At 44.2% G+C, this 144,179-nt stretch overlaps 1 protein-coding gene across 4 annotated transcripts; it reads left to right on the top strand.

Moving 5' to 3' along the window:
- The first annotated feature begins 22,555 nt into the window (after window positions 1–22,555).
- Window positions 22,556–141,000, top strand: LOC137418337 (phosphofurin acidic cluster sorting protein 1). 4 transcript variants are annotated; one of them, XM_068104378.2, is made up of 25 exons: window positions 22,556–22,819; window positions 74,388–74,475; window positions 79,975–80,064; window positions 83,508–83,633; window positions 84,005–84,155; window positions 84,576–84,661; window positions 87,445–87,528; window positions 87,662–87,721; window positions 95,301–95,464; window positions 96,680–96,755; window positions 96,944–97,009; window positions 100,750–100,862; window positions 102,024–102,150; window positions 103,821–103,916; window positions 106,686–106,792; window positions 107,088–107,242; window positions 108,673–108,783; window positions 108,960–109,062; window positions 109,766–109,801; window positions 111,831–111,870; window positions 133,162–133,201; window positions 137,300–137,438; window positions 138,641–138,885; window positions 139,904–140,017; window positions 140,279–141,000. In XM_068104378.2, the coding sequence occupies exons 1-25, from the start codon at window positions 22,716–22,718 to the stop codon at window positions 140,395–140,397; spliced, it is 2,640 nt and encodes an 879-aa protein (XP_067960479.2). In that variant the 5' UTR covers window positions 22,556–22,715; the 3' UTR covers window positions 140,398–141,000. The 4 variants fall into 4 exon arrangements, with proteins under 4 accessions (XP_067960479.2, XP_067960478.2, XP_067960481.2 ...); XM_068104377.2 differs by having other exon boundaries at window positions 84,573–84,661; XM_068104380.2 differs by lacking the exon at window positions 87,445–87,528 and having other exon boundaries at window positions 22,569–22,819.
- Window positions 141,001–144,179: the final 3,179 nt, after the last annotated feature.

Here is a 144,179-nt window from a genome sequence, read left to right as displayed (position 1 = left end):
TAGAAATACACCAGAACCACATCCAGAATCTCATAAAGATTTATTGAATTGTTTCTCATCACTTGGTCTACTTGACGCATGGAGTATACAGCACCCTACAACATCTCAGTACACATGGTGCCATTGTGCTAGTGGGTTAATAACACTTGCAAGGCTTGATAGATGGTATTTTAATTCCACTTTTAGAAACGTACTCGTGTCTTGTAATCATTTCCCTTCTACTTTCTCTGATCACCACCTGGTTGTACTTGGTCTATCCTTTTCTCAGTCAACTCGTAAAAGTGCGTATTGGACTTTCAATACCAGCTTGTTGGAGGATTGCTGTTTTAAGGATGCTTTTCGTAGTTTTTGGGAAACGCTCATCCAAAGAAAACCTTGTTACTCTTCTGTTCAGTTATGGTGGGATAACGTGAAAGCCCAGATTCGTGTCTTTTGTCAATATTTTAAGTCCCTTTCCACAAGCAAGAGTAAGATTGCCATTTCGCTCTTAGAAACTGAAATTTTACACTTAGAGGAAGACTTGGCTAAGTCTCAAAATGGCAGGAAATTTCAGTTATTATTGGAGAAAAAAGCTTATTTAAGAGAACTGATTCATGAAAAAGTAATGGGGATGTCAGTTAGACTCAGAATTCAAAATGTGAAGTTCTCTGACACCCCAAACAAAAGTTTTTTCCAGTTAGAAGGGGTTAAGAAGTCCCAAAGGCAAATGTTTTCCTTGCTAGATGCTAAGGGGAATATTACACAAAATGAAAGTGATGTTAAGATGCTTGTGAAAAGGTTTTTTTCTGGCTTATTTGCGGAGAAAGCTGTGTGTAAAGATATGGTTGATGATATGACGAATTACCTGCCTTCGTTGAGTTGTGACCAGTGTCAAGGTCTTGAAGAGCCGTTTACTATGGAGGAGCTAAGCACAGCTCTGCGTAGCTTTGAACACGGGAAAGCCCCTGGGATCAACGGCCTTCCAGTGGAATTTTTTGCAGCGTTTTGGGACATTTTAGGTCCAGAAGTACTGCTGGTGCTACAAGAAAGCCTACGCTCTGGCATACTACCCCTCAGCTGTAGAAGAGCAGTTTTATGCCTTCTCCCAAAAGGTGGTGATCTCCATCGGATAGAGAACTGGCGCCCCATCTCATTACTGTGCTCTGACTACAAACTTTTTTCCAAATTGTTGGCCAATCGGCTAAAGGTTGTCATTGGCACTGTTGTCCATCCTGATCAGAGTTGCAGCATCCCGGGAAGATCAATCTCTGATAATGTCTTTTTAATTAGAGACTTGATTGGCTGTAGCCTTAAGGAGGAAGAGGGGCTTGGGTTGATTTTCCTAGACATTGAAAAGGCTTTTGATAGCATTGACCACACTTACATGTTCCATGTTCTGCAAAAGTTTGGTTTTGGTGAAAAGTTTATAGGCTTTGTGAAATTGTTATACCACAACATATTTAGTTTGTGCAAAGTAAATAATCGTCTTTGTCCTCCCATTCAGGTTCAGAGCTGGGTGTTCGGCAAGGCTGTCCTTTGTCAGGGTTGCTGTTTAGCCTTTCTCTTGAGCCACTACTCATAAGTCTGAGAGCCTCTCTTTCCGGCTTTGTGCCTTCTGCAGAAGAGAACCACATCATGGTATCAGCATATGCTGATGATGTCTGTGTAATCATTAAGAATGATAAGGACCTAACTATTCTTGTTGAGTCCTTACACAGGTTTTACCTTGCTTCACGTTTGCGGTGCAATTGGCAAAAGAGCAAAGCTCTGTGGGTGTCCTCAGCTCACGGTACATCCGGTAGGCGTCCCGCCACCCCCCCTCAGTCTCTTCCAAAAGACATAAGTTGGACAAGAGAAGGGGTTAAATACCTAGGTGTTTATCTTGGACCCAATCAGTACTCCCATATTAACTGGGAAGGAGTGGTAGAACAGGCAATCAAGCGGCTCAACAAATGGAAAAGGTTCCTTCCACAAATGTCCTTTAGAGGTCAAATACTGATTATTAACACCCTGGTCGCCTCTGCCCTGTGGCATAAATTTATTTGTTTGCAGCCACCAGAAGGCTTGCTTAAAGCTATTCAACAGACACTGGTAAATTTCTTTTGGGGAGGTTACCACTGGTTGCGGATGGACGTACTTTGCCGCCCCGTGTCTCTTGGTGGCCAAGGGCTCATTGACCTAAAGTGTCGGCTGATGGCATTTCGGCTGAAGTCAATACAACGTCTGCTCAATGCTGAAAAACTGCCCTGGCGCCCTGTGGCACAACGAATACTGAGACAAGCTGGAATGCTCAGCTACGGCCTTGAGACTTTCTTGATCGAATCCCAAAAAGTTGATGTGTCCCACCTTCCTCTGTTCTACCAGAGCTTGTTGAATGCTTGGCAAGCTGTAGTGGTAAGCCGCCAAAAGGAGTCCTATGAGGTTAAAATGTTTGCGGGAGAACCTCTATTCCTCAACCCACTCTTTCCTCAGGTTCCCAAGAGCCGGTGTTTTGCCCAAAACTTCATTTCAGGTGGCATCAGAAATGTCTGGCATCTTCGTGACTCAGCCAATTGTGGTTGGAGATCTGCCAAGGAAGTTGCTGAGGTTACTGGTACCCGATCAATGAGAGCTGCCGGTCAGGTACTTGTAGAAGTCATTCGTACATCCTTCAGACTTGGGTTGCAGTGGAGTACTGGGGTTAAATGGGCATCCTATAATCCTTTGCTTCCTAACTTACTTGTTGCTTTCACAGGTTCTACTTCTTCCCCAGTCAGTACTGGCTCTTGTTTATTTAGTAGTCTTGAGAGTAAATCTATTTACCAGTTCTGTCTTTCTTTGATTAATGTAAACACCTCTGCAACAGGAGTTATGAGATGGAAAGCTCTTTTACCTAATGGCCCCCCTTCTGAACCTGAATGGAAATCAATGTATGGTACACCCGTATCAAAAAGGTCGGGTGATTTGCAATGGAGACTGGCTCACGGGGTATTGCCAACAAACACTTTTGTAAACCGTCTGGATGCTATGGTATCAGTGACCTGTCCCTTTTGTAATAATTTCGAAGATTTGTTTCATGGGTATGTTGATTGCATACGATTGTGTCCTCTTTTTCTTTTACTGAAAAATGTGTTTGGTCAAGTTAATGTTCCTTTTTCTCTCCGGTTGTTCATTTTTGGCCTTGGGGTCACTTCAGCAAAGGGAAAATTGTTAATGTTTTAAAATTATTTCTTGTCCCGAGGCTAAACTGGCCATCTATTTGTCACGAAAAGCGAAAATCAAGGGCAAGCCACCCGAGCAATGCAATGTGATTATGCATTTCCAATCCCTGGTCACAACTCGGTTGAAACTGGAATTTCAGTATTATAGCAGAAATGCAAACATTAGGGATTTTGTTGAGACATGGTGTGTGGGAAAAATATGCGGGGTAAATGAAAATGTATTAGAGATTTACATGTAGGTGTTTCCTTGTCTTTGAAATCTATTGTTTTGGAATGTAGTTCATTTACATTGATTGTTTCTTCTTTTATTTGACTTTCTATGACTTTGGTTGTATTCTTTTGAAAACTGTTTTTTGGTTTATTCTTGTTGATGCTTGTTTTTGTAGTTTTATAATAAAAGGACTTAAAAGTCAAAGTCTCTCTCTCTCTCGCCCCCTGCAGGCCATTTGTGGTGGGTGTAGCGTCATGGCGGCCGTGAGCAACTGCTCTGTGTTGTGGTGAGTCCTTTGTGCGATTTTCTCCTCTCCTCTCCTGCCCTCCCCTCCTTCTCCTTTTCCATCCTGTGTACTTTGGCGTTTTGTTTTCATCCTTTCTACACCTTTGTCTTCGAGAGAGAGAGAGGATTGAGAGCGGACCCATTTTGGGTGCGGCCTATCGGCTTCGACGACGCTTTGTAAGCCTTTTTGTGCTTGTAATGCACGTTTATTATTTATTTTAGTTTGATCTATTTCGGTTTGGTACCTACTTGTCCCGTTCGGACAAGTGGGGGGTGTTAATTCGCTGGTATGGTGAATGCACGCTCTCGGTTAGAGGCGTTCGATAGTCTAACGAGGAAGCATGCATTTGTGTGTGTTCCACCAGAAGGAGTCCTCACTGAGGATGTGGTACTGGCAGTGGGGAAAATAATCGGGTGCGAACATGTCCGAGCTGCCTCACGAATGAATCAAAAAGTTGTTATTTTCGTGTCCGAAGAAAACTTTGTTCACAACGTCGTGAATGCAGGTTTAACCACAGAGAGTGGTGTTTTTATGTTAGCGTCCCCTATGGATACTCCAGCGATGAAAATCGTCATATCAAATGTGCCACCATTTATATCAAATGACAAACTGATGTCAGTCCTTTCTCGGTATGGAACAGTTGTGTCGAGAATGTCCATGATCCCCCTGAAGAGCCGAGACGAGAGGATAAAACATGTTATGAGTTTCTGTCGCCAAGTTTACATGGTACTTCCCGATCGTGGTGATGATACAGGGTTAAATATGTCATTTAAAGTAAAATCCGACGATCGGGAGTATCAAATGTACGCCTCGTCAGCCTCACTAACGTGCTTTCACTGTGGAGCCTTTGGTCACGTTAAACGTTTCTGTCCCAAGGTTTCGCGTTCAAAGTGTGGGGAAAATGGTCACGTAGACACCGATTGTAAAAGGATAATACTCGTGTTCCTATTCAACAGCTGGAGTTAATCCTGTGAGTTTACCGGTTCCTGCTGTTCCCTCCTGCAGTGAGACGAACAATAGCAGCATCGATGCGCATATTCCGAGTCTTGAAAACGACCGCACTTCACTTCTTGTTACAGAAACCGAAGCGACCCCAACTCGCACAACCTTTGCTGCGATTCCCTCATGTAGTGAAGGAATGGAGGAGGATCCTATTATAATTGGTTCTAAATAACGAAGGGCGTCGGTTGCTAATTTTTCTACTAGTAATCCAAAAAAGGTGGTATTGGAGAAGGCCAGTGTAGCTGAACACACACCTCAATGTGTTCCTCATGCTTCCATCGGGTTTGGAAAAAAGGACAGTGAATCGGGTGCTGCAATTGAGGATAATATGTCTGAAAGTTTGTGTACCAACTCTGTGGACGCAATTTGCTATATGGGTGAAATAAGTTGCAACGCTGAATACGTTGATAAACCCTCGAGGCTCGAACGAACCATTACGATCATTAGTCACTGTGAACGAGCAGACAGTGACTGACTCATCCCTCCACAGTGCTGCTCTACCGATGCAGATTCAAAACTGTGTTACCGAGTCGCTCATTGATTCGGTAGATTGTGCTCCACAAGAGGATGAAACCGAGGCTTCAACTTCTGATGAGCACAAAGATCACCATGGCATCGTGGATCGCACAGTGAGAGCTCTCCAGCGAATCCCCAGAGATACTGACAACTCCCATAGTGACCACGGAGGCCGACATCCTCGATCCTGGAGGGACCTTGTCAGACTTGTCGGAATCTGATGAGGATGACGAGGTGCCCGAGTTGTCTCAGTCTCAGTTGAGTCAGCTTATGATATCTCCTCAACTCGTACTCTCCTTTCTGAATGAAACCTCTAGACAGCGAAATGTAGTTATCAGGGATACATTTCTTGATTTAGGTTCATTTATTCAATCAGCAAAGGAAATAACAAGAAAGGGCAAATAATTTCCACTAACAAGGTCACAATTTCACCGACTCAGGAAAATTATTACAAAAGCCGGTCTTGAGATTTCGCAACACCCAATCAAACCTTTTGATAAGGAATGAAGCAAATTACCTTTGGCACCTTGAACATTAACGGTGGAGGTGCAAACCCCAACCGCCAAGCTCAAGTGCAAAGTTTGTTTCGGCGCAAAAATATCGATGTACTTTTACTGCAGGAAACGCACATCACCCAAAATGTAGAATATGATTGGTGTCGCGTTTTTGGGGGACAGTGCTTTTTTAGAAACCTGTCTTCCCTTTCGGCAGGTGTTGCTTTCGTACTTCGACCAGGGCTAGTACCTGAGTCAATCCTCTTCCAGAATCTTCTTTCGGCCATATCGATGAATTCGACCCTCATGAGGGGGATTTTGACACGTATTCTGAGCGGTTGTCTTTCTACTTCGAGGCGAACGACATCGCGACCAAAGCCCGGATGAAGGCCGTCTTCCTGTCCGTTTGCGGAGGTGAGACGTTCACACTCGTTAAAAACCTGATTCGGCCTCGGACAATCCAGGAGCTCACGTATGCAGAGCTCAAGGCCGCTTTGAAGGAACATTGCAACCCATCTCCTTCAGTCATCCTGTGTCGGTTTAATTTTTACATGTGCAGACAGCAGCAAGGTCAGTCGATCGCAGACTTCATTGCACACCTCAAAAAACTGTCACATCTGTGTGAGTTTGGGGACACGATCGATGACATGCTTCGTGATTTGCTGGTGGTTGGCATGTCCGATGACCGCACTCGTAGACGCCTGCTTGCTGAGAGAAGACTGACGTTCCAAAATGCCAGAGACACCGCCATTTCCATGGAAAGTGCTGAACGCAACGCTACAAGCATTGGTGCCACTCGCTCGTCTAGTACCAGCCCTGCTGTGAATCGGTTGGATCATGTTCAGCCAAAACGTTGGAACAAGGCTCCTCGTCAGAAGCCAGTGCAGTCTCAAACCCACAACAACTGTTTTCGGTGCAACGGAAAGCACCCTCCGGAGACGTGTCGGTTCAAAGATGCCACCTGCCATTTCTGTTCGAAAACTGGCCATATTGCTCCAGCTTGCATCACTCGCAAATCGGGAAAAGGAAAAGCTGCTGACAAGATTCATCAGTTTATCGGTTCGGAGGAACCCGAGCTTGACCAGGTGAGCTCTGTTTCCGACAACTCAGAATCGTATGACCTGCTTCATATTGATTCTCACCATAGGCGGGACCCTTTTCTTGCCAATGTTGTCGTCAACAATCGACCATTGCAAATGGAGGTCGACACTGGTGCAGCCGTCTCGCTCATCAGCCATGCTGTTTTCACAAACCTGTGGAGTGATGCTGACCGATCCCATCCTCGTCGCCATGTAAGGTATCTCGACAAACTACGATCAATTGTCGTACGCGTTTATTCACTCTGCCGATCAAGGCCCGATTCACAGCAGCGCCATCCGAGCTCTGGCGTAGGGATACAACCCGGTCCCGGTGTAGGGATACAACGGTGAATATTTGCACTGCATACATGACAGATTGTTAAAGGCCGATTCAGCTCTCTTGAACTGCTGGTTAATAATTTCCATTTCACATTATTCAATGTGTACGCACCAAGTGAGAGCACAGAACGGAAAGCTTTCTTTGCGTCTGTGATTAATCACCTGCAGACATCTAAACCAATGTGTGTGTATCGGGGGTGATTTTAACTGTACCTTTGAACCTGTAATGGACAGGAACTTGGCAGAACCTCATCCCGAATCATGTATTGATTTATCCCTTTTCCTTTCTCGGGTTGGTTTGCTAGATGTATGGAGGTGTAGCGGTTACCGGAAGCATGACACAATCACCTTGCACCGGCCGATGACGTAACCGGCGGGCGGTTACTTGCCCGGACTCGCCCGGACGTGTCCGGACTTGCCTTGCCCGGGCGGACTCTCGATTTGCATACCACGCCCCGTTGAGAGGCGTGGCTGACTTATTTGCATACCACGCCCCGCCTGATAGGCGTGGCTTTTGTGTGGTGAACTTTTGATATAAATTGCCGCCCGTGTGAACGGGCTATTCAGTGCTTTTGAGTTCTTTCGAGTTGAGCGAGAATAAATAGCTCAGTGAAACTTCGTTACTGGTGTCGTCCATTTTGTCCGGCTTTATCGTGCGAGCATAGCTCCACAATTGGTGACCCCGACGTGATGAAGTCCCACCTGAAGCGCTGGCCCCCGAAGCAGAATGCAACGCTGTGCGAACCGAAGGTGCGGATGGAGGAGCCGTTTGCGGCAACCAAGGCGGGGCCGCAAAGCGCGGCCTGTTTGTCCTGCACCGAGGCGGGTATCACGCTCAGCTGAGCGCCGGTGTCGCACAAAAAACGCCACCCGGACGCTGTGTCCGTAATAAACAGAAGGCTGCTTGAATGGCCGACGCTCATGGCAGGCAGCGAGCGCCGGCCTGGTCGTTTCCCGACCTGCCGAAAGTGCACGGAGGGCCACCCATTCACGGCGTTTGTGGACCACAAACCCCGGGTCTTCGCCATGGCCAAGGTTGCAGAGCCGTGTTCGGCCTGCCAGCAGCGCCACCTCTCCGCCGTGTCCGAATTTACGACGGACATCCGGCACGTCGCGGGCAAGGACAACGCTGTGGCCGATTGCCTCTCCCGGTCCGGCGCGAACGCCGTCCACCTCGGTGTGGACTTCGCCCGCATGGTGGCTGACCAGACCGCCGACCCCACGGTGCAAGCCCTCCGGACAGCGGATACAGGCCTGCGGTTGGCCGACGTCCCCTTTGAGGACACAGGCACAGTTCTCCTGTGCGACGTTTCCCTGGGCCAACCTCGCCCAATCGTGTCCACCGGATGGCAGCGGCACATTTTTGACGCCCTCCACGGCCTTTCCCACCCGGGCTGGAAAGCGTCGCAGAAGCTCGTGGCAGCAAAGTTCGTCTGGCACGGGCTCCATAAGGACGTCCGCGACTGGGTCAACACTTGTGTCGCCTGCCAGCGTGCGAAGGTCCACCGGCACACCCAGGCCCCGTTGGCACCATTCGACGTGCCCGCGCGGCGCTTCGACCACGTCAATGTGGACCTGGTGGGACCCCTTCCCTCCTCGCGGGGCTTCACCCACCTCCTCATGATGGTGGACAGGACCACCAGGTGGCCGGAGGCCGTCCCGCTGGCATTAACAACATCCGCCGACGTGGCGCAGGCCTTCATTGGCACCTGGATTGCCCGTTTCGGCGCCCCCTCGGACATCTCCTCCGACAGAGGCCTGCAATTTACCTCCGAGCTTTAGGGCGTGGTCACCCAGGCCTTGGGGGTCAAGCTACACCGCACCACGGCCTACCACCCCCAAGCCAACGGCTTGTGCGAGCGGTTCTACCACTCGATGAAGACCGCTCTCAGGGCCAGCCTCTAGGACGAGGGTTGGGCCGACAGGCTCCCGTGTGTCCTATTGGGCCTCCGAACGGCCCCTAAAGAGGACCTCCAGGCTTCCACCGCCGAGCTGGTCTACGGCCAGCCACTGCGCGTGCTGGGCAAGTTCATCCCTGACGCCACCGGCCCCTGGTCTGCGGCTCGCCAACGCTCGGTCCTCCAGGAGGCCGCCAGGAGATTTGCCCCCGTGCCCACGTCCCACCATGACTGCCCCCAACCCCACGTCCCCCCAGCACTTCGCACTGCGGAGTACGTTTTTATCCGGAACGACGCACACCGGGAACCGCTCCGGCCGCCGTACGATGGACCTTTCCGGGTCCTGAAGAGGGACGACAAGTCGTTCATCATTGACATCAGCGGCAAACCGGACCGCATCTCCATGGACCGCCTCAAGCCGGCCCATTTGGACCTCGACCAACCTCCACGGTTGGCCCTTCCTCCACGACGGGGCCGTCCCCCGTCAACCAAGCCCCCCGCCCGACCATCCACCGCCACGCCACCTACCACCCCCACACGAATCGCCAGGGGTCGTTTCGGCCGGGTCATCAAGATCCCCCTCAAACTGACTCTCTCGGTGCAAGTTAATTCTGGGGGGGCGCAGGTAGCGGTTACCGGAAGCATGACACAATCACCTTGCACCGCCGATGACGTAACCGGCGGGCGGTTACTTGCCCGGACTCGCCCGGACGTGTCCGGACTTGCCTTGCCCGGGCGGACTCTCGATTTGCATACCACGCCCCGTTGACAGGCGTGGCTGACTTATTTGCATACCACGCCCCGCCTGAGAGGCATGGCTTTTGTGTGGTGAACTTTTGATATAAATTGCCGCCCGTGTTAACGGGCTATTCAGTGCTTTTGAGTTCTTTCAAGTTGAGCTAGGATAAATAGCTCAGTGAAACTTCGTTCCTGGTGTCGTCCATTTTGTCCGGCTTTATCGTGCGAGCATAGCTCCACAGAGGGTACTTTTCCCAGACGAACCTCAGTTTACCTGGAGCCGCATCACCAGAGGAAGAGTGTCCTTTGCGAGACTCGACCGATGGTATTGTTGCGGATATGAGGACTGTATTTTTTTTATTGTGTGTTTTATTATTATTATTATTGTTTATTCTGCGCCTCCTGCCTCCGGAGTTGTGTAAAGATAGAAAGGGCGTCTCGGTAATTAGTCCATAAAGCATCCACGTCAGCCAACCATAGAATACCCCTGTTCGATAGTTATATCTTATTCTGTGTCTTAGGGTAAGGCTGTGTCTCCCATTAACTTAAACACTCCATTGTACCAAGTGAAATAAGAATAGGTCCCCTTTCATTTCGTTTTGATGGCCAACTGCATTTTGGGCGGTTTTCTCTTCAACCACCATTGGCCACGAGGCAGGGTTGGGGAAGAAAGGCGTGTCTCCACCTCGTCATAGAGGGGAGGAGTGAGCCAGCCCCACTCGACCAACCATGAACAAGGGGTTTGGCTTAAGAGGGCGGAGAGAGAACGTTTGGGGGAGGTTCGCAAAGGTTGAGGGGCGGGGCCTATATAACCCACGGCAGGGCGTTCCCCAAGCGAGATGAGCTTTTACAGAGAAAGGAGAGGAGTCCAAGGGAGGAGACAAGCAGATGCGCTTTGAGTTGAGACAAGGAGGGAGGAATAAGAGCCGGGTCGTCAGAGCAAGAGCGCGTAGAGAGGAGAGAACCCGTCACGCCAGACCCCCCCCCACCAGCGCGTCGGCTCCACCAAGCAGCTCCGACCCGTGATCCCGCGCACACGACAGGCCCGGTGGCATCAGCGGCCGTCGAGGTCCAGCCCGACGTCCTGTGCGGGATCAAGCTCCAGCCAGCTCCGTGCCGTCCTCCCCCTCCAGCCACACACCTCCTTCCAGCAATCCACTCTGCAATTCCCCGCGTGAGTCAGTGTCTTTGTTTGTTCTGTCCTGGGTAGTAACTAAGTCTGTATAAGCTAATAATTTTCACTGTGTCACCTGCGTCTCATGTCCCTGTAAGTAAACGTGACTGCTCCTTTTTGCTTGTGTGTAAATAATAATAAACCCCGTTACTCTTCTGTACGTCTTCTTCCTCTTTGCATTCGGTCGCTTTAGAGGTTTCCATATTGGGCAGCTGCGGTGCGATACGGCCAAAGTTTGGGGTAAATCGGGTTTTAGTCAGGGAAGCACTGTTCGGTCGCGGAGCCTACGCTCGGCAAATATAACATCTTTAACCGCGTCCGTAACAGTATATAAACTCACCTTTTAGAAACGCTATAGTCTCTCCGGATTATTTTCCGTCAATATTCTCAGTCCATCATTAAGTAACCATGGGGTTTCTTTTTCCTCAGTCAATAAATAAAAGTGCATACTGGAAATTTAATACCAGTCTTCTAGAAGATGATCTATTTTAAGAAGCCTTCCAAGTTTTCTGGGCTAATCAAATCCAAAGAAAGCCCTCTTTTTCTTCAGTTAATCTTTGGTGGGACAATACGAAAGCCCAGATTCGGGTGCTTTGTCAACAGTTTAGAGCAAACATTACAAATGTTAAGAATGTAACAATGACTTGTTTGGAAGCTGACATTGTACAGCTCGAAGGTAAACTTGCTAAAAATAATAATGCAAGAAACTTCCAGTTATTACTAGAAAAGAAGACTCAGTTGAGAGAGTTAATCCAGGAGAAAGCAGCAGGGTTGTTGCTCAGACTAAGGGTTCAGAACTTAAAGGTTTTAGATACTCCTCGTAAAGCTTTTTTTCGTCTGGATTCTGTCTAAAGCACCCAAGAACATTTTTTCTGTAATTAATCCTGGCGGAGCTGTTGTTGTAAATCCCAGAGACAGACGGTTATGTGTTCAAGATTTCTTTTCCAAACTGTTTTCAAAACAGGTTGTTTGTGATGAAACAATGGGACTTTTAACCTCTCACCTATCCTCGTTAACCGAGCCCCAGCGGCTGGATATGAACTCGCCAATTACGCTCGAGGAGTTAATGCAAGCCCTGGCTGGAATGGACTCGGGAAGAGCCCCTGGAATCTATGGACTGCCGGCTGAATTTTATGTGGAATTTTGGGAACTATTAGGTCCAGAACTGATGCATGTTCTTGAATCATCACTGACTCATGGAGAATTGCCTTTAAGTTTGAGAAGAGCGGTGATGTCCCTTCTTCCAAAGGCTGGTGATTTGCGACACATGAAGAATTGGAGACCTGTCTCTCTACTATGCACTGATTATAAAATCCTTTCAAAAGTTCTGGCGAATCGAGTTAAAAAGGTAATTTGCGATTTGGTTCACCCTGATCAGAGTTATTGTATCCCAGGTAGATGTATGTATGATAACATATTTTTCATTAGAGATCTGATGGATGGCAACTGTGTGCAGAATTACTTTGGTATAATTTTTCTTGATTTAGAAAAGGCTTTTGATAGCATCGATCATGTCTTTTTGAATCATGTGCTTGAAGCCTGTGGATTTGGAGCTATTTTCAGAACTTATATTGCTTTATTGTACAACAATATATTCAGTTTAGTTAAGGTGAACAATGAGCTTTGTTCTCCCATACAGGTTCAAAGGGGGGTAAGGCAAGGGTGCCCTGTCTCCGGCTTACTGTTCACCCTTGTAATGGAATCACTTCTCGTGTTACTAAGGAATAACGTTTCTGGAATGAGTATATCTCCTGAACATCCTCCAGTTGTCGTATCGGCGTATGCTGATGATGTTGCAGTCATTGTTAAAAACAATAATGACATTGCAGCTCTTGCTAAGTGCCTACATTTGTTTGGTTTAGCTTCCTCGTTGAAGTGCAACTGGGAAAAGAGCTAAGCGTTATGGGTTCCCTCTGTCAGGGACAGCACATCTAGAATGGCGCAAGGCCTGCCAATACACCTTCCTGCAAGTTTAAAGTGGGTGGATGAAAGTGTTCGCTATCTTGGAGTGTTTCTTGGATCCCCACAGTACAGCCAGAAAAACTGGGAAGGTGTTGCTGAACGCGCAAAAAAGAGATTGAGTAGATGGAGGAGAGCCCTGCCTCACCTTTCGTATAAGGGCCGTGTTTTGGTAGTCAAGAACCTAGTCGCCTCCTTCTTGTGGCACAGATTCATCTGCCTGCAACCACCAGAAGGCTTGGTGAAGGAAGTGCAAAGGCAACTGTTGGAGTTATTTTGGGGAGGGCATCACTGGTTACGGCCAAACGTTGTATGCCGTCCATTGGCCGAGGGTGGCCAGAGTATGGTCGACATCAGGAGCCGTATAATGGCCTTTTGGCTATGCTCTATGCAAAAACTTTTGGCGAAAGAGCAATTACCAAACCATGTTTTGGCCACCCACATTTTGCGGCAAGCTGGCGGGCTGGGATATGGCCGCGAATGTTTCTTGGTCCTGCTTCAACAAGTTGACACATCTCCTCTTCCGTTTTTTTTATCAGAGTGTGTTGAATGCTTGGCAGAACCTCACAGTGTGCCGTCAAGAGGACAACTACGACATCCATATGTTTGCACAAGAGCCTTTGTTCTGCAATCGGCTTTTCCCAAACATGCCCAAAAGTAGGGACCTCTGCCAGCATTTCATAATTTCCGGCATCACAAAAGTATGGCACCTCCGGCAAGTTTCAGGTTGCGGGTGGAAATCAGCTCGAGAAGTAGCTGAGCTAGCAGGAATTCGGTCCGAAAGAGTGACTGGAAAAGTGTTGAGAGAGGTGATACGAATAGGGGTACGGCTGAGAGTATGCTGGTCCCACGAGCTCGAACCATTGCACGATGAGTGGGTTTTTCCTGGGTTACTGGTGCAGTGGTGCACTTCAAGTTGGAAGACTTACCCCCGGTTAGCATGGGGTTAAGCCCCTTTCAAGAGACTAGCAGTAAAGAGCTATACAAGTCATGTGTCAAGTTACTGCTGGGGGATACGCCACTAAATGGAGTAATCCGGTGGAAGAGACTGTTGCCTGTGGGACCCCCCTCTGAACCTGTATGGAACTCCATGTATAGCAAGCTCGTAAGTAAACGCTCTGGTGATCTCCAATGGAGACTGATCCACTGGATAGTCCCCTCCAATAAGTTAATCAACCATTTCTCTCCTACATCCACATGTTGCCCGTTATGCATATGTACGGAGGACGTGTTCCACGACTTCATTAATTGTGTGAGATTGGTTCCTTTGTTTCGGTGGTTTAATCTTGTGGCACACAGAATGAATGTTGTTTTCTCGTTGCGTTCTTTTATTTTTGGCTTTAATGCCAAGTCAAGCAAGGAAAACAGGTTAATGAGGTTTCTTGTCGCAACAGCCAAGCTGGCAATATATCTCTCAAGAAGGGAGAAATTGAACGGTAAACCTGCCGGGGAATGCAATGTTATGTTGTTTTTCAATGCCCTCGTGTCAGCAAGACTTAAACTAGAGTTTTGTTTCTATAAGGATGCAAACAATCTTGATGAATTCACCAATACTTGGTGTCATGAAGGGTTGTGTGAGGTTCGTGAGAACCAACTGGTAATATTTTTGTAGTTTTTTTTGTAGGTTGTATAAAGTTAATGGTTTATTTTGGCAAATTCTGTGCCGTGATACTTCTGGAACCTTTTCATTTCATTGCTTTTTCATGTATTTATGGTTGGTGTAAAGATATAAATATATACTTTTTTTGTATTATTTTGATAATAAAAGGACTTCAAAAGTCAAAAAGTCTCTCTCTCTCTCTCTCTCTCTCTCTCTCTCTCTCTCTGTGTCTCTCTGTCTCTCTCTCTCTCTCTCTCTCTCTCTCTCTCTCTCTCTCTCTCTCTCTCTCTCTCGCCCCTGCTGGCTGTTACGATTTGGGTGTGGCGTCATGGTGGCTGTGTGCACTGAGCTGTGAGTATTGTGCTGTGTTGGCGTCTTTCCTATCCCCATTTCACTCCCTTTGTGTCCTTGTACGTGTTTGTGAAGTTTTCCCCGTGTTTCCCTTCCTTGTTGAGGAGAGAGAGAGAGAGAGAGAGAGAGAGAGAGAGAGAGAGAGAGAGAGAGAGAGAGAGAGAGAGAGAGAGAGAGAGAGAGAGAGAGAGAGAGAAAGAGAGAAAAAGAGAGAAAGAGAAAGAGAGCGCACATGGTAAGTGCTTCGTGGGTTCTTCTTGAAACCCTTGGTTTCCAGGCCTGCGTTTCATCTGCCATGTTCTTATAGCCTTGTATGCCGCTCATCAGTGGTTTATCTTCCTCACGATACCTATTTTTTCCTTATTTTTATTTTCCTCCACTTGCTGGTTGTGTGTGGCAGGTTTCTTTTGTTTAGCTGAAACTTCCCTTGTTTTGCTTTAAGCTATGGCAAACGAACGTTTGCACAATAGTGTGTACGAGTCACTCACTCGCAAGAACGGAGTGACGATTGCTCCACCTGACGGAGTTTGTGTTAATAATATGGTGATGGCTCGAGGAGAGCTCATTGGGATTGAGAATGTTCTCGCCGCTTCAAAAATGAACCAATGTATCGTGGTTTTCCTATCGGAAGAGCGACACGTGGCTCAGGCGGTTGAAACCGGTCTATCCGTACCGCCGGACGTCTTTGTTCACGTTAGTCCTTTAAGTTAATCATGTTAACCGTCAAGTTAATCATGTCCAATATCCCTCCCTTCTTCTCAAGTGAGGAGGTTGTGGCTGCTTTAAGCGTTTTCGGCAAGGTTGTGTCACGAATCTCGCTAAATCCGCTTCGTCTGCGCTCTGACGCTTCGGTTCCCCACATCATGTCGTTCCGACGTCATTGTTATATCATTCTAAAAGACAACGCTCAATCGCTCAACGCAGTGATAACGTTAAAAAAACAAAAATCGCGATTACCAGATTTATATTGTGACGGAGACCACGACTTGTTTTACATGTGGTCAATCTGGACATGTAAAGAACGCTTGCCCCAAGATTACATCGAGTGGCGCATCTAGGCTGGTCGAGTCCATTGAGACCAACAGTGGTCCATCTAGAGTTGGGCACGCTGGTGACGCCTCAAACTCCAACAATCTGCCTGGACCGTCGGAGGTGGAGGTAAATCAACCCCAGGCAGATAATGAAGGCTTTACTGTTGTTCCTTCAAAAAGGAGACATAAATTGAAACATCTAACCAACAATAGTCAAGATGTGACGACGAGCTGTGCAGAAAAGGATGGCGCCGGCTGCGGAAAACAATGACTCGTGTTTAGAAACAGCAACGTTTGCTGTTTTTAAAACTCAAAACCGTTTTGATGTTCTTGCTCTGGAGAATGATGACATTCCTACTTGTGGGGCCGGTGAACACGAGCAGGAAATTGGTATTATGCATCAGGAAGCACACGTGACCACTCCCCGTAGTCACAAGCCCCATGGATATTAACATTGAATCCACTATTATCCCCCTCCCTGCTGAGAGTGAAGTGTGTTCAATTTCTGAGTCACAAATAACTCTGGACCTGGTTGAATCAGTATGCAAAGCTTAAACTGGTGAAATACCAGGTTTGGCACAAGTGGAATGCAAAGCTCCTCCCATTAACTTACCTCCTCCTCCCCACCCTCCTATTCATCCTCATTATCCTCCTCCTCCTCGCAGCCCTCTTCCCCTCACCCCTCCCACTCCTCTTCCTTCTCCCACTCCTCTTTATGCTCCCACTCCTCCTCCCCCTTTGGAAGCAGAACATGAGGCCTCCTTTATTAACCCACCAGCTCCGCCTTTGGAGCATGACATTGATGTAATGGACACGGATCGGTGCTCAGACTATGATTCAGACGGAGCCTCGTCGCTTGCTTCTAGTGGCAGCACCGAAGTGTGGAACGATCCAGTTTTTTCCCAAGATTCAGAGAGGTTTCCCAGTGTTCCACCTGCTGATATCATAAAGTTTCTCCATGACACCTATCGCAAGAAACATGTTGAAATTAAAGACTTTTTCCCTGACCTGTCCAGCTTTATAATCTCTGCAAAGCGATTGCTCCTTAAAGCCGGACAGCTTGGCGTGACCGATTCACAAGTGTATCGCCTCCGGAAATGCATCCTTAAAGCAAAGAAGGAGCTGCAGACGTAGACAGGCCGAGCTTCTGACACACCAAACTCTATGGCTTTCTCTATAGCAAGTTTAAACATTAATGGGGGACGCTCTTCCATCTGTAAAGCCGAAGTTAAGCAGTTTGTTGGGGCAAATCACATTGATGTTTTGCTTTTACAAGAAACAAGATGCAGCTCCTCTTGTGCAAGTGAATGGCAAAGGATAATGAAAGGAAAATGGTTTTTTAGTAGTCTGGAACACCCTAGGGCTGGGGTAGCTGTTTATATACAACCTTCCTTTTGCAGTCCTAGTGTTGTTTTTAATGAGATTATCAAAGGGTATTTGATTTCACTCACCTTTACACACAATGGTTTTAAACACACTGCACTGAACGTCTACGCGCTAAGTGATAGCACGGAGAGACTTGCCGTTTACACGCACTTGGAAACTTATCTCGCACACATTGATTTTAACGGACTTGTTTGCTTGGGTGGAGATTTCAACTGTACGACAGACTCCACCATTGATCGTAATGGAGAGGAACATCACCCAGCAAGCACAGTGCCTTTGTTGAGAGCTTTGTCTAAGTATTCCCTTGTCGATGTGTGGAGAATCCGCAATCTTTCTGTCCGCCAATACACGTGGTGTCGGTGTTCAAACGCCCACCTATCACTTGCAAGATTGGACCGTTTTTACATCAATAATGTTTTTTTGAATGTTGTGAGCAATATGGACATTGTCCCAAGTGGCTTCTCAGACCATCACATGGTCGCACTTCGTATTCACCCACCAGTTCGGAATCATGGTGCTGCCTACTGGACCTTCAATGCAAGCCTTTTGGACGACCAACTGTTTGTTGATGCCTTTCGTGTGTTCTGGAAAGCCCTGCTCCAACGTAAACCTTCCTTCCCCCGCCTTGGACAATGGTGGGACAAAGCCAAAGTGCAGATAAGATCTTTTTGCCAACAATTTGGAGCTTACCATACCAAATATGACTCTGCCCTCCAATCCTTGGTTTCCAAAGAAATATTATCCTTGCAGTCCAACCTCTCGGCCCCCAGTGATGAAAGAACCAACCTTTTGCTTGCAAAGAAAAAAGCTCTTCTTCCTGGGCTTTGTGCAAAGGAAGCCAGAGGAGCGCTGATTCGTCTCTGAATGGAGAAGTTGTGTCACCTGGATACCTCTTCTAAGTTATTTTTTGGACTGGAAGCTCAAACAAAGAGAAGTCAGCAGATAACTTCAGTAAGAACAAAGGAAGGAAGGATAACGCATGATCAAAAATATATCAGAGCCTCACTTAAACACTACTTCTCTGAACTTTATCATGCTAGGAACATCGACAACGAAGTTATAGAGTTGTTGACTTCTTCCTTACCCAACTTGTCAGAATCTGCACTCCTACAACTGGACAAGGAAGTAACTTTGGAGGAACTCCATGCTGCTCTACAAACTTTACCTTCTGGTAAGGCCTCCGGCCTGGATGGAATTCCTACAGAACCTTATAAAACCTTTTGGGACCTTCTGGGACCAGAGCTACTTGAGGTTCTGATGGACGGCCGACGATCAGGCTCACTGCCGTTAAGTTGCCATAGGGCTGTTCTCGCCCTTATCCCAAAAAAGGGAGACCTTCAGCAACCCCACAATTGGCGTCCCATTTCACTGCTTTGTGCGGACTACAAGATACTCTCCAAGGCTCTCACCAACTGGCTCAGAGCCGTTATTGGGGAGATCATACACCCAGATCAATCTTACTGTGTCCCTAAAAGGACAATTCATGACAGTATATTTATTGTGCGTGACATGATTGATATCTGTTCTCTCCAACAATGAAATGTTGGCTTGGTGTTCTTAGATCAAGAAAAGACCTTTGATACCATTGATCATTTTTACCTTTTTTCTGTTTTAAGGGGGTTTGGTTTTGGGGAAAATTTTATCTCTCACGTACAGCTACTGTATAATAACACTTTTCGTCTCCTAAAAGTTAACATTTTATGTCATCCTTTCCGGGCTAATAGAGGCATTCGTCAAGGTTGCCCTCTTTCCGGCCTCCTGTACTCTCTCGCCATTGAGCCTTTGCTCATCTGGTTGCGTGCACGTCTTCTCGGTTTAATTCCCCAACCAACAGCGAACCCGTTTAAAGTGATTGCTTATGCAAACGACCTTTGTGCAATCATTCACTTGGATGAGGACATTTTGGCGTTGGTCCAAAGCATTCAAGAATTCAGTTTGGCAAGTTCCGCAAAAGTGAATTGGAAAAAGAGCAGAGCTCTCTATCTTCGTCCGCAAAATGGTGCCACTCCTCCGTCTCGACCTGAGAAACTTGAATGGGCATGGGCTGGAATTTTTTATCTAGGCATCTTTCTTGGCACTGAAAATTTCATTTTGAAAAACTGGGAATCTCTAATAAATAAAACTGAGAGGCGGCTGCTCAAATGGAAGGGCTTACTCTGTTAACTCTCGTATCGGGGCCGAACCCTCATTATAAATAACCTTGAAGCATAAATGCTTTGGCACGTTTTTATGGCACTGCAGCCCTCGGTTTTTATCCTTAAAAAACTACAATCTATTTTTATTGACTTATTTTGGGGGGGAAAGTACTGGCTCAAACCTGGTGTGTTAAACCTACCTGTTGCTGAAGGAGGACAGGGCCTGATGGCCATTACCAGCAAAGTGATGGCTTTTCGCCTCCTGTCGCTTCGTCGACTGTTGTATACGGACATCTCGTGGAAGGCCTTGGCTCACTGCCTGCTTCGGCAGGCAGGGAAACTCGGCTACGATCAGGAATTGTTCCTCATTGACACCAAGAAAGTGGATATTGCATCAGTCCCCCTGTTCTGCAGGAGTGTGCTGGAGGCATGGCAGGCGGTTCCCGTGCACCGTGATAACCGTAACTACTCCGTTGAAATGTTTTTAAACGAGCCAATCTTTTTAAACCCCATTTTTGAAGAGATCTGCAGTGATCGCACCTTTACGCAAAAGTTTATTGATGTTGGATGCACCAAGGTTAAAGATTTTAGAACCCCTCCTCCTTACAAGTGGAAACCAGCTGCTGACGTTGCTGTAGCCACTGGAGTTAGGTCCATTCGAGTCATTGGGAGGATTTTTTTTCTGTGATTCTGCGCTTTTTCAAGCAAAGCAGGCTAAAATGGGCTCCACAGGTGGAAGCTGGCCCTCTCTTATCCCACCATCCCTTTCCAGAGCTTTTGCTTCATTTTCAAGGTTTCACCCCTTTTCATTTGATGGGAAAAATCTTCTGTCTATTGTATGTGTGTTAAAACCCTTGTTCCCGATAGACCCGCAGAACCACAAGCACATTGGAAGAGAATGCTCCAGACTACTCGTTCCACTTCGATCAACTGGCTTGCTATGTACAAATTACCCGTCGCCAAGCGCTCCGGAGACTTGCAGTGGCGACTGGCACATTACATTTTACCCTCCAATGTTTTATCTCACCGTATATGTTCCGATAACACAGAATCGTGTCCCTTCTGCGGTGCCACTGATACCATTTTTCACATTTTTATCGATTGCTCTCGGTTGGCACCCCTTTTTACAGTTTTATCACGTGTTATCCGGGGGCTAGGCCTAGCTTTTACTCATTGTGTTTATATTTTCGGTTTTAGCATCTCCCACCAGTGCAAAGATGAGTGCCTTTTAGCCAACTATTTGCCCTCTGAAGCGAAGCTTGCTATATACCTGTCAAGGAAACACAAAATGCAAAATGTTTGTGATTCTGTTTTTGTTTCTGATGTTGTTCACCTTTTTAAAACCCTGGTCACATCACGTGTACACGTTGAATTTAAATCCAGTGATTGTACACTGTTTTCGCAGCGGTGGTGTGTGAAGGCATCCTTATGTGAACTTGTTGATGGTGTTCTTACATTGAATTTATCGTTTACCTTTTTTGACCTTGCACAGTCATCTGCCTGTATTTGTTTGATTTACCTTGTACACAACGATTCCCAGCAATAGAGGAACAAAATGTCTGTCTGTCTCTCTCTCTCTCTCTCTCTCTCTCTCTCTCTCTCTCTCTGTCTGTCTGTCTGTCTGTCTGTCTGTCTCTGTCTGTCTGTCTGTCTCTCTCTAACTCTGTCGCGGCCCTGACTTTGTGATTCTAGATGTGCGTGTTATCTGGGTCGCTCCTGCGAGATAGATCGGCTGTCTCTGTACCGTGGGCTTATTCGAGAGAACCATTCTAGGCTATCCAACAACAACAACAACAACAACAAGTTTAACCATACCTCAGTACTCACGATTGACATCAATGGCTGGAATCATCTCACAAGCTTCTAAGACTGTTCAGTGTCGACCCAGCCAACCTCATCACTCGTTTATTTACTGATCATGAAACGTGGTTTCACCACTGGCTTCCTGAAACCGAATTGGTTGGAATCCATGCAAATAGAAGCAGAAGGTAGTATGACCATCCATTAAATTTTGACCCAGCCCTCAGCAGGCAGGATCACTGCCTCCATTTTCTGGAATGCCGAGGGAATCCTAATTTATTGTGTGCCTCACAAAGCAATAATCACAGGGAATTATTCCGCCAGCCTCATACAAAGATTGTGGCAGACTATCAAGGCCAAACTGCGTGGGACGCTCAACAAAACATTTGCCCCTCCTTCACAACAACATGTCTGTGCATTTGGCCTGTGTTCCACAGACTGCGACTGTGTTCACGACCGTGGTTTTGACCATCTGCATCACCCTCCCTGTCTAACCTGTACCCTATCCTTGGCGACTAATATCTGTTTGGACATTTGAAGTCCTAACAGTGCACCCCCCTCCCCCCACCCCACACACACACAACTTGCCAACACCCATTAAATCTTTGGAGCGACCGAGACATGATTCAAGACAACCAAGACATCCATCCGTTATGACGTTAAGCTGGGTGTCCCGTCCTGCGGCTGAAGAAGACAGAGGTTTATACATCAGAAATGAGGTGGTTTTAAGGGGATATCATGCAGATGTTTAAGATAATGAAAGGTTATTATTATTCAGCCCAATAGACCAGGGGCATCGCCTGAGAGTAAAGAAGAGGAGGTAAGATGTTACTAATGCAGGGGTCTTTCACTTTGAGAGTAGTTGAGGCGGTTGTTGGAGTTGAGAAAGTTAACGGAAAAGTAGTGGCAGCAAAAACAGTAGATACGTTAAAATTGGAATTGGATCGGTACTTGTAGCTGTAATTATTGGAGATAGAGGGGTATATGGATGCTGGCAGAACTTGGGTAACTTGAGTATGGATAGGTGTTTGCGTGCATCTGTGTTGAGTGTCATGTCTGTGGGGTCTTGTCAAGGGGTGGTGTGTGGTGTGAGAATTTGTGGTACAGGCATGATGGGCCGAATGTCCTCCTCTTGTGTCTAATTTCCTTGTGTCCAATTTTTCGCTTCGCGTACGCGGGGTAACGAGAACGACACTCGGTAGAGAGGATGCGTCCGTAGATATGAACATATGAAATTTGCAAACATCCCTCCCTGTGCCACTGCGACGCCCATGATCACGAACAGCGGAGGAATGAATTAACGTTGGAGGGAAATTTTATCAATGGTTACGGGTTGAGGGGCGTGGCCGTAGGGGCGGAGCTACTCCTGGCAGCGTCGCAGAGGTGTCGAGAGACGCAACGAAGACGCATCTCACGTTATTGAGTGAAGATCGATTTGTGCAATGTCAATGAATCGATGACGTGCAGAGGAGGTGGAGACGTCGCGTCGGGGAGACACGTGCTTCGTGCTCGGTGAAACCGGTGGCGGGAAGCAAGCATGGCAGGTGAGCGCGCGGTCTGGCAGAGCCCGCGTCCGGCGCTCTCCGTACAGCTGTTCGCCACGTGGGAATCGGACCGCTCACTTCCCAGCTGCGTACCCAGGTACGATACGCCGTGCGAACCGCGAACCGCCATTTTATACACGAACCACCTGGGCTGCCTCGCACCTTCAATGGGGATCAAATCCAGATGATTGCATCATTTTTCGGCCGTGCCATGCTTTATGATGGTTTTATTTTCCGCCTTTAAATTAGTACATTAATAATATAATAATTATTTGGTACATCAAATGTTACCCAGATTTCCCAACAAACATGCACACCTCACAATAATGTTCAATTTCACAATAATGTTCAATGTATGTTCAGTAGTGGGACATATACAAACCCCATCGATGGAATGATCGAAGATTAAACAGGATTACCTTTTACTTCTGTATAATAATAATAATAATAATGATGATGATGAATAATATCATAATTATTGGTACAACAATATAATAGTTATATAATATTACAACAATAATTAATTGGTGAATGTAATTGCTGTGGGTTGGGGGTAGTTAATAGTTGGAGGCAGTAACTGCCCCCCCCCCCCCCATTACCACCCCATCATCACCCCTGCCCCCCCCCCCCCCCTGTCCAACTTCTACCACATTGATCTGAGGATGTGCTTTGAGAAAATAGTGGAATATACTTCATATTTCTCCTTGAATGTGTTTAATGTCTGCTTCCTGCTTTGTTTTTGCAAACTTTTACAAAATTATTCGATGTCTTTACTTTCTGCATGGGAGCATCCGAGCATGTCACAACCAAATGAAGTTTATGGCAACAACGTTGAACAACAAGTCTTTCCCCCAACCCCTCCTTCCCCCCAGAACCCCATATTTACACCCCCCCCCCTCACCCCGCCCCTTCGCTGGGCAAGTCCATCCACAGACCAGCATAACAGGGCATCTGATACAGGATATCTCAGCGCAGCGGAGTATAACATCGGCTGCAGTGTTTTCGTCTTGCCAGACAATCGGGATTCCTGACTGTCTGATATTTATTACCTCCACCACCGAAGGTGGACAAAGGTTATGTTTGCACCCCGGTCTGTCTGTCTGTGAACAGGATATCTCAAATGGTTATGGACGCATTTGGACAAAATTGGGTGGACAGGTTGGGTATGTGACAAGGACAAACTAATTCGAGTTTGTTCCATATGTGTTGTGATCAGCTTGTACATCTAGTTTTAGGGAGTTCTAAAAAAAATAAAAAAATTTGTGATACTCAACTGATTCTGTGCTTTAGTCATTTTGCCAACTTGACAGGATGACCTAGACCTAGAGCCTCGACTATAGAGGAATGCACAGTCGCCTCTAAGCTGTCTAGCCTGGGTTTGAATTCCGAGCCAGCTATAACTCTCATCCTGTGTGAAATATTTGTCTTCATTGGCAGCATGATTCATCATGGTGTGCGGAGTCCTTCGGATGGACGTTAAACTGGCATCCCGTCTGCCTGCATTAGTTCGCGGACGTCAAATATCCCACGGTGTCCTTTGCCAAAAGCAGACGAGCTATCGCCGGCATTCTGGCCAGATTCCAAATTCCTGCCCGAACTGCTTAGTCGAACATCAGGCTTTAGCCGAGCTGACTTGGGATCTTTAATGTCCAACAAGACTTGGGCCAAAAACCTTCTCACCCCGCTCCCCCACCCCCACCTCACCCCAGCCAACCCCATAAGAACATGGTAATAATAGTGGCCGTGAAGAAGAAGAAGAAGAAGAAGAAGTCATTTTGCCAACATTGTCCTCCCTCGTATTAACAGATCAAACGTAGCATTACTCCTCAGTCACATTTGCTCTACGGCTAGGATACGGCGGCCGTACCCCCCCTAAATTGACAGAAACGTGCGGTGGCCGCAGAGTTTCTGAGGTGGCCTCAGGGTGGCCCTAGGGCGTATGGCTATCTTTTACAGGCCGTAGGGGTCGCCGTGGAATTATAGCGCGGAGTTATAACTTTTTTCATTTCTAGGGTGGCCGTAGCAATTCGACAAGCCGTAGCCATGACAACTGTAAGTGCTGTTATACATATGAAAAAGAACTGGTATATATACCCACTCGTTACCGTCCGTCTGGCCGCACGTTCGCCTTAGGGCCCCCCTGCGGTCGCCTTGCGGGCACCTTGAGGCTACCTTGCGTCTGCCCTGAAAATTCTATGGCCACCGCAGGGACGCCCTAAGGTCACCGTGCGACATCAAATCAAAGACCGTACGGCACCCCCACGTTTTCGGTCTCCACAATTTCTAAATAACCCGTGCGGCTACCCGAAAAATAAAAACATATGTGACTGCTACATTATGTGACCGTGGAAATACTGCGGCCGCCCTATAATTGCTAGTGGCCGTAGATTTTCTAGACCCTACGGCCGCCGAGCCAAATGTGACTGAAGCATTAGGAACATGTGGATGCTGTTTGATAACAGAAGGATCTGAGTAATGTATTGTTCTGATAAGTGAGAGTGTACAATACGAGGAGTGTCAGACCAGAAGCAGGTGTGCATGTTCTTGCCTTTCTGAACTTGCAAACTGTAGACTATGTGAAATGAAGGTGGAAAGGTCACGCGAGTAACCTGAAAATATCATTTTGGGAGATACTCACGTGTTGGCCAGAAACCTTGATTTCAACCAATTGCTTTCTGAAGTCTGGTTCCCGATACTGTACTTCGAAGCATATGTCTACAACATTGTCTACAAACAGCAGTTTGCGGCTTAAACAAAGATAGCTAAAGTCGCCAAACAATAATATTGTTACCTCCTGGATGACCTTTGATATGCGACCCGCTTGGACATGCGGGTTAAATGTAACTTGGAGTGGTTGGGTACTGCTTGGGATTTATAGTTATGATTACAAGAAAGTTGAGGCATATACTATGAACTCTAGTTTGTGGATTGTTCACATGTGTTTTTGATTAGAGCGTGGCATTTACCTGCGTTTACATTTTTGGGGGTTTTATTTGCTGCCTTTTCCTTTATTTGGTGCTCCCCATCCCCATCCCAACTCCCCCCACACACCCCTTCAATCCACTGTAAGCTGCGGTGCACCTCACCCACCCCCCACCCTCCCCCACCTCCCCCCCCCCCGTCTCCTTCAAGCCCCAGGCTGCTTATCTCCATTCTATCCACCCTTCCTCCATCCTACCATACACTCTCCATTCAGTAAACGTATTCATCTGCGTTCCAGCATTTGTTGCCATGGAGAGTAGCTGTTCTAATATGTGCAGGCAGGAGCACGTACGTTGCTGTGCCACCCGCCTGGTGTGTGAACACTGAGTATAAAGCCCATTATTGTTATAATTAATGTAAGTTCAGTATTTTTAACTATCCCATGCAGCCAAATGATAGGCACAGTGCTATATGCCATATTATTGTGTGAGGGTTACTGCAAAAATGCATTTTCTTTAGTATATGAGTGTTACAAACTATATTTAAATAAATGAAATGACATTTATTTGATACCACCTGGTTCATCCTTAAGGAATCCTTCTGGGGCTGATCTGGTGATTATAAACCAGGTATTGTCCTGACAAGTTGAACATTGCTGTGCAAAGAGTAAAGGTGCTTGTGGTGGAGTGAATCCTAAATGGTTGGGTTAAGACATGACAAGAGGTACATTGGAAAACAAATTAGCCGCATTTAGAAGCTGTCTGGGGTTTAGTGAAAATCCTTAAAATAGCTGTTGGAGCAGATACAATGCAGAAGGCCTGAATAACCTCCCTCGGAAGCCTTATTGTCCAAGAGCTATTTCAGGTAATCAAAATAAAGACCAATTACTGCACTGTAGGCTCAAGGAGGAAGCTGGACATACCAACGCACACAGACACACACACACACACACACACACACACACACATCTATATATATATATCCACGATATCCATTTTTCCGTTCTCCAACCTATAGCTTTGTCTTTAAAAAAACTCAACGTTTCGGCCAGCAACCCAGCTTGCGCTGAGCCTCCACTACCCTTCATCAAGAGAAGTTGCCTTGTTCACCTCCTCCCAGATATACCTGGGGGGAGGGGTGGGCCTATTATATCAACCAATCACAAAGCTGTGTTGTGAGACCTCGTGACCATAGACCCATGCTCGGCTTATGTTGCAAGTGTTTTGTGTGTGTTTGAGCGGTGTATTGTGTTTTGTTGTCCGTGTTGCCTGTGTCAGCTATGTCCCACTTTGTAGAGGTTTGGGTAGGACATCTTTGTTCAGGCAACGATGGTTGAACCTCAGATGGGCCTTGGTCACTTCGATCTGCTCCACAAGTTTCGTGTACAGTCGACATTGTCTAGCTACGCTTCGCCCATGGCTTCGCCCATGTATATATCAACATAATCTCCATTGCATTCATGCATTTTTTCCAGTGGTTTACTAAGCCCTGGATTCCTCCAGAAAAAAATATTTTGGCTGCTTGTGTTGCCATTCATGCACCGCCTCTTGGACCTCTTCATCGGATCGGAATGTGGGTCCACCAAGCGCCTCTGTAAGCGGCCCACAGATGTGGTAATCCGAATGTGTGAGGTCTGGCGAGTAGGGTGGATGAGGAAGACACTCAAAATGCCGGTCCTCAATTGTTGCAGCTGTAGTGTGGTCAGTATGGGGCCGAGCATTGTCATACTGCAGCAAAACACTGGTAGTGAGAAGTCCACGACGTGTTGATCTGATTGCTGGTTTCAGATGATTTTTAAGGAGGTCGCAATATGATGCACTGATGACTGTGGTCCCTCTGGGCATGTAATGCTCTACAAGTAATGGGCCTCGGCTATCCCAGAAGAACGGCTATCCCAGAAGAACGTCAGCATCACTTTTCCAGCGGACGGCTGTGTGCAGAAATTTTTGGGCTTCGGTGAAGTTGAATGGCACCACTCTTTGCTTGCCCTCTTCATATCTGGCTGAAAGTAGTGGACCCAGCTTTCATCCCCAGTAAATACGTGCTGTAAGAAATCGTCAGATTATGTTTTGTAACATCGCAGAAGTTCTTCACATGCGTCCACTCGCCGTTCTTTCAGTTTGGGTGTGAGTTGACCCAGCACCCACCTTGCAGACACTTTGCGGAACCCCAGCACGTTGTGAATGATATGGTGTGCTGAACCATGGCTAATGTTCAATTCTGAGACCACTTCATCCAGTGTAATGCGACGGTTTTCCTTTAGCATGCGCTCAACTCATGCAACCATTTCTGGTGTGTCGGCTGTGTGAGGCCGGCCCGAGCGAGCAGCGTCTGCCACACTGGACACTCCACTTTTAAACTTCCTGTCCCAGTCATACACCTGCTGCAGCGATAAACATGCATCACCATATTGCATCCTCATTCTACGATGGATTTCACTGGGATTCACACCCTCACTTCCCAAGAAACGGATGACAGAATGTTGCTCCTCACTGGTGCATGCTTCTAAGGGAGCCGCCATCTTGGAGCTGCTCTACTGACGTCATACGCTCAATGTTGCCAGATCTTTAACAGGCATAACATGCCTCTTACCCATAGATATAACATATGTTGTCTACAACTACACACATTACATTCTCAAATTTATATAGTCATTTTAAGGTTACTTATTGACTGGCCCTTGTGTGTGTGTGTGTATGTGTATATATATATATATATATATATATATATTTATATATATATATATATTGTAACGAATTTGAGAAGTGTAACGGTTTTGAAAAGTGTAACAATTTTGGAGGAAGTGTAACGAATGTGAAAAGTATGGTTTTGTTGTGTGTAACACCCTCGTAATGTAAATAATGGTCGCAGCCGTCCTCCTAGTTAATTCCATGAAACTTACACACAGGCCACGATATATCTTTTTAAATAGTTTATTTCCTTATTCTATGTAGGCTAAATATGTGTTTCCCACTAGATTGACTCTGCATTGCATCAAACGAAATAAAGCGTAGGCCCCTCCGATGATCCATGGCAGCTCAAGTGCCAGGGATTCCCCCACTTGAGCTTTGACAGCAACCGTTATTGCAGTACTGAACTGCTGTGCAAGGTGACGGCGCCTTACCTGCAGCTGCTGACCGGTTTTCGCCATTTGCGGCCATTACGAACAAGGGGAGTGGCTAGAGAAGACGGGTCGCCCCCCTCGTCATAGGGGGGAGGAGTAAGTCGGCCCCGCTCATCCAACCCAGAACAAGGGGTTTGGCTAAGAGAGGGCGGAGCGGGAACCCCCGAGAAAGTGCTCGAAGGTTCGGTGAAAAACCAATATAAGTCGCCGCGGGACGCACTCCACCCTCTTGCTCCTCTTGCTCTTGCGTCCTCCAAGCTCTTGCTTTGACCCCGTCCTCTTGCTTGCTGTCCCTCGTTGTTGCTGGGGAGAAGGAAGATGCCTGAACGAGCAGGTGTGTGCGAGCCATCGTGCGACCAGCTGCGCTGCAGCTAAGGGGGCAGCTAAGGGGCCGCAGGCCACGAAAAGGACGCGCCAGGCAGCAATCGACGCTGGACCCTCCATTGCCTCCCAAAAACAACCATCCATCCTCAAGCCATACCTGCCTGCAATATCCCCCGTGTAAGTGTGAACGTCGTCTGTCCTAATCGTTGTCCTGGGGTTAAGTAAATAGACTAGTATAAGCTAACGATGCACTGTGTGACTGCTTCTTCCATCCATTGCTTGTAAATAATTTTGATCGCTCCTTCTTTTTGCTTGTGTGTATAATAAATCCTGTTATTCCTCCGTACTCTGTCTTCTTCTCTCTTCCTTCTCGTTCGGTCGCTTTAGAGGTTTCCAAATTGAATATCTGTGGTGCGATCTGGTCAACGTTGGGGGAGTCGGGCCAATCGGGGATCCTGTAACGGTCGCGGTGGACCATCCGCTCGGCCCAAAGTAACATCTAAACCGCGTCCGTAACAATATATATATATATATATATATATATATATATATATATATATATATATATATATATATATATATATATTAGGTTAGTGGGGGTATAGAGGAAATACCTTGGTGAAGTCAGGATTGTATAGTTTAGCATGGACAGTGTGACGCGAAGCAGAAGAATCTCCATGTAATAAGTAGAGAATTTGTAGAGCATAAGATTGTATTTGTGTCTCCATATTAGGGGTGGAGCTATGCTAATTAGGTAAGGCTTAAGGATAATCCCCAGTGTGTAATTTTTCCCTTTGACTTGTCCCTTATGTTTTATTTCATCAAAAAGGGCACAATTACAGCAACGTTCATTAAACCGACATCGCTGACAGTATAACCGGACATTACGATCGGCAAGGGAACTCCGCCCAGCCAAACATTCCTGAAGGATGGCTAGACTCCGCTTCCAAAGACTCGTAATGGAGAAACCACGCCTCGAGCTTCATGACTGATTAAGGGGCCATGGGATGATGTAATGGGACGTCAGGATTCGTCGGGGAGTGACGTCAGCGAGGGACATGGGAGGGTGAGTCCCTCCTCCCTCTCCTTCGCACTCTCTCCTCCTGTCGGTCGCTTTTGTCTTGGGTGGCTCTCGGCTGCTGCTTGCTCGTGTACTGGAACAGGACGCTAATGAATTGTTTGTTCGGCTGGGTCGTGGAGCTGTGCGCTTTGGAGGAAAGTGGAAAGGGAAAGAGGAAGAAGAGCGTGCCTCTTGGGTCTCTCTCAGTAGGAGTTCTCTTGGGTTTTTGCTCAAACAAGAAGGGGCCCATTTTGTTTTTCGTGAGCTGGTCGTGTGGGTCTCACCAAGGAGCTCTGGACTGCGTTGGTAGTGTTTCGGTGCCTGCTGGGCTTGTGGAGGGCTCAACGCTGTGCTGTTTGACACCAGGACGAGGAGGGCCAATCTTAAAGGCAGCTGTTTTGGCTGTTTGCTTCGCACCAGGCATTTTCGACACGAAGCGCCGGCGCCATTGTCAGAGCACTTCCCGGGCTTCCCGCGCTTCCCGTGTGAGCCACTTCGGGCCACATCGTACTGCCGACGGCTTTCAACGATCTCATTGAGCAAGCTGAGTGTCGGCTGATTATAAAAAAAGAACATTATTTTATTTTCTTTAATCTTTCCCCTTGTCTGTGTTTTCGTGTCTGGGTGGAGACGTCTCAATAAAGGAATTAGTTTTACCTCACCTTTCATTTTTATCATACCAAATTTCTTTTCATTAAATTCTTTATTTTGGCATTTCAATTCTTGTATTGTGAATTTTCCTTGTCGTGTGTGTTTATTTGTTTGTGGGTTCAAGGAATAAAAACCCCGTGGTGGCCGTCCAATCACATAAGGCTTCGGGCCTTTCCCGCTCGCGCCAAAGATAATCCAACCAAGTTTCGAAATACACCTCGGAGTTAAAGCAACGTTCGGCTATCTCTCCAAGGCTGGTCTTCAACGGCTACGGACTTGACAATATATACATATATAGTCGTGGCCAAAAATATTGGCACCCTTGCATTTTTTCAAATAACTCACAATTTTCTCTAAAAATAAATTGAAATTGACAAAAGTATTTGGTCTCCACAATTCTTTATTTCACTGTTAATATTACAGAACCTTTGTTTTTGATTCAGAACTTGATATATCCTTTTAAATCAGAAAATAAAAAGAAATGGCATTGACAAAATTATTGACACCCAAGATTTAATATTTGGTAGCACAGACTTTGGACAAAATAACTCCAGTCAAGCGCATCCCATAGTCACGAATGAGCTTCCGCCACCTCTCTATTGGCAGTTTGGCCCATTCTTGTTGTGCAAACTGCTCCAGTTCTCCCAGATTTGAAGGGTGCCTTCTCCCAACTGCTGTTTTCAGATCTCCCCACAGGTGTTCAATGGGATTTAGTCCAGAGTTTTGTCTTGAACCATTCCTGGGTGCTTTTTGAAGTGTGTTGGGGTCATTGTCCTGCTGCAAAACCCATGACCTTTGACGGAGACACAGCTTTCTGACACTGGGTTGAACATTGCACTCCAAAATGCCTTGGTAGTCTCCTGATTTCATGATGCCATGCCAGAGGCAGCACAGCAACCCCAAAACGTCATTGAACCTCCTCCATGTTTGACTGTAGGGAAGGTGTTCTTGTCTTCCTTGCCACACACAACCTGTCAACCAAGTTTCGTCCAAATCCGTCCATAACTTTTTGAGAAATCCTGCTATATGTTGGTTTTAATCCTATCACTCAATGGTGAAGAATCACTTAAAAATTAAATAATTCTCATATCCGAATCCATATCAAATTGTCACCAAAATCGAATCTATTTGTCCTTGTCAGACACCCAACCGGTCCACCAAGTTTCATCCAAATCCGTCCACAACTTTTTGAGATATCCTGCTATGTATAGTTTTTGGCCCCATCTCCCAATGGTGAAGAATCACATTAAAAAAATTATAGTAGCCGGATCCGAATCCGGATCGTCACCAAAATCTAATCATTTCGTCCTTGTCACAAACGCTAACTCTCTTCCAAATTTTGACCGAAATTGTCCACAACTTTAAGAGATATCTTGTTCACAAACAAGCGGACAAACAAACAGACAGCCAGGGGTGAAAACATAACCTCCATCCACCTTTGGTGGCGGAGTTAAAGATACCAATTCCATAACTGAAGGTTTTTAGTTCATATAATATGTATATTTATTACCAATGCTCAGCTGGTCCCCAAATAGCAGACTTCTATTTTTTTGTCTGCGAGTCTTTAAAAAAAATTCTACTCGTATTTGGGATAACTCTGTGTTCTCATTTCTAGATTCCAGCCATATTTTGTATGCATACAGTATTGTTAAAGGACTGACAAGGACACGCGCACACACACACACACACACACACACACACACACACACACACACACACACACACACACACACACACACACACACATTGTGATAACATAGAGTTAAAAGTCAATGTCAGTTTTACACGGTGATGAAAAATGCACAGGCTATGATGACGTGTCTTGTATAGAAGGAGAGTTCCATTACATTTGACCTTGTCATATATGTTCAGGCAAAGGAGATCCAGTGGGGAACACTGACTGAGTTTTCTGACATTGTTAACTACATGGGAGGAGGATTGCATTGAATTGCATTGGTCTCCTTGGAAAAATGCATGCAAACTCTGCATTAAAAGATCGCTACTGGTCAGTGTCTCTGGAACCAGTAGCTTGTCGCCTGACCATCTTAGGATGCTGCCGAGGTAGCGCACTTATGCTATGAGTCACTGACATCTTCTCTTATCCGAGGAACGTTCTATAATTGTGCAGCAAGGGCCCACAAGGTTACGATGGAATGTATGTTCCATCTACAATGTTGTTGTTTTGTATGCAACCTGTGGCTGCTTGCTGCATAATTAATGGGAAGCATGGCTGGGCCGCTGATGCGCTGGTACTCATTTTTCCGACCTTGGAAGGATGACAGGCCGAGCCAACCCACCTGGTGTTATTTCAACGGTCAAACTCAAGACCCTTGGGATATCTCAAGGCAGTCATCCTACCCGTTAAAGGCCAACACCAACACCAACACAAGCAATCATCAAGTTCAATAAAACACACTGGGAAATTCATTCTAAAGTTAACTGACAGTATTGGAAGGCAATCGAGTGATATAATAAGCAAACGCCATGACCAAATTAAAGCAAACATGCCAACGGATGCCAGAGATAACTAGCAAAAGCAAAGCTACCAAATAAGAACATGATGCCATTCGCGTGAGATGCTTGTGCCTGATTCTTGTCAACAAGCCTGCCAATTCTAGGGTTTGTGCTGGAGAGCACGTAGCGCATATAATCTTCAACTTCCAAACGGTTTCTTGCCTTCATCTTGATTTGCAAAATGCAGAAAATCCAGACTCGCACAGTTATGTGGAGGTGAAAGGGAGGAGCGTTTTCAGGGCAGGTTTTCCAACTCTTGGATATGAGTCACTGACTGCCCAGAATTCTTCCATGGAATGCTCCTTGAATAGCTCCTTTGATCCTGAGTAGTTTTTCAGCTCCAATAACTCGTCCTGATCTGCGTCTGGAAGCTAATCAGGTCCAAGGGAGAATGGATTTCTTGCCAATTTGGTGATTTGTAAATTTGATATGGTTTTTCTGCAAGTGTATTTACCTCCGCCACTGAAGGTGCACCGTCGGAGGTTATACATTCACCGTGCTGTATGTTTGTTTGTCTGTCTGTCTTTAGGATTGGGATGGATTCTGTATGCTTGGGATGGATTTTGACAAAACTTGGTGGACAGGTTGGGTGTGTGACGAGGACTAATTGATTAGATTTTGATGAGAATCGGGATCCGGATCCTATAATGTTTAAAGTGATTTTTCATAATTGAGAGAAGGCGAAAAATGATATATAACACGATATTTCAAAAAGTAGTTGACAGGTTATGACAAAACTGGCTGGATGAGTTGGGTAAGTGATGATAACAAGATGATTGGATTTTGTTTCAGATTCTGATGCAGATCCGGTCTACCAGTGGGATACAAAATGTAAACTGTTCAGCCTGACGTAGGTATGTGCTCTACCTAGTCTCGTTCTAGTTTAAATAGTTCATAATTGAAATACATCTGTTGAGAGCCAACAAGCTGTTCATGAGTGGATGAAGCTCTTCCAGGAGTGTTTGCCAAGCTACGTGCTGAGCTGAAACCACTGGCAACTAAATTTGTGGGGTTTAAGGATGATACAAGAGAAAAATCAGAATTGTTCTTTTGGGATGACGTTAATACAATGGTAAAAACACCTTTGCAGTTTATCAAAGCTGAGAGGACTGTGAACTGGCATATCCATCTCAACACCAGCAGCTCTGGTACCACACTTGTATTCTTTGGACGGGACGAACTATGCTACCAGTAAATCTGGCCAACATGAGTCACCTGTCAGAGAAGCACCATTATGTCCATATGGAGTCATTTGGACTTATTCTTCAACGCTGGAAAGTCCTGCCCTCTCACTCTGTCCCACCATAAAGATGGGGGTGATGAATCGTTGTCTTATGTGGGTGATCCCTGAATTCTTATTTATCTGAGAGATAGTTAATTACCCATCTACGTTGGTCACTGAAGTGCACGGGAGAGGTCTCTGTGGTTACCTGGCTTCACAATCAGCCATAAGTTATTTTGGGCACGTTGACAACTGTACATTCTAGGCAGAGCCAAGTTTATTCTAAGTTGTTCACAGGTCAATATCGTGTACATGGCCTTCTTGCCAATTACCATGGAGTACAATTATTCTCTACTCTGTCTGGTGCAACTGCTTCCCATTTTGTTCCTGGGTGGTTAAATTTGAGGCTTTTTGAATGATTGGTATCTCTTGACAGGACGCCCAAAATCTGCTTCTCATCAGCTGCGGGCAGGCTGGTGAACTTTAAGTTCTCTTCTTGATCTTCTTGATCTCATTTGACCCACACATTCTTCTTATTGCCCACATAAAGCTCTATCAGGTCATAGACATTCTTCCAGAAACATACACCATGTCAATTTTTCATTGTGTACTGTCCTGTCCATCATTTTCATTTTTCCGCTTGTGAAAAACCCAAAAACTGTACTTCTGCTATTCCTGTGATTTTCCTTATCTTAAAGTTTCATTTCCACAAGCTATTTTACAAAAAAGACTGATCAGGAACTGAGAGCCTGGTGTTGGCTTAATGGTTAAGGTGGCTGGCTTAATATCCTCGGGTCTTGAGTTAAAGCTGCTGTCGTGCCGTTGAATTAACACCAGGAAAGTCAACTCAGGCTGTCATCCTTCTGAGGTCGGCAAAATGAGTACCAGCTAGCTGGTAAGGGGGCACCGCCTCAGCGACACAGCCACGCCCCCAGAAAATGATGCATCCAAGCAGCCACAAACTGTATACAAATAAGTGAAAATGAAGTGAGGATGAGTGCACAAGAGCAAAGATAAGTACAGTAATTGTAACTCCAAGATAATGGAAATTTTCAGCTTCAGGTTGAGTTTGGAGGATGTGTTGTCTTCCAGTGGCGTTATTTGTCTGGCCCTGCAATCTGCCTGGATGCAGTCAATCTACCTTTTTGGCGGACTTCCTCTCGGTCTGGTGCCATTTACTCTTCCTTATATGAGGATTTTTGGAAGTCTGTTCTGTGGCATCTTTTGAATGTGCCCAAAGAATGTTCGCCTTCTTTGTGTTATATTCTCTGTTATTGTGTGATTTACTCTGAGAGTTTCCCTTATTATAACAACAACAACATGCATTTTAAGGCCATTTTCCCTGCAAGAGCGGGGGTTAGCCTTGCGGTCCCCATGACAATCTTCTCCATTTTGCCCTATTTTCTGCATCTCCCCTTGTTAACCCCCTTGCCCGCACTTCTTCTTCCACCATCTTTAGCCAAGTCTTTCTCGGTCTTCCCCGTCCTCTACTTCCTTCTACATTCATTTCCATCACTATTCTCAACCAGTCACTTTCATCCTTCCTCAACACATGACCAAACCATCTCAACCTGTTCCTCTTCACAGCATCCATCACAGGCTCTATTCCCATCATCTTTCGCAATTCATCATTTGTCTTCCTCTCTCTCAACGATACTCCGCACATCCACCAAACCATTCGCATTTCCACCCTTTCCAGCCTTCGTTGCTGCTCTACGTTCATTACCCATGACTCGCTCCCACAAACCTCCCTCCAGGTAAGTAAATTCCCGAGCTTGTTCTAAAACGATGCCATTTATATTTATGATAATTTGATTTGGATGGTGCCTGCTGATGACTAGAATCTCTGTTTTGTGATGTTGATCTTTGTGCCCAGATCACTACTACTGCTGCCATAAACACAATCTATGAGGATTTGCAGGTATTCTGCAGTCTCTGTTAGCATGACAATGTTGTCTAGATTGTGTGTGAGTGTAAAAAATAAAATAAAACTGGCGATGTGGGTGGAAGTGTAAAATCTCCAAATAGATGTCGAAGTACAACAACATTTAACTGGAAGTTTAGAAGATGACGATTCGTTTTTGATATTTTTCTGCCTTCAGGAAATATTTAACAAGTGGAAATCGGCTTAAATGCAGAAGTTATGGGGCAATGTCAGTGGGATACTGTTTGACACCACATGCAATATGTAGGGCAGTAGTTCTCAAGCTTTTTAGACCAGCACACCACCATTCCTCCTTTGTCATTCTGAACATGCCTCCTGGGTGATCCCACCACCATTCCCCTTCTCTGAGGGCCGGTAGTTAAAACATGGCACAGGTTTCCCTTGTCGTCACAGATGAGGTCTACTTTGTGGTAATAACGTCGGCCCTGATTCTTAACTGAGGCGTTTATAGTTGACAGTGTTTTTATTTCATGTATGAATCCTCACAAATGATGAGCACAAAAGCAGCACATTGTAGTAGTTTATTAGCTAATTGAAAAATATATATATATTTTTTATCAACGAATGATAACGGACCTTGTTAAACGATGTAAAGCACCATCCACTATAATTACCATTCTGCTCTCCATCCATACAAACTCTGGTTTGGGAGTTTGGTAGATGTTGCATTGCAAATCATATGACAATTACCAAGTGTCCCAAGAAGGCCATTTTCAATTCACTGGCATTTCCTTAGGGGGTCTCCTGGCTGCTCATTTTGTTGAGTGCTGTTGCTGAAAGTTGAAAAGCAAAGCAGTATGTCATAAAATCAAAAAAATGACAAAGAAAATTTTAAATGAAAATGAAAATTGACAAAGCAAGCAAACCGAATGTACTGATTTTGAAAATTACAAAACATCATGTTAACCAGGATGAAATCGCAGAGGATGGTTTGGCTAGAGGCAATTGAAGAACAAGCTTTTTGTCTTTCTACCCAAGACGAGTTTATTTTTGAGAGCGGGCAGCAGCGTATCTTTATTGAAAAGATCCCCTGGCCTTGAGGAGCGTGTCAGTAAATTCCGGCTCAAGTATAGCATCAAACTCAAAGCAGCACTCGATCTCAGCATCCGGCTGCTGAATCTGCCTTGCATAAAGTTTGCCATTCTGCACGCAGTCTTTACACCATTTTATCAATCTAAAAACAATCGGTAGCATTGGTTCCTTGGTTAATGCTGGTCTTAAGTTGAGAGTCATCATTCATGAAACATCATGATGCTTCCAGTGTAGGCCACGCGGGTCACACTTCATTTTGCAATATTCTGAATATGATGCGAACCTTGTGAAACAGCACCGAGTGGATTAACTCTTGATGACTGAATATTCGTTTATAGGAAATTATTCGAGGCACTCTTCTTCCTAACCCAGGGTCATGTTATAATTGCATAGCTTAAGAAGGATTTAAGTATTGGGAGAGACACATGCAAAAATATGCACTTTTAATAATATCCCACCAGTGACTGCGCACCCAATGCTGCTTTGCGTTGTAAATGCAAAATCTGATATCTGTAAGTTTGCTGTCTATTATATAATGCATTAAAAGGGAGGCATTAAAAGAGAGGCTGAGTCGGGTAGAGGATGATGTGGTTGAGCTTTAACGTGGTTGGATGTCAATGAAAGATAGTCTGTTGGGAGCCGTTGGTGAGGTATGTGGATGGACAAAAGGACCACCGAGGAACTCGGAAACATGGTGGTGGGATGATGAAGTTGGAAAGAGGATTGACGAGAAGAGGAAGAAGTTCAAGGAGTGGCAGAAGGCAAAGGGGACGGGAGCAGAAAAAGCAGAGCATGAAAGTTATAAGGCAGCCAGGAAGGCTGCAAAGAAAGAGGTAGCAAAGGCGCAGGAGACATGCAGGAAAATGTTTGGAGAACGCTTGGATTCGGAAAAGGGTCAGAAAGCAGTATTCAGGATTGCAAAGCACATAGCGAAAGAGAGGTGTGATGTGATGGGGGTGACTTGCTTCAAGGATGAAGTGGGACAAATCGTTGTGGACCCAGATGGAATTAAAGGAAGATGGAAAAGATATATGGAAATGCTGTTGAATACAGAGAATGAATGGAATGGCAACATAGAGAGTAACCCAGTTTTAGGACCGGCAGAGAAGATAACTGAGAAGGAAGTTGAGGAAGCGATAAAAGCAATGAAGAGTAGAAAAGCGGGAGGGCCGACGGGAGTTGTGGGAGATATGTTGAAGGCAGCAGGAAGTTGGGGTGTGAAGAGAATGGCAGAGATCTGTAATCTGGTGGTGAAAGAAGGTCGCATTCCAGTGGATTGGGAACAGTACCCTCATCCCTCTATACAAGGGGAAAGGTGACCCTCTGGACTGTGGCTCGTATGGAGTGATAAAGTGATTGGAGCATGGAATGAAGGTATTGGAAAGAGTGTTGGCGAGGAGGATAAGGAAGAAAGTGAAGATTGACGAAATGCAGTTTGGATTTATGCCAGGAAGAGGAAAGACAGACACGCTTTTTATTGTAAGGCAGTTGCAGGAGAAGTTCATGGAGAAGAGGAAGAAGTTGCTTCTTGGGTTTGTTGATCTGGAGAAAGCATTCGATAGGGTTCCATGTGAAGTAGTGACATGGACATTGAGGAAGTTAGGAGTGGAGGAATGGCTGATCAGAGCAGTGATAGCAATGTACGAGAGAGCGCGCACAGCTGTAAGGATGAAGGATGGGAAGAGTGGTGAGTTTGAGGTGAAGGTGGGAGTGCATCAGGGGTCGGTACTAAGTCCACTACTATTTGTAGCTGTGATGGAGGTGCTGGCTTAGAACGTAAAGGATGGTTTTCTGTGGGAGTTGTTGTATGCAGATGATCTGGTGTTGATTGTGGAAAGTATGGATGGACTGAAGGAAAAGATGAACAAGTGGAAGGAATGTGTGGAGACAAAAGGTCTGAAAGTGAATATCTGAAAAATGAATGTGATGGAAGGTGGTAAAGCATGTGGTGAGGTGGAAAGAACTGGGAAGTGGCCGTGTGCTGTGTGCAGGAAGGGTGTCGGAGTGAATTCCATTCAATGTACATTGTGTGCTGAGTGGGTTCATCAAAAAGTAGAGGTCTGAGAGGGTCATTAACCAGTGTGGCAGCTACATTCAAGTGTAAGGTGTGCACAGAAGGAGCTGCAGATGGAGGAAATGTTGAGTTGGATCTTGGAGACGGTGTGAAGCTGGAAGGTGTGAAAACTTTTTGCTACCTAGGAGACATGCTGAATGGAGAAGGTGGATCAGACTCGGCAACGGTTGCTGGAGTGAGATGTGCATGGAAGAAGTTTCGGGAACTGAGTGGCGTGCTGACGAGGGGAGAGTCGTTGAAGCTGAAGGGAAAGGTGTATGCTGCATGTGCGAGAAGTGTTATGATTTATGGGAGCGAAACATGGGTAATGAACATGGATCAGCAACGAAGGCTGGAAAGGGTGGAAATGCGAATGGTTCGGTGGATGTGTGGAGTGTCGTTGAGAGAGAGGAAGACAAATTATGAATTGGGAAAGATGATGGGAATAGAGCCTGTGGTTGATGCTGTGAAGATATGCAGGTTGAGATGGTTTGGTCATGTGTTGAGGAAGGATGAAAGTGACTGGTTGAGAAGAGTGATGGAAATGAATGTCGAAGGAAGTAGAGGACGGGGAAGACCGAGAAAGACTTGGCTGAAGGTGGTGGAAGAAGAACTGCGGGCAAGGGGGTTAACAAGGGGAGATGTAGAAAATAGGGCAAAATGGAGAAGATTGTCATGGGGCCCGCAAGGCCAACCCCCGCGCTAGCCGGGAAAATCGCCTTAAAATGCCTGTTGTTGTTGTATATAATGTCATATATCCTCAATCGGGGAAACTGTTATTCAACACAGGATATTACCCACAGATGTGATGTCATATGTCCTCAGTCGGAGATACTGAAATTCAACATAGGTTTTTACCCACAGATTTGATGTCATATGTCCTCAGTACGAGATACTGAAATTCAACATAGGTTATTACCCACAGATTTGATGTCATATGTCCTCAGTCGGAGATACTTAAATTCAACATAGGTTATTACTATTACCCACAGATTTGATGTCATATGTCCTCAGTCGGAGATACTTAAATTCAACATCGGTTATTACCCACAGATATGACATATGTCCTCAGTAGGTCTCTTTATAACAACAGTTATTGGAAAACAATCAACACCAGTTAAAATGCATATAATTAAACTGATATACATGTCACCTGCACATTTATTCACTTTAAATAAAAAAGACCGTGTATAATGCTTCATTTGTGATGTCCAATATATAGGCCCCTAATATAGGGAGATCATGGCAGACAATACACTCAATACAGTATCTCTTGTAGTCTTAACGTTTTGGACAGTTTTATTCATAATTGCTCTTCAATATTTCAACGATCTTGGGCTATTTTGGGCCTTTAGTAATAACTATGTGATTTATAATACGTATGAAGTAATCATAGATAAACAACAAATCATTTAAAATTAAGAGTAGTACCGGTATTTGTTTATTTCCCATTTTTGATGGCTAACCTTCTGAAATTTATCTTCATATCCTAAAGAAATTCCGTGGATTGATCCACGACTAGATATCCCAAAGGCGGTACACGACTTTAAAGTGATGTATCAGCCTACCCAGAGATGGTAATCGTTGGTTAAAGCATAAGGCTTCATATATTTATGTATGCATGTGGATTAGGGTGGTCCAAAAATGCAAAAAAATCACTTTTTTATCTGGATTTTGATGCTCTATTGGATTATTGTTAGAAATGGTCTAAATCATTCACCCAAAAAATGTTTTGCATCTGAGTCATCTATAAACTCATACACACTCAACATAGAAATTTGTCATTTTGGTCAATTTTAATGACTTACAAAGACTTTAGAAATATTTTTTTCCTAAATAATGTCATTGATGGTACATACCCCTGTGAAGTCCTCATGGTCGAAACATGAGTCAGACATGTATGAACATGTTTCAAACATGTTTCAAGCATTGGCAAACATGTTTCGACCATGATGATTTCACACTCACAGGCGAAAGCGCTTGCAAAAAGTCATGAACCACAAAATGGCTTCGTACAATAGTGCATGTACTTTTTCCACCTAGGCTGCTATTGGATTGTTCTCATTTAGCCAAATTTGGTGAAAAACGCCATATTTCAATTGAAGTGTGTATGAGTTTCTAGATGGAATTGAGCGAAAATATTTGGTGGGTGAATGTTTTAGACCATTTCTAACAATAATCCAGTAGAGCATCAAAATCGGAGAGATCGATGTTTTTTGGACCACCCTAATGTGGATTTGTTATTTCCAAAGTAAAAAACTGAATTGACTTATTAACCCATTTCTTTGTGATTTGAAAATGTAAACTCTGATGCATTGCTAGATGACCCTCAAAATGACAGCTATCTTTTTGCGTCATGAAATGTGTTTGGGGTGTCGCAGCGGAGGATGCGGATGAGGTGGAGGTGGTTGGAGGGGGTAGGAGGTTACTTGCTGGTGGAAGGAATTTGCTTTGCTCTGCTGTTTTCCTCCAGGCATGTGCGTAAGGTGCATTTTGTTTATCGTGGTTTATTTCCAAAATAGAATGCATTATTTTTGCTTTGAGTCTTGCTTAAGTGTACAGGATTGTCACAAAGCAACCGATGGGGCTTTCAGTTGCGGCTTACAAACAAAAGCAGAGAAGGAACCGAACTGCTCCTCAACCCATGAACATAGTCCGAGTTTGGTGGTTTTGGTCATGTGTTGTGTCCTGCTTCCTGAGCTGTGTGTTCTTCCACTACAATTTGCCAAAGGGAACATGAGTTCTTTTCTCTATATTTTCCATTTGGTGAGTTGTGCTGGAAGAATGCTGATGATGCCACTGTACATGCCAATTATGAATATACCCTTTGGCACCATGAATGTACATTTGTGTGAACAATGGATGTTTTTTAGTTAACCTTCAAAAACGTTATTTTAATTTTAAATCCTTGACTAAAAGGGAAAAAATTGTGTCACTTCAGAAATGTCAGGCCGTTAGAAACATGCCAATAGGCTGGACATGTTCATTCTGGAAAAATGAGTCAACCAGGATGTGGGATTTGGTTGGGTGTGGTTACAGTGTTTAAGAGTGAAGGAGGCCATGAGTGTGGAGGGGAAAGCTGGGGTCAAGGGGAGTGGGGAAAGTTGGATTGGGACAGACAAAAAGTTACTGAACTATTCCAAATATATTCATGTAATTTATCCTATTTATAATCCACTTTTTATCTTATAAGCACATATTTAATATAAATTGATAATGTGATGATAAAATATTTAGTAGCACTTAAACTTAAACTGTTGGAACCCATCTGTGGATCGGTCCCATCGGCCGATGTGTCTGACCCGTTTGCGGATCCGCAGATGGGCGACCCATCTGTGGATCCGCAAACGGGTCAGACCCATCGCTGAGGGCCTCATAGAATCACATAGGGCCTCATAGAATCACACTGAGGGCCTCATAGAATCACATAATGCGTTATTGTGTTTATATAATTGACAATGCCCCGATTACGAAGCCACACCTTCATCTTTAGCTTTGGGGTGATTAAGGCATGCCAGGAATTGCTATATAAACAATGGAGAGCTGAGTCTGCCAGTGCCACCAGCGAAGTAGACCAGCGTTTTTAAATGGAGCGACATTATCTTATTTTTATCTTATCGACAAACGGTTATCGACAAACCACATGTCATGGACTGCTTTATAAACATTTATGACATCAATTGCTTATTTTTAGGTTCAAATAAACATACTCATCCACCATTGATGCATACACATTCCTTCAAGGTGAACAACACATCCGCAGATGGCGCAGACCCATCGGCCGATGGGTCTGCATTGTCATTTCTCGTGCATCCGCAGATGGGTCGCCCATCTGCGGATCCGCAAACGGGTCAGACCCATCGGCCGATGCGATGGGACCGATCCACAGATGGGTTCCAACAAAACAACTTGGTAGTGATTAAAGGTTTTGCTGCTGGACCTGGTGCAATGTGGAAATGTCTAAAGCAAATTGAAAACTTGCTTTTGTATTCTTTATTATCACATATGGTATACGTATTATCAAACATTGTTCCAACTGTAGACGTAGCAAGCTTTAATGCTTTCACAATCTGGCTAAGTTTTTCACCCACTTCAAACCCCATTAACCCATCTAATTTTACACCCAATATAATTGTTTGAGAGACGAGCTCTTCTGCTCTCACTTGCACTTAATGGTCTTGCACCAGACATCTTGACATACTTTTACTAAAGTAAGAACGTTGGAAAAGGGTGAAATCCTGCACAGTACATTACCAATTATGATCAACACAATGGGCTGAACCAAAGCAAGCCAAGCTTGAATGGCACGAAAAGCGTAGGAAACCAGTATCGTAAAACTAAAAAACCCGTACAAATGATGTGCAGCAGTATGAAATGCATGCCAGGACAAAGGACAGATCGTACATTTTCTTCCTCCCCACCCACCCCCAATTTTTACGGTGTAGCTGGTAGGGCAATGACGTCCTAAACAGCGTTTGTCTGTCCGTATGTCCCCACAAACGTTCACCAATCACAGCTGAGGATCTGGTCAAACAACATTTGGTAACCATTACAGCTGCATATTTTTACTGTAAGGAAATATAATAATCTTCTGCTGAACATTTTGGGGTCCCATCCAGAAATGAATGGATAATAACGTTTCGTTGGTTTGATAATATATCGATGCAATTGTGATTTAACATTATATTTTGTTGCATAATGAACAAAGAACAGTCAGAGGTGTGGATACGTATATTAATATCATGGAAATCTCGACTCATGGCTTGCGGACTTCCTCTCTGGTCGTAGTCAACGTGTGGCCCTGAATGGATTTCTCTCATCTCCCCTTCCTGTTCAGGCTGGAGTTCCCCAAGGCAGTGTGCTGGGCCCTGTGCTTTTTCTGGTCTTTATCAATGATCTCTCCGACTCTCTGGAAAATCCTCTCTATCTCTTTGCTGATGACTCCACTCTCTGCCGCTCCAATTCCTCTTCCCTCAGATCGGCAGTCTGCAGCCTCCTCACTCTCTGAAGACCTGGACAAAATCACAGACTGGTCAAACAAGTGGAACATGTCTTTCAATCCTGACAAATCTCACACTCTTACTATGTCTCTCCGAAAAGATCGACTGGACAACCCTCCCATCTACTTTCTCAACAATCCTCTCCAAGAAGTTCTGTCGCTCAAGCTTTTGGGTCTCACTATCTGCCATGATCTTTCTTAGGAAAACCACATTTCCAAGCTGGCCTCCAAAGCCAGTCGCCGACTGGGCATCCTCCGTCATGCGAAGTCCTTCCTAGGCACACCTGAGCTCCTCACCACATACAAGGCTTTCATCCGCAGCTCAATGGAATACTGTTCTCCCCTATGGGCTGGTGCTCCTGCCTCACACCTGGCTCGGCTTCACGCTGTTGAATCCAAAGCTTTCAGAATCATTGGAATCTCCCGCGATGAAGCTATCTCTGAGGGCCTTTCACTCACTCACCGCAGGCAGGTAGGTGGTCTTTCTGTCTTCTACCGACTCCTCTCCGGCCTTGCCCCCCCAGCTCTCTCTGTGCTCTGTCCCACAAATATTCTTACAGGTCGCACAAGATCTGCCAGCCACCCTCTGATGGTTAAACTGCAGAAATCTCGGCTCTCTGCTCACCTTCACTCTTTCATTCCTCTTTTCTCCCGCCTCTGGAACAAACTCCCACACTCACTTCAATCACACTCCTCCCTCCTGGTCTTTAAAACAGCTGTTCACCACCATCTCTTATCTTCCCCCATCCAAAACCTTGATCTTTTCTATCCCCACTAATTCACCCCAGATCCACCTTGTTTGAAATTCCAACTTCTTTCCTGGAAGTCCTGGCAGTGTCCATATGTTTTATACCTCTCCCACCCCCCCCCCCCTTCCCATGCCTCCCCCGCAAAGCCCTCTCCCTCCCACAGTTCTCTCGATGTCTCCATGTCTCTCGGTCCCTGCTCTCAAATGTTGTGTTTGTGTCCTTCCCCCTCTCTCCCCATCTTGTCTACCGCTCCCGATGTTATTTGTTTTATGTGTCTGTTTGTCTTTCTGTGTGATTAATGTTCGCTCTTTCACGAGCCTCGACCTTGTATACAAAAAAAAAAAAAAAAAAAATTTTTTTTATTTGTGATTGGAATGATGAATGATGATGTTTGTTATGAAAATATAGAGATATTGAGATTAATGCAGAATGAGGAAATGCCGAAAGGATATCGTATTTTGAGTGTTTTCTACCTCCGGGGAACGTGGAAGGAGGTTATGTTTTGACCTCTTTGAGGTTATGTTTTGACCCTTGTCTGTTTGTTTGTTTGTCTTTGAACAGGATATGTCAAAAAGTTGTAGAAGGATTCAGACAAAACTTGGTGGACAGATTGGGTGTGCGACAAGGACGAATTGATTCAATTTTGGTGAAGATTTGAATTTGGCTTCCGATCAGGGAATTTTTTAGAAGTGATTCTTCACCATTGTTTGTTCGGGCTAAAGCCGATATAGAGCACGATATTTCAAAAAGTTATGGACAAATTCAGATGAAACTTGTTGGATGAGTTGGTTTTTTGTTGTTCATTGTTATTCTCTCTGGGATGCAATGCCATGACCTTTCACCGACTGGGATATTGAAGTTTTTCAGATATGCTGGTGAATGACTCTGTGCATATTGTTACATCTTTTGTTTTGCATCCTGAAAGAAAGTGATTTGTACTCTCTGTTTCAATTTTGCAGAAAATGAAATTGTCTGTTTGAGTCAGTTTTGCAATTTTCATTTTAAAATTTTTTTAATATGGTGTTTTTGAAATTGGACATTTATTATTTATTGTTCTCTATTCCAAATCATTTGCTCTCTTCTTAATCATGAGCTTTAATGAATCCTTGAATGGGTATTGTCATGTGACTATGCTTGTTGAATACCGTAGGGTAGCATGGAAGGCCAAACGAGCTTTTACTCCGAAGCGTTCAGTTCAATTGCGGACTTGATACACCTGGGGAAAGAAAGGGAAAGGGGACGATGAAGAACTTACCTTCACGGATCCCACCGCAGTCCTCAAACCTGCGGAAAATAAACTCAAGCCGAGGCGGATTTAAAATGTACAAAAATAAACAGGTTTATTAAAATGGAATGCCAGGACAAAGAAAAGCGCGATGGTAAAACTAAGTTCCTAAACGGGACGTCCCCCACGCCAGACTTGAACACAGACGAAGGGTAGAATAACCTGGAAAATAATGGGGTGAGGGTGCATTTAGCTCCGATCACTGGTGGAATCTCGTCAGGGTCTGCGAACGGGTCCGGGGCACTGGTAGCATTGCGCGTGAAGCGCGCTCGTCGGCGGGAACCAGGCCTTGTTGTGCCCTTTCGTGCTGCAGCGCTCGTACACTCGTCCACGCATGGAGAACTGCAGTTCTCAGGCCGCGGCTCTTCCGGCTGCCTCTGCATATCTCCCGGTGGCGCCTCTGAACATGGTCGATCCGATCGCTTCCTGGAGCCCTTTGTCCCCGCACACCTGTCTTCCACCAGAGTCCGGAACCAAGAAAAGAGAGTCGAGGGGAGAGGAAGGCGTGAAGGGCAAGAGAGAGAGGGAAGGCAAGAAGAAGGCAAGAGAGAGAGAATGTCGGTCCGATAGTTCTTTTATTGACCGTCTCGTGACGTCATCTGTGCCTCTCCACCAATGCCCGCAAGCCACCACTGCATGCTCAACTCTCCACCAATCCACATGCAGTCCGTGAATGACGTCATCAGTCGAACCTTGCCAATCAGCGCGCTGCTTCTTGCTCGGCCTTCCTGCACCAATGAGCGAGTCCCTTCCTACCCCGGCCTTCCCATTGGTCAACTCCCGCCGAATCACTGTCCTGGGCGTGGCTCTCGGCCTGCCTGAGCTATGTGTGCCTGCCACGTCTGGATTGTCAGCCCTCGTGCTTGATGCCTGGCTTCCGGTTGGTTTTTATTGTTATTTTGTGTAGTTTAATGACAATTCTAACTAGTGTCTATGGTGCGGTGCCATAAAGGACAAAGGATAGATCACAGAGGTTTGACTGACAAGGTAGTAGTTAACATAATCCCTATAACTAGTTAACATGCCCCATTCCTCGTAATGGGGAAGAAGATACACCTTAATCCAACATCCGGGCTAAACAGATCCGCTACTTATTCCATGATGATTGATGGTGGTTCTTCATCTTCACGACAGTCCTACATGTTACCTACACAAATCTACCTGACTCTACATATCACTACCCCACCAACATAACAGTATTTTAAGGAAAACAAGACCAAAAGTCTAACAGCGGCGTAGCTGGGCTTGGAAAATATTATAAACCACAAACACATATGATTAGCTTTTCAAACCGTCACTAATGCTGTTTATAACATTAAACATAGAAATTTGGAGGAATCTCGACATGCATGAGGTAAGTTTTACTTGCAGACCTGAGGGAAGATCTACTGTAATCTATGTACACCTCAAGGGTTGGAGTTGTGCTTATTCACCAAGCAGCTAGCTACCGCTTGCCAAGCCAGCCGTTCCTTAACGGTTTTGAATGGAGTGCTTGCTCGAATGCTTTAACCAAATGTCGATCTCTCCACAAGAAACTTGGTAAATTAACACACATCCAATGTTCTTGAGACCCGACCATAGATCGACTGTAATCTATATACCCCAAAGATGAATGGCCCTTCCTGCCACTCCCGTAGTGAGTGGGTATACATGTAAATTCAAATGTGGGTTGGTGCAGTCAGCTGTCGTAATGACATCATAGACGTAATGCCGTAACGGACACAAAACTGCCGCTACTTTAATATGTTGAACATGATGTATTTTAACTTCCAGTACGTTTGCAGTCACTATGAAGGGATTTGTGTTATGATTAGATTTACTATAATATTAATGTTACGTTATCATTATTTCGAAAATGATATTGCTATAAAAAAATCGAGGCGAATTCCTTACTTCCTCAGTTATTAATATTAGTGAAGAACAACGCTCATCACTGATCATAAACTATACACCGCTTCAATTCAATAACATTCCATTCACGACATTGGGATTAAAGTATTATGGTTATATTTACTATATTGTACACTGCACCTTTCCTATGCCATCTCCAGGCGCTGCATAACGTCATTGCCGGACACCGAAGGGGGCCCGGCAATGACGAACACTGAAAGGGAGTACTCAGTTTTCATTCCGGTTGTTTGTTTGTTTGTTTTCTTGTTTTCTTGTTTGTTTGTTTGTTTGTTTGTTTGTCCGGGCGATATCTTAGCCATCATTTGAGCTAGGAAGCTGAAATTTGGGCACAATAGTAAGTACTTTGTCAAAAACTGTGTTTTTTGTTTTTTGATTAATCAATTAATTGATTAGTTACTTAATTATTATCGATTAATTGAGTACTTTTTTTTTCTTTTTTTTTTGATTTTGTAATTTGTTTTTGTTTTTGTTTGTAATTTACTTTTTAATTTGATTTTTTTTTTTTTTTTGATTTTGTATTTTTGATTTTTTGATTTGATTTGATAGTAATTGATAATTGAGTAATTTGATATTTGAACAATATTTGAACAATATTTGAACAATTTGAACAATTGAGTAATTGATAGTAATTGAGTGATAGTAATTTGATTTTTTTTTTTTTTATTGAGTACTTATTTATTTCCTTTCTCTTCTGGGCATTATCTCAGGCACCTTTTGAGTTAGAAAGCTGATATTTGGACATGTCAATGATCAAGTGATTTGGCTGTAAAGGCTATTTTTGATTTATTGAATAATCAATTCAATTGTAAATTGCCTGTAAAGGCTCCGGTCCCTGGAGCAAGGAAGCGTGTTCGACCTCTGGACGGCAGCAAAAGTTAAAGTATTTTTTCCATTCGTGTATTCGTCAATTTCTACTCGTTTTTTATTGTGCATGTGTTGCAGAGTGTTTTCCAGTTGCTGTTGATTCGCAATTCCTGCAAACTTTTGTCTAATTTAATCCTTTTCTGTCCCACCGCGTGCGCGGCCTAGTTTATCTCAGCCCATAGGTGTTCATAGGTGTTTTGTGAATTTAAGTTCTTTCCTTCGCTGTATTGCTTATTTCTTAGATTTTCTCTTCTCCCCCTAACTTCCCCGAACATCGACCACTTGTCTAACGTTTTAAATCTCTTCAAAGTCTCTTCACGTCTCTTCTCGTCTCGGGAAGTCACGTGACGTCACTTCTCTTCAAAGCTGTGCATGCGCGCACGCTTTCGAAGTTAATAAGTAACTTTTCACAGTTGTGTTTTTGTCGTAATACCGGCTTTACCACAGGTCGAGACTTTATCTTTCTTTCAGTGTGTATGTAGCTATTGGTGTGTCTCTAATAGTATTCTTGGTGTTGGTTTTTCATACCTGTGTACAGAATACCTGTGTGTGTACCTGTGTACAGAATACCTGTGTACAGAATCGTCGGTACAGTTCGTGTCGCATATTCTGACGCCAAGCGTAGGACTAGTAGTAGGAGGCTACCGTGTCTGACCTTGGCTTGAGTTGAGGCTTTGTTTCTGTCTCAGCGGTTTCTTCGATTGCGCTCGCAATTCCTTTCGGTCTCTATTTTTCACGTTTCACGTTCGGTCTCTGTCTCTGTTTTCATCCCAACTCAAAAAAAATAAAAAAAATAAAAATATATTCCCTTCTCTGTTCTTATCCGTTTCGTTCTTATTTGTTCGTTCGTTCTTTGACCACGCTGTTCGTGATCACGTGTTCACGTCATTAAAAAATGTTTCATCTGTCCCCTGAACAATGGTATTCTGTCATATACTATAACACCTTTTTCTTCTTGTTCTATAAAAGGATGCTTTCGACTTGCTCACCAAATCTATTCATTCCAAAAAAAAATTCCATCTCTTACAGCTACAGTGCCTCTTTCATTCATTCCCTAAACTCTCCAGAACTCCACCCATCCTTCAGCATCCTCAAATGTATTTTTGACTCGAAGGTCGCAAGAAACTCATTTTGCAAGAAATGTTCGTTTCCCATTAATCGTACATTTTTCAAAATCCAATCTCACCCCTCCCCTCCAAATCTTCCCCATCACCCATCCCTTTCAAATCTTCCCCCTTGCCCCTCCCCTCCAAATCTTCCCCATCACCCATCCCTTTCAAATCTTCCCCCTTGCCCCTCCCCTCCAAATCTTCCCCATCACCCATCCCTTTCAGATCTCCCCCCTTGCCCCTTCCCTCCTAAACTCCCCCCACACCCCTCCCCTCTGAGACCCTCCCTCACCCCTCCCCTCCTAGACTCCCCTCTCACCCCTCCTCCTCAAAGCGTCCTCCCCGCTTCTTCCCCCTTCCATCTCTCACCTTCATCTCCCTCAACCTTCTGCCTCACTCTTCCCCCTCAAACAACACCTCACTGCACCTCACCCAATCACCATCAAATCTTTTGTCCGCCCCATTCTTCCCTTTCTCCAAGCTGTTCTGAAATCTCTGACACACCTTCAACAGCTCTCCCTACCTCTTCCTCCTCTTCCACATCATACCCTACCGCTCCCCCCCCCCCCCCCTGTTCTGTATCCAATGCTCTCCCTTCCTCTTCTTTAACAGTATGGACCTCAAACATCCTGGGCCTTCGCTCAAACTTGACTGATCTCTCCATACAGGTTGCTTCTGACAAACCAGATGTGATCTGCTTAACAGAAACTTTCCTCCTTCATGATGTCTCTGATTCCTTTGTATCTCTCCCAGGTTACTCCATCCTCCGGTATGATAGACCTGAGCCTCGTCCTGGAGGGGGGGTTGCTATCTTTATAAAAAAACTCTCTTCCTCACTCGCCCTGCAAAGCCCTCTCTCCACCTCACCCCCAGGAATACCTTTGGCTACGGCTTCCCCTTCGCTCCCACCTTTTGTTCATATGTGTGTTGTACCGTCCACCAAACAGTGATGACTCCATCTACATCTCGCTGTCTGATAACATGGACCAACTTCTATCTACCCATCCCAACTCTCTCTTCCTCATATGTGGTGATTTCAATTGTCACCATGCCAGTTGGCTGGGTGTGGGTACCTCTCTCACCAGCCATGGCTCTTCAGCAAAGGACTTCTGTGACTCACTGGGACTGACACAATCTGTCAATTTCCCGACCCGGATCTCAATCAACGGAGCATCTTCTCTTCTGGACTTGGTTATGACTAACTTCCCTGAAAATGTCTGCTGCTCTTCTTCTGCTCCAATCGGCTCATCTGATCATGCGCTTGTTAAAGTGGACATCTCTCTGACCATTCTCAGAGAGCCTCCTCAGCGTCGACGAGTCTGGCATTTCACTCAGGCCAACTGGCATGGTCTTCAAGCAGCCATCAATCATCTGGACTGGTCTCCCATCTCTACTGCCTCTGACATCAACTCATCCTGGGAATTCTTCCAAAGTAAACTGCTCTCTCTCATGCACAGATTTATCCCATCTCGTCTTCAGTTGTCATACCCTTCCTCCCGTCCATGGTACACGGAATCTTGTGGTGAGGCTATTGCCCAGAAACAACTTGCTTTCGTCTCCTGGAAAGCAAATCCAACGGAAGGAAATCTCATTTCCTTTCACAAAGCCCGAAACAAGTGTGTGTCCACCCTCAGGAGAGCCAGGAAACAATATCTCTCCGTTCTCAGGACAGAACTCTCTTGTCTGTCTCCCTCTTCCAAATCCTGGTGGCATCTGGTCAAATCTGTTTCTGGTGTTTGTTCCCCCTCCATCCCCTCCCTCACCTCAAACGGCCACACGGCTGACTCCGCGCGTGAAAAAGCTGAATGCCTCAACTCTGTGTTTGCCTCTAAATCTTGTGTCCCAAACCCATCCCTCACTGTACCCACCGTACCCAGGCGTACCCAGCTGCTCCTGGACTCTGTGTCCTTTCCTCCTGACAAGGTGGAAAAGTTTCTGTCAACCCTCGACTCTGATTCTGCAACTGGACCTGACGGCATCAGCCCACGGGTCCTAAAATCTTGTTCTTCCGCTCTTTCACTCCCTCTCTCTGTTCTCTTCACACTCTCTTTTGCTCAAGGTCATCTGCCATCTGCTTGGAAATCTGCCAACATCACCGCTTTGCACAAAAAAGGTGCAAAAACAGATCCCAGCAACTACAGACCAATCAGCCTTCTCTCAATTATCAGTAAAGTCATGGAATCCATCATTGCTTCAGATATGAAATCTTTCCTCTTCTCCAATGGCTTGATCTCTGATCATCAATTTGGTTTCAGACCTGGTCACTCTACTCTGGACATGCTGCTACTGCTTTCTCAGCAATAGATGGAGGTCCTCAATGCCAAACAGGAAATTAGAGCTGTCTCCCTTGACATATCACGTGCCTTCGATATGGTCTGGCACCCCGCTCTGCTCACCAAACTCTCCTCTGTTGGTATCCATGGAAATCTCCACGCATGGCTGGCGGACTTCCTCTCTAGTCGTAGTCAACGTGTGGCCCTGAATGGGTTTCTCTCATCTACTCTTCCTGTTCAGGCTGGAGTTCCCCAAGGCAGTGTTCTGGGCCCTGTGCTTTTTCTGGTCTTCATCAATGATCTCTCCGACTCTCTTGAAAATCCTCTCTATCTCTTTGCTGATGACTCTACTCTCTGTCGCTCCATTCTTCATCCCTCAGATCGGCAGTCTGCAGCCTCCTCACTCTCTGCAGACCTGGAAAAAATAACAGACTGGGCAAACAAGTGGAACATGTCTTTCAATCCTGACAAATCTCACACTCTTACGATGTCTCTCCGAAAAGACTGACTGGACAACCCTCCCATCTACTTTTTGAGTAATCCTCTCCAAGAAGTTCTGTCACTCAAACTTTTGGGTCTCACTATCTGCCATGATCTTTCCTGGGAAAACCACATTTCAAATCTGGCCTCCAAAGCCAGTCGCCGACTGGGCATCCTCCGTCGTGCGAAGTCCTTCCTTGGCACACCTGAGCTCCTCACCACGTACAAGGCTTTCATCCGCAGCTCAATGGAATACTGCTCTCCCCTCTGGGCTGGTGCTCCTGCCTCACACCTAGCTCGTCTTCACGCTGTTGAAAGCAAAGCATTCAGAATCATTGGAATCTCCCGCGATGAAGCTAACTCCAAGGGCCTCTCACTCACTCACCGCAGGCAGGTTGGTGGTCTTTCCGTCTTCTACCGACTCCTCTCTGGCCTTGCCCCCCCCCCCCCAGCTCTCTCTGGGCTCTGTCCCGCAAATATTCCTGCAGGTCGCACAAGATCTGCCTGCAACCCTCTTATGGTTAAACTGCCAAAATCGAGACTCTCTGCTCACCTTCACTCCTTCATTCCTCTTTCTCCCGCCTCTGGAACAAACTCCCTCACTCTCTTCAATCCCACTCCACCCTCCAGGTCTTTAAAACAGCTGTTCACCACCATCTCTTATCTTCCCCCATCCAAAACCTTGATCTTTTCTATCCCCGATAATTTCACACCAATTCCACTTTTTGAAATACCAACTTCTGTCCTGGAAGTCCTTGGTGTCCTTGTGTTTTATACTTCTCCCACCCCCCCCCCCCCTTCCCACGCCTCCTCCCCCGAAGCCCTCTCCCTCCCACACATCTCCCTGCTCTTAAATGTTGTGTGCTCTCAAGTGTTTGCGTGCTTCCCATTCTCTTGTCTTCCGCTCCCTCTTTTTATATATTTTGTTTGTCTGGTTGATTTGTTTGTGAAGTAAATGTCAGCTCTTTCACGAGCCTCGATTCAGTATACAAAAAAAAAAAAAATTAATCGATTAATTATTTAATTATTTGATTAATGACCTTATTAATTAAAAAAAATTAAGTTATAGATTCGGTTGAAATGGTGGTGGTTTATGTATTATATTAGCCAATTGATTAATTATTTGATTTTTTATGATTCTTATTTATTTATTTTCATTATTAGTCATTTATTTATTTTCTTTTTCATCTAGGCAATAGCTCAGGCACCTTTTGAGCTCGGAAGCTGATATTTGGACACGACAGTGACAAAGTGATGTGGCTATAAAGGATATTTTTGATTTATTGATTAATCAATTAATCGATTAATTAGGTAATTTTTTTATAAATGACCTATTTAATTAATTTTCAAAAAGTTACAGTTTCGGATGAAGCACTGGTAGTTTAGGTATGCTATTAACCAATTGATTAAGAAAATATTTTGTGATATTCATTTTTTGATTTTAATTATGCAATTAACCAATCAATTATTGTACGCCTCTCCCTCCCAATGCAGTCTCTATGAGCTGCACGGCAGTATTGCCGGGCGCTGAAGGCGAAGGCTCTGATTGGTATCAGCCGAAGGCGCCCCGGCAATGCCGCACTGGAGGATATTTAATTATTTGGCATGGGGGCTCTGTACTTTGAATGTATCTGTACTTGTTATTATTATTATTACGAAAACTATACGACTGAAATGATATACTACTGTATTAAGAAACCTGGGCTTAATTTGTCCGGTGGTCCAAAGATGAGCCATAACGCCTAAGGCCTATACGTACCGTATTGTTGGAAGAGACGTAACGCCGATGCTTTCGGTATTTGATGGTCATTTTTACAATCGGTTTGTTTGTTTCACACTGAATGAAAAACGTAAAGGTAGAGCATGGTGATTGTGATATATGACAGCTTTGACGATATGTTCGGCATGAACAGCATATAAATCAAAATGGCGGAGTGTGGAGAGTCAGCTGCGTATGCCGTAATGACATCAGATGTAATCACATCACCCTGCCATGTGACCAGATCCTCAGCTCTGATTGGTATACGTTTGAGGGGACATACATACATACATACATATATACATACATACGGACGGACAAACACTGTTCTAGGCGGCTCTGCCCGATGGGTTACGCCATAAAATTTTTGTGGGCAAGATAAAGGCGATCTTTGGGCAGTGGGGCTGTCGTTGTATACAACAGGCAAGATAAACGACAAACGGAAAAAGAGAGGGGTTGAAGCATAGGGGATGGAGGAGAGGGGAGGGGAAAGAAGAGGAGGAATTAGAGTAACCCACAAGTAATATGATTTAGTTAATGGGGTAGAAAGTCGCAGATGGTGATGACATGATATAGTGATGAACTGCTTGCTTTTAAGTTCTGAAAGGAATATGTGTGATTGAACTGTTTCCAGGAGGCAGTTCAAAAAATAGACTGGAGGCCAAATTGAGAAGAGGCTTATTTTCCAAGTTGGTTCACCCTGACTCCTGTAAAGCTTCAACCATTGTGTAATCATATCGGGGATGCTATGTGTATATTTGCATTAATATGTCAGATCTAGGTTGGGTTATATCACTTATACCATATCAACATATCAAATAACCATCATATCAAGATTGTTCTTAGGCCTTTGATTTGTAGGCACTTCTGATTGCAAATTAACATAGCATTTGTGGATGAATAACTTTTGCATGATTTATTAGTGAACTCCTCTACTAATTTACTTTTTAAAAATAAGATCTAACACTCATTGTGGAGCTGTCCCCCTGCCCCCTTCCAACACACACACATACACACATACACACACACACACACACACACACACACACCTAAAACTATTTCCACCAAACGACGAAAAATTGGCAGAACAACTGAAATTAGCGGAATGACATGCCGACAACACTCAAATGGAATTTGGCCTGGATAAGTGTGCCAAGTGCACATTCGTACAAGGTAAACCAACAAAAACGGACAACATAAAAATTGACAGAGATGCAAACATTACAGGAACTAGACAACGAAGAATCGTACAAATACCTTGGAGTGGAAGAGGGCCACCAAATATGTCACAAACAAATGCGTAAAACATTTATCAAAGAATACCTGTGTAGAACGAGGCTGATCCTGAAAACATACCTTCATCCAAGGATCAAAGTCATAAACCAACTCGCAATACCAGTATTCAAATACAGCTGCGGAATAACAAACTGGCCTCGATTAATAAAAAAAATCGATGCATCCCGAGAAGGTACCTCCTGAGACGAGAAGGAGGTAGCAGTCTGATTGAGTTCAACCAGTGTGCAGAATGACAACTCTAGGACTGGCTGACTACATGAAAAGAAAAGAAAAGTCCCGCTCCCTTTATCTTTTGTTTTATGTGTCGGTTTGTCTTTTGGTGATTAATGTTAACTCTTACACGAGGCTCGATGTTGTATACAAAAAAAAAAAAAAATGCAACAAATTACAGAATCTAATTTATATGTAAACTAGCAAAGGTACCCGGCATTGCCCGGGTTCCAAATATGTAGAAAGTAAATGACTTGACTTATAGCAAGTTGTTATGTAGGTCAGGTTGTATGTAATTATATGTACATAACATAGGAACTTGCTATAAGTTAAGTCATTTAAGTTAGAAAAAAGAGTGAGTGAGTTGGTGATTTAGGTCCAAGTTCAATCCATTTAGGGACTATATGTCAGAACGGGCCACATTTGGTGGCTTCACAAATTTTTGCCACTGCTGGGATTGGAACGCGGATCGTCTGCGTGGCAAGCAAACACATGATCCACTGGGCCACCAGCGCTGCCTCTGTAAAATATTAACAGACATGTGTTTTAGTCAGCAAAAGCTCTGGGGTAGACAACATTTCTTGTTCTGCCGTTTGGTGCTCTGATGAAAAGATGTGTGCTTGCCCCAACACGTGAGCATGCAACGTAGAGTTGACCATGAGAGAAACATGGACTTGTCAGTTCAACTCCAGCAACCTTGAGAGACTGTCCCTTGATGGTCATAGCAAATGATATTCTCACTGGAAACTGAAGGCGCTTGAACTGAAATGGCATATCTGTTGGGATGATGGGAATCCGTGGAATAAAAACATCCTCTCCCTTGGCACAACCAGTCACAATGGTGGCTTCGATCACATGGGGCATAAGAGTTTTGACAGCGAGTCTTGTACCGTTACAGAGTTTTGGTGCATCCAAATTTCGTAGCAACATAATGGGGGCTCCCACTTTCAGTTGCAGATTGTGAGGTGGAACGCCAGTGAGCTGAAGAGAGTTTAGAAACTCTGTTGGATAGTTGACAGCATCGACAAGATCAACTACAGTGTCAACTGACTTGTACCATGTGGATTGGTCTGGTAGCTGTTGAATGATGGTGGCATTAATATCCTGCACAATGTCATTTTTGGGAGCAAGGATGGCACGTTCACAAAGCCACTCATGGTTTTTATTAATTCTGTGAGAGGCTAGGATAAACCTTTAATAGCATTTCTTCAGTTGTGTTGATGATTGTTCCACAATTTGGGGGTATTGTGACATCTCCAGTCTCAGTGTCTACTGGTAGCTGACCATTGCCCAGTTGAAGCAAAACCTTTGGAAACTGGCCTGCTGAGACATCTCTATTAAGTGCAACTCATCTCTATTAAGTTGGTAGAAAGATGGAGTTTTTCCACTCGTCTCCAAATATAGGATTATTTGAGGCATGCTCTCAACTCATCAGCAGGTGTACCCTTTGGAATGACTGGTAGAGTTTGCCTGAAATCTCCAGAGAGCAAGAGTGTGACTCCACAAATTATTTTAGCGTTACCTCTGAGATCCTGTAAGGTGCGATCGAGAGCCTCAAATGCAAGTCTGTGAGACATTGTGCACTCATCCCATACTATCAGCTTGGCCTGCTTTAGAACCTGTGCCTGTCCAGATCCTTTGCCAATATTGCACACAGGACTCTCATTGTGGGCCAGATTGAGTGGCAGCTTAAAGGCAGAATGAGCAGTCCTGCCACCTGTGAGCAAAGTCGCAGCAATTATACGTTAGTGTTGAGTAGTACATGACACCACTGAGAGAAAAACAATATGCGTATTTAATGAAAAACTTACACCAAAATCAATATAACTATATCTTACCTTTTGTACTGAAAATACCAGTATTTGTAAACATTATTGCAAATGGCTGTGAACAATCGCCTACTGAAACATCCCATGAGAGAGTATCCAAGGATGAAATAGCTTTGATTTGGAGGCAGTGCAGAAATGTCAGATTTGGTCCCCGGGGGGTGTGGGTGGGGGTGGGAGTGGTCGGGTTTTTTTGTTCATCAGTGATTCTGTGGTGCATGGGGACCCTCGTGCCAAATTTGATGAAGATCCTTTGAGAAATGGCAAATTTGGTCCCCGAGGGTGTGGGGGTGGGGGCGGTGGAATGTTTTGGTTCATCAGTGATTCTGTGGTGCATGGGGACCCTCGTGCCAAATTTGGTGAAGATCCGTTGAGAAATGGCGACGCTGTTTCAGAACAAACAAACACACAAACAGACAACCTTTCACGCTTATAATATAGATACAAAGACAGAAAGCCAGAGAAGGTATCCCTAACCCACCAAGCAAAAACATACCGAAGACAGGTGCGAATGGAAGATATCACACATGACACTGAAACAGCAACGGAAACAGCCCTGGTGATTGTAAAAAAAGAAGAAAAAAAAAAAAAAGAAGCAAAATGTCAACAGATATACACTACTAACTGGGAAAACGATAAAAGAGCAGGAAGGTATGAGAAAACAGTTTGATCGATTGGGCATAGACAAAGAAGGTGAATTATAATGGTGAAGATGAGGTCAGCTCAACTGTGATGGAGAACAAGTCATTATAAATGCTCAAGGGCAAGGACACTAAACCAATGGCTCTAATAAAATGGAAACCCATGGAAACATGAACCAAAAGCGATAGTTGAAAACAAGGAAGGTCAGTATGACCTCACATACGACCTGATTATCCCATTGAGCGTGAACATAGAAAACAAAGCATTGCGACCGGATGTACTACTGAGGTATTTTTAAAAAAGAATAAAACTGGGCATTGCTATTTGTGGTATCAGCTCCCAGGGATTTTGGCATAAACAATGCAGAAATCAAGAAAATGACCAAATACCAAGGCCTCAAAAATGAAGTGAAAAAATTCTGGAATCTGAAGAGTGCCAAAATTGTACCAGTGATTTATTGGAGCAACGGGAATGATAAAAAGGACCTCACAGAGATCTTAAAAACCATCCCTGGGAATATTACTACAACCGAACTGCAACTGGAAGCTGTCTGGGGCTTGGTGACGATCCTCAAAAGAGCCCTCGGAACAAAATTTTTAGTGCAAGAAAACTTCACAAACTGGTCCATGAATAATGATCCCTTAGTGAAACGGAGGTGGATTCTTCGAGATCTGGGAAGACTCCGTTCCACCTTCTGAAATCCGCATATGGAGAACAACCACTCATTGGCTACACGTCTCACACACATGGACATACAGAGGAATACACGAGACAAAATACATGACTGGTAGATGAGAAAAACACGGCCACTGAGCTTTGGGAAAGTTTGACCCCGGTTTGTGATTTATTAGTGAAGCACATGACCCAATCCAGAATTTTATGATACTCCCTCCAAAAACAAATCCAAAACTCTTGCATCTCTTTACACTGTGCAAGTGACAACAAAATCTGGGCAATCTGACACTGTTGTGGCAACTTCTGAGTGCTTCTGCCAGTGGTAGAGAAATTAACATTTCCTTGTTACTTAGGCTTCAGCGAGCACCTGTACTCTTGTCACTGGCTACACTTAATATAAACATAGGGGCAATACCCCTGGCACTCACCTGGTAGAATAAACGGTATACTGCACTGACTAAGGGTATTTTAAAGCAGTTTCAATGCATGCTGGAAGACAGGGCAGCATGTACAATCATACTAACATAATCATAAGACTTCAAACAAACAAACAAAAAAATGCCTATTTTGGGGGGCAACCCCCAACCCTCTGAGTACCTCCTCAGACCAAGTGTCCAGCCCATCTCAGTCGGAATTTCACCAATCTCCCCGTCAAGCTCATCTGCACAACAATCTCCTCCCTCAGTTCATTCATTCTCCTTCTATCCACCCATTCTCCTATGCCATTCTCGTTCTATCCGATCATTCATTCTCCTATTCTATCACTCCCGCAATCCTCCCGACATAGTTGTTCTCGTGAAGCTGCAGCTTCTGTTGTTGTCTCGCTGTCAGTGCCACCGTCTCCAGACAGTAAAGGTAGGCAGGTGTTACACACGGCATCAGAACCTTTCCTTTCAATTTCTTTGACATCTTTCTGTCTGCCATTACACCCTCCACCCTCCTCCATGCACTTGCATCCACCTGTATCCTCCTCCGCACCTCTGCCACTGACTTACCATCCCCGGTCACTGTTCCACCCAGATACTCAAACCAATTCCCTTGTCTGATCTTCTTCCTCTCTTACCTGATCTTAATTTATTTTATCTGCTGCCCAACCCACATCACCTCTGTCTGCTACACGCTCATCTTCTGCCCATGTTTCTCAAATGCCTCCTTCTACTCCACCAGTACTTCCTGCATCTGACACCTACTCTCCACCACAACACCCAGATCGTCTGCATACAACATCCTCCCGATACCATAGCGCTTCCCTGCCTCAAACCGATGTTCACATTGAACTCCTCTGACAACCCAGGACCAACCAAAACTCTTCCCTTCGTTCCATTGTGCATCCCTTCCACCAACCCAACATTATGTAAGGCAATTCTTATGACTGTACACCGCATTATCAGAAACCTGCCTGCTTTTCATGCAATCATCGTGTGTGATTCAACAAGCCAGTTCAGTGAACATGGAAAAAAAAATCATTATGACTCACCTAAAAACACATCAGCATCAAATGACGGCACCACGCAACTATTGCACGACCTGTTCTCCCACTTCCTGAGGAATTTGGCTGGGAGTATAGTGACATGGACACTTTAATCTCCACGTTAATGCAGCTGGAAGCACTACTATCCATACGCACAGAATTATTGAGATGTGACTGCAAGACCTCAGCACACTGCACATGCAACAAGCACCAAATAACTTGTTTCTTCAGATGTGGATGCAGTATTGCAGTAATCCGAATAACCTCTCCGATGAAGAGGCAAGGATGAGGCGAAACAATCAGACATTTACTGAATCCGTTTATGTTGTGACAGCTCATGATACAATAGTTCCACAGATCATCCCATTGTATTTTTTTAAATATTATGTGCACATCATTAATATCCACGTCTGATCTCATGAGTCATGACATGTGCTTACATGGGGTGACATCAACGGAAGGTGTTGCATGATGTCAATGTATCAACGGAGGGGTGTCTATGTGTAATGGGCTAACTTTGGGCAATAAATAATTAATTATACTAAAATTTGCAATTTGGCGTCTGTCTGTCTGTTTGTCTGATGATTTTTTCACCGCGATACATTCCGTCGTTACTTATCCAATCTCAACCAAACTTGACAGGATGACTAGGGGTTGCACAATGAAGGTATATAATACTCATGTCTGTCCTTCATAGGGATGTCGCTGTCCTTGTTGCTCTAGCAGGAAAAATGAGCTTAAAATGCCTGTTGTTGTTGTTGTTGTTGTTGTTGTTGTCTGTCCTTCATAATTATGGGTGTATTCATACGAAATTTTGGGGAGAGGTTGGGTGTGTGCCCAGGACGAAATGATTAGATTTTGGTGAAGCTCCAGAGCTGTATCTGAGGAATTTGTATCTGAGGTGTTTTTGTATCTGAGGAATTTGTATCTGAGGTATCTGAGGAGCTGTGTCTGAGGTGATTTTTCACCTTTGGGTGATAGGGCAAAAAATGCTAGATAGCACGATATCTCAAAAAGTTGTGGACGGATTCGGACGAAACGTGGTGGACAGGTTGGATGTGTTACAAGGAAGAATTGATTCAATTATGTTGAGGATTTTAATCCGGATCGAGATACGTTAATTTTTTGTGATTCTTCACCATTGAGTGATGGGGCCAAATACGATATATAGCATAATATTTCAAGAAGTGTTGGATTATTTGTGACAAAACTGGGAAGATGAGTTGGTTAGGCGACAAGAACAAGGTGATTATTGGTTCAAGTCGGAATCCGGATCCGGCCTATCAATGGGATCCAAAATGTAAACTGTTCTGCCTCTGGGAGGTATGTGTTCTACCAGGTGTCATTTTAGTTTGGGGAGTTTAATCAGAAGGCAGCTACTCGAAGAGCACGTGCATCCTGCAGTTGCTGGGGAGGATCATGGGGCTGAGAATGCGGAGAGCTAGACCCAATATAAAAATAAATAAATAAACCACCTTTAGAGGCCATTTTTCCCCGCAAAGCGAGGGTTGGCCTTTTTCGGGGACCGTGGTTGTTGTTGTTTTTCGGTCTCCTTTTTGAAGCAATGGTTTTATGGCCGGATGCCCTTCCTGCCGCCAACCCTTTTTGTCGCCTTTTACGACAACCAGGGAATTACCAGTGAACTGGTACTCAATTAGCCGACCTCGGAAGGTATGACAGGCTGAGTCAACCCCCCCTGGCGTTAATTCAGCGATCGACCGGGATTCGAAGCCAGGATCCTAGGTATCCTAAGCCGGCACCCTAGCCGCTAGCCCAACACCAGGGCATATTAATCCTAGACCCAATATAAATAGGTGGTAAAAACAAAGAAGCCAGAAGACATATCTCCCATGTGAGAGCAAATTGGCTCATTGCCTTTCATCATGCTATGTGTCACTGTGGGAGAAGCCAATCATTTTGAGAACTTCAGATTCCACAGAATCCAAGAGAGACATATATCTTGCCTTGCAAGACACCAGGATGACTGTTTATAACTGGGCCGAGATTCAAACCCAGGCTATTTTGCTCAGAGGTGAGTGTGCATACTTTGAGCTGTAGACCATCTTGCAGCCAAGTCAAGACCTATTCTATCTGGTCGTGTGCTACGATTGGTGCTCTCTCAACAAACTGAATTTCATGCATGAAAGTTTGATTTTGAAATGCTAAAACGATTTTGTTTACAACAATCCTACTTTAAATATTAAATAAGGCAATTCATAAATAATTATAATAATTAAATAAGCATGTGTGTATGTCTGAAAATTATAGAAAAACAAATGGGGCAAGCCCAATCTCCATCAAATCTTGCATACATGTTGGTAGTGCCCATGGTGAGGTCACGGGCACAAAACGATGCCCCATCCCTCCGCGAGGGGTGAAGGAGTTGACACAGTTTTCGCCTGTGCACGTGCCACAGTGCAAGTGGTTTAGTGACCCCCTGTTGCAGACAGGGGCCGGGGTATTATCAGCCACATCAAAAATTATATTTGCCCCAATTTGTCCACGGTCTACTCCCCATCCCCACACCCAGGCGGGAGCAGGTGTTGCTATTGAAACAAATCAGTCAAACATATAATTGCTTGTGGAATGAATACTCCAGTTTATATGTTTTTGCAGTACGTCGATGTGACGATCCTCTCCTAATAACACCAAAGATCTCTGATGTTAGTTCTGTATGTTGGATGTCAAGCAAAATAATGCAGTTCATTTTTAAATCCGATGTTTGCTGCAGGGTGAAGGGGACAATTAAGAAAGTCAGAATTTTTTGGATTTTTTTTTACAAAAACTGATTGGTATTTGTGATAAAAGCGAAGGATCTAATGATTACAATCAATCTGTATGCCAGCAACTGTCTGTGTATTTCTACTATTTCAGTTCTTATATGCTTTGAGGCTTTCTTACTCCATTGCAAATCAGTCTTCATTTGACTCCCTGCCAGCTGGACGGACTAATAAACACGAAACCCCTATATAAGTAAAGCCTCAACAGGAATGGAACATTTTATGGGTCACTTCTATCTTTAACTCTGACATATATATATATATAATTACGCTGTTTAATTGTTCCGCACCGATGCTGTTGTTGCATGGTTCGGTGCACCACAGATTGCATTGTTCCTCCTTTTTTAGTGCTGCATCATGTACTTACAGGGGGAGAAATTTGGGGTAGGCCTACATTTGAATTGAATGTACAGAGACTCTGATTTAACACTACCAATTGTGGGGTAAAGAGCTCAAAATGTTGGCTCTGTGTTCAGGATGTTGGCTTGTTGTGAAAGCATTTATTTTGTTAAGATCCCATTGCTCTAATGAGACTGATTCATTGGAGATAGCGGAAGTACAACAAAGACAAAACATGAAACCTGTCTGTGCGGTGAAGTAATTGTTACATTTTGTATGGGAAATCAAGAATACCATTATTTATTCCAGACATTGAATAGGAGGTTGGAGAAATTGATATAATGCTTTTTTGCACGCCTTTAAATTGTGTGCAGTTGGACCAGTCAAACAAGGTATGGAAGGTCATAATAGGCCAAGAATTAGAAGCTAAACCTGGAAAAAATTTATAACAAGCTGAAAATTTCAGGAAAGATGCCTATGGGTATGATAAATAACGTATAAAAAGTCCCCGGAAATCCTCCTTGTGCTTTTCAAGATGGCCGCCAAAATGGCCGCCATTTTGTTTTTTATCATATCTTAACAAGTAGACATGGTAGAAATGAAAACAAAGTGTCGAAACGTAGGTTTTCAAACACAAGCAATCCTATAAAATCATTAATTACATGATTAAAACACTCAAAATATCCAAAACCAAGATGGCGGCCAGTATGGTGCCAAATATGGCCACCGTTCTCTATTTTATCATATCTTAGCAACCACATATGATAGAAATGCAAACAAAGTGTCTAAATATAGGTTTGAAGACACAAGCAATCCAATGAAATCATTAATCACATGATTAAAAAGCCCAAAATGTAAAAATCAAGATGGCGGCCAGTATGAACGTCAGTGTGGCTGACAAATCCAAGCCAAATCAAACCTTACTTTTATGAGTAGGCACATATCAATTATGTATAATATAAAAGGAAATTAGGGAAGCCTCAATACCCTCTAAGCTTAGTTCTTTTCATAGTTTATGAATTGAACATAAAGTCATTTATTACCATGTTGCTTCATGGATGATCCTCCTTGTCATCTTCAGTCTCGTTATCCAATGGTATTGGTGCTGTATCTTCATCATCCGTATCCAACAATGTTGGTGTAGTATTCTTGCATGATTGGCCGGTACATTTGCTGCACATTGAAGTGCAAAACAATCCCTGTTTCTTGCATCCACATGACATACCACCACATCCATCAACTTTGCACCCACATGAAACCATGTTGAGCAAAGTGTCAGGGGCAACAGGGAGGTCAGTTTCCACTGGTGCGAGGGTATTATCCTGTGACCTCCATCCCCAATCTGTTGGTGGCAAAGTATTTCCCATCCATTCTTGAACCGTGAGATAAGTGCGGTACGAATGTTGCTTTGCTGCAGCTTTAGTTGGAGGCAGACTTGCTAGCTGAAAAGATGAACTCAGGGAACTGCGACCAATTGCCGGTTTGTATGCAATGTGGCGGTATTCATCAAGTGATTCAAAGTTGCTGGCCCCATGCAGCTTGAGAATAAAGCTTTCTCCTGCTCGTTTCACCTCGTCATGGGTACTTCCAATTTTTGTGAAGGTATCCAACAAGTCATGGTCCTGTTTTTGGTACACAATGTTGAAAGCTTTACGCTTGCCCTGACTATAGATTGCAGACACAGTGTCACAACCTGTCACAGCATGTAGAAACATCAAGTGATTGCTGGTGTCTCCTATGGCATGCTGAATATCATGAATGTTGTAGACCGTTACAGGATTGCTGTGGCATAACATGTACATATCTGTAGTAGCGGTTGCTCGAGCCACCAACATGACAAGTAAGTCAGTGTCTGTACCAACGACAACAACTGGCAGCTCTTCTGACTCTGCAACGACTAGCGCTGTTGAAACAATCAGTGTGTCTGCGTCTGCTTCAGCCTGCTTGACACGTATGCCAGCCATAAGCATCTTTTCACGTAGTGTTTGTATCAGTCTCTTCTTATTGTTACTGTTAGCTAAGAATGCTGCTTGTGTTGTGGTGGTTGGCATATTATCCTCAAATATGATATCACTGGATGTACACTTCTGGGCTCTCCGTCTCTGCTCAGCTACCTTTGTTGAAGTTGTGCTACCATATCCATCAAACACCACGGTTTATTGAGCTCCATAATGCTTCAGGATGTATGAAATATATGATTTATATACACCAGCATCGGTGTACGGTTGTGGCCAAACAACTGATTGAAGTAGGTGGCCACCATCTAAGACAAAGAGACAATTCTCTAGCAGGTTGGATTGCTGTGTGAATGATTTCACCAGGAGACCCAGGGAACTCTTTGTTGGCTTCCGCATCACACCGCCTTGGAAAAGGGAAGGTGGCTGAGGAGCAAGTTCGTAAGCCAAGAATGATCCCATCTCAGAACTGTTATTCAGGACACATGTGATTCTGTTGAATAAGAGACTTGGATTGACTTCTGTGTTTTGTCCCCTGACTTTGACTGTCTTACTCTTGGCACCAATCGTCTTCACCTTGTCATTGCGGCGTAGCGTGATGTCTGTTAACTTCTTACCAGCCATTTCTGATGCTGCTGCTTGACCAATTTCAACAGCATTTTTTTTTTTTGGTATACTGAATCGAGGCTCGTGAAAGAGCTAACATTTATTTCACAAACAAATCAACCAGACAAACAAAATATATAAAAAGAAGGAGCAGAAGACAAGATGGGGAGAGAAGGGGAAGCACACAAACATATCATTTGAGAGCAGGGAGATGTGTGGGAGGGAGAGGGCTTGGGGGGAGGGGTCGTGGGAACGGGGGGGGGGGGGTGGGAGAAGTATAAAACACAAGGACACCAAGGACTTCCAGGACAGAAGTTGGTATTTCAAAAAAGTGGATTTGGGGTGAAATTAGCGGGGGTAGAAAAGATCAAGGTTTTGGATGGGGGAAGACAAGAGATGGTGGTGAACAGCTGTTTTAAAGACCTGGAGGGTGGAGTGGGATTGAAGAGAGTGAGGGAGTTTGTTCCAGAGGCAGGAGAAAAGAGGAATGATGAGTGAAGGTGAGCAGAGAGTCTTAATTTTGGCAGTTTAACCATAAGAGGGTTGCAGGCAGACCTTGTGCGACCTGTAGGAATATTTGGGGGACAGAGCCCAGAGAGAGCTGGGGGGGGCAAGGCCAGAGAGGAGTCGGTAGAAGACGGAAAGACCACCAACCTGCCTGCGGTGAGTGAGTGAAAGGCCCTTGGCGTTAGCTTCATCGCAGGAGATTCCAATGATTCTGAACGCTTTGGTTTCAGCAGCGTGAAGACGAGATAGGTGTGAGGCAGGAGCACCAGCCCAGAGGGGAGAGCAGTATTCCATTGAGCTGCGGATGAAAGCCTTGTATGTGGTGAGGAGCACTGGTGTGCCAAGGAAGGACTTCGCACGACGGAGGATGCCCAGTCGGCGACTGGCTTTGGAGGCCAGATTTGAAATGTGGTTTTCCCAGGAAAGATCATGGCAGATAGTGGGACCCAAAAGCTTGAGTGACAGAACTTCTTGGAGAGGATTATTCAGAAAGTGGATGGGAGGGTTGTCCAGTCGGTCTTTTCGGAGAGACATCGTAAGAGTGTGAGATTTGTCAGGATTGAAAGACATGTTCCACTTGTTTGCCCAGTCTGTGATTTTGTCCAGGTCTGCAGAGAGTGAAGAGCAGTTTCTGCAGCATCATCACATCATCACATCATCACAGCATCATCACAGTTTACAGATGTATCTGCAACAATGCCAGTTGACAGGGACACCAGGCGATCTGGTTCATATCCAGCAAATGGTGGATGTGCCTGCAGCCATTCAACAAAGATGCAATGATCCCTGTTATCCCTTGACTGGGTACTTTGCTGCATGTCTTTATGTTGCTCTGAGGTACCAGTGTGCACTCCTGTGAACTGCTCCAATGCATCACAGATAGGAACACGGCGAGGTAGTGCATGGACCCACTTTGTTTTTAAAACATATAATTAATAATTTCATGAGATTGCTTGGGTCTTCAAACCTATGCATTTCTATCACAAGTGGTTGCTAAGATATGAAATTGAGAACAGCGGCCATATTTACTGCCATATTGGCCGCCATCTTGGTTTTGGATATTTTAAATGTTTTAGTCATATACTTCATGATTTAAATGGATTGCCTGTGTTTGAAAACCTATATTTAGACACTTTATTTGCATTTCTACCATATCTGGTTGCTAAGATATGATAAAATAGAGAACGGTGGCCATATTTGGGGTCATACTGTTCGCCATCTTGGTTTTGGATATTTTGAGTGTTTTAATCATGTAACTAATGATTTTATAGGCTTGCTTGTATTTGAAAACCTATGTTTCGACGCTTTGTTTGCATTTCTACCATGTTTACTTGTTAAGATATGAAAAAACAAAATGGCGGCCATTTTGGCGGCCATCTTGAAAAGCACAAGGAGGATTTTCGGGGACTTTTTATATGTTATTTATCATACCCATAGACATCTTTCCTGAAATTTTCAGCTTGTTATAAATGTTTTCCAGGTCTGGGCCTATATACACTACTAGTACCCGACTGCAAAGCCGCAATGAGCCGGCGAAGCCAAAGCCTCTTGCCACTATTTTACCCATCACTATGGCATCAGTAGGTTAGGTAGTTGGTAGTAGGTAGGTGTAGTAGGTACCATACCTAGTTCAAAATGACACCATTTGCATTCTGGATGAGATTAAAATTTATAAAATTTCCTTCTTGATTAATTCGGTGAATTCCGTCTCAACTTCAGATATTTCCGGCCGTGAAAAACTATCCCCTACGGCCGCGAGATTTCTAAAAAATAATTCTTCGTCTATTATAGAATATTTGACGCCGTTTTCAGCGTCCGAAATGTGGTAAAAAGCGTTTTTCAAATATTTTTTCAGATGCTCGAATCTCATTGGTTCTGGTAATTGGTGACGATTTTCGTTGCAGATAACCAGGGCCCGTGCGGGCCGAGGTTGGTCTTAAAGTATTTAATTACAAATTAGAGGTGCATAAGAATGTGAATCAAACAAAGACGGGTGAAACAAACTCCTATTTAACCTTTTTGCAATTTTTTTATGCATACTTCCGCATCCGGAAGATGGCGGCCTCCATTGAGTGATTTGGTTTTTGAAATATTTTTTCAAATGCTCGAATCTCATTGCTTCCGGTGTTTGGTGACGATTTTCGCTGAGGATAACCAGGGCCCGTGTGGGCCGAGGTTGGAATTACAACTTAGAGGTGCATAAGATTGTGAATCAAAAAAAGACGGGTGAAACAAACTCCGATTGAACTTTTTTCAATTTGTTATGCATACTTCCGCATCCGCAAGATGGCGGCCTCCATTGAGCGATTTTGGTGCGTCAAAGCTTCGAAATTCTCAAGGGATCCAGCAAAATCTGGCTTTTCAACATAATACGTACGCGCTCATTCACAACACCGGCTTCGCCGGCTATTACTCTTGGCCTATAAGTTTAGGATTTAATTTTAGCTTTCGGTTTCAGGTTATAATCCTTTAAACCTTTTAGCGGACTATTTCTAAGCATGGCCAATTGTAATGATCGTCACATATTGTGGTTTAAGCTGTTAAATGCAGTGTATGGCTTTAAACAAAAAAAAAGTTGCACAATGCAAATAAAAGTTTTAATTAAAAAGATGTGCCTTGCTTTCTTTGGCCTGCGCACCCACCCTGTCTCGCTGCAATATGCAGAGATTTAGCAGCAACACCACACTCTTGCTTTGCCTTAATAAAGAGTTACAGGAAATGCTCCTCAGTGTTGTAGATGAGCAGAATGGATGGATATTATAAACACAGACTGCTTTGGGCCACAAATAACACAAGCTACCAGTTGGAATTGAATAATGGATACATTTCCACAAACGAATTTGGAATCATCTTGAACGCATACAGCCTTGCCAAATCAAGCCAATGCCTCCAATTGCCATAAGAGCAGTCAGTCATCAAAGCCCAAATATGTCCAATAGAACCAGGAAATAGCGTGTTCCACAATTATCCATCACAAAAAGAAATAGTCTTCTCCTTACAAATAGTCATCCATGACAAAGTCTTAACAAAAAAAACTCTTTTACCCTGAGCATATCTTTTTTTTAGCTGTGCAAATATGTCTCACTTATTTACCGCACCCCTACTTGTTACCTTAAAAAGCATTTGTATATTTGGTGATGTTTTCCCCTTCAGACGACCTCAAAATGCACCAAACTTTAGCAAGTCAAATTTGTAGGAAATAGCAATGTATAATTGTTTGTGTATGTTATTATAAGCTCCTCAATAAGTGCTTTGTACTCTCAAGCACCCTTCAATGGTTGATATGATTTCTGTCTTCTGTGGATCACTGTGTGGCCTCAAACTAACTTGTATATAAATTGCCAATAAACAGAAACTCAGCACAACAGTTCTTTTCACGATTCCTCTGCTCGCTTACCATTTGCAATATCGTCTCACAAGGGTACGCAAGCAACCTTTGACGCATGAGGAGGCCGTTTGGCCCTGCAGGCGAGGTCTGCGCGACTTCAACACCACATTCATTCACTCTATCTGTTTATCGACTTACATTCACTGGAGGGGTGGGGTAGGTGGGGGTTTTGATGGTCGTGTACAGTGGGGTAGGTAGTGTGTGTGTGTGTGTGTGTGTGTGTGTGTGTGTGTGTGTGTGTGTGTGTGTGTGTGTGTGTGTGTGTGTGTGTGTGTGTGTGTGTGTGTGTGTGTGTGTGTCTTTCTCTGCATATACACAAACAAGATTGGGGTTTTCAGGCTTCAGCAAAACATTATGAAGATTGATGTTTAGAGCTGCAGAAAGAATTTACCTGGGAGTGCAATATACAAGTATATCTGTGCAGTGTCTGCCCTGTGTTGTGTTGTTACTGAACTGCTCCCTCAAACGTTTGAGAAATCTTGCCAAACTTCTAGTGTGCACCTATGTCGCCGGTGTGTATGTGCTAAGGGGGTGTATATTTTTATTTAAAAAAGAAAAAAAGAAGTTCAACTTCAATCTTCAACTTCAATTGCTTATAAAAATGCAATATCATTAATATTACAAATTTATTTGTGCAAAATAAATGTTTATATTATGATTTGTGTAAATCATCACAACACAACAACTCACATACTTATCCTCATTTAAAGCAAGCCTGTCTAGTGACTGTGTGGTGATTTGCTTTGAATTGCACAGTGGGATTTGGTGAGGTAATTTTAATAACGTGGCGGTGAGGTGCTTTTAATAACGTGGTGCGTACATCGTGGTGAGGTGTTTTGAATTATGTCGTGGTTGTGTGGTGGTGGTGAGGTGTTTTAAAATACTTGGTGGTGAAGTCAAGTATTTAGTATACGGTACATATACAGTGCATTCAGAAAGTATTCAGACCCCTTCACTTTTTTCACATTTTGTTATGTTGCAGCCTTATGCTGAAATCATTTAAATTCATATTTTCCCTCATCAATCTACACTCAATACCCCACAATGACAAAGAGAACACAATTTTAGAAAGTTTTTGAAAATTTATTAAAAAGAAAAAAAAGAAATATCACATTGACATAAGTATTCAGACCCTTAACTCAGTACTTAGTTGAAGAATCTTTGGCAGCGATTACAGCCTCGAGTCTTCTTGGGTATGACGCGACAAGCTTTGCACACCTGGATTTGGGGATTTTCTGCCATTCTTCTCTGCAGATCCTCTCAAGCTCTGTCAGGTTGGATGGGGACTGTTGGTGGACAGCCATTTCCATGTCTCTCCAGAGATGTTCGATTGGGTTCAAGTCAGGGCTCTGGCTGGGCCACTCAAGGACTTTCACAGAGTTGTCCCTAAGCCGCTCCTGCGTTGTCTTTGCTGTGTGCTTAGTGCTTAGGGTCCTGTTGGAAGGTGAACCTTCGGCCCAGTCTGAGGTCCTGAGCACTCTGTTTCAGGTTTTCATTAAGGCTATCTCTGTACTTTGCTCCGTTCATTGTTCCCTCAACCCTGACCAGTCCCTCAGTCCCTGCTGCTGAAGAACACCCCCACAGCATGATGCTGCTACCACCATGCTTCACCGTTGGGATGGTATTGGGCAGGTGATGAGCGGTGCCTGGTTTCCTCCAGACATCACGCTTAGAATTAAGGCCAAACAGTTCAATGTTGGTTTCATCAGACCAAAGAATCTTGTTTCTCACAGTCTGAGAGTCCTTTAGGTGCTTTTTTGCAAACTCCAAGCGGGCTTTCATGTGTCTTTCACTGAGGAGAGGCTTCCGTCTGGCCACTCTGCCATAAAGCCCAGATCGGTGGAGTGTTGCAGTGATGGTTGTCCTTCTGGAAGTTTCTCCCATCTCCACACAGGATTTCTGGAGCTCAGCCAGAGTGACCATCGGGTTCTTGATCACCTCTCTTACCAAGGCCTTTCTCGCCCGATTGCTCAGTTTGGCTGGGCGGCCAGCTCTAGGAAGAGTCCTGGTTGTTCCAAACTTCTTCCATTTAAGAATTATGGAGGCCACTGTGCTCTTGGGAACCTTCAATGCAGCAGAATTTTTTTTGTAGGCTTCCCCAGATCTGTACCTCGACCCAATCCTGTCTCTGAGCTCTGCAGGCAGTTCCTTCGACCTCATGGCTTGGTTTTTGCTCTGATATGCATTGTCCGCTCGTATAGTAAACCCTTAACTATTGTGGGGGTTATGCTCCTGGAAATTATCGTGAATGTTAAAATCAAGGGCCTATGGGAAAAAGGAGGTTAGGTTCCTGGACTTTGAAGAAATGTATAAGAAGGTGGGCGGCAGCCAAAAATAAACATATCGCAATTGAAGTAAACATGTAAAATATAAATCGGCTTTACAATGAAGTATCCTGCTACGTTAAAGCAGATAAAACATGGCCCCTTCCTTCTGTCATCTGTCTAAAGGCCAGATCATTCCTCCTGCTATTAAACTCTTCAATCAATTCCCTTTGTAATCTGTTGATGTTTCTTATAAATCGTTCTGCAGCTCGGCAAACCAGTAGAACTGCAGAATGAGAAACAGTTTGGGGAGCACTTGCACAAGTAACTACGAAAGGCATCTGGTGTGAGATATCCACCCAAGTGGACCCAAATAATGAAACCGCGAATGGTCCAAATTAAGTCCCGCACGAAAACTAAAGAGGTAAACTGAGAAGTTGCCTGAGAATGGTCGAAACGACAAGGATATTTAATGGTTTACTGTATATGAAATAAATTTGTGTGGGAGGAGGGACACTTGTAGGGTAAGGAAGGAACAAACACAGACAACACATTCACTTCTTAACGAGACCCTCACACAGAAATCACAATCGTGACACAGGTATCCAATCACCGATCCATAATCCATCTTACTATAATTCACCAAATGTCCGTCCATCTGTCTGTCTGTCCGTTCGAAGGTACCGTAAAAACTGCTGAACCGATCGCAACGATATTTTGGGTGGGTAATCCTGGGATCTCCAGGAGTAAAATAGGCTATTTAGTTTTCCCAATTTCAGCTTTGGTCTCCAGCATTCTCAGGTTTGGACTCCCGTATAACATTCGCGTTCGCATAACGTTCATTGTGACGATGTTTTCATTGTGCCGATGTTGCTTTCCCGGGTGCCGCACAAACGGCTGCACCGATCGCTGCACGGCTGCACCAATCGGACTCGGTGACCTCAGCCAAAGACCTTTTATAAGGACACGGGTTGAATCCCTGCTTGAGAGAATTCTAACCCATTTCAACTGAAGGAAACACGTATCGGGAGTACATACGACATAGCGATTGTGAACACGATTATCGATCACGATTCACGATCATGATCATAGTGTGTCGATCACTGTGGGACATTTGGTGAATTATAGTAAGATACTGTTTAGATTTTGATGATTTGCATGTGATATGATTTGACGGATGTTTATATGAATCGTTTAAAATAAAAATAAACCTTCAATTTCTGATATTTTACCTTTTCATTTGGGCCTTCCAATTGAAGCCCCGCCCACTGGGCGGGTACCGTTGCTAGTATCCATAAAGAAACATAATGAGATAATAAACAAATAAACATTGTACATTATAACAGAGTTTAACCATAAGTTCGAATACAATGAGCTATGTGCTTATGTCTGGCTTTTTCCATGCTTTCCCCTTTTCCCTTTCGTTTTAGGATGTTGACCTTGACATTGGATCAGCTACTTTTACTCAAAGATCTGGGCAAGGACCTCACATCTGTGGTCATTGCTGTGAAATTGCAGGTATCTGGATGATGTTTGATGGGTACTTTGTCGATGAATTTGGGGTCATTATGTGATGGGCAAAACTTGCATCTTTTTAAGGTAGGGATAAGAAGTTTGGCTCGTCTTGGACACTCCTGGGCCCCTCTTTTGGCACAGCATTAATAGTAGTGAGTTGAAGAACGTGTTTTTCACTTCACAGGTTTTTGCCTTTTATTGTTGTGAGGCCTGATCTAATGAAAGATAGCTGGTTAGTGTTGAAATATAAAGCATCTTAATTTGGCTTTGCACTTTTTATTTTTACGGCGTAGCCCATTGGGCAGAGCCGTCTAGAACAGTGTTTGTCCGTCTGTATGTATGTATGTATGTATGTCCCCTCAAACGTATGCCACACAGAGCTGAGAATCTGGTCATATGACAGGGTGATGTGATTACATCTGATGTCATTACGGCCGTGCAGCGGCTGACTCTCCACCCTCCGCCATTTTGATTTAAATGCTGTTCAGGCCGAACATATCGTCAAACCTGTCATATATCATAATCGCCATGCTCTACCTTGACGTTTTTCATTCAGTGTGAAACACAAACAAACCGAATATCGAAAGCATCGGCGTTACGTCTCTTCCAACAATATGGTACAGTACGTATAGGCCTTAGGTATTATGCCTCATCTTCTGACCGCTCTGGACAAATTAAGCCCAGGTTTCTTAACACAGTAGTGTATTGTTTCAGTATTATCGTTTTTGTAATCATAATATTGTAGTAAATACTAGTACCCGACTGCAAAGCCCCAATGAGCCGGCGAAGCCAAAGCCTCTTGCCACTATTTTACCCATCACTATGGCATCAGTAGGTTAGGTAGTTGGTAGTAGGTAGGTGTAGTAGGTACCATCGGTGTAGTAGGTGTAGTCGGTGTAGTAGGTACCATTTGCATTCTGGATGAAGTTAAAATTGATAAAATTTACTTCTTGATTAATTCGGTGAATTCCGTCTCAACTTCGGATATTTCCGGCCGTGAAAAACTATCCCCGACGGCCGCGAGATTTCTAAAAAATAATTCTTCGTCAATTTTAGAATATTTGACGCCGTTTTCACCCTCCGAAACGCGTAATAAGCTTTTTAAAAATATTTTTCAAATGCTCGAATCTCATTGGTTCTGGTGTTTGGTGACGATTTTCGTTGAAGATAACGAGGTTGGTCTTAACGTATTTTAATTACAAATTAGAGGTGCATTAGATTGTGAATCAAACAAAGACGGGTGAAACAAACTCCTATTGAACTTTTTCGCAATTGTTTTATGCATTCAAATGCTCGAATCTCATTGGTTCCGGTGTTTGGTGACGATTTTCGTTGAAGATAACGAGGTTGGTCTTCACGTATTTTAATTACAAATTAGAGGTGCATTAGATTGTGAATCAAACAACGACGGGTGAAACAAACTCCTATTGAACTTTTTAGCAATTGTTTTATGCAAACTTCCGCATCCGGTCGATGGCGGCCTCCATTGCGCTTCGGAATTCTCAAGCCAAGGGATACAGCATAATCTGGTTTTCGACATAATACGTACGCGTTTATTGACAACACCGGCTTCGCCGGCTATAACCATAATACTTTAATCCAAATGTCATGAATGGAAGGTTAATGGATTGAAGCGGTGTATGGTTCATGATCAATGATGAGCGGTTTTCGGCATTAATATTAATAACCGAGGAAGTAAAGAATTCACCACGGTTTTTTTTATTTATAGTAATATCATTTTCGAAATAGGCCTGGTGTTGGCTTAGCGGTTCGGCTGCTGGCTTGGGATCCTAGGATCCTGGGTTCGAATCCCGGTTGATCGCTGAATCAACGCCAGGGGGGTTGACTCAGCCTGTCATCCTTCTGAGGTCGGCAAATTGAGTACCAGTTTACTGGTAACTCCCTGTGTGTCGCAAGAGGCGACTAACAGGGTTGGTGGCAGGAAGGGCATCCGGCCATAAAACATTGCTTCAAAAAGGGGACCACGGTGCCTGAAAAAGGCCAACCCCTGCTCTGCTCTGCATATTAAAGAAGCGGCGGTTTTGTGTCCGTTACGTCATTACGTCTATGATGTCATTATGATGGCTGCTCCACAGACTGACATTTGAATTTACAAGTAGGCCTACACCCGCTCACTACGGGAGCTGCAGAAAGGGTCATTCCTCTTTGGGGTATATAGATTACAGTCGATCTATAGTCGAGTCTCAACAACATTGGTTATGTGTTCAATTCCCATATTTCTTGTGGAGAGGTCGCCAAGTGGTTTAAGCATTCGAACAAGCACTCCATTCAAAACCGTTAAGGAACGGCTGGCTTGGCAAGCGCTTGCTAGCTGCTTGGTGAATGAGCACACCCCAACCCTTGTGGGGTATATAGATTACAGTCGATCTTCCCTCAGTTCTGGTGAAGGAATGGCTGGCTTGGCAAGCGCTTGCTAGCTGCTTGGTGAATGAGCACACCCCAACCCTTGTGGGGTATATAGATTACAGTCGATCTTCCCTCAGTTCTGTAAGTAAAGCTTACCTCACGGATGTCGGGATTCCTCCAAATTTCTTTGTTTAATATTATAAACAGGATTAGCGACTGTTTAAAAAGCTAATCATATGTGTTTGTGGTTTATAATATTTTACAAGCCCTGCTGCACCGCTGTTAGACTTTTGGTCTTGTTTTTATGTGAAGTCAAAGCTCATGGAAGAACTAGAACACAGAATGGACAAGGACATATGACATAACAAAACAAGAAGAACACAATTGAAATGGAGGGTGGGGAACACAACCACAGCAAAGTTTAGGGACTTGGAGGAAGAATGGGATCAAGGGCAGGGGGGAGGTAGACAAAGGGGTGAACAAACAAGACACAAGCTCAAGTAGAACGGCACTGAGTAGAGCGCATCCCTCCGCGAGGCTGAACAGTGTACGTTTTGTACCCACTGATAGGGCACATCTGCATCAGGATCTGAACCAAAATCAAATCAGCATGTTCTTGTCACTTACCCAACTCACCCATCAGTTTTTGTAAGAAGCCATCCGCAACTTTTTTAAATATCATACTGTGTGTAGTTTTTGGTCCTATCACTCAATAAAAAATTATTGTATCCGGATCCGCATTCGAATCTTTACCAAAATCGAATGGATTCGTCATTGTCACATATCCAACCTGTTCACCAAGTTTCGCCCAAATCCATCTGTAACATTTTGAAATATCCTGTTCACAAACAAATGGACAAGCAAACAGACAGGAGTGAAAACATAACCTCCATCCACCCTTGGTGGCGGAGGTAGACATAGCAAGAGGAAGGGAAATGTGAATGAAACAGAAATGGAACAGAAAATGAAAAGAAGGTGAGGGAGACAGACAGGGGAATCACAATACCATGGAAAGGAAGGGGTGTGTTTGGAGTGGAGGTGGCCTTGGTTCCCACAGGCAGAAATCTTGGAGATGGTGAGGTGCCAGACTGGTTCAAATGTTCAAGATATGCCCAAAGAGATGTCCTGATACCATGTCTGAGATTGAGGGCCTCCATTCATTATCGGAGAGCCGGAAGCAACATGTCAAAGGTGGGGCACTGGGTTTGAACCTGAACTGATGGCCTGAGGTCAGGCCATTGGGGAAAAGGAAGGATTTGATGTCAACTGCAATGATGGATTCCATGACTTTGCTTATAATTACTGTAAAAGTAAGCTAATCGGCCCGTAGTTAAGATGATCTGTTCTATACGATGTTTGTGTATTGCAGTGACCTCCAGGTAGATGGATGGCAGGAGACCATGAGCCAATGACAGGGTGAACAGAGCAGAATAAAGATGTGCAAGAGTAGGAGATTTTTTTTAGGATACATGCGATGATGTCATCCATGCATGTTGCAGAATTGGACTCTAGGGTTGTCAGAAACTTAACCTTGTGCTGTGACCAAAGCAGTGTCCAGAAGCAGTTGGGTATAAGAGGCTACGGTAGATAAAGGAAGTGAGGGGTTGGGTATGCAAGATTTGAAAGCAAACATCAAAGCAAAGCAAACTTTTCCCCAATCTTTCCTTGGCGAATCAGAACTTTTGACAATCTACAAGGCCTCAATTCTCACCTTGATGGAGTACTGCTCTCCCCTTTGGACTGGTGTTGCTGCTGCAAACCTTGCCCTTCTTGATGCCATGAAAAGCAAGGCCCTCAAATTAATTGGGATCTCCCAGCACGAAGCTGAATGTCTAGGCCTGTTACTTTCGCATCACAGAGGAGTTGGTGGCATCTCTGTATTCTATCGCTTCCTTTTTCATCTTGCACCCTCTATCCTCTTTGTTCTGTCCCTCCAGGGTTTTGCAAGGTACACAGTCTGCCAGTAACCCTTTTCTTGTTGAGCTCCCCAAATCCAGGCTCATTGTTCACCTCCATTCATTTGTTCCTCTTTTCTATTGCCTCTGGAACCAACTTCCCCAGTCTGTTCAGGCCCTTTCTTCCCTACGGGGCATCAAGACATCTGTTCACCACTTTCTCAGGTCATCCCCATGCATACTCGTGATCTTTCTACCCCAAAATGACCACATTACCAAACACTCTCCTTTTCCAGGTTATCGTGATTTCTTCCCCCCCTCTCTCCCACCTATTTTTGTTTGTTAGTTGTCAGTTGGTTTTGTTCCTTTTCTGTTTCATCCCCAATTTCCCCTTCTTCTTCTTACTGTGTTTCAGGATATATGCAACTTGTTCACCCCATGTGTCCTTCTCCCCCTCTCTTTGATCTCCCCTACCCCTCTACTCTGCTGTTGCTGTTTTCCCCCCCTTTCCATTTTGTTTCATTCCATTCCGCTCTAAATCTTCCACTTGCACAAAAAAAACACAGAATTGAGGCATTCGGCCTTCTCATGAACAGAGTCAGCCATGGTGCCATTTAAAGTGTTGGTAGGGGAGCGTACACCAGAGACAGACCCGACAAGAGACCGGATGTAGGGGGACCTGGGTGTGAAGCAGATGATGTGGGGACGGTTACTAATAGGAAGGGATTTGCCACTGTAAGCCCAAACATCTGCATTCCACGGGCTTGATTTGAGAATTCCAAGGGCATCAGAATTGGAATGGTGGGAAGGGTGGCTGAGGGCACGCCGAAAGACTGCGGTGTATGGACGCAATTGTAGACGAGGCACGGGTTTGTGGATGATCAAGGAAGGGAAGGAGAGGAAGCAGTATGGGAGACGGACAATTGGAAATTTTTCTATAATTGTTAAGATTTTATGTTTTATTGAAAGATTAAACATTTTATAATTGTCATTGAAAGATTTGAGTTGACGGAGTAACAGGGGAGTAGGAACGAAAAGAGAAGACGAGGAAAAATAATTATGGGACTGACAATAATCAGTCGATGGCAACAGAGACAAATCCGGAAGAGTTTACTTAACTTTGGAAGCAGGTCACTCCAACGAGAGAAGAAAAGCTTCCACGGTGGGAAACTGAAAACCAGAAAGTCAAACAAAATGGCTGGATGATAACCACGTACAATGTGGTGTGTTTCTGCAACAGGGGTCCAAGCGAATTCTGCGATCAAGTGAGATTCCAGTCCCTGCTGGGGCCATGAGTAATGCAGCTCTTAAACTTACCTTCTCTCTGCAGGTAAACCACTCTTTCTTTCAGCATCTTATCTTGATCGTGTGTTAACCTCTCACCAGTGCGTTGTTGCACCCTCATTTCATTTAACTCACCGTTGCAGCTGTGATAATGATATTTAAAGTCAGGAGGTTATTCTTCTTCATTTGTATGCAGCACAACACTGCGGGGTAGCATCATTGGCTGAAGGCGTGGCTGCGCTACTGATGCAATGCCCTCTGCTGGTTAGGTCAGGAATTTGTAATTTGTCCATGGTGCCAGTGATAGCTTGCCTACTCTTCTCGAAGGACACCATGGGACTTTTAGCGACCACCAATGAATGCTGGCAGATGGGATGCCCGCTTAACATCCATCCAAGGGATGGCACCCAAATTGATGAATCACCCTAACTGTGAAACACCAGGATGGCAGTTTATACCTGGGTCGGGATTCAAACCCAGGCTACACAGCTTAGAGGCGAATGTGCGTACCACCAGGCCATCCTGTTAGCCCATAAGTTTTTAATATAGTACATTATCGCTGCCACTTGGGCTTCAAGCAGGCAATACGCCACCATTTCATTCTCGTGTCGTCCCCCTTCTTTAGCCACAGTCTCTTTTCTTTACCCCCATTAACCCCACCAAACCCAATACTCTTAAAAGAAAGGAAGATTCCTATTTTCTCTCTGCTGTGAGAGTAAAACCGAATTATTAAAATGCTCCCCGACCAACTGTGCCAAAATAATGTATTGCACATCGACACAATTTCGAACATTTTTATGTCTATGCTTCTTGGATATTATTTTTATGGATTTGGAATAAAAGCTGTATTTCTGGTGTAATGCAAATCTGGTTTAGCAAAGGGGAATACCAGAGCACTTCATACGTTCCATGGTTATGTAAACCTAGCTGTCCCATCTGCATTCAAATAGTGTATGCTGATGTTATTGTATCCTTCCAATAGAATAGGCCTTTGTGTGCCCACATGCTGGACCAGTTAATGCGGACATGCTTGCGGTGATGGGAGGCTGATGGCCCAAAGCAAAATGAATGCTCATGTTGGGATCAATATGATTTTTTACTGTTGTACGTAGAAGTACAATAACATTCTCTTCTCATTGCGACCTGTTTTTTTTATCTCTCCACTGTCTTCTTTTATCTAATTGTTATTAGTCATCCAGATTCTTTTCAAAGGTATATTTTGCTGTGGACGGCCCTACTCCAAGGTGCGGCTTCACTGTTTGGTGGGAATAGACCTATCTGAAGCTCCTTCTTGGTTCAACACGGAGGACACAGGACCAGCCAATATTATCCTTGCTACAGTAAAACGAATCAATCCATCCACCCAACTGGGCCACATTAGACAACCCTAACACGTGCCCTTAATACTGCTGATACTGGTTCAAAAGTCACATGGTTCAAAAGTCCTATTACAACATGAAACACAAATGGTGCAAAGGCCTTGAACTAATTACATACACTACATGAGCAAATGTATGTGGACACCCGAACATCAAACATCTCATTCCAAAATCATGGGCAGTAATATGGAGTTTGTCCCCCCTTTGCTGCTATAACAGCCTCCACTCTTTTGTGAAGGCTTTCCACTAGATGTCGGACCATTGCTGTGGGGATTTGCTTCCATTCAGCCACAAGAACATTAGTGAGGTCGGGCACTGATGTTGGGTGATTAGGCCTGGCTCACAGTCGGCGTTCCAATTCATCCCAAAGCTGTTCGATGGGGTTGAGGTCAGGGCTCTGTGCAGGCCAGTCAAGTTCTTCCACACTGATCTCAAAAAACCATTTCTGCATGGACCTCGCTTTATGCATGGGGGCATTGTCATGCTGAATCAGGAAAAGGCCTTCCCCAAACAATTTCCACATAGTTGGAAGCACACAATCGTCTAGAATGTCATTGTATGCTGTAGCGTTAAGATTTCCCTTCACTGGAACTAAGTGGCTGAGCCAGAACCATGAAAAACAGCCAAGGACCAATATTCCCCCTCCACCAAACTTTACAGTTGGCACTATGCATTCGGGTAGGTAGCGTTCTACTGGCATCCGCTAAACCCAGATTCGTCTGTCGGAATGCCAGATGGTGAAGCGTGATTCATCACTCAAGAGAACGCCTTTCCACTGCTCCAGAGTCCAATGGTGGCGAGCTTTACACCACTCCAGCTGACGCTTGGCATTGCGCATGGTGATGTTAGGCTTGTGTGCGACTGCTTGGCCATGGAAACCCATTTCATGAACCTCCCAACGAACAGTTGTTGTGCTGATGTTGCTTCCAGAGGCAGTTTGGAACTCAGTAGTGAGTGTTGCAACCGAGGACAGACGATTTTTATGTGCTACTCACTTCAGCACTCAGCGGTCCCATTCTGTGAGCTTATGTGGCCTACCACTTCACGGCTGAGCTGTTGCTCCGAGACGTTTCCACTTCACAATAACAGCACTTACAGTTGACCGGGGCAGCTCTAGCAGGGCAGAAATTTGACGAACTGACTTATTGGAAAGATGGCATCCCATGACGGTGCCACGTTGAAAGTCACTTTGCTCTTCAGTACGGCCAATTCTACTGCCAATGTTTGTCTCTGGAGATTGCATGGTTGTGCGTTGGATTATATATACCTGTCAGCAATGAGTGTGGCTGAAACAGCCGAATCCAATAATTAGAAGGGATGTCCACATACTTTTGGTCATGTAGTGTACCTCCTCCCGCTCACCTTTACTTCCTATACATTTAACAGTATGTTATGTCGGTCGATGTATTCTCATATCGTTGAGTTGGTTTTTCACCATGAAAGCATATTCAACCGGGATTCAAAGATGAATTTGGCCTGGTGGTTATATCATTACCGAGGTGCAGCTGTGCCTCTGATGCAGTGCCAATGCACATTAGAGCGGAAATTTGGAATTTGGTCAGGGTACCGGCACACAGCGTGGGACTTCATAAAGCCCAGTCGACAGTGAAATCAAAGCAGATAGGCCACCCGCCCTAACATGTTTCTGAAGCACAGCATGCTTGCAGTGATGCAGTACCTTGCCTCTGTACCACCAGGGTGACAGTTGACAATCGGGTTTGGAATCAAAACCCAGACATCACAGCTCACAGGTGGCAATGATACCTCTAAAAGTCTAAACGATCTCATCAGCTCGTCAGCTTGCCTGCATAGTTCCAATTTCCTCTTCTTTCTTTTTTTTCAAATGCTTTATTTCTAGCTATTGTTATGTGTGATCCCGAATAAAGGAGTCGACCCCTGAACTACACTCAAGCCCCCAAACAATGATGCATGTTCGTATCCAACTTCTTACCGATGTACTTTTCTTGTGCTTCATGTAGTTACCTCTACCTACCAACAGTTACCTCGTGTGTGTGTGTGTGTGTGTGTGTGTGTGTGTGTGTGTGTGTGTGTGTGCGTGTGTGTGTGTGTGTGTGTGTGTGTGTGTGTGTGTGTGTGTGTGTGCGTGCAGTACCCTCACTTTCTGAAGCGGGAACACAATGGCTTGCAGGTGCTTCTGCAGCGCAAGAAACATTACAAGCACCGTGCCTTCCTTGGATATCGCACTCTTGCATCCGGCTATATAAATCTTAGTGAGGTGTGTGTGAATGTAGGTTTGCTCTCTCGTACCAGCAGAATGTTAGCATTATGGTGATGACTAAACGTCCCATCTGAGCACTTGGTTCCTGATACAGGGTTTCTCGGTTCAAATCTGACATACTCTATTGATTTGTCCATCTTCTCCTTTTGTCCCTATAATTCATGAAAACATACACTGAAATCTCCTAATGTTCTTGCCCTGCACATGATTTGCTCAAATACTCCACCAGAGGCCTTAAATCACTGCATTAAAATAGAATTCTGTGCTAAGCTCTCCATCATACTTTGTAAAGGGAGTTTTTTTTCAGTAAACGGATTTATTTTCCTTCCGCTAACAATTGTCCACGTTTGTATGATGCAAAATCCCAGGTGATGCAAAAACCCATGGAGCCAGGATTGGTGCTTGCCCTTCATGGCAATCCTAAAGACCCAGCGCGTGCGGCCGAACTGCGTTTGCGTACCTTGAGCAGTCTACCGATGGATAACGATGATATCTCAGAGCCCAAAACCAAAGCTGCAGGTTCCTGTCATGTTGGCAATAAAGTAGCTCGGAACAATGTTGTATCTAACCACTGTTTTATTCCATTACTTGTAGATCTTAAGTCGGGAAGTTACATCGGTTTAGTGATGTAGACTGTCTTATCACCTCTGTTTAAAAAGCTCAATCTTCATTACTATTAGTTTGAGACAAGTGAATTCCTCATGTTGCCCGTTTTGAACATATTTAAGATGGTTTCTGCCCAAGCATGGTTCAAGTTTCCTTTTCCCTTTGGTCGGGCTAGATATCTCCGCAGCAGTTGTCCAATATCCTTTGTTGGCTTAGCAGTTGGAGATACTGGCCTGCAACTTAATTATTGTTAGTCCAACTTTATTGAAGTTGAGAAGACACCTGACTGGTCATGTTTTTTTTTTTGTTTTTTTTCAATCACCTCATCAGCAGGACGCTCTCTTGATGGTGAAATGTATTCTGAGGATGACGACGAGAGCTCCTCCACAGAACCAGATAACAGTGATGAGCATGGCACAGTAAGTGCAGCACATCTTCACAACCATTCCGCAACATCATTATTTTCTTTTTCTTTTTAATTCTTTATTTTCTCTTTGCTGCAAAGATTTACCTCGAACTTGCATCTTTACCTCCGCCACCAAAGGTGGATGGAGGTTATGTTTTCACCCCTGTCTGTCTGTTTGTTTGTCTGTTTGTTTGTTTGTTTGTTTGTGAACAACATATCTCAAAAAGTTGTTGATGGATTTGGACAAAATTTTGCGGAGAGGTAGCGTATGTGACAACAACAACAACAACAACAACACAATAGGCATTTTAAGGCCATTTTCCCTGCTAGAGTGGGGGTTAGCCTTGCGGGCCCCATGACAATCTTCTCCATTTTGCCCTATTTTCTGCATCTCTCCTTGTTAACCCCCTTGCCCGCATTTATTCTTCCACCACCTTTAGCCAAGTCTTTCTCGGTCTTCCCCGTCCTCTACTTCCTTCCACATTCATTTCCATCACTCTTCTCAACCAGTCACTTTCATCCTTCCTCAACACATGACCAAACCATCTCAACCTGTTTCTCTTCACAGCATCCATCACAGGCTCTATTCCCATCATCTTTCACAATTCATCATTTGTCTTCCTTTCTCTCACAACGATACTCCACACATCCACCGAACCATTCGCATTTCCACCCTTTCCAGCCTTTGTTGCTGCTCTACGTTCATTGTCACGCTCCCATAAATCATAACACTTCTCACACATGCAGCATACACCTTTCCCTTCAGCTTCAACGACACTCCCCTCCTCGTCAGCATGCCACTCAGTTCCCGAAACTTCTTCCATGCACATCTCACTCTAGCAACTGTTGCTGAGTCTGATCGACCTTCTCCATTCGGCATGTCTCCTTGGTAGCAAAATGTTTTCACGCCTTCCAACTTCTCGCCGTCTCCAAGATCCAACTCAACATTTCCTCCATCTGCAGCTCCCTCTGTGCACACCTTACACTTGAATGTAGCTGCCACACTGGTTAATGACCCTCTCAGACCACTACATTTTTGATGAACCCACTCAGCGCACATTGTACATTGAATGGAGTTCACTCCGACACCCTTCCTGCACACAGCACAGGGCCACTTCCCAGTTCTTTCCATTTCGAAAATTTTCGAAAAATCTAAACATTTTGTCCTTGTCACACACCCAACCTCTCCACCAAATTTTGTCCGAATCTATCCACAACTCTTTGAGATATCCTGTTCACAAACAAACAGACAGGGGTGGAAACATAACCTCCATCAACCTCAGGTGGTGGAGGTTAAAATGCAATTATCAGTCTGTCTCAGCAATGGCAAATATTTTCACAAGTGTTGTGGGCTCTGACTATTGAGAAGTTAGTAGCTAAATATTGCTTAGTTGATGCATTGCCTTTTCATCAAATTTCTGTTAAACCAAGAACAGTGCACTAATCCACGGGTATCATTAGGTGGAGATCTCCATGGCCTTATCCAAGGGCTACATACCAAAACGAGTGTGTTTGGTCATGCGAATTTGTAAGGGTTATCTTTAGTACCCTACTGAGATGGTTTGGTTTTTATTTATTTATTTATATATGCTTCAAAAAGTAAAATAACTTCCAAACCAAATCCAACCAAATTTTGGATGTTGCCGATGGGTACCCCAAGTATGGTTTCAGTCCGGGTAGCAGATCTGAGGGAGGGCGTTCAGGGTGGGCGGAAGTCACCAATTCTTTCTATGTAAATGTGTATCGTAGAGCGCTTCCAGTGTTATCCAGTATTACAAATCATCCGCAAAAACAACTTGATAATGCGCCGTACAGTGATGTTGAAATCCGAGTGAGAATAATTCTAAATTTAAAAAATGTTTCATTTCACTCATTTTAAGCGGACGTTCAAATGAAAGCATCGAACGCTGAGCTTCACAGCGAAGCGGAAGTGATTTTTGCTCACGCGATATACAAGCAGCAAGGTCGGTTAAGGAAGGTGGAGTTCGCTGACTTCCAAGCAGAAGATGACCACGGGCAAATGATACTGTAGAGTGAACAGAGCAAAATGTTTGTAAATCACAACATGTAGTCTTTTAATGAAAGTAATCAGCAAAACGATGGGTAAAAATGTTGTAAATGGGTAAAAAAAAAAAGGTAAAAAAAAAAGTAAACTAGAACGCCACTCAGTAGAGCGCATACTCCCGCTGTGGGTCAAGTTGGAGCCCTATCTTCCAATGGTAAAAAATCCATCAAAAAATTCCTGGATTCGGAATAATATCCTGAGCTTCACCAAAAACTAATGAATTCTTCCTTATCCCAAGGGCAATCATCCCACCAACTTTCATCCAAATCGGTTCAGAACTTTTCCAGATATCTTGTTCACAAACACACGAACACACACACAGACGGACACGATCGAATGCATTACTCCCTGGCGGGAGTAAAAAAGACATGAACTGAGTTATAATATTCTATTGAACTTTATGTTATCCTGTCATATGCAAATGCTGCATTTTTTCAGCCCTCTGTTTCAAGTAACATATGCACTTATCTCCCCATTACTCTGAACAATGAAAGGCACACAAAAAGTGTGTTAACCTGGATCTCAATTTGGCATGTAAGAGATGGATGGAGTAGAGAAGCAGGAATAACTGGTACTGACTGTACTAGTGCGCTTGCTGCGCTGCAGGGAGGAATGCTTTTATGTTTAGAGATATCCGCGATAAATATCCTGTCATGTCTGAAAATAGATGCAGCAATGGTCCTCCAGCACCCAAGTGCATTTCTCTCTCTTCCCAACCTGGCACCTCTTAGGACATGTTTGACATGTACAGAGAAAGTGTCAAGGAAAAGACTTCCATGCGCCGGCGTCTAGCACATGCGACCCGGCTCGGCAGGGTGGGACCTCAAGTCACGTTATTTATTTGTTATGTGTATTGGTTGTGCTATTGTACAAACTTGTGACAGCAAAAACTACTTTCTTTCATTTGTTCTTGCATGCGGTGCTGACATGAACTCTTTATTCCGACAGCAACAAAACTTGAAACAAAAAGTTGTTTCCTTGCTGCGCCGGTTTAAAGTTGCTGATGAGGTGAGAACCAAAAGGGACAGGGCAATGATTGTTTAAGTTATTGAAATTGAAGGTTGTGCTTTGCAAAACATTTTTTGAATTTGGAGGTCAAGAAAGGGATCTTAATAGTCTTTTCTTTATTTCCCTTATTTTTCTTTTTTATAAGCACATGAGGCACAATGACATACGAGCTTAACAGTCATTCATTAAACCAATAAATATGTGTGGCAGACGGGTATTTTGGCACAAAATTGAATGCAGAAAGACTTAATTTATCTTGAGTCTTAAAGACTTATCCACGAGTGTTATGTTCCTGGAAAACCTCATGAAAGCAGAATTTGCGAACACGGATACCTTGGCTTAATGGGGAAAAGTGGGTACGGTTCCCGGGTCTAACCGACCATAACGCGGAAATGGTTAATGTTTAAGAACAATGATTAAAATAATTAAATAAATTACAGTATACAGAGGAGTCTGTTTTTTTTATTTACGTTTGATGATTTGATGATGTGATGACGTTTGCAGTGGTGTTTGAGGGGAAGTCAAAAGGATGATTCTTTGGGAGGATCATCCAAGGCCTTCAAGACACATTCACTTTCTCACTCAAACTCATCACTTTTTCTGCCTCTTTCCAGCAGACTCACCTTCCCCACTCATCTTATGCTTAGAGGCCATGACTAAGGGCAATCAATAAGCGAAAAATGGTGGGAGGAGAGGCACAGTGAGGTTCTTGCGGTTTCAGAAACTTCTGTGAGAAGGAAGGACAGGACGGGATGGGTGCCCATGCTGCGCAGACAAACTAAATACAGTACAGTGCTGTACATTATGAACATCTGCGCACCTCGGTGGGTGGGAGGCAACGCAAGGAGAGGATGATGGGGGCTCGCAAACCTGCGAATACTGTTAGTTGATTGGTCGCAACTTAGGAATTGATATACATTTACCAATCTGCGAAAACTTGGAACTCACGGAAAGAGAACTCGCGAATATGGAGGGTTTACTACATTTATTTGAGAATAGTATTCTTTCTTGCCATTTTTAAGCAATCTGCAACTTTTTCCTTTAATTGATCATTTGAACCATGATTGTTTTTATTTGGCTGAAGCTGAACTTGGTATATATTAATATATATTTGAAGATACTGTCCCATTGATCACTGCCTAGGAATTAATCGACATATTAAAGGAGTCATGCGTGCGAGTTCCACCTATTCGTTGGACAGTTTGCCTGACTCTGCCCACAATTTCTAAATTTGACCCTTTAAAAGTCTTTAGAATTAACCGTTAGAACTTTATATTTTACCCTTTAAAGCTCTAGAATTATACCCTTTGGAATACCTGCCCCAACTGCACTGGTAAAGCAATGGCAAACCACCCAGTGCAATTATTGTCATGCTTTGGCAGCACTGAGTCTGCCTTCAGATAGAATATCAAAATTGGAGAGTGTGCATAATTAGTTAGGAAATATTTACGTTTGTGGGGGTAGGTGAAGAAATACATGAGGAAAGTTAGGAAGGTATAGCTTAGAATGGACCGTATGCCACGAATAAGAAGAATCTCTGTATTAAGTAGGTCGACTGTGCAGGGGCGTGACTTTTTACATGTCACCATAAGGGGCGTGACTTTTGTATTAACTAGTTCTATGGCGTAAGATTAATAAACCCTAGTGTGTAATTGGCCCTCTGTGATTTTTCCCTAATGTTCTTATAAAATTCACTCGGCCAGCCATGCGATCGGCACATTGCCACAACCACACCGACAAGCCCGACAGAAACCAGCACATTTGCGAATCGACAAGTTAACCCCGACGTCATCCGAACATTCCCGAACAGAGATTAGCCTCTGCCCCTGACGACTCGTGACTGGCAGGTCATGCCTCAAACCTTCGTCATTGGGCGTCAAGCAAGGCCGTGAGGCCCCGCCCTGAAGACGACGATTGGTCATGGCCATGGACTGATGTACATCAGGAATGACGTCAGAACTCAAACATATGACCCAATTGGTCATATGATGTCACTCCCACCTTCACCTCAAACTCACCACTGTTCCCGTCGTTCGTCCTTACAGCTGTGCGCGCTCTCTCGTACATTGCCATCACTACTCTGATCAACCATTCCTCCACTCCTAACTTCCTCAATGCCCATGCCACTACTTCGCATGGAACCCTATCGAATGCTTTCTCCAGATCAACAAACCCAAGGAACAACTTCCTCCTCTTCTCCATGTACTTCTCCTGCAACTACCTTACAATAAAAATTGCGTCTGTCGTTCCTCTTCCTGGCATAAATCCAAACTGCATTTCGTCAATCTTCACTTTCTTCCTTATCCTCTTCTCCAACACTATTTCCAATACCTTCATTCCATGCTCCAATAACTTTATCACTCTATACGAGCCACAGTCCAGAGGGTCACCTTTCGCCTTGTATAGAGGGTCGAGGGTACTCAGTTTTCAATCCCCTGGAATGCAGCCTTCTATCACCACCAGATTACAGATCTCTGTCATTCTCTTCACACCCCAACTTCCCGCTGACTTCAACATATCTCCCACAACTCCCGTCGGACCTCCTGCTTTTCTACTCTTCATTGCTTTTATCGCTTCCTCAACGACCTCCTCAGTTATCTTCTCTGCCGGTCCCAAAACTGGGCCACTCCCTATGCTGCCGTCCCATTCACTCTCTGCATTCAACAGCATTTCCACATAGCTCTTCCATCCTCCTTCAATTCCATCTGGGTCCACAACAACCTGTCCCACCTCATCCTCCAAGCAACTCACCCCCATCACATCACACCCCTCTTTCGCTATCTTCCTTGCAATCCTGAATACTGCTCCTCGACCCTCCGCCGAATCCAAGCGCTCTCCGAACATCCTCCTACATGCCTCCTGCACCTTTGCTACCTCTTTCTTTGCAGCCTTCTTGGCTGCCTTCTAACTTTCATGCTCTGCCTCTTCTGCCCCCATACCCTTTGCCCTCTGCCACTCCCTGATCCTCCCCCTCCTCTCGCCAATCCTCTTTCCAACTTCACCATCCCACCACCATGTTTCTGAGTGCCTCGGTGGTCCATTTGTCCATCCACACACCTCACCAATGGCTCCCAACAAACTATCCTTCATTGACATCCAACCACTTTCAAGCTCAACCTTATTATCCTTGACCATACTCAGCCTCTCTTTTAATGCCTCCCTCACTATCACCTCTTTCAACCTCCAGACCTTCAGGTACTTCACCCGCCGGGCTCTCCTCGCACCTTTCACCCTTATGTCGCAGACAACCAAGTGGTCCTGTGAAACAGCCTCCTCCCCTGGGATCACATTTGTGTCCCGGAGGTGCCCCCTATCTCACCTACGCACCATCAGGTAGTCAACGGTTGGCGTCGACCCACCTGACATGTATGTAACAAGCTTATTTTCCATTTTCTGGAACTGAGTATTACAAATCAACAAACCCGCTCCATCAGCAAACTCCAAAATCCTTTCACCTTCTCCATTCCTCACAGTGACACCATATCCGTAACCCCCCATGAACTCCCTCAAAACCGTCTATACTCCTTCCCACATGTCCATTTAGGTCTCCTCCTACCACAACAACTTCCTCATCTTTCACGTTTTCCATCAGCTTCTCTATTGCACACCAGAACTTGTCCTTCTCTTCATCGCTCCGACCAACCTGTGGAGCATATCCCGAGATGACGTTCACCAAGAGCTTTCCAATCATCATTTTCACCATCATCAACCTTTCACTCACTCTCGTCACACTCACCACACTGTCTACAAACTCCTCAGAAAACAGGACACCATCACAATTCACGCCCTCCGGGGCACCCTTACCACACAAACTTGTATTTCTGTCCCTGCCTACCCTTCACCATTCTCACACCCCTTCCCTTCCATCTCGTCTCTTGCACACAACATCTGCCCACTCTTCTTCTGACCAATACTTCCACCACTTCTCCTGATCTCCCTGTCATTGTTCCTACATTCCATGTTCCAAATCTCAGAAACCGATCTCCACGTGGGGCATCAGACTTTTCGTCGTCATAAAAGGAGTGATTTCCACCCTTGCTTCGATTGGGTTGCCCACCTTAATTTTTGTAGAGAGGGGGTGAGGACCCCCACGGGGTACTTTGGGCTGTACCCTGCCCATATGTAATTGTAATTGTCATGGTTCCCTTTGTGAGGCAATGTTTTATGGCTGGATGCCCTTCCTGACGCCATCCCTTTTAGTCGACTCTTACGACATGCAGGGATACGGTGTACCTATTCTAAACCGGGGTACACACCGGGTGCTATGTGCCTCCTGGCTATATCGGCTACATAGCTATATTGGGCTAGTTTAACAAAAAAAAGTATGACTAGATCAGTATGAGAATATTCTTCAAAAATGGGGCATATGATGCACCCTTGTATATATATATTATGATGAAAAGATGAACTGATTCGATTTTGGTATCAAACGTCAGAGGTCATGTCAGGTAAAAAAATGTGATACTTGAGAACAGCTGAAGGGATTTGAAGTATTTATAATGATGTCATAATGTGGGCGGAGTCATATCGGTCGACGTCTTAACATCAAAGAGTGCTGTTCTAGTTTTGTTCTGAACCCTCAGCCAGAAAGAGCACGGCTTTGATTTTCTGTGATGAAAATGGAATCCTACTGATTGATCACATGCCTCACAAAACGATGATCACATCAGCCTCAAGGAAATCATGTGGCAGGCTGTCAAGGACAATGTCTGAAGGATGTTCACCAAAGGTGTGCTCCTTAGTCAAAACCTGCTTGCTCACAAGGCCCTTATTGCTGAGTTTTTTGTTTGTTTTTGGTATACAAGATTGAGGCTCATGAAAGAGCTAACATTCATCACACAAAAAGTCAAACCGACACACAAAACACAAAATAAGGGGAGCGGTAGACAAGATGGAGAGAGAGGGGGAAGGACGGACACAAGCACAACATTTGAGAGCAAGGACATCGAGGGAACTGTGGGAGGGAGAGGGCTTGGGGGGAGGTGGGAGAGGTATAAAACATATGGACACTGCAAGGACTTCCAGGAAAGAAGTTGGAATTTCAAAAAAGTGTATCTGGGGTGAAAATTAGCGGGGGTAGAAAAGATCAAGGTTTTGGATGGGGGAAGATAAGAGATGGTGGTGAACAGCTGTTTTAAAGACCTGGAGGGAGGAGTGGGATTGAAGGGAGTGGGGGAGTTTGTTCCGGAGGTGTGAGAAGAGGGGAATGAAAGAGTGAAGGTGAGCAGAGAGCCTTGATTTTGGCAGTTTAACCATAAGAGGGTTGCTGGCAGATCTTGTGCGACCTGTAGGAATATTTGGGGGACAGAGCACAGAGAGAGCTGGGGGAGCAAGGCCGGAGAGGAGTCGGTAGAAGACAGAAAGACCACCAACCTGCCTGCGGTGAGTGAGTGAAAGGCCCTCGGAGTTAGCTTCATCGCAGGAGATTCCAATGATTCTGAAAGCTTTGGTTTCAACAGCGTGAAGCCGGGCTAGGTGTGAGGCAGGAGCACCGGCCCAGAGGGGGGAACAGTATTCCATTGAGCTACGGGTGAAAGCCTTGTATGTGGTGAGGAGCTCAGGTGTGCCAAGGAAGGACTTCGCACGACGGAGGATGCCCAGACAGCAACTGGCTTTGGAGGCTAGCTTGGAAATGTGGTTTTCCCAAGAAAGATCATGGCAGATAGTGAGACCCAAAAGCTTGAGCGACAGAACTTCTTGGAGAGGATTGTTGAAAAAGTGGATGGGAGGGTTTTCCAGTCGGTCTGTTCGGAGAGACGTAGTAAGAGTGTGGGATTTGTCAGGATTGAAAGACATGTTCCACTGGTTTGACCAGTCTGTGATTTTGTCCAGGTCTGCAGAGAGTGAGGAAGCTGCAGACTGCCGATCTGAGGGATGAGGAATGGAGCGGCAGAGAGTGGAGTCATCAGCAAAGAGATAGAGAGGATTTTCCAGAGAGTCGGAGAGATCATTGATGAAGACCAGAAATAGCACAGGGCCCAGAACACTACCTTGGGGAACTCCAGCCAGAACAGGAAGGGGAGATGAGAGAAATCCATTCAGGGCCACACGTTAACTACGACCAGAGAGGAAGTCCGCAAGCCATGCGAGGAGATTTCCATGGATACCATAGGAGGAGAGTTTGGTGAGCAGAGCTGGGTGCCAGACCGTATCGAAGGCACGTGATATGTCAAGGGAGACAGCTCTGATTTCCTGTTTGGAATTGAGGACCTCCATCCATTGTTGAGACAGCAGAAGCAACATGTCCAGAGTAGAATGACCTTGTCTGAATCCAAATTGATGATCGGAGATCAAGCCATTGGAGAAGAGGAAGGATTTGATATCTGAAGCAATGATGGATTCCATGACTTTGCTGATAATTGGGAGCAGGCTGATTGGTCTGTAGTTGCAAAGATCTGTTTTTGCACCTTTTTGTGTAAAGCGGTAATGTTTGCTGATTTCCAAGATGCTGGCAGATGAGTTTGAGCAAAAGAGAGGGTGAAAAGAACAGAGAGAGGGTGAGATAGAGTGGAAGAGCAGGATTTTAGGACCCCTGGGCTGATGCCGTCTGGTCCAGTTGCAGAATCAGAGTCGAGGTTTGACAAAAACTTCTGCACCTTCTCATGAGAGAAGAACACAGAGTCCAGGAGCAGTTTGGTTCGACTGGGTAAGGTGGGAACAGAGAGAGATGGGTTTGGGACACAAGATTTTGAGGCAAACAGAGTTGATGCATTCGGCTTTGTCACGTGCGGTGTCAACTGTGTAGCCATTTGAGGTAAGGGAGGGGATGGAGGGGGAACAAACACCAGAAACGGATTTGACCAGACGCCACCAGGATTTGGAGGAAGGAGACAGGTTTGAGAGTTCATTCTTGAGTGTGGAGAGATCGTGCTTCCTGGCACTTTGAGATCATCATTCTTGACTTTGACCGTGGTTTGGAGCAGCTGGATCACCCCACCATACAGCTTGGACTTGGACCACAGCTCCTACTTTCCATTTTGACATTTGAATTCCCACCTGTGTTACAACTGATTTGCTGACAAAGATAAACTGACCAAGTCAACCAAAACATGGCTTCAGGAGCAATCTGAAAACTTCTCTTTTACTGGTGTAGACATTAATGAGGAACAAATGGTCAAGTCATTGCAAGCAAGATGAATTGAGAAATAAACTTGACATCTTGCCCGTATCTCATTGCACAACCTCGTAGACACCTGTCGTACATAACGTCGGATCTAACATGTTGTGTTTTGCAGAATTTCGTTTCAAAATTTACTTACATTTCTCAGCGTGAGTTAAGCTGAAGTTTTCTAGTTCGTATTACATTCCTGCAGCATGAGCATCAAATGGGTGTGAACTGTCACATCCATATGTTGAACATTTTTGCAAGGCTTTCGCGTTGATATATCTGGCCTGACCTCTATCATTCATGTAACATAACTAAATGCCCATATACGTACTTATCTACTTATTTTAGAACTTAAATTAAGTTAAAACGACTGATGGCACCAAGACCAGCCAGTTTAGTTATACCCTCTGAGCTGTTGCTCTACAGCTAGACCATGAAAGAGTAAGCCGATGTTGCAATTCCAAAATGCAGAGCTTGGAGCTGGAGGATGACACAGGTGATTTGGAGCTGGAGGGAGATGGAGGGGAGAGCCGCGAGGACGAGGAAATGTTTGGAGTTCATGTTTGTGCCGGCAGCGAGAGCAGTGGGGAGATGGATGATGCAAGTCTCCGGAGCTGTCAAAAGCCGACCCTTCGGTACAACACCACCAATAACGATTCTGTTGTTTTAAGCACCAGTAATGCATTTTTTTTTATACTTGCAAAATACTGTATAACTCTCCTAAATGTGGACCACATAAGACACTTTGCTGCATATTTCATGTAAATATGTATTTATTTTTCTCATTTCCTACTGATTGCATTTGTCTGACACTGATTGTTGAGCTAATAATATTGAACACTTTTAGAACACTGGAAGTTGTGAATTCAGCGTCGAGTTGAATAACTCAGGGTGGATCATGGAGTCAGTAAGCCAATGGCTTCAAGCATGTTGTAGAAACACTCTAATTGTTTTTTGGTGGTAACATTCCATGTGGTTAGTGGAGCCGTATGATCTGTCCGCGTGCTCCATTCTTTAAAATCCCATCGGAGTGGAGACTCGACAGAAATACATTTTTACAGCACCAAGTGAGGTTGGAGCTTGCTCTGATGACTTGAATAACTCTCACTTAAAAATATTGCGGCAGAGATTTATACACAAATTGTTTTGTATCTCCAGTATGTTGCACCCACCAAAGTGTGCTTCGATTTAGGCCGGTAGTTCTTGAGTTTTATTACCTCCGCCACTTAAGGTGGGCAGAGTTTATGTTTTCACCCTTGTCTGTTTGTTTGTCTATCTGTCGGTATGTCTGTGTGCAGGATATCTCAAAAAGTTGAGGACGGATTCTGACAAAACTTGGTGGAGAGGTTGGGTGTGTGACGAGGATGAATTGATTAAGCTTTGGTGAAGATTCTAATCCGGATCCGGATCAGATAATTTTTCAAGTGGTTCGTCACCATTGAGTGATTGGGCTATAACCGATTATATAGCACATCTCAAAAAGTTGTGGACTGATTCTGACAAAACTTGGTGGACAGGTTAGGTGTGCGACAAGTTCGAATCGATTTTATTTTGGTGAAGATGCGGATTCGGATATGAGAATTTTTAAAGTGATTCTTTACCATCGAGATATAGGGCCACAAACGATACCTCACATGATGTTTCAAAACGTTGTGCATGAGTTATGACAAAATGACGTCGATGTCGGAGACAAAAACAAGTGATTCGGTTTTGGTTCAGGTCCGAATCCAGATCCGGCCCATCAGTGGGGTACAAAACATACACTCTTCAGCCTGGCGGAGGTTTGCGCTCTACCGAGTCAGTGCGGTTCGAGTTTGATTGAATGTTTTGTTCCATGCTCTATACCCCAGGCCCTATTTTGATGAACACTCATATTCTGACTCCCAAACTGAACTTGGAAGTGACAGCAGCGGCCAGCAAAACCCGGCAAGTAATTTTGCACAAGGAATTGTTGCATGTTGGCATGATTTAGCAATCTTTATAGAGGAGGTACAAAATGGTAAATGAGGTCAGAGTGGCAGTCGGCATGCCAGGCAATGTGATTCTGATCAATTTGGACAGTTTGACATGCACTATAGTTGCTACATGCAGGTTTTGCGTTGCTTTGTATGCAGGATGGTGTGACGGCCACAGTCCATGGAAGAGCATCGATTGATATATTCGTGGAGGAAAGTGTTGAGGTGAGAATGCACCTGCTTGCACTTGATATCGGAACATGATCAATTGATTTATCTTACCCAAATAATCCCTCCGCAGCACACTAACATGATGCTTGTTTGAATCTTTCATATCTTTGTTCCTTCACTCCTGTTGGTTTCATAATCTCTTCGAGATGCTTATGTCACTTGATTTCTCTTTGCATGTCAGTTCCGATCTCCCATCGTGTGAGTAAATTGCCTTTGTATGAAGGATGGGCTTCCAGAGGCAGTTACGGAAATTTGAAAAGGGGGTTGTCCAAATGTCATAAAACGGTGCAATGCATGGCAAGCACTGCAGGTGCATGCATACGTGTAAATTGGAAACATTAGGTGTAATGCCTGCAGATGCAATGAATGATTGTTTTAAGGCCATTTTCCCTGCTAGAGCGGGGGTTAGCCTTGCGGGCCCCATAACGATCATGGTTCCCTGTTTGAGGCAATGTTTTTATGGCCGGATGGCCTTCCTGACGCCAACCCTTGATCGCCTCTTACGATGCGCAGGGATACGGTGTACCTATTCTAAACCGAGGTACACACCGTGCTGCAGATGCAATGAAAGCACATAAAAGCACATGGAATAAAAAAAGGATTGCAGATGCAATGAAAGTAATATGTAATTACCTCCGCTACCGAAGGTGGACGGAGGTTATGTTTTCACCCCTGTTTGTCTGTCTGTTTGGCTGTCTGTTTGTATATCTGTTTGGCTGTCTGTTTGTATGTCTGTTTGTATGTCTGTTTGGCTGTCTGTTTGGCTGTCTGTTTGGCTGTCTGTTTGGCTGTCTGTTTGGCTGTCTGTTTGGCTGTCTGTTTGGCTGTCTGTTTGTATGTCTGTTTGGCTGTCTGTTTGGCTGTCTGTTTGTATGTCTGTTTGGCTGTCTGTTTGGCTGTCTGTTTGGCTGTCTGTTTGGCTGTCTGTTTGGCTGTCTGTTTGGCTGTCTGTTTGGCTGTCTGTTTGGCTGTCTGTTTGGCTGTCTGTTTGTCTGTCTGTTTGGCTGTCTGTTTGGCTGTCTGTTTGTATATCTGTTTGGCTGTCTGTTTGGCTGTCTGTTTGGCTGTCTGTTTGGCTGTCTGTTTGTATGTCTGTTTGTATGTCTGTTTGTATGTCTGTTTGGCTGTCTGTTTGGCTGTCTGTTTGGCTGTCTGTTTGGCTGTCTGTTTGGCTGTCTGTTTGGCTGTCTGTTTGGCTGTCAGTTTGGCTGTCTGTTTGGCTGTCTGTTTGTCTGTCTGTTTGGCTGTCTGTTTGGCTGTCTGTTTGGCTGTCAGTTTGGCTGTCTGTTTGGCTGTCTGTTTGGCTGTCTGTTTGGCTGTCTGTTTGGCTGTCTGTTTGTATATCTGTTTGTATGTCTGTTTGTATGTCTGTTTGTATGTCTGTTTGGCTGTCTGTTTGGCTGTCTGTTTGTATGTCTGTTTGTATGTCTGTTTGTATGTCTGTTTGGCTGTCTGTTTGGCTGTCTGTTTGGCTGTCTGTTTGGCTGTCTGTTTGGCTGTCTGTTTGGCTGTCTGTTTGGCTGTCTGTTTGGCTGTCTGTTTGGCTGTCTGTTTGGCTGTCTGTTTGTATGTCTGTTTGGCTGTCTGTTTGGCTGTCTGTTTGGCTGTCTGTTTGGCTGTCAGTTTGGCTGTCAGTTTGGCTGTCTGTTTGGCTGTCTGTTTGTCTGTCTGTTTGGCTGTCTGTTTGGCTGTCTGTTTGGCTGTCTGTTTGTATATCTGTTTGGCTGTCTGTTTGGCTGTCTGTTTGGCTGTCTGTTTGGCTGTCTGTTTGGCTGTCTGTTTGGCTGTCTGTTTGGCTGTCTGTTTGGCTGTCTGTTTGGCTGTCTGTTTGGCTGTCTGTTTGGCTGTCTGTTTGGCTGTCTGTTTGGCTGTCTGTTTGTATGTCTGTTTGTTTGTCTGTTTGTCTGTCCGTTTGTCTCTCCGTTTGTGAACAAAATATCTCAAAAAGTTGTGGACGGATTCAGACCAAATTTGGCAGAGATGTGGCGTATGTGACAAGGACGAAATGATTACAATTTAGTGAAGATCCGGATTCGGATCCGGCTACTATAATTTTTTAAGTGATTCTTCACCATTGGGAGATAACGGCAAAAACGATACATAGCAGGATTTCTCAAAGAATTATGGATGGATTTGGACGAAACTTGCTGGACTGGTTGTGTATGTGAGAAGGAAGAATCGATTCAATTTTGGTGAAGATCTGGATCCGGATTCAGCTAATATAATTTTTTAAGTGATTCTTCACTATTGGGTGATATGGCCAAAAATGATATTTCGCATGATATCTCAAAATGTTGTGGACGGATTTGGACGAAACTTGGTGGAGAAGTTTTGTGTGTGAAAAGGACGAATCGTTTCGATTTTGTTGAAGATCTGAATATGGATTCGGCTACAGGAGTTATTTAATTTTAAGTGATTCTTCACCTTTGAGAGATCGGGTGAAAAGCGATATAAGTTTTTAAAACAGGATATTTAAAAACGTTATGGACGAGTTATGACTAAACTTGGTGGACGAGTTGGTGAGGTGACAAGAACAATCCGATTAGATTTGGGTTCAGGTCCGAATCCAGATCTGGCCTATCAGTAGATACAAAACATAAACTGTTCACCAGGCGGAGGTGTGCTCTCTACTGAGTGCCGTTCTAGTTTTCACCTGTGTCTGTTTGTTTGTTTGTCTGTGGGCAGGATATCTCAAAAAGTTGTGGATGGATTTGGATGAAGCTTGGTGGACAGCTTGGGTTTTTGATGAGGACGAATTGATTCGATGTTGGTGAAGATTCGTATCCCGATCCAGATATGTGAATTTTTTATTTCTTTAAATAATTCTTCACCACAGCACAATATTTCAAAGAGTTATGGACGAGTTGCGTGAAAACAAGGTGGATGAGTTGGTCAGGTGACAAGAACAATCCGATTCGATTTGGGTTCAGGTCCGAATCCAGATCTGGCCTATCAGTGGGGTACCAAACATAAACTGTTCAGCTCAGCGGTGGTATGCGCTCTACCGAGTGCCGTTCTTGTTAATAATGTTGTTTTTTTCCTGATAAGGAAAGGGGATGGAGTAAGTTCTCTTGACCACCCCCCTTCCTGTAGATCTGCCTTTGGTAACTGATTGTGCTATTTTGGACTTTAATATTTCGAGAATTGTTCCTTACATTAAAATAAAATGCAAGATTGTAAAGTCAAGTAAAGTAAAGTAGGAGATTGTATGGATTGAATTTCTTGTATCTGTCATGAAGTTTCAGTATAATACAAAGGATTCAGAGGTCATGTGACATTCATTATTTAGCCACATGGCTTAGCATGCTGCTGTGAAGTAGGAATTATTGAGGTTAAACTTTTCATTATCCATCTTGTTCACCACTTGCGTTCTCCCCTCCCTCTCATCATTACCTGCATCCCCTGGTTGTCCGTCTCCATCAACTCTCTCCCTCCGCCCCGCTGTTTGCGTTTCCCCTCTGTCTCCTGCTATTCCCTTGTGTTGTATCCTGATCTTTTCTGTGTTTTAGCTCTTCCACGAGCCTAGACCTCGTATTAAAAACAATAATAAAAAATTGGTTGCTCAATTCTGCTACGCCTGCCCATGGTAACGTATTTTATTTTATTTTAACGGAAGGAACATCATTGGTTATATTTACTCTATTTGTTCTTGGGGAATTTGTGTTCAAGTGTTTGTCGTTCATATTTTTGTTATGCTTACTGGTGTGCCTGTGTGTATCTAACTGTTGGATTAGGATTCATGTGAAAGTAATACGATGGAAATTGTGAGGGCTGCGGAGGGAGGAGGTGGAAGGAAAGGGAAGAACTGGCACTCCAAGGGAGAAACACTCCTCAACGTCAGCCCAAGGTGAGCAGCCCAGGGTTCAGGTGAATAACAGGGATGATGATAGGATTGTATTTTTAACTTCTGGTAACTTTTAGATAACAAGACCGATAGACTAACAGCGGCATAGCCTGGCTTGTTTGATACTTTTTTTGAAGAGGATAGTATGGCCTGGGTGGGGATACCAGTTAGCAAATAATGTAAGTATTAAAGTCTCTAAGCTGTCTGTCACCATGGAAGTGCAAATCTCTCAATATCTCTCCTGTATAATGAGATATTGTCAAACCAGCAAGCCATCGTCATCTGTTCACTTCCGGATTTAGGAGCAAGGTCCGTGTCGATCGCATTTCAAAATCAGAATTGTATAGAGGAATTTCTGAAACCTCCTACCTACCTTATGACACCCGCTGGGACCCCAGAACGTTCCACAGAAGGTTATTATATTTCCTTTTAGTAAAATATGCAACTGTCATGGTTACTAAATGCTTGTTCCCCCTGTCATGTGACCAGATCATCCGCTCTGATTGGTGGACATTTGTGAGGGGCATACAGACATACTTGTGTAAATGACCAGGATTATAAAGAATTAATTTACATATGTGGGAAAATTACATGCCCAGACCAGTTATCGAACCCAGGTCCTCTGGTGAACCATACCAGTGCTCTGCCATCTGAGCTATCTGGGTGACCCTGGTTGCCCACATAGGGTCACCCAGATAGCTGAGATGGCAGAGCACTGGTACAAAGGACCTGGGTTCGATTCCTGGCCTGGGCGTGTAATTTTCCCACATACGTCAAATAAATACGCACATACATACACCGGATGGACAGACAAACGCTGTAAAAACTGAAGCACCTTTTTGAGTTCATCTTGCATAATTGCATAATCTGGGAAGGTGATGGTTGAGGGGGAATGCGAGTAATGATAGTTTTGAAATTCAACTATTCGATATGTAATGCAGAAATGATCATTTATTTGCACTCTTGTCAAACCAAGCTGTCATGGTGTGCTGTATGATGAAAGTAATATGTTACAAAGGAATTAGAATCTTGAATTTTGATGTATGGGTTATAAGGACATTCCACTTTTTCACTGCTCGAAGGTTGTGTTTCTCTTCATTCAGCGACTCTTTACTCTCACTCCAGATGTCCTGTCTTGTCCCCTCCTTTTCTGTTTTCCTTAAGTCATCTTTCAGTGGGACTAGGTCGACAAGAACGGAGTTCTTCTCTCCGTGAGCGCCCAAACCTAACGCCTTTGGGTTTGCGGACCAGCAGCCTAGATAATGAGCCAGGTTGTGTGGACAGCATGCAGGTATTGGGACACAACTCATAGTAATGGAAGATTACTGGCAGCATCGGTTGCCATTTAAATCCTGTATGTTTTATACAACAAACAACTATCATTTAGTTTTTGGGTTTTTATTGCTTGATGTTTAACTGGTGTATATTATAACAGATTTGGTTTCCCTAACAGGCGGCATGAGACCATTAGTGAATCATTATCTCTCAAGATGCCGAGCAGAGTCGAAACTGCGCATATGCAGATATATAATTCACCACAATGCGGTTGTTTTACTGATTTAACTGTGTGGCTGTTTCAGTGCATCCGGTTGGGGATGAAGGGGGTTTAGTTGCACAGAGGATGGGATTGCGACTCAAATACACAGCAAACAGGTTTGATAAATAATTGGGGTGGGGACACGGGAATTGAAATGCAATGAAAAGACCGAGATAACCACTCCACGACAACACACATGAAACGACCATTGAAGAGTGATTTATGTATTAAAGTAGATTTGGAATGATTTAAGATGAAACTAGACCAATTTGACTGTGTCGCCAATATGCCTCCGCATAGTCTCACAACGGGTAGATGCCCTCGTTCACTGTCCTAAAAAAAAAAGTTTAATTTCAATATCTTCAGGTGTTGTGAATCATTACATTTTTACCAGACATGACAGGTTTCACATCGATCGGTGAAGTGTTTTTGGAGAAGCGATTTTTTTTTTTAAATATGGCTTTCAAGCTAATATGGCTGCCAAACCACATGACATATGACATCAAAAATGTACACTCTGCATATGTATGGGTAGGGGATCACGTTTGTGAAGTTTCTTGTTGATCGGATAAGGTTCATTTTTCTATCCAAGATGGCAGCAAAACCACGTGAAATATGACGTCATCATTTTCAAACTATATGCAGCAATGACATTAGATGACATTTGTAAAGTTTCACATTGATAGGGTAAACAGTTTCCGAGATATAATTATTTAATATTTTCCTTCAATCCTATATGGCTGCCACACCATGTGACCGATTATGTCATAAATGTAATATTTCGATACAAATGGGTCATAGATCGTGTGCATGCATTTTCATATTTTTAGGATAAGGCGTTCATTGAAAACATTTATGGTTGGTTTACCACTTCACCGATGTAATCATTATCATGCTTTTGTTCCCCATTGGGAGTCTTTGACAATGTGCCAAGTTTCAAATTTTTCCATTCAGTGGTTACTGAGAAATATCTTTTAATTATTTGTGTATAATCCAAGAGGGCTGCCATATCACATGACCTATGACGTCACAATTATCATACAAACATTCTTCATGGGTGTCGCTCCTACCCTGAATGTTTTGTCCCAATCGGACGTGTGGTTGCTGAGAAAAACGAGGTTTAGCCCGTATGGACGGACGGACAACCCGAAAACATAATGCCTCCGGCCACCTTAAAGGCCGGAGGCATAAAAACAAAAACTCTAAGGGGAGATGGGAGAAGTCGTGACGTGGAATTTTACTATATAATTCACACGATCTGGTCGATGCTAATTGGTGCTTACAATATTGCTTATGCTGACGCTTATGAGGATATAACTACTGAATAAATTAACCGATAAAGCATTTTTGTAACAATACATATCGTGTGTGTATACTGTGTATATATATATATATATATTTATTATCTTATTCTTTGTGGACAGAAAGGGTTGCAAGACCAGATCACCAGAGCCCTGGGACCTGAAGATGAGCTTCCTGAGAAGCTAATACTTGTCAGTACCACTGAATGGCAGGGCCAGGTAGGCACTGCTTATTCTCAACTTGCAATTGTCTGATTATCATAGTTGATTGAATGTGCTTGCAATTGTCTATTATAATTGGTTTAATGATTTACATTTCACATGATAAGGGACATTATGCAAATAACCTAAAATATAAATTGGAAATGGGAAAATAAATAACGATCAAAGTGGCATCCTGGAAGCACGTAAATGGAAAAATTGTTTCCACAACCTCTCATGCACATAAACATCGACATGTGAACACCAGACTATGCCGAGTACAAGCTTGGACTAAACAGACGATCGGTCGACGATGAAGGCGTGCGTAAAGTTTAAGACCTACTTTCACTCCTTGCACTGGCATGTGACTTGAAGATCGTTGTGAATGGAATAAAACAGAGCCATGGGCCAGATCTGGGAGGAAGGGTCTAGTAGTACTGCAGCTGGAGCCCTTTTTCGGCTTCTTTTCGAGACATCCAAACCGCATTTTATCACTGTTCACCATAATTGATCGTTCTGGTCCCAGGAGGAAGAAACTCCATGATGACAAGCTTGAAAACAATTTCAAATCGTGTTGTGTTTTTGATTGTGATTGACAAAATCCACTATGTCTGATTTTATTTGCTTGCTGCAGGTTGGGGAAATACAGTACATGCCATATCAATGATGACCACTCTCCAATAAGAGGGTGTCATTATGAAAAGCGGGTGGGATTCGGGGGTGGGGGTGGGGTAGGAGGTGGGGGTAGGGTAGGAGGTGGGGGTAGGGGGTGGGGGGATGTTTGTCAATGTTGTTATTTTACACAGGAAGGTCGGGGCTTACTTTCGTTCGAAAAATGAGATTTAAGTCGCATTATGACACATTTTATCAATTCATAATGTTTGTAAAAGTTAATTATGTACCATTGAGATGACCCTTCCTGTCGTATAACCATCAATATCCCCGTGTCGTTTTTCAACATAACTCACATATTTTTGTTTTTGGTGTAATAATCTGATCTGGTATCAAAATGCCAGAATTTAGTGTTGCTAACCCTACCAAGAAGGCCAGATTGGACATCTTTGATGTAGAATTTCGCACATTTTGTTCTGAGCTTTTCTCAAAAAAAACAACTGGATGTTCGTCCTGACACTGCGAAGCTGGAATCCATGTATTGAGTGCCAGGATGACGTTGGACAATCCCTATTTGAGAATAAAACAGACATTCTTAATGGGGTAAAACATTCAGATGCCATATTGACTGTAGGTCAACATACTGGAGTCGACGACACATACAGAGACTAACAAAGCAATCGGACAGTGGAAGCAGTAGCAGTTCATTTAGCGGCTACTTCGACTAGTCAAGGAGATGACAGTGCTGCTGTCAGCAAATTGCAGCTCCCAAATCTTGCCTTTGACAAGGAAAACAATTGCTTCATTTGTGGTACGCGCTGCTTTCCATCTCACAGATATTCAACTGGCAATGCTAACTGGTCCCTGGTAGCAACGGTCATAGACGAAACGTGTGTGAATATCTGCACAAAGGTTGTAGATGCTGCAGAAAGGCAAGGAGACATGGAGATGCTTCAGAGACTTCGTGCTACTGGACCAGATCGAGTAGCTGCAGATGCAAGATATCACTGGAAGAAGAATGGCCTTCCAAAATATATCATGGCGGATAAATGCGAGTCTAAGAAATCGGCCAGTGCTCGTATGGCTGTTATCAGACAGTTGAAGGAAGAATTATATCAACCAGTTATGCTTGAGAAGGAAGTTTACCTTTGAAAACACTGAGGAATCGTTACCAGGAGCTTGCCATCAGACCAGGGGTAAAGAAGACTCTGGCATACACCACTCAGGAGTTGAAACAACAGCGAATACAAGAATGGCCAGAACTGTCCACACACATACCACAGCCAGGATTGTCACATTTGGTGTGCTCATGCCAGATCTCGGCAGGTGAGGCCCTGACCAAGGTTAATAAGCTGTCAAATGTGCTCGAGCTAGTCAGAGATGAGCATCACGGTATCCTGATCGATGTGGCAGCAAAGCCAGATGAAGACAGTACAGGTCATATGTCAGTGGGTATACTTCGTTGGAGGATCAAGCAAGTTGATAAGCTCAGTAAGGGTTACTATTCCTCAGAGGAGATGACATTAGAAGCATCTAGAAAGTTTGTGGATCCACTGCTGTACAAGGCAATAGGGTGGCGGACAAACGACAAACGTTTTTGCGATGCAGCAGATTTTTCTGAGGACGAGAACAGTTCCAAGGTTTTGAAAATAGCCTGTGATATCATCTGCCAGGCTATCAGCTTCGTGCCCACTCAAGCCCTTGCTTGCCCCTTTGTTGTGTGAGTGTTTTGGTGCCATTAATAGCTCAGACTTTTTATTTTCTATTCCACACAAGTTCAGTTTTTCATCCCTGACCTCCTCATTTGTTGTCATCATGCACGAGATCTGTTCTGTCGTATTGCCTATCCCCATGTTGTATTTCATTATAATACATGCTTTTATTATAAGAAACGTTTTCTTGCCACCTTGCCTCCAGTGCGTTTTACCGACAAATTCAGCTTTGTTTGAGTGATCCTTGGGGAATAGTCGTAATCATGAATGCATTATCTGTAAACACAGTTTCATGATCTGCGGTGCGTCTTATACCCCAGCTCAAGGGATTTGTGTCATCAAACCCCTCTGATGCAGCTGTATTTTGATGAATGCGATATTATAAAACATCTAGAGCTTAACTGGATGTTTTCTTACGATCTGCTTTTATTTTTGTGTCTGACTGTGTGTTCCTCCCTTGCAGCTGCTCGCATTACGTTTGGAACAGCAGAGCCTCCCGGTGGTGTGTACAGCTTCACCTGCTGACCTACGGGCCACGTTTGCCTGTCTCATCACCCAAATACAGCGCTTGTCAGTAACATTGCAATATGTTATCCTGAGATGTTTAAGAGTAAATCACGAAGTGTGGACCTATCTGTTGACAATACCAGGAAAGGCATGTAGATAACCTTCCACCCTGATTGTCATTAGTGATCTATCTAGGTTTTTATCAAAAATCTGATAGTGAATCGTATATTTTGACAATTTCTAGTTTAAGAAGCTGGAATCCAAATCAGTTGCTGCCATTGACCAGATTTGACCCTACAACCTCAGTTCTTCACCATTCCTTCCCCTCTCCATCATTCTACCCATTCTCCGTCCCCAGTTGCAATTCCAGTGCCCAGACACCGGGAGTGTTGCGTGTGGCTGTGCTGGGGGATTTGCCGTACCTGCACGCTGTGTTGCAATGTTACGTGCGGCACTTGGCCTCTCGTTCCACCGACTGGCTATCCTTTATGCGCTTTCTTGTCATACCTTTTGGTGCGTTGCCAAGACATTGCAAAACCCAACCACAGATATTATCAAAATTTACATCATTCTCATTCGAGGGAATAATAACGTACACATTAATGATTTTGGTGCTTGACTTTTATGTCTCTGCCGAATCTATAAATGATTCCCTTTTAGTGTTTCACAATGCATGCTGGCAGAATGCATTAAAATCATTACTCAATTTATTGATATGGATTAGCTATAAAATCAGTTTGTGCTTTACATAAACTCTTTACATTAAGTTAAAACTCTCTTTCAATGTATCCTCCTTCTTTCTTTATCGTGAAGTAAAGTATGTGGGAGACAAGGAAGACTCGCAGTTGAAACACTCACTTTTTGCACATTGCTGTGCCTATACCCTCATGCGGGTGTCATAATTGTGGGTGTCATGTCATCATCATTCAAGTTCATTCTTATAGATTTGTGTGGAGGTACAGACTCTTGAATAAATCATTTATTTGGCTCCTGAATCTAGTTGTAAGATGACCTGGATCGACCAGGAGCAATGCACTGAATCCCCTCCAACAATTGTCCATGGTGCTGCGATTTTATGCAACTGCATCATTTCAATTGCATGTTGGAGATATGTGCGCTGTTTCACAGGCTAATCGGCTGTTTAGACGCGCACAACTAATCGGCTGTTTATTTCCCTTCGTAAATTTCTGTTTAGACGGGTGATTAGCTGTGTGCGTACATTTATGTTTTTGTCAGCGTTTTAGGGTTAGACGTGTGTTAGCAAGATGCTCACTCAGCATCTTTCATAAATTTGGCCCTATATTTTCACTTTTCATCATTTTAATTATCTTGTATAATTTCTACGCCGTACAAGTGCTTCTCGTAAATTTCTGTCCAAGATGTGGTGAAAAACCAGACAAGCATTATGTCACTGCACCTCACGCCTCTCTGCTTCTTTCTATGGGGGCATCTGAAGTCTGCGATCTAACAGGAACATCCCAGAAATGTCGAGGAACTGAAGGAGAAAATATGATCTTAGCTTCCCAAGACCGATGTGGGCATGCCATGGAATGTTGAAGCATCCAGTGTGAAACGGATTCGGAAGTGTATCGGTGTTAAATAATGGTGAACAGTTTGAGCATCTGTTGTGATGTACTGTTTAAAAAACAAATTACAAGATTGAAGTTCAATCTCTACGGTACCTGATTAACACCACATACTGTAAATTAACAAGCCTTGAAATTTGCAAGTCTAGTTTTGAATTTGTTTGATATAGTCTATCTTTTGTTGGTCCGACTTGGTGCCATGACTTTTTTTTTTTTTTTTTTTTTTTTAACCAGCATCTCATTACTCTTAGTTCGACTATATATAAACCAATAGAGAAATATGAAGCTTTGTGAGTACGACATGCTTTCTACTTTTGCTGTGCCAGATACATTTACTGTTACCTTTGACTCTGCCAGGTTCTCACAGTGTATCGCATTACTTGGGTTGCATCGATTCCCAATATGCCTCGGCCTTCCTCGACCCAGCGTGGCAAGATCTTTTTTCTTGTCCTGAGCCACCACCCTCGGGTACAGTCTTTGTCATGATCATTTGTTTCGCTCGTTATTCTGATTGTACATTTTCATTATTACATTAATTATTGAAATATATTGTTATAAATAATTATACCAGACACATGACCCATATATTCAATGAGTACAGTGTCTCAGTTACCGAACACAAATCATGATGACGTGTGGTGCAGAGCCAGTGGATGTGGCTTCACGTGTGATAAGCTACCTGGAGGCTGCAAACACGTCTCTAAACCTACCGGTGGCTGAAGCCATGCTCACCTACCGGCAGCACAGGTATGCAGTTGCATGTCATGTATAGTGCACTGCATGGTAGTACACCGTGTGCGCATAGCATGCTGCATTCTGTATCACATGCATTGTTATCAACCATGCAGAAGTTACCAAGTGAAAAATTTTGAATTGCTAAACAAATTCCAGGGCTGCTTTAACAATACCATGTGCAGTGCACGACAAACATGAAAGGTGTTTTTTTCACTAATGAGGCGGCCTGAGCGATATCCATTTAAAAACTAGAAGAGGTAGCTTGCCATGGCTTTCCTGGCATTTGCTTTTCCAATAATGTTCAATTGTGCCAAATGGCTCAGTCAATCGAAATTCTCCTGCTCATAATGAGAATCTGCTCCTTTGATACACACATGTGTGTTGCTATTTATCATATCATCACCTGCTGCCATTTTGATCTGGACTTCCATTGCTTGGAGTCTGCCCATCTCCGGCCTCCATTGATGTTCTAATCTGGCATGCTGGTCACCCAGATGTATGTAGTGCCATATTACTGTGAGATACGGGGCCAGAGACTCGCATAACTGTGTGTGTGTGTGTGTGTGTGTGTGTGTGTGTGTGTGTGTGTGTGTGTGTGTGTGTGTGTGTGTGTGTGTGTGTGTGTGTGTGTGTGTGTGTGTGTGTGTGTGTGTGTGTGTGCGTGCATGGTTTCACCTGCTTCCATCTTCCTCCCTGTCGCCCCTTTACCTCCAAGGCGGCGCACTCTGCATTCGCTTGATGTGCAGCCCAGGTACAGACCTTTAACCATCCCAGCCTCATCCATATGCGCATGATCTCCACATTACTCAGTTGTATTGCCATCTCTCACTCATTCCACCATGTTAGATCATCCATTAGCTGATAGTAGCAATGAAGCATTAATATGCTTTAGCATTGAAAATATGTTATAATAAATAAAATAAAACTTGCTGTTGAAGGCCTTGCATTTTTGCAAATGCAGCTTTTATTTATTTAATATACTTTTAGAAAATTGTGGAATTTTTTAAATGACAAATATACTTGATGTGCTTCATATCAGGCAGAAAATCTAAAAAGGTTTCACCATGATCTCAAAAAACTTGTTCACATAAGAGTTTTTTTAAATTTTTGTATACAAGATTGAGGCTCGTGTTAGAGCTAGTACATTAGCACATTAAACACAAAAAACATAAGCGGACACATAAAACAATAAAGGGAGGGGGAGACAAGATGGGGAGAGAGAGGGAAGCACACAAGCACAACAGTAGAGAACAGGGACATCGGGAGATCTGTGGAAGAATTTCAGGAATGAAGTTGGAGACTGAAAGAGGTGGATTTGGGGTGGATTATGGGGGTAGAAAAGATCAAGGTTTTGGATGGGGGAAGATAAGAGATGGTGGTGAACAGCTGTTTTGAAGACCTGGAGTGAGGAGTGGGATTGAAGAGAGTGTGGGAGTTTGCTCCAGAGGCGGGAGAAGGGAGGAATAAAAGAGTGAAGGTGAGCAGAGAGTCTTAATTTTGGCAGTTTCACAAGAAGAGGGTTGCTAGCAGATCTTGTGCGTCCTGCACAAGGGACACAGCAATTTTTGGGGGACACAGCAAAGACAGAGTTGGGGGAGTTAGGCCAAAGAGGAGTCTGTAGAAGACAGAAAGACCACCAACCTGCCTGCGGTGAGAGAGTGAAGGGCCCTCAGAATCAGCTTCATCACGGGAGATATCAATGATCCTGAAAGCTTTGGTTTCAACAGCGTGAAGCCGAGCTCGGTGTGAGGCAGGAGCATCGGCCCAGAGGGGAGAACAGTATTTCTTTGAGCTGCGGATGAAAGCCTTGTATGTGGTGAGGAGCTCAGGTGTGCCAAGGAATGACTGCACGACGGAGGATGCCCAGTCGGCGACTGGCTTTGGAGGCCAGCTTGGAAATGTGGTTTTCCCAGGAAAGATCATGGCAGATAGTGAGACCCAAAAGCTTGAGTAAAAAACCACCTTTAGAGGCCATTTTCCCCCGCAAAGTGGGGGTTGGCCTTTTTCGGGGACCATGGTTGTTGTTGTTTTTTGGTCCCCTTTTTGAAGCAATGTTTTACGGCCGGATGCCCTTCCTGCCGCCAACCCTTTTTGTCGCCTTTTTTTTTTTTTACGACAAGCAGGGAATTACCAGTGAACTGGTACTCAATTAGCCGACCTCGGAAGGATGACAGGCTGAGTCAACCCCCCTGGCGTTAATTCAGCGATCGACCGGGATTCGAACCCAGGATCCTAGGATCCTAAGCTGGCACCCTAGCCGCTAGCCCAACACCAGGTTTACCCAAAACACCAGGCTGGTTTGGGTTACCCACCCAAAAGCTTGAGTGACAGAACTTATTTAAGAGGATTGTTGAGAAAGTTGATGGGAGCGTTTTCCAGACGGTCTTTACGGAGAGACATAGTAAGAGTGTGAGATTTGTCAGGATTTGTCAGTGACAGCTTTGGTAGAAATTTATCTCATACCAAACATTTTTTGATCATTATGTGATTATTTTTCAATATTTAGATTGTGATACTCACAAAAGTGTGGAATACATGGCTGCAGACTTTTATTTCCCACAGTAATTAATTAATAGCACTTGCAACAATGATCAAAGAAGCCTGTTTTAGTTTTCATTCATGCTAACTATTTTTCTTCATTTTATGGACCAGGTTTGCCAAGTATTCGCTTTCAAGTTTCAATAACTCCAGCACTTGCTCTTTCTAGTTCTGTCGGGACTACAGAAATGTTCTGGATATTTATTTGTCTGTATTTCTTTCTATCCTCTCCTCTGCAACAGGGACGAAGAATCGTGCCAGAAGTTCATTCCTTTCATAAGTGTAAGTTTTATATTTTAAATTTTCACCTTATTGAAATTATTTGTTTATTTTATAATCTGTATACTTCTTTTTTTTCTTTTTTTTAATAATCTGTGCATATCTTCTTTCTTCATCCTTTTAAACTTTTTGTTTGAATGATCGTTTTAAGGCCATTTTCCCCGCGAGAGCGGGAGTTAGCCTTGCGGGCCCCATGACAGTCATGGTTCCCTGTTTGAGGCGATGCTTTTATAGCCGGATGCCCTTCCTGACGCCAACCCTTGGTCGCCTCTTACGATGCGCAGGGATACGGTGTACCTATTCTAAACCGGGGTACACACCTGGATCATTCATCCCAGCAAGCTGGTACTCAATTTGCCGACCCTGGAAGGATGACAGGCTGAGTCAACCCCCTGGCGTTAATTCAGCGATCGACCGGGATTCGAACCCAGGATCCTAGGATCCCAAGCCGGCACCCTAACCACTAAGCCAACACCAGGCATTTTTGTTTGATGTTTCATTTTTCCCCACTAGTCACAGAATATGATGGCAATATCCAGCCCATAAAAAGAGCATTCCACCTGCTTTATGGTGGAAATAATAATAAGGTGTAGCATAGCATATGAAGGAATGTTATAAATACATTATGTTATATATATATCTATATATCTATATATATATATATATATATATATATATATATATGTATATATATATATGTATATATATATATATATATATATATATATATATATATGTATATATATATATGTATATATATATATGTATATATATATATGTATATATATATATATATATATATATATATGTATATATATATATATATATATATATATATATATGTATATATATATATGTATATATATATATATATATATATATATATATATATATATATATATATATATATATATATATATATATATATATACATACATATATATCAGGGGCGGGCAACCTTTTCAGAGTGAGGGCCAGATGAGACTTTTGGAAGGAGATCGCGGGCCGGAGTGAAAAACGAAATCTCAGAATTACTATATTTTGTTTACATGAATAGATTGTACAAAAATTGCATTGAACACTATACAAATCAATGAGACTGCTGGTGCTGTTTGCCATGAAGAAGTATTTCCATGTCTGGCTCGATGGTTGAGGTAGACAACAGAAGAATGTCATTGAGGTGGCGGTCCGAGAGTTGGGAGCGAAGGTGAGACTTCGTGTACTTCATTTTCGAGAAGAGCTGTTCACAGCAGTAGGTGCTGCCGAACATGGCCACAATGCGTTGGACATGGGCAATGTATTTTTGAAAATTGTTAGAAGGGAGAACGGTGTCGCGGAAGAAGGACAATGGAGAAGAGGTGCGGAACTTCGCCTTCATTTCATCGTTGCACTGCAGCTCCACCAACTCCATCTGTAAGGAGGCAGGGGCGTCTTCCACGGGGAAGTCAAAGGGAGCAGTGAAAAGCTTGAAGTCCGCAGCCAGCACCCTGACTCCTGCAAAACGGGAAGCAAATTCCTCACGTAGAGAGTTGACGACACTAACGCAAGTGCCCAGGTCCACATCGTCAGGGGCACATGCAGCAAGGCGAGGAAAATGCACAAACTGACCAGAAGCCAATTGAGCCTCCCACAAGCGCAGTTTAACCTCGAAGGCAGTGATGTGCGCGTACATGTCTGTCACGAGAATGTCTTTGCCTTGCAGCTTTATGTTGAGGGTGTTCAGGTGCGCCGTGATGTCCGTGAGCAGGGCCAGGCGAGCTAGCCACCGCGGTTCAGAGAATTGATCAGCGTGGGGAAGGTTCTTCTGACGTAGAAAGGTGGCAATCTCCTGCTGTAGGTCGCACACCCGAGACAGCATGGCCCCACGACTCAGCCAGCGTACCTCACAGAAGTAGAGCAGGTCGTTGTAGTGCACGTTCACCTCGTCCATCAGTGCCTGGAACTGACGATGGTTAAGGCTGCGGGAGAGGATGGAGTTGACGACCTTCACCACGACAGACATGACACCAACGAGGTTGGCAGACTTAGCGCACAGGGACTCTTGGTGGATGATGCAGTGCATCTTGTTAATGGGCTGAGTGTATCCGGCGGCTGCACAGTGACGCACTAGCAGCGAAGCGGCGCCCTTCTTCTCACCAACCATCGCCGGGGCACCGTCGGTCGTCACACAAACAAGACGGGAGAGGTCCAGGGAGTGCTGATCAACACACAGAAGCACGGCGTCGCAGATGTCTTTCCCAGTGGTGGTGTCGCGCAGCGGGACAAGCTGGAGGAATTCCTCACACACTTGAAAGTCAGCGGTGACGCCACGGATGAAAACGGACAGCTGGGCCGTGTCCTTTGTGTCGGTGCTCTCATCCAGAGCGAGGGAAAAGGCGACGAAATTTGAGCTGCGTGTTTTGAGTGAGTCGTGCACGTTTTCCGACATATCCTCGATGCGGGCGACGAACGGTGCGGGACGAAAGGCTCACGTTCTCAAAGGCGGAACGCTGCTCTGGACAGACGGAGTCCACTACAGCGAGGAGGCATTCCTTGATGAAGTCCCCATCCGCGAATGGCTTCATTCGGCGAGCAAGGATGCGGGAGACTTCATAACTGGCGCGCGTCACCTTTTCGGCCTCAGTATTCTGCTTGCGGAAGAGTGAAGTTTGTTTCTCCAAGTTGCCTGATAGTCTAACCATGGCGTCCTTCCTTTCGGTGGCAGACACCGACGCGAAGTTTGACGAGCGGTGCTCTGTCTCCCAGTGGCGGCGCACGTTGTACTCTTTTAGGACAGCCAAAGTCTTCAAGCATATGAGGCACTGGGCCTGTCCAAAGCGCTCGATGAAGAAGTACTTCTCCCACTCAGGGTTGAAGATCCGACGCTCGAGGTCCACTTTCCTCTTCTTAACACGCTGGGTCGCAGACATGATGAGCTGAAAAGGAAGAAAATTAGGTATATCAGCAATGAATAAATGATGTAACAGCAAGCAATCTGGGGCACAAAAAATCTCGGAAGACGAATTGTACAGATGAATGTATTTATTTTGCGCGCACGTGGCCAACACTGAATATGACACAGTTTCACCGTAAAACTGAAATACAGGAAATGAATCAGTCTGCATACTTTTTTTTTTAAAGAGTTCGTTTTCCTTTTAAACAAAAGTTCGTCAATTTCGTTTTCCTTTTAAACAAAAGTTCGTCAATTTCTTTTTTCTTTTACAAACAGAAAGTTCGTTATATATTTTTTTTCTTTACAAATAGAAAGTTCGTTATATTTTTATTTTTACAAATAAAAAGGGAGAATAAAATTATTTAAACGCAGCAAATGAAAGATAATAACATGTTCTAACAAACAAAACAAAGCAAATTGAAAGAAAGTGAAAATTGAAATAGGTTTAGAGAACTCTGCGTCGCTTACCTCTTTGTTGCAAGTTATTTGTCCCAGACACCAACGTTTGTCACAAGCTGACTGAATCGGAAGGACGTCCGTATCACATGCCGGCTGATTTGAAAAGACCGCCTATCAGCAAGCAGGCGGTGTCTAGGCAAGACAGTTCCCCGTGCGCATGTCTTCCGGAAGAGGACGGTGCTGAAGACAAAATGTCCCTTTCTTGAATTCAGACCGGCTAAATATAAACTCTTACATTTACAAATGATATGAGTTTTACTGGGAGGTCCGCGGGCCGGATTGCAATAATAAAGCCTAGCAGGGTGGCGGGCCGGACGCTAAGCCTTCGCGGGCCGGATGTGGCCCGCGGGCCGGGGGTTGCCCACCCCTGATATATATACATATATATATATATATACAATATATATATATATTGTTACGGAACCCAACGTCGGCATATGGTTCCCCTTTGAGGGGGGATTAGTCCCCTCGTTTGTTACTGACCGACGTGGTCCCTGAAGCTGCACCGCGACCTCCGAAAAGGCCGGTGCACAGCTTCGTTTCTGACCGCGGATAAGATGGTAATTTGCCGAGCGGATGGCAGCCGCGGCCCGAACCGTTAACAATGACTCACCCGATTCTGAACGTTGGCCAAATCGTGCCACAGATATTCAATTTGGAAAAGACAAAGACGACGGATGTGAAGAAGAAGAAGACAAGAGGTAGGAAATACGAATATGATTTATTATTACTATTTACACAATGAAAGAAACCAAGGAAGAAGGATAATAAAATAATGCAGAAAGAGGGACGGACCAGAAGGACACAGTGAAACTTAGCTTACCTATGCAGTCTTACTTAACCCAGGACAGAACAAACAAAGACGGACTCACACGAATGGGGAATGAAGGCAGGAATGACTGGAAGGAGGAATGGGAAGGTTCAGCTGGGGCAGATGGTTCGGGCTTGATCCCGCACGGGACGTCGGGCTGGACCTCGACGGCCACCGATGCCACCGCAATCTGGCTCCCGCGGGGTAATGGGTCGAAGCTGCCTGGTGGAGCCCACACTGCTTGTGGAGCCAAAGCTGCTGGTGGAGCCAAAACTGCTTCTCTGGCTCACCTCAGGACGCGTCTCCCTTCTCTCTCCGAGGGCTCGTCTCTACTCATCTGCCGTCTCTGGCGCAACTCTTAGAACTCTGAACTCATCTGCCGTCTCTGGCGCAACTCTTTCTTGGAACTTCTTTGCAAGGCTTCCGCGCGCGCTTATATAACGCCTCGGGCGATCAAGCTGCCGGCCTCCAGGACACGCCCATCGGTGAGCTCGCCTCGGCCCTGATTGGTGGGCACGGGCTCTCTGGCTCCACCCTTGATGACGATGGGCGGGCACGCCCTTCTTCCCCGAGCTGACCACGCCGTAATGGCGGCAAATGCAGTTGGCAGTAGAGGCTTTGGGAATGGGAATGAAAGGGGATCTATCTATTTGAATTCGGTGCAATGGAGTGTCAATTTAATGGAAGACACAGCCTTAACCGACATAGAATAAGGAAATAAACTACCAACAAGGAGGAAATCTATGATTGGCTAACGTGATTGTTTATGACCTAATTACGGGACGCACTTTGACCTTTATACACAACTGGAGGAAGGAGGGTGATATTTTACAATGTACTACACAATAAAAAAACACAATTCTCATATCCACAACAATATATATATATATATACATATATATATATATATATATATATATATATATATATATATATATATATATATATATATATATATATATATATATATATATATATATATATATATATATATATATATATATATATACAGTGCATTCAAAAAGTATTCAGACCCCTTCACTTTTTTCACATTTTATGTTGCAGCCTTATGCTGAAATCGTTTAAATTCATTTTTTCCCTCATCAATCTACACTCAATACCCCATGATGACAAAGAGAAAACAGGATTTTAGAAAGTTTTGCAAATTTATTAAAAACAAAAAAATGAAATATCACATTGACATAAGTATTCAGACCCTTCACTCAGTACTTAGTTGAAGAACCTTTGGCAGTGATTACAGCCTCGAGTCTTCTTGGGTATGACGCGACGAGCTTTGCACACCTGGATTTGGGGATGTTTTGCCATTCTTCTCTGCAGATCCTCTCAAGCTCTGTCAGGTTGGATGGGGACCGTTGGTGGACAGCCATTTTTGGTCTCTCCAGAGATGTTCAATTGGGTTCAAGTCAGGGCTCTGGCTGGGCCACTCAATGACCTTCACAGAGTGGTCCCTAAGCCACTCCTGCGTTGTCTTGGCTGTGTGGTTAGGGTCATTGTCCTGTTGGAAGGTGAACCTTCGGCCCAGTCTGAGGTCCTGAGCGCTCTGTTTCAGGTTTTCATTAAGGATATCTCTTTACTTTGCTCCGTTCATTGTTCCCTCAACCCTGACCAGTCCCCCAGCCCCTGCTGCTGAAAAACACCCCCACAGCATGATGCTGCCACCACCGTGATGCTGCCACCACCATGCTTCATCGTTGGGATGGTATTGGGCAGGTGATGAGCGGTGCCTGGTTTCCTTCAGACATGACGCTAAGAATTGAGGCCAAACAGTTCAATCTTCGTTTCATCAGATCACAGAATCTTGTTTCTCACAGTCTGAGAGTCCTTTAGGTGCTTTTTTGCAAACTCCAAGCGGGCTTTCATGTGTCTTTCACTGAGGAGAGGCTTCCGTCTGGCCACTCTGCCCTAAAGCCAAGATTGTTGGAGTGTTGCAGTGATGGTTGTCCTTCTGGAAGTTTCTCCCATCTCCACACAGGATCTCTGGAGCTCAGCCAGAGTGACCATCGGTTTCTTGGTCACCTCTCTTACCAAGGCCCTTCTCCCCCGATTGCTCAGTTTGGCCGGACGGCCAGCTCTCGGAAGAGTCCTGGTTGTTCCAAACTTCCTCCATTTAGGAATTATGGAGGCCACTGTGCTCTTGGGAACCTTCAATGCAGCAGAATTTTTTTTGTAGGCTTCCCCAGATCTATGCCTCGACACAATCCTGTCAGAGCTCTGCAGGCAGTTCCTTCGACCTCATGACTTGGTTTTTGCTCTGATATGCATTGTCAGCTGTGAGACCTTATATAGACAGATGTGTACCTTTCCGAATCATGTCCAATCAATTGAATTTACCACAGGTGGACTCCAATCAAGGTGTAGCAACATCTCAAAGATGATCAAGAGAAATGGGAGGCACCTGAGCTAAATTTCAAGTGTCATAGCAAAGGGTATGAATACTTATGTAAATGTGATATTTCAGTTATTTCTTTTTAATAAATTTGTAAAACTTTCTAAAACCCTGCTTTCTCTTTGTCATTATGGGATATTGAGTGTAGATTGATGAGGGAAAAAATGAATTTAAACGATTTCAGCATAAGGACATAACATAAGCAGAAGGACATTTCAGCAACATAACAAAATGTGAAAAAAGTGAAGAGGTCTGAATACTTTCTGAATGCACTGTATAATACATCGTGGTTATTTAGCTTGGATATATTATACCGACCCCTAGGCACCTGACACCTGAGGCCTGGCTTACCATAGCACCAACATGGCAGACGTATGATTACCTTTGCAACCAAAGGTGGATGGAGGTTATGTTTTCACCCCTGTCTGTCTGTTTGTCTGTCCGTTTGTCCATTTGTCTTTTTTTTTTCTTCTTTTTTCTTTTTTTTGTATACTGAATCGAGGCTCGTGAAAGAGCTAACATTTACTTCACAAACAAATCAACCAGACAAACAAAATATATAAAAAGAGGGAGCGGAAGACAAGATGGGGAGAGAAGGGGAAGTACACAAACACAACATTTGAGAGCAGGGAGATGTGTGGAAGGGAGAGGGCTTGGGGGGAGGAGGGCGTGGGAAGGGGGGGGGGGGGGGGGGTTGGATTTGATTTTTATCAAATTTGATATTTTGGTATTTGGTTGGTTTGATATTTTGATATTTGGTATTTGATATTTGGTTGGAATTTGGTTGGTTGAATTTGGTTTGGTTGAATTTGATATTTGGTTGGAAACACAACTGTCCGTTTATGAACAAAATGTCTCAAAGTTGTGGACGGATTTGGACGAAACTTGGTGGACCGGTTGGGTGTCTGACCGGGACGATTGGATTTGATTTTGGTGAAGATCTGACTATGGATTCGGATATGATAATTATTTAATTTATCAAGTGATTCTTCACCATTGGGAGATTGGGACAAAAACGATACATAGCAGGATATCTCAAAAAGTTATGGATGGATTTGGACGAAACTTGTTGGATAGGTTGTGTGTCTGACAATGAAGAATCGATTCAATTTTGGTGAAGATCCGGATCCGGATCCAGCTGGTATAATTTTTTAAGTGATTCTTCACCATTGAGCGATCTTGCTAACTCGGCGGAGGTATGCTCTCTGCTGATTTTTCCTGTTTATATTTATTGTGAGTGGAGTCAGCTGTCCAGCCACAGGGTTCGAAGGCTTGGTACACACTTAGCTTCATTATATATTTTATATGTATATATATATATATATATATATATATATATATATATATTGTTACGGACGCGGTTAAAGATGTTATTTACCGAGCGGTTGGTATTACCGTGACCGAACAGTTATTCCCCGACTAATACCCGATTTGCCCCAAACTTTGGCCGGATCGCGCCACCGCTATTCAATCGGGAAAACTCTAAAGCGACCGAATGCAAAGAGGAAAACGAAGGCAAAGAAAGGTTTGGAAATACTACTAAATTTATTTACTATTCACACACATAAGCAAAAAGACAGCAGTCACGTTTATTTACAAGCACATGAGACGCAGGTGACACAGTGAAAATACTAGCTTATACAGACTTATTGTTACTACCCAGGGACAAGACAAAAGACAGACTACGAGCACACTTACACGGGGAATGATGATAGGGATGGCAGGTGGGTGGCTGGTGGGTGGCTGGCGGGATAGGGAGGTCCAACTAGTTCTGCAGCTGATCGACTCGTGGGCAGCCGCCGCTCCTTCGCGGCCCTGCTCCAAACTGCCGTCCAGGCCTCACGCTGCTGTGGCTGCAGTTTCGGTGGCTCCAGCTGCAGCAAATGCAGTTTCAGTGGCTCGAGCTGCAGCAAGTGCAGTTTCGGTGGCTCGAGCTGCAGTTCAACCCTGGACTTCTTCTCGTCTCTCTGTCGTCAAAGCTCATCTCCCTTGTCTGCCTTGGGAACGCCCTGCCTGCGGGTTATATAGGCCCCGCCCCTCAACCTTCGCGAACCTCCTCGATGTTTCTTTCCACACCCTCTCCAAGTCCAACCCCTTGTTCGTGGTTGGTTGAGTGGGGCTGACTCACTCCTCCCCTCTATGACGAGGTGGGGACCCGCCTTTCTTCCCCAACCCTGCCTCGTGGTCAATGCCGGCAATTGGAGCGGAGGCAGTTTCCAATCGACGAAAAGGGGGAATGGAGGTTTTGGGAATGGGAATGAAGGGAATCTATCTCTTTCACTTGGTGCAATGGAGTACTTCTATTAATGGGAGACACAGCCTTACCCTAAAACACAGAATAAGATATAACTATCGAACAGGGGTATTCTATGATTGGCTGACGTGTATGCTTGTAGACTAATTATGGGACGCCCTTTTGACCTTTACACAGCTCCGGAGGCAGGAGGCGCAGAATAACCAATAATAATAATAATAAAGCACCCAATCAAAAAAAACAGTCCTCATATCCGCAACACTGCACCCTCCTCCTCTTAGGCACGACCCGGGCCTACAACTTTTATTTAGTGTGACACGTAGGTGTAGTTCCCTCTACTTTTAACCTGACCCTGAGTGCGACAGTTTTTAAAACATAAATAAATGTGTCCCGCTGCTCCATTGCACCCTGCCTAACAGACTTACGCCCACAGTTAACCGAATTGCGGAATGGTCTTCAAACTACACACTGACGGTGGGGAGCATTATTTACAATGACTCTACTTTCATTTACAAAACTAACCCAGGACCTGTAATTGTTCTTTCTGGGGGGAGACAGTCTGCTCTGCATCAATGCACCATGAAAGCACCCAAAAACGCACCAACACACACCCAAGCACCAATCGGTGCAGTCACCATTGTTCAAGAAAATAAAACCAACAACCCCTAACCCTGCAGGTGATCTCTTGCTCTTCGGCTCCCTCTGCTGGTTATTATTATTTCTTCCAGTTGTTGTCATTCTCTCTCATTTTCTTACTGGCGGCCTATTTGCAATAAAGTGTGCCCAACGTGTCCATTTTATTTTCTTTATTTATGGCCCACAGGGCCGACTAGTGTGGTTCACCTGTGGGACATCGGTGCCCTGTGGCCAAGGTCCGCCAGCAAGATTTCGGGCCCTCATGGCCGGTTCCAGCAGAGGGGCCATGCCCCAACCCATGGGGTCCATAAGTGGTGCTCGGCCACCGACATGTGGTCCATAATGTGGTGCATCGATGCAGACAGCTGGTTCTGGGAATTCCGGGCGCACAATGGATGACTCACGCATGCTCCCCTCGGCGCCCAATGGCGCACAGGTCATGTGGGAGACAAAAGAGACAAATGAGCGAGGGGTAAGGTCACAAGGGTACACATCAATAAGGCAATGCAAGGCGAAATGCGTACGGAGGGCGAAATGAGAAAGCTCGTCCCTACCGTACGTCACCCCCCTGTCACCTACACTACCCTTGCCCTTACCCCATATGTACAAAATCTACACATTTACAAATTCGTCGCTAATGTCTCGTCTCCCCATATTTCCTATACCAAATTCGTCTCTGCAATCCCTCTACTTCAAAATTTGCCATTATCAATTCATCATCAATCCTCATAAGGAGGAAGAGATGGAACACAAAGCACAATGTCACACCCACGTCATGATGCGTCTCACAATCCAAACATTTGCATCATAAAAAATAATCAAAACATGGCATGGTGTGGAGGTACGTCATCTCAGGTGAGTGGATGCAGATGGTGCGAGGAGACTCCAATCCTAACTATCCTCTAAATGACATTAACACACTTTACACTACCCGGGGTCTCTCCCTGCCAATCCATTGGCCACTTACACTATGGGTTCTAATAACCAATTCCCATTGACCAAACTGTGGTGCTTCTCAATTTGGGGTCTCACTCCCCCGATTCATCTCCCGGTGCCCTTGCACAATTTCTGGGCTGTGACGTGTAGCTCTCCCAGCAGGTCTACCCACCTGCACACCTCCACCACTGTAGTTGCCTCCGAGCTTACCTGCTCCTCACCCTAACCTATCTAACTGGGGAAGGCCCTCTGGCGCTCTCCCCACTCGGTGCCCTCTGGCACTGGGCTACCCGGGTCCGTCCTCCGGATCCTCGGGCCCCATCCACAACAACTACCGGCTCCCAGAGCCCACCTGCGGCCTCACCTGGCCGACATCCTCACAGTGGTGGAGTGCCCAAACCAACTACACACACTAACAGGCTACACGCCCAGCCATTTCCACAACACTAATGCACCCATCCAAATGCCATTCTCTCACCCGCACCACAGATGCCAATATCCAACCACAATTTACCTATACCCTCTACCTAACAATTACACTACCCTTCCCGGGTATCCGTGATGGGGGTCCACTCTTCCCCCATTCACACCTCCGCACCATCCGCTCCACTCCACAATTTCCATCATACTCACTCCACGACCATCCATTCCAATACTCCATACCATTTATTCCATACACCTGTTCTCCATTCACCTGTCGTTGCACACCTGTGCAATCATACCTGGTGCCACCTGCACCCTCCTTTCTTCCTGGACCATTTGGTCATCACAATACACATCACCATCACTCACTCAAACACTGCTCCACACACCTGTTCAGTTGCACACCTGTGCAATCACACCTGTTCAATCCTCACACACTGCTCAATACACTCCTCAATACACCTCCAACACTCACACGGCATCATCTGATCTACCTGTTGCCCTGCTAACTTAGTGCTCCCCGTCTTCCCTTTAAACTAAGCACATACCACGTCATTATCATCCACTCTAATCTACCTGCGTCCCCACTACAGGTGTCATTGTCACTAACTAATCTTAACGTGACCTAATGTCATCTTCTAGGGCCCTACACACAATATCCTAACCTACCCGGGCTAGTTTTCACTGCCATCAACCCCATAAGCTAGTGCTCCTTTGCCCCCCGCTGTGAGGGATGGTGGATTGCCCATCCCACCACATCGGGGAGGTCCCACTATCAATTTTGCTCACCAAATTTCAACAAATCAAAAATTTGCCAATCATCTGCCAATCACCGTACCAATCATCAAATTTTGCCTTTTTCTAATTTTGGGTCCAAAACACTAACCTCATCACCCATCTACTTATTAGATCCTCTCGGTGCGCCAATTCACGTCTACAGCCCGGCTTCGTACAGCCGAGCAATGAATGCGGGTTCTTTGGTGCCGGCGGCTGGATGCGTCCGACACTCGGTGCAGGGAAGGAGGTTTACCCGTGCCGAGATCCCACGCACCACCTCGGCGCGGAGCCATCCAATTGCCCGATCTCGACCTGCCGGAACGTCTCAATAAAAAGTGGTCGCCATGACGACCCTTCCTATCGGGCTGCCCGCTCCGCCTAGTGGAGCACGGACGCGGCCGTTCCAAGCGAGGCCCAGCGTGGATCGCGTACGGCGGTCCTTTCGAACCCGCCGTGGCTCGGATCCCCGCTGGTCCTCGCGGCACGCGAAACTGCCCGACGCGCACCGAGGGCCCGATTCGGCTAAGAGTCGCTCTAACCGCTAACCCGGTTACCGTCGATGCCTCACCTGCATGCTTACACGCATACGCTACCCCTTTCTTGCTCATACATCCAGCTATTCCCATGCTCCTTGTCATTGCACCTTCTCTTCCACACCCAGGTACACTCATTCCACTCACAGACTTGGTCACACACCTGACCACCGAACACCTTTTCACACACTCGTCGCTCGCACACCTCACCAACACACCTCTTCGCGCCCCCTCCTCGGTCACCTCCTCTGTGACAATCACAGGTGTGCTCTCACTCGCACACCCAACCAAGTGCCTCACGACCAACTCAAGTGTGCATTCCCCCACACGCTCTACCATTCCAGGTGTGCATCCTTCCATTCCAGGTGTACATCCTCGCTCACCTGTCACAACCAACTCACGCCCCGTGTCACTCTCACTACTTTCACCACCACTCTTGACAGCGCACTCACCCTTACTCTCGACAGCGCACTCTTTCCTCATGCCCCTGTCCGTTACACACCTTTCTCGCGCACACTCTCCCGTTACACCCTCTGTAACACTCACCACAGGCGTGCATTCTCCCTCACTCTTGACAGCGCACTCTTTCCTCATGCACCCGTCCGTTACACACCTTTCTCGCGCATCCTCTTGCGCACACTCTCCCGTTACTTCCTCTGTAACTCTCCTCACTACGCGCTTCCATGTGCTCCCTCGCACACGCGCTACAACCAACTCACTCTCGACGGCACACTCACTCCTCGGCGCGCACTTTTTCCTCACACACCCCATGGTCGGACATTCTCGCACACCTCTTTTTTCGCACACCAGACCTGTCGCACACTTCACCAACGGCCTCTCACGAACACCCGGGTCCACAACAACCCCCAAGCCGACTGAAGCTCCCCTCACATCATGTACATTTCCACGTATATCGGCACTCACCTTGGCACCTCTTCGTCGCACCTCTTCTGCCACCTGCAAACTCTTTATTTGGTTAGTGAGCAGCACATCATGAGTTGAGCACCGACCTTGTACCAATTCCATCACCTCCTCCTGGATTTCTCTTTTAGTTTCCCTTCGTCTCTTCTTAATTTCACTCACCCCTTCTTCCACCTCCTCTAATTTTTCCTTTACTTCCTTCATCTCCCGGTGCGCCCCCTCTATCTCTTCCTCTAACGCCACTTTAACCGTTTCTATGTGCGTCCTCACCTCTCGGTCCTTCGTCTTCATTACTTCTGTCACCTCTTCCAACTTCTTCGTCAACCCCTCATGTACCATCTGACATTCCTTCTGTGTCGCTATTAATTCGTTTTTAATGTCTTTTTGTGTCGCTTTTAACCCCCCGATTATTGCCGTGTTCTTTTCCACTTGGTCCACTAGTTCCTTTTGTCCAACTGTCAGCTGTTCTACTCCCTTCGTCAGACCCTCTATGCCCCCTTGTAACCTCGCCGTATTATTCCTCACCTCTTTCTCTATACGCTTTTCGCCTCGCTTTACCTCCTCGCGTACCCCCGAGACCTCTTCACTTACACCTCGTCGTATCTCCTCCTTCATCTCCTCCATCTGGTTCCCCATCTGTTCGATTTCCCGGGCGGATTGCTCCCCTATTTCCCGCAATTTGTCTTCCATCCTATTTTCTAACCCCATTAACCCATTTTTCACCCCCTCTAACTGATTCTCCTGGGCAGCCATTCTATTTTCCACCCCCGTTAACCCATTCTTTACCTCTTTTATCCCGTTGTCTAACCCCTCAAATTTAGCTTCTAGCCGTTCCCCCATTTCTCCCATTTTTGCCCCCCATTTCCCCCATTTTGCCCCCCATTTCGCCCCTCATTGCCCCCATTTGCTCACTCTGAGCCTCCATCCGGTTCCCCATTTCGCTCCCCAATCGCTCACTATCAGCCCTCATTACCCCCATTTGCTCACTCTGAGCCTCTATACTGTTTTTCAAACCTCCAATTTGGTCTCCCATTTGTCCCATAAGGGCCCTCATTTGCAGGAAAAAAAGGTTCGAATCCACCAGCGGCGCTGCTACGGTCGCGGGCGTCGTGGCCATGTGCGAGGCGCCATTTTGCGCGCCCGTAACCTCGTGCGCGAGAGCGCCATTTTGTGCGTCTGATACCCCCTCAACCACATCGCCAATGTTCTCCTCCTCTCCTTCCTCCACATACATTTCCCCGAGGTCCTGGGTCGATTCCACCCCGTCTATCTCTAGCTCACCCACTGGCATCCGATCGCCTTGACCAGCCATGGCGCGATTTCAAAATTCGGGTTTTTGTAAAACAACACAAATTTCCAGCAGCTTGTAATTTTGAGCGCGTTAAGCGCGCTTCGGGTCCGTATCTCACTCCTCGACACCAATTGTTACGGTAATAACACAATTGGTGTCCAAAATTTGGGCTAAATAAATTTAGTCCCAGGTTCGAATCCCAACTCCTGACACCAATTGTTACGGAAGCGGTTAAAGATGTTATTTACCGAGCGGTTGGTATTACCGCGACCGAACAGTTATTCCCCGACTAATACCCGATTTGCCCCAAACTTTGGCCGGATCGCGCCACCGCTATTCAATCGGGAAAACTCTAAAGCGATCGAATGCAAAGAGGAAAACGAAGGCAAAGAAAGGTTTGGAAATACTACTAAATTTATTTACTATTCACACACATAAGCAAAAAGACAGCAGTCACATTTATTTACAAGCACATGAGACGCAGGTGACACAGTGAAAATACTAGCTTATACAGACTTATTGTTACTACCCAGGGACAAGACAAAAGACAGACTACGAGCACACTTACACGGGGAATGATGATAGGGATGGCAGGTGGGTGGCTGGTGGATGGCTGGCGGGATAGGGAGGTCCAACTAGTTCTGCAGCTGATCGACTCGTGGGCAGCCGCCGCTCCTTCGCGGCCCTGCTCCAAACTGCCGTCCAGGCCTCACGCTGCTGTGGCTGCAGTTTTGGTGGCTCCAGCTGCAGCAAATGCAGTTTCGGTGGCTCGAGCTGCAGCAAGTGCAGTTTCGGTGGCTCGAGCTGCAGTTCAACCCTGGACTTCTTCTCGTCTCTCTGTCGTCAAAGCTCATCTCCCTTGTCTGCCTTGGGAACGCCCTGCCTGCGGGTTATATAGGCCCCACCCCTCAACCTTCGCGAACCTCCTCGATGTTTCTTTCCACACCCTCTCCAAGTCCAACCCCTTGTTTGTGGTTGGTTGAGTGGGGCTGACTCACTCCTCCCCTCTATGACGAGGTGGGGACCCGCCTTTCTTCCCCAACCCTGCCTCGTGGTCAATGGCGGCAATTGGAGCGGAGGCAGTTTCCAATCGACGAAAAGGGGGAATGGAGGTTTTGGGAATGGGAATGAAGGGAATCTATCTCTTTCACTTGGTGCAATGGAGTACTTCTATTAATGGGAGACACAGCCTTACCCTAAAACACAGAATAAGATATAACTATCGAACAGGGGTATTCTATGATTGGCTGACGTGTATGCTTGTGGACTAATTATGGGACGCCCTTTTGACCTTTACACAGCTCCGGAGGCAGGAGGCGCAGAATAACCAATAATAATAATAATAAAGCACACAATCAAAAAAAACAGTCCTCATATCCGCAACAATATAAATATATAAGATATATATTTCTCTTACAAGGAACCTCAATGCAAGAGGAGACCAGTAGGCCCATCATACCTCCACAATGTTTGGTCTGTTTGTCTGTGCTCTGTCATTTTAAGTGCTGTGTGTTAAGCAACGAAGCAGCATGTATTATTTTAAAAGTCATTGGAATGACGAGACTGGGGTTGGGTTTGGACCGCCGACCTCCCAGACTCAGAGCGGACGCACTAGAGTCCCTGTATATAGAGAGTTGTGTCAACTCAAATTTGGACGCCATTTTGTGTCTAAGTGTGTCGGATTAGATATACATGTACATTCGCGATATGGGGTGATATATTCTAAACCTGCTAAAAAAAAAAATACTACACATATTTAGTCTTATTATTACATACAGGTGATATTTGTTTTGTCAAAAACTCAGCTATTGCCGTGAAAAAGAGCTGTGTGGTGATATTAAAAGTGGTATGGCAATGCATATTACAAGCCAACACTGCATATAAGAGCTAACATTATAAGTAAGACAAACCAATGCTGTCGTTCTCTGAATTTTAATAACTTTTAGAAAGGAGTGTGGGCATATCCAATATTTTTTAAAGGGTGCCGAGAGCAATTCCGGTGTAGGACTTCCAGCCGACATATAGTCTAACACACTTAAAACAAATTCTGTACGTGGTATTGCCATATTTCTATAGTGTACAACTTTAGTTTTATCGACATTTATATTCAATTTCCATTGTAATGATTTAACAAGCTGCAAGTCAGCTTCTGTCTCTGACATAAGGAAAACGTCATCGGCATCTAGTAAGATTGAAACGTTCATTCATATATTGATATCAAACAGGGATAACAGCTTTTGAAAGTTGAGCCAGTTTTAAATGTGGGTACACAAATACACCTGTTTTACTGCATTAATCACCTAGAAATATTGTATGTTTTGGGAACGATAGCTGTCACCAGGTTAAATATATAGGGATTGTCCAATGTGCAAAATCTTCCATCACTACAATTTGGCCATAAATCCCGGGGTGGGAAATATTTGAGCAAATATGCCACAAGACGCATGAGCACTGTACAAAGCAAACAATAACTCGTCAAATTTTGGACGTATGGATGGCTGCACAACCCGCAAAAAAATTGAGCAGGTCCCCCCCTAAAATTGCTTCTATGATTGCCGATTAGGCTAAAGATTTTAAACCAAAAAAATAACTTGCCTCGGAATAAGTTTTGAATGGACGGACAGACAACTGAAAACAAAACGGACCATGGGTTTCCCACCCCTATAAAATCAAAATTAATTCCCTCTGAAAAAGTACAGTGACATTGCCCGCAGACTACCCAACCGCAGACCAGGCAATGTCACTGTACCGGGACATTTCATCAATCAATGACAATATGCTGTCCGCTAGGACTACCCGAAAAAAATTGAGCAGGGTTCTTCCCACGGAAATGCATTTTTGGTCAGCTCCTTGAAGATTATAAACAAACACAAATCACTTCCCTTTAAAAGGGTTTTCAACGGACAGACAACCAAAAAAAAACCGAGCAGATAGAATTGCTTTTGAACATCGATCATCAAGCGGCGTGGGCCTACCTGGCAGAGTCTCGAGGAGTCGATCGCTTTCCAGCTCTTTCGTCTGACTTTCGCTTCCCAAATTTGTCTTCTGACTTTATCACTTAGAAATCTATACATCTTATATTTCCCAGATTGGTTTGAACAACCAAAAGCAGAACAACCAGTCATTTTGTTTGGCAATAAACAACATTCCCGTACCAAGCTGACGTTCACGCACGGTGAAGTTAGACACAAAATGGCGCCACGAAATCACGTGACCAGAAATCTCGGGTCAGCGCATGGCGCAACTCTCTTTATACAGGGACTCTAGGATGCACTAACCAAAACAAACTGTTTGCATAAGTCAATGACCATGCAAACCTTTCATAATTATTTTGCCTTAACAAGAAACATTGCTGTTTTTTCTCTCTTGAGAGGTTCTTCTTCTTTCGCATCTAGCAGAAGGCTGCAGCATAGCATCATTGGCTCAGGGCATGGCTGTGCCAATGATGGAATGCCCTCTATGGGTCAGGGCAGGAATTTGATCATGGTACCGATGATGGCTTGCCTACTATTTGCGAAGGACACTATTTGATCTTTAACGTCTAGCAACTAATTCGGGCAGACGGGACGCCCAGTTTCACGTCCATCCAAGGGGTATGACACACAATGATGAATCGCCTTCCGTGTGAAACACCGGAATGACAGTTTATAGCAGTTTGTAGACCCTTTTTGCATCTTTCACAAATGTCACATCTTCATTAACACACAGATAGATGTGAAGTTTGTGAAGTGCAACATGCTGCCTTTTGCTTAAACCCATGAGCGAAGCAACAGGAAGGCACAGAAAGTTATTTCTCAAAAATATTTGAGATGCTGCTATAAATCTGTCACATCTTTGTGAAATCTTCAGTATTAATCTCCCGATTAACGTCTGACAGTCCACACGGCCATCAAAATCTTTGACAAAACACCACCTGTTTTTTTACTCTGGGCTTTTCTTTGTTCATCGAACAGAGAAACTGTTGTTGATGTCGGAAAATGCCACTTTTGGCATGTCTGGCATTCCTGTGGATTTGCAGGCAATGTGATTAATCATGGGGCCATCAGTTAGAATTTTAAGTTTGCTGTCTTACATAGCTGTATCATTTGCTGTTTGATTTACAAGAGTGGACATTTTGTGCATTTTGCTGTAAAGTTTTTGATTTTATGCTGATACTCATAAGTTTACCTCTTAGTATTCCATGTTCCTTGAACCTGGTTGCTGTAATTGGTGTTTCATTGAAACTCAAAAAGTGAATTGAGAAGGCTTTTTGTGGCTTGTTTCAGCAGATTTGTCAATGCCTCATTTACACTTTCGTTTCTGAAATTTCAGGAAGCTGGAACCAATTTGAGCGAAAAAAAGTAAATATCACAAAACAATCTCCATGTTTCCCATGAGTGGAAATCCAAACCAAGATGAACTGGCAGGCTAAGTCATGACTTTTGTCATTCTGAATCATCTATTGTGGGATTCTGGTGAGTCGGGACGCCACCAAACTGGTCTGAACTAGTTTACAACTCACTTGGGGAGACGAGGTACAAAATATCACACCACTTCAAACTAAGTATCTATTGCGGGAGAGTCCGATCCTTCTTGGAATAATAAGGGGTGGATGTTAAGGGAATATAAGTAAAATTCCTCACACACCCCCATCAACACATTCGTCAGGTCTTTTAGACCCAGCATGATCTTTGTTTCTCTATAACTTTGTTATAAGGTTTTTTCTTTGCATTACCTTTCATATGCACTTCAAATAAAGGGTAATACATGTTTCTGTGTGTGTGTGTTGTTTTTGTTTGTTTTTTCATTCGGGATCGCAGGAAAAAAATATTTTTAAATGTAATACTCCCATGAATGCTTTCATTGGTCATATTGACCCGGCATGATTTTTGTTTCGCTATAACATTGTTATAACAACGTTTTTATGCGTGACCTTTCATATATACTTCAAATGAAAGGTAATAGATGTTTCTGTGTGTGTTTTATTTATATATTTTCCTTCAGGATCGTGGGAAATTTTACTCCCACAATGCATCCGTGGCTCCTTATGATCTGGGCTCAGCATAATTTTTGTTTCACTGTAACTAACCCTAACCATAACCATAACCCAAGCCTAACAGCTAACAGCTAACCCTAACAACCCTAACACCCCACCAACTACCCTAACCATAACCCTAACAGCTGGGGGTTGTTATGTTGCCTGTCAACCATGTGTAAAAATAAAAATTTCCTGCGATCATGAAAAACACATGCACAGAAACATGTATTACCCTTTATTTGAAGCATATATGAAAGGTCATGCATAAACATGTTTTGTTATAGCGAAACGAACAATCATACTGGTCCCGGGTCAAATTGGCTCATTAATGCGTTAATGTGACGTTTTTTGAAGAAAAAAAAATTACCAAAATCCTGAAATACCAAAAAAACCAGGAGCATTTAGTGCACTTCATTTTGAGGCATTCATGAAAGGGTATGCATATACGCCTTTGTATAGAAAAGTTATCGCAAAACAAAAATAATTCTGGGTCAATATGGCCCATGAATGCATCTAAGGGTTAAAAGGGGTTTTCTGTTGTCAATACTGTTGCACTGTACATCATTTTACGCAGCTAACCACACCCATCTGGGTGTGATTTGACCCTTTATGTAATTGTCACCATGTCCCTTCCCACACCAAGTTGATTGACAGATGTGATACCATCCACCCTTGTTTTCCTATTCCTATCCTTAGTGATGCAGTTTTCCATCGTGGAATCCTTTCAAATTATGAAATTTTTAGTCATGGACCTTCCTACTATTAAATGCAGTATGATTCTGGTTTAAACCAAGCCCTGAGCTTAAAACAATTTTGAGTTAGGCTGTCTGAAAATGTCTGAATATGAAAAAGAAAATGGCTGAAAATAAGAAGAAGAAGCACTAGAATGGAACTCAAAATGCAAAAACCAACCCGCTTCCGCTTTGTACTCAAACTAAACTTGATGAAAACGACAGTTTTAATACATTGTACATTTTATTCATTTGTGTTCTCAATATTTTTATAATAAAGGTTTGTTGAAGATTTGATGACAACAGCTCAAATGGAAAAATGTCATGGCCTGGACAAACAGACAGACACAAAAACACTGATGTGATTACACAACTTTGTCTCTCCGCGTTGCGCGCCTCAGGGTGTGGGGTGTGGGGGGTGGGGGGAACTAATAGTAATGAATGATCGTTTTAAGGCCATTTTTCCCCGCTAGATCGGGGGTTAGCCTTGCGGGCCCCATGACAATCATGGTTTCCTGTTTCAGGCAATGTTTTTATGGCCGGATGCCCTTCCTGACACCAACCCTTGGTCGCCTCTAACGATGCACAGTGATACGGTGTACCTATTCTAAATCGGGGTACACACTGGGATCATTCATCCCAAAAAGTTGGTACTCAATTTGCCGACCTCGGAAGGATCACAGGCTGAGTCAACCCCCCTGGCATTAATTCAGCGATCGACCAGGATCCGAACTCAGGATCCTAGGAATCCCAAGCCTGCGCCCTAACCGCTAAGCCAACACCAGGCTCAGGGGAGTTAATAGTAAGAATTACAAAATGGCTATTTGGAGTCGGTCAGTTTTGTTTGTGGGGTAAGGCAGCACCGTTGCCGTCCCACAGGCAAAAGGTAACTGAAACCACCACCGGGAAAAGCTCACCCAGCCGGTGGCGCCAGGTACTTCTCTTCCCCCTCCCCATATCCTCCCGTCCACCCCATCCCCTGTTAACCCATGCTAGTAGGTTTACAAGTTTGTATCTTGGTAGACGTTTCTGAGAATTTGTGTTTTATTAAACCTGTGGAGTGTCCGTGCCATCTGTACATATAGCAAGTCTAGCGACTTCCTGATATATCTGGCTGTTATCGAATACAAACACGAGAGTGAACTACAATGTCTATTGTCATGCAGATGGTAAGCGTTGGGATCGTTGAGCAGAATTCCACCCAAGGTAACTGACATTCCACCACCCACCACTTAAGGACATAGAGAGCAAGGAATCCAATCGCTATCGGCGTTTTAGATGCTCTACTAAGCCCTCAGATGGCTTATGCTGCCAACGATCTGACTCTATGCTTGCTGCAAATAAATATACTACTGAGAGAATAAGCTAAAAATGAGTTGCACAAAGAGAAGCATTCAGCCGCGGATCAGCACCGTTGCTAATGGTTACAAAGGCCCCCACTCCCTAGTTCATCTACCCCCGCAGTATCCTTTAAAAAAAAATTATGAAATAGATTCTATCCAACTGCATTACTTGCTTGTTACCCACACTGTACAGCATCCATGACAAATGTATGCAATGTGCAATTTTGGTTAAATATATGTGCATGGCTACAATACTGGGTACACTTTTACACAGATGAAATAAAATGCCCTCAATCCAAAAAAATGAACTGAATGAAAAGACACCGATGGTTTGATGTTGTAGCAAATAATCTTGAGGACCTGCAAAAACCAGATTTTCACATTATATCATGCACTTAGATTTGCGATGGTGGAGCACACAAGACAAAAATGGCATATTTTCGAAATAAAATGTTACATTCTCACTATGTCAATTTTTATTTAAGTGTCTTTGAATAAAAATATGCATTGATGATTAAAATTGTAATTAAATGGAATGTTTGATGTCTAGTATGTCTCCTGGTGTTGTTTTTTTACATTTTCTAAAATTCCTTGAAATGTGCAATGCGTGGCAAAATAAGTGATTCGTGCATAACGCTTGGTGTCCACCAAATTCACAATAATTGTGATGTCAGTTTCATTTTCAAATCACGAAGGACTAGTAAAATGAACTCGGTGTGTAGGTTAAGAAATACCTTAAGAAGAATGCCCTTGATTTATTATTCAATCGATCGATCAGGAAGTTAATTTTTTTCGCAATAATCTTGTCGTATTTTTATCGCATCCGCCCCGTTATGCACGAATCACATCCCAGCAAAAGTGAAAAGAAACCCGCATCGCTCGAAACTTGATTATGTGTAATGCGGGTCCCGTTTGTTGTGATAACAAAGCAGTCACTTGCTGGCAGACGACCACTCGTTTACGGATGACGTCAGAACTTGTTTTCGTGTACGTGTCCTCTGGTGCTGCGTTATGCACGAATCCAGAGTGTGAAGTGCACTCTCGTTTTCATTTTGGTGAAAACGAAGCATGTAGCAGGTCTGATGCTTCAAACTCCAATATACAGCAACAACTATATATACAGATACGGAACAATATCTATATTATAATAGCCGTAGATGATTCTGTCTGTCTGTCTGTCTGTCTGTTGGGCATCTGTCCGGGGTGTGGCTTACTCGGTTTGCAGAGTAGCTCCACCCATAGCTCCACCCATTCTGGGAGTGGCTTCATATAATTATAAACAAAAAATATCCACCATTTTATTAACTCGCATAGCTTTGAGGCCTGTTTTGTAGGCCCGTGGTGTCTTGCTCTCTCTCCCAGTTTTATTTCAAATCAAATTCGATATATCATTTCATTTTTCACAGTCGCTAACATAGTTTTAGACTCGGTTGAAAAAAAACGGGAAGAAAATCCAATGAAAGTTGCCGTTTATAGAACGAAATGAATTCTCAAACGCCTGTAACTTCAAGGCCATTGAGTCTCTCTCACGCCTTTATCTCCAATCTAACTCACCATATGATTTCATTTTTATCGATGGTTTTAGACTCGGTGTCAGCAATAATTGAGAACATTCCACACATGCGGGAAAATGCAGAGATATATTTTTAAAAATCGCGTCATGGTGTATCATACACCGCCCAACATGACACTGACGGCAACGTGTCGATACATATTAAAAATTCGATATATCATTTCATTTTTCACAGTCGCTAACATAGTTTTCGACTCGGTTGAAAAAAAACGGGAAGAAAATCCGATGAAAGTTGCCGTTTATAGAACGAAATGAATTCTCAAAGGCCTGTAACTTCAAGGCCATTGAGTCTCTCTCACGCCTTTATCTCCAATCTAACTCACCATATGATTTCATTTTTATCGATGGTTTTAGACTCGGTGTCAGCAATAATTGAGAACATTCCACACACGCGGGAAAATGCAGAGATATATATTTAAAAATCGCGTCATGATGTATCATACACCGCCCAACATGACACCGATGGCAACGTGTCGATATATATTAAAAATTCGCTTTTGCTTTTCCGTTAAGATATATTACTTTTTCGTTTGATGACAGTCGTCACAAAAACGTCAACAATGATGCCGACATATATTTCTTCGTTTTTATTTAATTCAACATTATTAGCCGGAAGTAAAATATGTTTCAGGAAATTACCGAGAGATATTTCTTCGTTTTTTTATTAGTTATGTGCGCATACACTTTAAATAGGTTTATGTGAAATCTTTAATTTTCCACAATATAATTTACTTGCCATTTATCATTTGATGATTATGAGACACTTCCTCTTGAGGATCGCGACAATTCATGCGCTGCGTGGAAACTTCTATTTCCAAAATGAATGAGACAATCGATGAAGAACGCAGACTTGAACAGGATGTAGCAAGAAAGCGAATGAGACGCGCGAACGAGTCCATCGACGAACGTCAATGCAAACTTGCGGGGTCACCCGTGGGAATCCCACGGGCATGGATGTGTGTGACATTTCGACATATTGAGTTAGATGCTGCACATTCATTTTTACAAAATGGTTACTGGCAAGTCATCAGATCCAGAAATGGTGTAATGAACACAATTTATTTGCGCGCAAGCACGAAAGCAAGACGGCCCGATTTCCGATTCCGACGGGCGAGACGGGCCAATTTGGAGCAAGAAAAAGAACGAGACGGGAGAAAAACGAGGGAAACGAGACGGGGAAAGCCGATTGGAGAGGCGAGTGAGGGGCGATTGGAGAGGCGAGTGAAGGGCGATTGGAGAGGCGAGTGAGGAGCGATTGGAGAGGAGAGTGAGGAGCGATTGGAGAGGCGAGTGAGGGGCGATTGGAGAGGCGAGTGAGGGGCGATTGGAGAGGCGAGTGAGGAGCGATTGGAGAGGCGAGTGAGGAGCGATTGGAGAGGAGAGTGAGGAATGATTGGAGGGGAGTGTGAGGCGCAATTGGAGAGGAGTGTGAGGTGCGATTGGAGAGGAGTGTGAGGCACGATTGGAGAGGAGTGTGAGGTGCGATTGGAGAGGTGTGTGAGGCACGATTGGAGAGGAGTGTGACGCACGATTGGAGAGGAGTGTGAGGCGCGATTGGAGAGGAGTGATTGGAGGGAAGTGTGAGGCGCGATTGGAGAGGAGTGTGAGGCACGATTGGAGAGGCGTGTGAGGGATTGGAGAGGAGAGGAGTGTGAGGGATTGCAGAGGTGAAGGATTGGAAAGGAGAGGAATGTGAGGGATTGGAGAGGAGAGGAGTGCTAGGTGGAGAGAGGAGAGTGTCAGGTGGAGACAGGAGAGTGTCAGGTGGAGAGGAGTGAGGGGTCACATATTATGTGAAATAAATAAATTGTGTTCATTACACCATTTCTGGATCTGATGACTTGCCAGTAACCATTTTGTAAAAATGAATGTGCAGCATCTAACTCAATATGTCGAAATGTCACACACATCCATGCCCGTGGGATTCCCACGGGTGACCCCGCTAGTATACAATAATATACAATAATATACAATAATACAATATATTATATACAATAATATACAATATTATATTTATTATTGTACAATATACAATGTTATATTGTATTGTATCATATATATTGTATTGTATTGTATTATATTGTATTGTACAATATTGTACAATAATATTATATTGTATTATGCAATATTATTATTATATTGTACAATATACAATATTATATTTATTATATACAATATATTATATACAACATATAATATACGGTCCAATATATACAGAACAACATAATACAGCATACTTACTGTTTCCTGAAACTTTATTTTTCCACTCAGATGTAACACTTAGTGCACCCAGTATTGTAGCCATGCACAAATACAATTTTGTTCTTATTGCTCTCTGGAAATTTTGTTTTAATCTTCAGGACTTTATTGTCGATGCGTGAACCTCAGGTGACCCAGACGAGCCTATTGGCGTTAACCCAACTATCCTGGTATCATCTCATCCACCGCCCGCACCGTCCTCTCCTCGAGATGGGCTGAGCACCTCAACATCTGGCCAATCCATAATAATGGGGCACTCTGCAGGAAGGTGATAATCACGCTCGTTTTGCCTTTATTTTCCTTTCTGAGATATTCCCAGCTGGTTAAATATACAGATCTATAATGGGGCCTGTAGTATGAATCCAGCTGTTATTCGGTCTTCTCACAGCACAAATGTGGATACCTCTTTTAAATGAAACCCGTTTCATCGATATACATTAAAAAGGACACCATTTGGATGATCATACCTGCACCATATCCACAGCCTGTTGTGGGTTATTGATTTTTGATGCACCAACCCCATTAACTTTTGATCTAACAACATTACACTTCCATTTTATAAATAAACTTGTACATGTAAATATAGCACTGTCATGATGAAAGGTTTTGGGTTTTAGGAGATAACTAGTATGGCACTCTTCGACATCACGATATCAATGGATATGCCTCCGCCCACATTATTACATTGTTATAAATACTTGTACCAAGTCTGATTTCAATACCTTCAGCTGTTTTCAAGTATCACATTTTTACCTTACATGTCTGTCCTCTGACCTTTGATGCCGAAATTTAATCAGTTCATATTTGCATCAAGATATATACTTGTACCAAGTTTGGTCAAAATCCCATCACTGATTCACAAATTAACATGGTAACAGAAGTTTTACCTCATGGACCCTCTGACCTTTGACCTCATGACCCCAAAATGTAATAAATTTATCTTTTCATCATTATACATACCTGTACCAAGTTTGTCACAGATCACTTCTGTCATTCTTAAGTTATCGCGGAAACGAAAACCTATCATGCACGCATGGACAGACGGATGGACAACCCAAAAGCATAATGCCTCCGGTGTCTTTGTTGGCAGAGACGTAAAATATAATTTGGCTGTGGGGTGGGGTGAGGGGGGTTCTGGGTAGTGGGAGGACCCCAATATTCTCTTGGCAAATGTGTATCTCGTAGCGCATGACAGGGGCTCCCTGTGAGAGGGGGCATTACAAGTCATGCTAAAATATGCCACTTTTGAGGGAATTAACCCATCCGTAATTCTGGGGGAATTAACCCGTAGTTACAGACGGGTTATTTGCCATTCAGACAATTGTGATGGCAACCAGGAGCCTTTGGTATCCATTCCTATATTGAGCAAATAGAGAAGGAAAAATGTAAATCCATGTGCCTGCAAATATTTAGTGAGTGCATCTCGTATAACATTTGTCTTTCCATGTTTCTGAAATTCCTTCAACCCAGCTGCCGCTATGGGGAGGCCATGGGGCTGCAGATCGATTACTGGACATTTTCTGGGTCAGAGAAACGGCGAGAGGGAGAACGTCGTGAGGTGTGGGCCGGCGGAGGGCCAAATGTTGGAGGAAAGACCACTCTCAGGTCCACTTTCCGCCAAATCTTGGTCAGCCGCCTCCCTCCATCAACCGAAGCAACAACGGGTCCACCCAGTATGCAGATGACGGTGGTTATGCAGGAAAAAAACAAGAAGGGTGAGCTGGAGTAATGTTTTCAGACATTCAGGTGGAACAGTCACGCGTTCCCTCAAAAATTCTGCCGTATTTGTGCAAGTAATAAATAGATGGCCTCAAAGTGTGTTTGGTGAAGGACTATTTTGAAGCAAATATTGCAAGTCATGTTTCTCTATCTGCCATATAAAAGTCAGTTTGTGTGTTTGTACGGACGTCTGTTCCTCTTCATATGGGGAGGTTTGAAAGGCCAATCTTCTAACACAAATGTGTGCTTACTACGGTCTATTTTTGAGGATAAAATAAACTCGTAAAACATTTTCCACAAGAGTAATTATGTCTCTTCTATTGGAAATGTAGACGGTGGCTTGCAAACCGAGCCTCAAAGGCGGTGTACAGAAGCGTTTTTTTAAATAACAATAAATACAAGGCACAAGGGGTGAAATTAGCTGCACATGATGAGCAACGTGCACAGAGTAAAACAAGTGTTCATTTACATTTGTAAGATGTCTCATAAATAAAGAAGATATAAGCACAACTGACACTAGGCCCAGGCTTCAGACTTTGGCATGCTCACGAGGCTGCTCCTTCAAATAAACTGTTCCAACCCGTCATTTTGACAGGCTTTTATACTTGTTTGTAATACATTTCATTTCGATTTAGTTTGTCATCAGCTATTTCACGAGTGAAACATCGGAGGCAATTTTTCAATCGCATTGTAAAACTTTCGAGTTTTTTTATTTATTTATCCAAATGGTTTTACAAGTTGAATCCAATTGCTCAGATAATGCATTAAATTCATGTCTTAACGAGGATCCAAATTTGATTGAATTGTCGCCATAACTATACAAGTGCCAATAGAATTGTAATACGAACAACACTCGTATGAGCACTTGGGATTTAGCCATGAATGTAATGGAATCAAATAAAACAACTCGGTGTATTGAATGTGCATTGGTGGTTCAGGGTAACACAACAATTTATTTCCGGTTTCCCCATGAATCTCTGTTGAGCTTTTCCCCTTTTGTTTCTTTTCAAAAAGGTATCTTTTTGGGCAAAAAGCCGAGAGAAAGAGAAGGGGAGTCACGAAGTCAGCACGTGGATGGGATAAACCGGCTCATATGTACCGCCAAACAGCAGCATACGATGCTGCGAGGTAAGGCTGGGAACAGGGATCACTCTTGTTGGCACAGGAAGGAGGTTGTGTAAAAATGGGTGGGGTTCAGGAAGGTTGTCCATGCGAGTGAAGGCTTTGGGGCAGAGAGGGGGGGGGGGCAGCATAAATTTGTTAAAAGCAATTTGACATGTAGTATGATAACGTGTAAGTTTTCACGTGTGTGTGTGTGTGTGTGTGTGTGTGTGTGTGTGTGTGTGTGTGTGTGTGTGTGTGTGTGCGCGTGTGCATGCTCTCTTCCAGTGATTGTGGATGGTGTTGTGTGGCACGACGTGAAGTTTTTCCAACTGGCTGCTCAGTGGCCCACCCACGTGAAATACTTCCCCGTGGCATTAAGTGGATCCAGGCGGCTGTCCACATAGGATTCATGGGGGCATCCAATTGCACTTTAACCGAGGGTCCAATGCGACGTGCGCACTTTTGTCATGATCAGCTGGGATCCTGTCAGCCAGATCAGCGATGATATTCTGACCAATTCAGAAATTTTCTACTTGGTTTGAGCTTTCCATAAAGAACAATATGGCTGGTCATTTCGTTATATCGTTGCACTGTTTGAAAATGCACTGCACTGTCATGATGTTCTGTGCAGTTGTTAATTATTTTCTTCTCAGGTGGAGTGGGGGGAGGATTAAGGAGGGTTTGCTTGATTGGTTAGGTCAATGTTTCATTCCAACTGCAGTGATTTTATAGTCGACGCCCTCAGTGTGATGTTTGGAACATGCATTGGTCGTTCATGTAATCCATTGCATGTGGAGTGCAATTCTGGACATAAACTCAACTCGCCAAGGAAGTTGTTCATCCATTCACATTTACCTGCTACATGTGCCTTTTTGTAGGATTTGAGGTTTAAACAGCAAGTTTTGTGGCTTGACGAGTATATTTTCAGGCATAATGTCTTAGAAGGTATGTTGTAAATGATCAAATATGTAATTGTTTTTGTGTATAAAGTTGACTTTGAAATCCTTACACTTCAAAGCAAGTTCAATTGGTTTACATCAAATAGATTTTTTTTAAAACAAACTTTGGGACATCTACAAATAGTGGGGCGGCTTAGCCCAAATATTCAAAAGAATTGTGCATTTTGTGATACAAGCACCAAATTTGGCACAAATGTACATTAATATGTTGCGAACATTTTCAGATATTGGGCCACTTGAAATTCCGTAATTTTTTTTTTCAAATTTTTTCAAATTTCGTAATTTCAAATTTTTCGGGTGACACCGTCACAATTTCGGTCTTCGAGGCCGGCCGATAGGCAAAGTGTGACCGGAAGGGACGAGGTTCTCCTGACCACGTGGCCCTCGATCTGGGAAGCGAGAGGCGTTCCATTAGTGGACGCACCCCTCACGCCCGACTTTTGGGCGGCCCCGGCAGGCCGTTTGTTTTGACGTTCCGTGACAGGCCCCGCACCCCCACCTCCGGGCCGACCGGAAGCTTGTGCTGAGTACATCATACCTGAACAACTCAGTGAGGCAGAACACAGCAGTGCACACCAGGGTGACCCCTTCAGTGCATAAACCAATTAACCTGTCCACTGCAGGGCATATAGAAATGAAGTTATTTTCTGCATATAATAATAATATAAGTTCAGTTCTATATAACAATTTCTGTTATCACCACTACCACTACAACTACCACTACTACAAGCTTTGTCTGGAATTTTGTGGACTAACAGACAAACAGACATACAGACAAGCTGGGATCAAAACATTACCTCCTTCCACCATTGAGTGTAGAGGTAAACATCATGGAAATTATATCATGCCCTAGATTTAATTCATGCTTACCCGTGTATTTGCTTCACTGGTTCACAAGGTCTTTTGCATACATGTAATTCAGACTCTCGTCTTCATTGCTGACCACACAATGTTCGCAACATATTAATGTACATTTGTGCCAAATTTGGTGCTTGTATCACAAAATGCACAATTCTTTTGAATATTTGGGCTAAGCCGCCCCACTATATCGGCCGGCCTCGAAGACCGAAATTGTGACGGTGTCACCCGAAAAATTTGAAATTACGAAATTTGAAAAAATTTGAAAAAAAAAATTACGGAATTTCAAGTGGCCCAATATCTGAAAATGTTCGCAACATATTAATGTACATTTGTGCCAAATTTGGTGCTTGTATCACAAAATGCACAACAGGTTTGCTATGCTGCTACACTAAAAATACATAAGCAAAATGACAATTCTTGAACCCCTTCTCCATATATTCCCTTTTCTCCCTGGCTTTGCCAACATAATTGATGGTAATGGGCTGGGCTGGTGATAGGGAGAGGGGCGGGGGGGGGGGGGGGAAAGTATATATTCCTGACACACACTCTTGCCAAGATTTATTGTTAAACTGAACACTTATTTGCACAGTTGATAAAAGCCAATGGATTACATGTCTGAGCATTATTTATACCTAATATGAAGTTGCCATTGCAGTGATACTCTGCCGGAGGTGGGAACAGAAAGGTCAATGTAATTATGAATGGGAGAGCAAAATGCTTTCACATTCAAGTAAAATTAACCTTCCTACTTATTATAAAATTAAAATTAAAATTTAAATAAAATTAAACCTAAAATTAAAATTAACCTTTTTAAAAAGTACAAGTTAGGAGCCGATGGTTCACGAGCGAGCGGTATTCAATGACAATGCTCAATGAGCAATGTTATGAGGTTAGTTAGCTACACAATACCGAAAATTCGGTTCGATTCCGACAACTTTGAAAATTTGACCTTTGTGACCTTCAAAGGTCAAAGGTGGAAGATTCTGAAATGTGTTGGAAAACTTGTATTTCATGACGTATGTGATAATATAAGATCATGTACGACATTTCACCCGATCAGGAAGCGAACAATGTAATAAAACCATCAAAAATCGACTTTTCAAAATTTCGTGACCTTGTGACCTTGACCTTGGGGCGAAAATGAAAAATCGAGCTCCGTGGGGCTAGACACATGACATTGGCCTAACCAAATACCGAAACCCCTGTCAGATTCCACCAAACCCCTCGGAGAAGATGTAGCTTGAACTCGATTACCCCCTAAAAAGACATCTTTTTCGGGCGTGGCTCCGCCCACAATGGGCGCAATACGCCTACCCCAGGGAGGACACAACTAGATCATGATATCAACCTCCCACCCAAGTTTCATCAAGATCGGATGATATCATTGGGTAGTTATGCTGCGGACAGACAGACACACAGACACACACCCATGACGAATATAGTGGTCATTCTGTTTGATAACTCGTGAACCAAAAATTAACGATATATTTAACCTTCTACCCCCGCTAATTTCACCTCAGATCCACATTTTTGAAATACCAACTTCTTTCCTGGAAGTCCTTGCAATGTCCTTGTGTTTTATACTTCTCCCACCCCCATTCCCACACCTCCTCCCCCCAAGCCCTCTTACTCCCACAGATCTCGCGATGTCCCTGCTCTCAAATGTTTTGTTTGTGCTTCCCCCTCTCTCCCCATCTTGTCTACCGCTACCCTTATTATATGTTTTATGTGTCTGTTTGATATTTTTTTGTGTGATTAATGTTCGCTCTTTCACGAGCCTCGATCCAGTATACAAAAAAAGGGAAAAAAAGAATAAGCGCTGCAATTGCTGTTTCGTCGAGTATTACCGGCGTCAAATCTGAGTCGTCTCCATTAATGATTGTATCGAAGTGGTCAAAAGGATTGTATGTCTGTTCCTTGAGTGTAGGTCGTAGTTGTAGGCAATACATTGACAGGTTATCGTGACTCAGACTTTGCCCTTTGCTGTCATCTCGATCGCTGTTGTGCGAAATGCTGCTATGTGTCGATATTACATTTTTATAGAACACTCGCTGCATTACCATGTCAAGGCTGCTTTGTCTCATGAATTGTTCCTCTTAAGCTGTTTTAATAGCGCAAACACGACATGTACGGTTTGGGATAAATCTTTGCAAAACACCTCTATTGCTCACCACATGAAATGTCATGATGCTGAAAAGGCCGGTGTGAAATGTCTTTAGGTGGGGAAGTAAATAAAGCAATCTCTACAACAAAAGACTTTTCCTTCTGTTTTAATTTAAGAAAAACAACTTAGGCAAGTTGAAGCCAAGAAAAAAAAAAAATCTTGTATGTACTGACCCCAACATTCTCACTCCATCTCCAAGTTT

The sequence above is a fragment of the Myxine glutinosa genome, chromosome 9 (genome assembly GCF_964187855.1).
Source record: "Myxine glutinosa chromosome 9, kmMyxGlut1.1, whole genome shotgun sequence".
NCBI classification, from domain to species: domain Eukaryota; kingdom Metazoa; phylum Chordata; class Myxini; order Myxiniformes; family Myxinidae; genus Myxine; species Myxine glutinosa.
Note: the sequence above shows the minus strand (reverse complement) of the source record. Positions and strands in the feature narration are given on the sequence as shown.

What these genes read in the sequence shown, in the direction of transcription:
- LOC137418337 (XM_068104377.2), top strand. Translation starts at nt 22,716, where the DNA reads ATGGCAGGTGAGCGCGCGGTCTGGCAGAGCCCGCGTCCGGCGCTCTCC. An exon ending in TCGCTTGATGTGCAGCCCAG is followed by an intron (nt 109,802 to 111,830) that starts GTACAGACCTTT and finishes CCTCTGCAACAG; the next exon opens with GGACGAAGAATCGTGCCAGA. An exon ending in ATGGGGCACTCTGCAGGAAG is followed by an intron (nt 137,439 to 138,640) that starts GTGATAATCACG and finishes CCTTCAACCCAG; the next exon opens with CTGCCGCTATGGGGAGGCCA.